A 144,179-nucleotide genomic window follows, 5' to 3' on the forward strand; every position below is an offset into this window, starting at 1 on the left:
TAGTATTTTATTTTATGCTTTAGATGCTTTGAGGTATTTGTTATTTAAATTATGAGTTGTTGAACCAAACTAGTTCTTGTTTTGATGTGTAAATATGATGTGTGTTGAGTTGACATATTTGAATGTTGATATGGGATGTGTAGTTTTTGTTGTTTTTTGGATGTGTAGTTTTGTTTGTTTGGATGTGTATAAATATGATGTGTGTTGAGTTGACATATTTGAATGTTGATATGGGATGTGTAGTTTTTGTTATTTTTTGGATGTGTAGTTTTGTTTGTTTGGATGTGTATAAATATGATGTGTGTTGAGTTGACATATTTGAATGTTGATATGGGATGTGTAGTTTTTGTTGTTTTTTTGGATGATGTGTTTTGTTTGTTTGGATGTGTGTATAAATATGATGTGTAATAATGTATTTGATATGCAAATAGGATAAAGAAAATAAACATGTAGAGAATTGTTGATTATTTATTTTGGGATAAAATTTAGGACGAACTAGGGTTCGTCTCAAATTTGAGACGAATTTGGATGCACCCTTAATTAGGCATGAATTTGGATTCGTCCCTAATTAGGGACGAATTTAGGTTCATCCCGAATTTGGGACGAACCTTGGGACGAATTTTGGTTCGTCCTAAGATCCCACACCGAATTACCCATGTTCATCTCAAATTAGGGATGAATTGATTCGTCCCAAATTTGGGACAAACCAAAATTCGTCTCCAATTTGGGACGAATTTGGATTCGTCCCAAAATTCATCTCCAATTTGGGTTCGTCCCAAAATTCGGTTTACCTTCAATTCTTAAAGTTCGTCCTAAATTAGGGACGAATTTTGATTCGTCTTGAATTTGGGATAAATCTAGTTCGTCCTGAATTCGGGACAAACCAGATTCGTCCCTAATTTGGGACGAACCTTGAGAATTAGAGTAAACCCAGATTTTGGGACGAACCAAAATTCGTCCCAAATTCGGGACAAACCAGAATTTGTCCCTAATTTGGGACGAAAATATATTTTTGTCCCAAATTTAAAGACACTATATGGTGTATATTTGCAACAAATTTTGTGACGAAAATTATAGTTCGTTGTAAAATTTGGGACGAATTATTTTTTTCGTTGTAAAATTTAGTAGCGACTGATTTAGGATGAATTTTTTTTGTAGCAAATTTTGTCGCAAAAAAATTTACAACAGAATTTTTTAGGAAATTCATCCCTAAAATCCTATTTTTTTGTAGTGATAGGTATCAGTCAAATTCAAGATAGGTTAAAATCTGAGTAACTTGTCTAATAGGACATCCTTCTCCAGATTGGCTACCGTCGATCAGATAGGCTCTCTACGACCCCCATTTTTCGGCTTTGCTTGACCCGCACGGAGCTTTGCTCCCCGTTCTCTTCCGATCGGCTACCATTGATCAGACAAGATCTCCACGAGCCCCACTCCCTGACTCTACTAGATCGGCACGGGGCTCTGCTCCCCATTCTTTGTCGATCGGCTATTGCCGATCGGACATACTCTCTAAGGGCCCCACTACTTGGCTTTACTAAACCCGCACATGGTTGTACTCCCTGTTCTCTCCCGATCAGCTACTGCCAATCGAATAGCCTCTCTACGGGTCCCACTCCCCATTCTTTCTCGATCGACTACCGCCCATCGAATATACTCTCTATGAGTCCCACTCCCTCGCTCTGCCAGACTCGCAAGGGGCTTTGCTCCCCGTTCTCTCCCGATCAGCTACTGCTGATTGGACAGGCTCTCTATGAGCTCCACTCTCCAGCTCTGCCGAACTTGCGTGGGGCTTTGCTCCCCGTTCTCTCTCGACCATCTATCGTTGATCGAACAAGTTCTCTACGGGCCCCACTTCCCGGCTCTCGGACCCATACAGGGCTCTACTCCCCGTTCTCTCTCGATCGGTTAAGCAAGAGGAAAATCAAAGTGGGTCAAGGAGGGTCGCACTCGATGATTGGAAATCCAACGGAAAGTTGATAAAGTCCAAGTGGGTTAAAAGGTTGATCGAACACTTGGTGGAGAAGTCCCAACATGTCACGGTTGACCAAAGATTGGGCAAGAGAATCCTAAACTTGGGTTAAGCAAGTTAGGGTTGGGTAATCGATCAGGTGATCGATTGAGACCTATGCCAATCGATCAGTTGATCGATTGAATGCATCTCTTTATGAAGTGCATGGTGAATCGATTAGGTGATCGATGATCAATTGAAGTTATTTGATTGATTGAGTAATCGATTGAGAAAAACTCACGAGCGAACAGAAGGCTTTGTAATCAATTGAGTGATTGATTAAGAAGGTCTGTAATCAATAAGTGATGAAGAAAAGAATCGTTGTGAGATTTGACGACTGGATGCGCTCGCATCTAACGTGACAATTAATTGGGACAAGGTCAATCGATTGGGAGCCATAATCCACAGGATATAAAGGTGATTATGAAGATTCAAACACAACTCTTTTTCTCCATTCTTCACCACTAATTCTTGGACGATTCAGGGAGAAGTGTTACTGTACTTCCGAGTCTACAAGAGGCGTTTCCAAATCAACAAGAGATCAAGAGCAATGTTTCGTATTGTTGTACTCATTTACTTATTCTTGTTGCATCTATTATTGTATTTTCTTGAGTACTCTTGTGTTTAAGTTTGTACGAGGCTTCTCCGCCTCCACGAAGGAGGTTTTCATAGTGTATCTGTGAGTGAAGAGGAATGAACTCTTGGATTAGTCACCTCAAGAAGGTGGATACCAAGTAAAATCAAGGGTGTTAGCATTATGGAGTATTGGCTTTGATTATCCATTGCAACAAATCGTTGAAGAAGCGATTCAAGCTAATCACTCCCCTTCTGGCTCGTTAAAATGTCCTAACAACTTATACTTAAGACAGTGGGAGAGAGGCGACATGCAAGGAAGAGAATAAAAAAAAAAAAGAGGATAGAATAGATTTTCTTAGAAATTTCCTAACTCCTTTTAAATTATATTGGTTAAATTAGTTTAACTAAATTAAAATGGGTCCAACCATAACTTAGCTAAATCAAGTCCAAATTAATTTAAATTTTAAATAATATACTGTTGGAGCAATCTATGTGACCCTAGGTTTTGATATTTGGGCAAAAGTTTAAGTTAAATCTATGTGACCCTAGGTTTTGATATTTGGGCAAAAGTTTAAGTTAGGATTATTGTTGTATTTTATATGCACTTGTGAGTGTGCATGATGCAAAAAATAACAAGAAAAGTTCAAGTGTGATCTTAGCAAAGGCAAAGTCCAAGTAGGATTTTGGCAAAGGTGAAAGTCCAAGTAGAGTCTTAGTAGTGTAAGTTCGAGTATGTAGTCTTGACAATGTAAGTCTAAATGTGACATAACAATGTTGAAGTCCCGGAGTGGGAGCTCTTGGCAAAGTATGAAGTCCCGAAGGTGAGGAGTCCCTTGGCAATGGAAGACCCGACAACAAGGATAAGACTGAAGGAAGCTCTTCAAAGCAAAGTGTGAAGGATGAGGAAGCATCTGAGGGACGTAAGGCTGATGGAGGAGGCTAGAAGATAATGTCAAGGTTGTGCGGGAGAGGACGAGTGCATGAGAGAATGTACTCGGGTAAACCATGGGTTTAGGGTTTACTAGTTGACTGGTGTTGTAACAGTCAACTGGTGGTTGGACTAGGAGGGAGAGAACACAATACTTCTGTTCTCTCAACCATAGTGGACTAGTCGACTGGTCCTAACATTAGTCGACTAATATCAAGTCGTTGGATTGTAACAGTTAAATTTCACAAAGGACCAATCAACTAGTGGTGTGACCAATTGTCTGGTAATGAGAAATAGTTTGGTGTTTTCCTCCCAAGCTCTATTTAATAGAACTCGGGGCAGCTGGCTTGGGTGACCAAATTAGAGATGGTTAACCTCTAATCGAGTCTCCCAAACTCATAGGTAATCCAAGAGATCTTGATCGAGTTGTGGTGAGATTTCTCTACAGACAAGGAGGATCGACCTAGCAGGAGTTCCGAGGATTAATCCACTGACGAATTGAGAGATCGTCAACCTTACGGACAGTTGTGGAGTACGAATCCTAACATCTGAACTACGTAAATCAACGTATTAAAGGTTTGACTGTTTTATTTATTGCCTCTAGATTTTAGCTTTTGTTTGTTTGTTTTGGTATTTCGTTGCGCTAACAAACATAGGAAGCGAACGTCGTGGGTGATCGACTATTCACCCCCTCTAACCTGTATCAAAGGTTCCAACATATACTTCTTATATCTACACCTACCTAATGGATTTTATTTTATGTCAATCCAATTTTAATTTAGCGTCTCCCCTTCATATTAGGTTCGTACCTAATATAATTTATATAGATAATATTAAAGAAAGGTTGTACTATAGCTTTTGATAGCTCGTACTTGCATTCGTCCCTAAGAAGGATGGAGGATTATATAGATATTTGTGCATGAGACCGTGGGAGCGAGGTTATGTCGGTGGAAATGAATTAAATGAAAGGAAAGGAGAATATGTTTTCTTAAAAATTTCTTAATTCATTTTAAATCGATCGAATGAATTTGGTTCAATGGTAACTATGTCAAATCAAATCCAAATCAACTTTGATTTGGTTCAACATACTTTTTATTTTCACACCTACCCAATATATTTTGTTTAGCCCAAATCCAATTTTAAATTAGCCTCTTTACTTTGTATTCTAGGATTTTATTTATTTATTTATTTATCAAGCACTATTTGATTAATAGTTAATAATTAAATAATTAATAAAAATTTTAAAAATTATTTTTTTAAAGGATATTTGATTAGAATTTAATATCACATAATTTAATCATTATTATTAAATTCAATTTCTAATATAAATAGAGCCCCGTGAGAGTTGGGCCTATAGCCCAGGTCTTACGTGACTCCATCCTACAGCGATTAATTTAGCGATTAAAAATTTATTCTATCACGATTAAAAATTTTATTTAGTCATTATTTAACTATTGAATAAAATTTTGATCCATAATTAATTTGATCCTTAATTGATAGTTTTTTTATAGCAAAAAGATGATCATATTCTACAAGGACGTAGAGACGAGATGAAGACGGAAGAGATTTTGACCGATAGGTAGGAAAAAATCTCTATGAATTGATCATAGTTAAGGATTTCTTAATTGGTGGTGACGGAATCAACTATGTTGAAAATTATGATCGGCCATGAATCATGTAGAGAGCCTCCAGTTAGTCAATGTAGATGCATTGACTAGACGACTTGGTAAGACTTTTTGTTGCAGACGATATTAGTATCGTACCAAACCCCAAGGAAACTTATTATTTACTTCTTACCTCCACTATGGTCCTTGCCGGGAACATATATACTTGCTGCCGTTGAGCACTTTCGCAATAAGGGTTTTCATCATATAGTTGCTCAAGTCGAGTACTCACGGTTTCATCTTTAGTCATGACATATTTATAAGATTTTTTTTCCAAATAAAACATGTAATCATGGGATATTAGGCTTTTAGGCTACGAACAAGTGTTTTTTAATTTATCCTAGTAGTCAGTGGAAATTTCTATAAGATAGAACCGATCTTCTTAGATTCGGTGTTACCTGCTTCGATATTTTTTTTTAACTTTTATCGAATATAAATAATACAATAAATTAAATATATTTTTTTAAAGCATGTTAGATTTGTAAAATAAACCATATTAAATGTTATCCCATGTTGTATTAATTCCAAAACTTTTAATTGTTCTTAAATTATTCTATTTAATAATGCATTTATATTAATTTTGGGGTATATCGCGGGGTCAAGCTGGTCATTCCAAAATTTCATCCCTAAATTTAGATATTTTTCTACAATTTAACTACATTTTAATCCATTTATTGGTGACCATTTCATCCAAATCACAACTAGTTCACTTGGATATAAATTGATTGAAACATGATTGTATCATATATTCTGTGTTGTTGGGTATTTCGGGCCGCGAAAACCGCTTTTCCCGTCGCGGAAACTCCGAATCACCCAAAGCCGTAGATCCGTGCAAGGGAAAAACCGAACGTAAATTACGAGTACGAGTTTCAAAAACTTTAGATCTACTCCTAGATCTATGTGTTGAGAGCTTTTACCTTTGAAGCGTGCCCTCGCAAAATTCCCGCTCGTCCAAAACGCCGGATCTCGAGAGTATCAAGATAGATACCCCTCTAGAAGTATCCACACGAACACGTAGGTGGAGAAAACCACACAAAAGGTGTGCTAGCACCTATGTATGGTTCGGCCAAGTTGAGGAGGAGAGGGAGAGCTTGAGAGGAAGAAGGAAGAAGATACACCCTTGAATGAAAAATGAATTCCCATTCAAAACCAAAAGTGGCCGGCCACTTCCCATAGTGTAACTCCCCATTAAATGCAATTAATGTGAAGTTATTAAGAAAATGACTTTGTAACTTCCATGAGGTGTCACCCATGATGATGTGGAGTAACATCATTGGTCAACTTCAATGCCAACTCACCAATGAGGTGGCATAAAGTTAAGTCTAACTTGACTTTTAATCTTCCTCTCAAGTCAATTCAAACTTGACCAAATCTCTTCCATGGTTGATCGAATCCAACCATTTGATTCAAGCCAACTTAATATAATGAATCTAATTCATTTAATTAAATTGATTCAATGAGTCAAAATCTAAATTAGACTCATTGAACACATGAATCAACTTGAGTCGAACTCAAGTTAGCTCAATTAGGATTACTCTTAATCCAATTTGATTCATCAAATGAATCTAATCCTCTTGGTTCATCATATGAACCTAATCTCCATCTAATTGTCCTAAGTGTGTGACCCTATAGGTTCTTGTAACGTTGGCAATGCCCTAAACCCATTTAGGAGCATAAGTAATGAGCGGTATCTAGCAACACATCATTACTACCCAAGTTACAAGAATATCGAGATCCGACATCACCTTGTGACTACTAATTGTGACTCCTCACAATATATGACAAGTGTTCTTCTATCCTAGACATCTAGATTGATTAATATGAGGCATAGACCGCGTCATCCTCTAATCAATTTAAATCTTGAACTCCAAGTAGACACACTAAATCAAATGAGCTCAATATCCTATATTGACTCATTTGGGCATGGCCATGCACTTCGTGGTCTCACTCTATCAAGAATACCGATGTCACTTCCGTCATATAGGAGGGATAGATCCCATCTACATCACTCACATCCCTTCGCATAATTTGTTACATACCCAGGAATCGCCTTTATAGTCCACCCAGTTACGGGTGACGTTTGACGAAACTAAAGTACATAACTCCTTATGTAGGGATCTATGGTGACTTCAGGTCTAAGGACTAGTAGTCATACTAATAGCCACATGAGAAAGTATATGACACTCATATAACGATCCATGATACTTTCTCATGGCGGGTCATTCAGTATACATTCTCTAATGTATACCCATGTGTCAACTTGATATCTCTATATCCATGACTTGTGAGATCAAGTCATCGAGTTGACCTACATGCTAGTCTTATTGCATTCCCTGAATGTTAATACTCGACTAGGAATGATTAAGAGTAGTGTTCCCTATATCATCTCACTATCGGTTCAACTAACCGATTGATATAGGTGAGAACCGTCTACTCAGGGACATTATTAAACTTAGTTTATTTGGCACAAATACAAGTAAGTATAATAACCAAAATCCAAATGCCTTTATTTATATAGAATATGATACAATAAGTCCAATATACAATCATCAAATGATTGGCTCTAGGGCTCTAGCTAACAATCTCCCACTAGCACTAGTGCCAATCAGTGTAGGCTCTAAGCCCAAATGACCTAGTGTGACCATCATGCTTCCTCTGTGCCAAAGCCTTGGTCAAGGGATCTGCGATGTTAGCCTCTGTAGGTACTCTGTAAATCTTCACATCTCCTCTCTCGATGATCTCTCGAATGAGATGGAAGCGCCGTAGTATGTGTTTGGTCCGCTGGTGTGAGCGAGGTTCCTTCGCCTGTGCTATAGCTCCATTGTTGTCACAATAGAGCTCAATGGGGTCAGCAATGCTAGGAACCACCCCAAGTTCAGTGATGAACTTGCGGATCCAAACTGCCTCCTTTGCTGCCTCTGATGCAGCAATGTACTCGACTTCTGTCGTAGAATCAGCTATTGTGTCCTGCTTCGAACTCTTCCAGCTGACAGCACCACCATTAATGCAAAATACGAATCCCGACTGCGATCTATAGTCATCCCGGTCGGTCTGGAAGCTAGCATCACTGTAACCCTTTACAGCTAGCTCATCATCGCCTCCATATATCAAGAAATATTCTTTAGTCCTTCTTAAGTACTTAAGAATATTCTTGACCTCTATCCAGTGAATTTCACCTGGATCTGACTGGTATATGCTCGTAATGCTCAAAGCATACGAGACATCGGGTCGAGTACATAGCATGGCGTACATGATCGATCCTATGGCTGAGGCATAAGGGATCTGATCCATGCGCTCTCTCTCCTCTCTAGAAGAGGGACCTTGAGTCTTCGAAAGACTCACGCCATGTGACATCGGCAGAAATCCCTTCTTGGAGTTCTGCATGGCAAACCGAAGGAGTACCTTGTCAATGTATGTACTCTGACTTAGGCCAAGCAATCTCTTAGATCTATCTCTATAGATCTGTATCCCTAGAATGCAGGATGCCTCACCTAAGTCCTTCATTGAGAAGCAACTCCTTAGCCAAGTCTTGACGGACTGAAGCATAGGGATGTCCTTCCCAATGAGTAGTATGTCATCCACATACAATATGAGGAAGATAACTATGTCCCCTACAACTTTCTTGTAGACACAAGGTTCATCTTCGTTCTTGATGAAACCAAACTGTTTGATTGCATCATCGAATTGAAGATTCCAGCTCCGAGAAGTTTGCTTTAGTCCATAAATGGATCTATGTAGCTTGCATACTCTACTAGTATGCTGTGGATCTACAAAACCCTCAGGTTGTGTCATGTACACATCCTCGAGCAGGTTTCCATTCAGAAACGCGGTTTTGACATCCATCTGTCATATCTCATAGTCATGGTAGGCTGCAATAGCAAGCATGATCCGAATGAACTTAAACATCGCTACTGGAGAAAAGGTCTCATCATAGTCAATACCATGAATCTGCTTGAAACCTTTAGCTACCAAGCGACCCTTATAAATAAGTCCATCCATGTCAGTCTTTCTCTTAAAGACTCACTTGCACCCTATGGGTTTTACCCCTTCAGGTGGATCAACCAAAGTCCAAACTTGGTTGGTGTACATGGATTCCATCTCGGATCTCATGACCTCTAGCCATTTCTCGGAATCTGGTCTCATCACAGCTTCCTGATAGGTGGTAGGCTCATCCTCTATGAGCACAATGCCATCATGGTCAGACAAGAGAAATGAGTATCTCTCAGGCTGACGACGTACCCTATCAGACCTGCGAAGAGGAATGTCTACTTGAACTGGTTGTTGTTCCTCAACTCCTTGTGGAACATCATCCACAATACTTTGTGGTTCCAGTACAATTTCCATCGAGGCATCAGTGCTATTGTTCGCATCTTGAACTTCTTCAAGATCGAACGCGCTCCCACTAGTCTTTCTAGAAACAAAGTCCCTTTCTAGAAAGGCCCCAGTCTTTGCCACAACTACCTTGTGCTGACTGGGAATGTAGAAGTAATATCCCTTAGTTTCCTTGGGATATCCGATGAAATAGCACTTGTCGGATTTGAGTCCTAATTTGTTTGAGACTTGACATCGTATGTAAGCCTCACAGCCCCAAATCCTCATGAAAGACACCTGAGCATCTCTCCCGGTCCATATCCTATATGGTGTCTTTATCACGACCTTGGATGGAACTCGGTTGAGAATGAAAGCTGCCGTGTCTAGAGCATATCCCCATAGATATGTCGGAAGATCTGTGTGACTCATCATAGATCGTACCATATCTAATAAGGTACGATTCCTCCTTTCGGATACACCATTCCACTGTGGTGTTCCAGGAGGAGCGAGTTGAGATAAAATCTCACACTCAGCTAAGTAGTCACGAAACTCATGACTTAAGTATTCACCACCTCGATCAGATCGAAGTACCTTAATACTCTTGCCAAGCTGGTTCTGTACTTCATTCTTGAATTCTTTGAACTTTTCAAAGGATTCATATTTATGTGTCATCAAATACACATAACCATATCTACTGAAGTCATCAGTAAATGTGATGAAGTACCTATAACCGCCTCTAGCAGCGACATTGAAAGGGCCACATACATCACTATGTATGAGTCCTAACAAATCAGTCGCTCTATCGCTGTGCCCACTAAAGGGAGTCTTGGTCATCTTGCCTCGTAGGCATGACTCGCATATCTCATATGATTCAAAATCAAATGAGTCCAGCAAACCATCCTTATGGAGCTGGGATAAGCGCTTGTCATTTATATGACCTAAGCGACAGTGCCAGAGATAAGTTTGGTTCAGGTCATTTGACTTGAACTTCTTGGTATTTATGTTATAAATAGGGCTCTCAATATCTAGAATGTAGAGTCCGTTTATCAGAGGTGCACTACAATAGAACATATCGTTTAAATAGACGGAACAACATTTGTTCTTTATTGTAAACGAGAAACCTTTCTTGTCTAAACAAGAAACTGATACAATGTTCTTAGTCAAAACAGACACATAACAACATTCATCTAATTCTAATACAAGCCCAGAGGGCAGAGATAGAAAATAAGTCCCTACAGCAACAGTAACAACCCGTGCTCCATTGCCTACTCGTAGGTCCACCTCGCCCTTTGTCAAAGCCCTGCTATTTCTCAGCGCCTGCACATCAGTACAAATGTGAGAAGCACATCCAGTATCTAATACCCATGATGTAGAAATAGATAGATTGACTTCTATAACATATATACCTGAAGTGGAAGTCTCACTTCGCTTCTTCTTAAGATCTTCCAAGTATACCTTGCAATTCTCTTCCAGTGCCCGGTCTGACCGCAGTGGAAGCAGGTAGCATCCTTGGCGACCCCTCCTTTCGGCTTCAGTGCCTTGCCTTTGCCCTTGGCTTGGGACTTTCCCTTGCCTTTGGGCTTGCCCTTGCCCTTATGTTTCTGAACCATCAGAACAGTGTTGGGCTTAGCCTTCTTAAGGTTTAGCTCAGCAGTTCTCAACATACTGAGCAACTCGAGCAGTGACTTGTCAATCTCGTTCATATTGTAGTTTAGAACGAATTGACTGTAGCTATCCGGCAAGGATTGCAAGATCAGGTCAGTGGCCAAGAGGGAACCCCAACCTTTGTAGGTTCTCTATGTACCCAATCATTTTGAGTACATATGGGCCTACAGGAGCCCCGTCTGACATCTTGCACTGAAACAGTGCCCTTGAGATCTCAAATCTCTCATGCCTCGCTTGACCTTGATACAGTTGACGAAGATGTTCAACTATATCGTAAGCGTCCATTAACTCGTGTTGCTTCTGAAGCTCAGAGTTCATGGTCGCGAGCATTAGACATGACACATCTAATGCGTCATCTTGATGCTTCTTGTAAGCATCTTTGTCAGCTCGCGGGGCATTGGCAAGAGGAGCCTCCGGAATGGGCTGCTCCAGAATGTACAGTTTACGTTCCTGAGTGAGAACTATTCTCAGGTTCCTGTACCAGTCCAGGAATTTTGCTCCGTTGAGCTTGTCCTTCTCAAGGACAGATCGCAGGGAGAAGGTGTTCGTATTTGACGTCATGGTTATCTACAACAGAATAAAAGCAGAAATAAATATCATATTCTTTTAAAATCATTTAATTAGGCCTTTAATTAAATGATGTTCCCACTGAATTCTATAATTCTTGTGGGACAAGATCCACATCATACTAACCCTTGAGTTAGCTTTGGCTAATACGCCCAAGGCTTAGTATGATCGGTAGGTAACGATTACCAATTACATCTCTATGCAACTCTTGTTTATAAAATCAATATCCGCATTTATATTAAAACTCGAGTTAGCTTTAGCTAATACGCCCGAGAGTTAATATAGATGTGATTTTGACCTATCTTTTCCAACCGTTGGAAGAATGCCTATAGTTGACTCGATCTAACCGAGCAACTAGGAATACTCAATCTAATTGAGTTTGTATTCACCCATGCGTTGATAGGCGGGACCAAGATTGTCCCTCCGTACCCTACCAAGATAATATGTATTGCTCTGCTTTGACAGATTCAACAATACATGTGATCGAGGTAGTGATAGGTATCACGGCACGGTTAGGCATTTAGAGTTGGTTCGATCGAGATCTAATCTAATCGAAAAGGATGCATCTTGTGCACGACTTAGATCTAATCTAATCGCAATGGTGCATCATGTGCACGACTTAGATCTAATCTAATCGTAAGGCACTAATTAATTAATTACTTATTAAACATGCATCATATACATAAGCAATTAACTAATTAATCTATTTGTGATTTAGTCATGGCCCCACTATGATCTTCTCAAGCCAATGAGAAGATCGAATGGTCAACCTAGGGTCAACAGCTTCTCCAAGCTTCTCCCTTTGACCACCTTGTGTTGCTCGTGCCCGCCTCGGAACTCCGTCTCGTGTGGACCCTCCACCGCTCCAATTTGTACATTACAATTTGAAACTCGAGTTACATTCGAGTCTAAATCTAATTTACAACCAGAATATATGAGAAAGACACGACGCGCAGGTCGCGGAAAAATAAAAAACATACAACACGCGCAAACACATAACGGCACGCAGGCCGTATTATGAATTACAACACAATCAAATCATATTGGGTTTTTGGGCCATGACTATCAAAAAATTAATATATAATTCAAAATTATATATTTTCATAATTTTCTATAATTTTAAAAATAATTTTTTACAATTTTTACGAGTAAAATTTCCCGGCGGTCCCGTTTAGCGGTTTCGGGCGCAATCACGGAACGGATCCCCTTGCAGGGCCAGGGGCAGCGCCCCTACCCTCGATCTAACCATCGTGAGGGTTCCTTTGCGATCCAACAGCGCCTAAACTCGCTGTCCCAAAACGATTTGGGTCGAGACATTGCCATTTCGGAAAAAATCTTCCCGGCAGGTTCGTTTTTAGCGATTTCGGGTGCAATCGCGGAGCAAATCCCCTTGCGGGGTTAGGGGCAGTACCCCTACCCATGATCTAACCATCGTGAGTTGCTCCTTTGCGATCTAATGGCACCCAAGCCCGCTGTCCCAAACGGATTTGGGGCAAAACGAAGCCGTTTAAGGAAAAACTTCCCGGTAGCTGAAGCCTACAAGTGCCGAGATGCTTGTGCTTCGCTTCTACGGAAAAATTACCCATAAAAACATAAAAAACTAAATTTTTACAGAAAATCACAGAAGGTTTAGTTTTCATAAAACCAAAAATTAAACTTGTACAAGCCTTGCACGTGGCTCTGATACCACTGTTGGGTATTTCGGGCCGCGAAAACCGCTTTTCGCGTCGCGGAAACCCCGAATCACCCAAAGCCGTAGATCCGTGCAAGGAAAAAACCGAACGTAAATTACGAGTACGAGTTTCAAAAACTTTAGATCTACTCCTAGATCTATGTGTTGAGAGCTTTTACCTTTGAAGCGTGCCCTCGCAAAATTCCCGCTCGTCCAAAATGTCGGATCTCGAGAGTATCAAGATAGATACCCCTCTAGAAGTATCCACACGAACACGTAGGTGGAGAAAACCACACAAAAGGTGTGCTAGCACCTATGTATGGTTCGGCCAAGTTGAGGAGGAGAGGGAGAGCTTGAGAGGAAGAAGGAAGAAGATACACCCTTGAATGAAAAATGAATTCCCATTCAAAACCAAAAGTGTCCGGCCACTTCCCATAGTGTAACTCCCCATTAAATGCAATTAATGTGAAGATATTAAGAAAATGGCTTTGTAACTTCCATGAGGTGTCACCCATGATGATGTGGAGTAACATCATTGGTCAACTTCAATGCCAACTCACCAATGAGGTGGCATAAAGTCAAGTCTAACTTGACTTTTAATCTTCCTCTCAAGTCAACTCAAACTTGACCAAATCTCTTCCATGGTTGATCGAATCCAACCATTTGATTCAAGCCAACTTAATATAATGAATCTAATTCATTTAATTAAATTGATTCAATGAGTCAAAATCTAAATTAGACTCATTGAATACATGAATCAACTTGAGTCGAACTCAAGTTAGCTCAATTAGGATTACTCTTAATCCAATTTGATTCATCAAATGAATCTAATCCTCTTGGTTCATCATATGAACCTAATCTCCATCTAATTGTCCTAAGTGTGTGACCCTATAGGTTCTTGTAACGTTGGCAATGCCCTAAACCCATTTAGGAGCATAAGTAATGAGCGGTATCTAGCAACACATCATTACTACCCAAGTTACAAGAATATCGAGATCCGACATCACCTTGTGACTACTAATTGTGACTCCTCACAATATATGACAAGTGTCCTTCTATCCTAGACATCTAGATTGATTAATATGAGGCATAGACCGCGTCATCCTCTAATCAATTTAAATCTTGAACTCCAAGTAGACACACTAAATCAAATGAGCTCAATATCCTATATTGACCTATTTGGGCATGACCATGCACTTCGTGGTCTCACTCTATCAAGAATACCGATGTCACTCCCGTCATATAGGAGGGATAGATCCCATCTACATCACTCACATCCCTTCGCATAATTTGTTACATACCCAATAATCGCCTTTATAGTCCACCCAGTTACGGGTGACGTTTGACGAAACTAAAGTACATAACTCCTTATGTAGGGATCTATGGTGACTTTAGGTCTAAGGACTAGTAGTCATACTAATAGCCACATGAGAAAGTATATGACACTCATATAACGATCCATGATACTTTCTCATGGCGGGTCATTCAGTATACATTCTCTAATGTATACCCATGTGTCAACTTGATATCTCTATATCCATGACTTGTGAGATCAAGTCATCGAGTTGACCTACATGCTAGTCTTATTGCATTCCCTGAATGTTAATACTCGACTATGAATGATTAAGAGTAGTGTTCCCTATATCATCTCACTATCGGTTCAACTAACCGATTGATATAGGTGAGAACCGTCTACTCAGGGACATTATTATACTTAGTTTATTTGGCACAAATACAAGTAAGTATAATAACCAAAATCCAAATGCCTTTATTTATATAGAATATGATACAATAAGTCCAATATACAATCATCAAATGATTGGCTCTAGGGCTCTAGCTAACATGTGTGGCTAGTCAATTGATTTAGATTGAGTCATGACCAATTCTTTTGTTAACTATATCATCAAATGATTGATCCAGAGAACCTTCCATTTTTTTAATATCATCATATATATAGCTTAAGCCATTTTTAAGTGGGGTCCATTCTTGGTAAAATACTGAGGATTAAAAAGATCCTCCTATATATTCATTATCTATAGTTTCTTGATTAACTTCTTCCATGTTAGTCGTGAAATCGATTGGTGGAGGTGCTAAGGTGAGTGTTTTGCCTTTGTACAATTAAGCCATTTTCAAGTATCTTTAAATTCAAATATATCAATTGATTTAGAAGTAACAATTTTTTTTTTTTTTTTGTTCTAGCTAGTCAACTAATCACACATGTTAATCGATTGGTCTTGCTTGACCTTGATCAATCTTGTTGACTTCGATCTAGAACCTATGTTCTCTAATCGAATTATACCTAAATACAAAACTTCTATCCACAACTAAAATAGAGTTTTCTCGAATTCTCATCTCACATGTCTTCAAATTGATCTTGCTCCATCCCTCAAAACCTCCTTGACAAGCCTCTAGCTTCTAAATCTTACTCAGTCTGGGTCACCTAAGTCAACATATCTTCAAACTTGTAGATGATCTATGACATATGGCAACTTGCTAGCAGATTCATCTCTTACACATTTTTTTTTAAGAGATTTTACTTACAAGACTTCCTGCCAATCATTTTGACTTGTTAAGACTTTACTTAACAAAATATGGAACAAAAGTATCTTTGATTAAGAATTATCCTAGATAATTTTAATTATCAGTTAAAGTTATCAATGAGAATTTAGTTAAGATTATCAATGAAAATCTTATTTAATTTAGATAATTAATAATTTCTGAATAATAATTTAGGTCCGACATGTTAATAAAAGAGACACAATTTCATAATAAAAAAAACTTTAAAAAATTAAAGTTTACAAATTATTAGGAAAAAAGTATACAGCAAGGTTATCTACAACCTAGATTAATGGGACGAAATCTAAACACCTGGATTATCAAGTTAAGTTAAATTTTATTTCTTGACGAGGTCAGATCCTCTGATCCAGAAAATTTTGGACCAGAAGAGGTCCTGTCTATTCATTGGTTGGATGAACTGAACCTCACTTATTAAATAGGTGGGATCCAGTTCATCCAATCAATGAATGAACAGGTTGATGGACTAAGGATCCCTGTTCCTGCTCATTCTTCATCCCTTAATAATTAAAATATTAGTTTTTAATTAATTATTTAATTCGATATGTCTTTTCTCCCCTGGGCCCGGCCCGTAGCGATCCAGTCCGGCCCAGCCGCTCCATCACCGCAGCACGTGCGCTGCACATGGGCATCTTGTCTCCGCTCAGCACTGCCCGAGGCGCCATCTTATTTTATCCGCATTCAGCAGGCGGTCTTCCGCCTCCGTCGCTGCTCTCGCTATTCGCTCCTTTCGGCGCCGCTTTGCTGAGCCCGAAGCGCCTCTGCTGCTTCCCGACCAAGGTTAAGATTCTTCTCCACCGATCGACTACTGTTCCTTACTGTTGAGCCGCCTTATTTTTCGTTTTTTTTTGCGGGCTTTCTAATGATCGATTTTTTGTTGGTCGGTGATAATTGATCCCCGATCAACTCTTGGGTTGCTTTATTGGGTTTCGACATGCACAGTGGATTGGTTGGTAGAGAAGATGCTCTAAAGAGGATCCGGATTTAAGATGCTTTAACTCTCTTATTGGATCCATTGTGTTTGGGATTGATTTCCATTTCGATCCCAGTTAACAGATTGGACTCAGTTTTTTTTTTTTTTTCAAAACGATGATTTTAAGATGATAAGAAGGCCTGCTCTTTGTGTGTGTTTTGAGCACGTCTTCGCTTCTAAATTTCTTGCTCAATTCTTTCATCCGAAGAAGTTCCTAGTGCCGCTGACTTGTTGTTCGAGTGGATTCCTCTTCCATGAGGCAACGATTGCTTGGCGATAAGCAGCGACGGTCGCAAAGCAGAATGAGAGAGAAGGAAAATAAGAGACAGAGATGGAGAGGGAGAGAGAGCGTTGCCAACGACTAACATGGGTGTTGTGCACACATGGAGAAGGCATAGGCGATGGCGACGCATGGGGAAGACAAACGACGATGTGACACACAGGGGAAGATGAGAGGAATCAAGCTGAGAGAGGGCATTGGTGCAGACAATGAGAAGTGATGCCTAGGCAGAAAAGAGAGGAGAGATGTTATATAACTCCTAATTTTCAAAATTTCTCACTCATTCTTATCCGATTAAACTAGACTATCTCCACTTAGAAATTTACTTCAAATCTAAACTGGATTTCATTCAAATCCAATTTGGCCTGAGTTGGATGCCCAAAACTTTTTTATTGGTTCAGTTCAATTTATTTTGTTGTATTCGAATTAAAAAAAAAAAGAGATTAATCTAAGACATGAAAAATTAAATAGGGTAAAAATTGGATATATAATATTTATGCTTTTAGGAAAAAAATTCAATTTCTATTTTTGTATTATTTCTTCTCACTTTTACTTTGGCCTAAGATTGAATTAGACTGATATAACAATAACAACCAAGTCTTTCACACTAGGTAGGGTCGACCATATGGATCTTTCTATGTCATTGGATTTTATCTCCTACTATACTGCCATCTATATTTAAATAAATTTTATTTCATTTTATAGTTGTTAGTCAAGTCTTCTTTAGTTTTTTTTCTTGTTTAATGTGTATTTTTCTCATAGTTTCACATCGCCTATGTGAATCATTTATTGGTCGTCTAAGTACATCTCTTTACTATCTTAAATGTATCCCTTGGAATATTTTCTCAATAAGTGTAATCATGACTTTTTCTCTAATATTTTTATTTTTTATCCCGTCTATCTTTGTATGTCCACACATCCATCTTAAAATCTTCATCTTTACAACTCTCATCTTTTGCTTGTATGCTCGAGGTATAGCCAAACATTCAACTTCATATAGAACGTCTCTTTTTAGAGGTACTTTACGATTACAAAGAATATATGCTCTTCTTCCTTTCAACCAACTTTCTTGCATTCTATGTAAGATTGAATTAGATTGATAAAACACTATAATTAAACTGATTTGAGGTAATTGGAGATGATAAGGGCAAGATTCAAACATAGAAGCTCCTTGCCGTAGTACCATGTTAAGTTTGATTAAAGTGACCTATCACCCAATATTCTTAAGCTACTAATGAAGCATTTCTATGCTTTATGTTTTTAACATTTGATGCTTGATAAGATATGTTGCATAAGTATGTCATACTTTGATTTTATACAATGAAAGCTTTCTTTAGCTACACCCTTTTTCTTTTTTTTTAATGGAAGTTTGTTCTCCTTCTCAAATTGGAAAAGTTCACTGCACCTAAAAGGGTCATATGTCATTCAAAATTTTCATGTATACATGAACGTTTTGGCCTACAATTAAGAATTGTATAAGGAACTGTTTCATGTTTTTTTTTTCTTAATAATAGTTGGAGTTGGAGTTGCAGTTGCAGTCATCAAGGTTCAATGCCAAACTCCTTTTCAGTACATTTATGTTCTTTTGCTTTCTTTTCAGGAATTATTAGTATGGAAAATGGGGACTCTTCAATAGAGACACGCCAAGCTCCACGACTAAATGAGAGGATTCTGTCATCAATGTCAAGGAGAACAGTTGCTGCTCATCCATGGCATGATCTTGAAATAGGTACAAAGTTAAATTACTGCAGCAACATATTCATAATTGCTTTTAAAACATATAAAACTAACTTAAAATGAAACCTTATTTGCAGGTCCTGGGGCCCCTGCTGTTTTCAATGTCGTAAGTCTCCATTCTTAACTCATCAAAGTTATACTAGCTGATGCAAAACTGACCCAGATGTCAAAGTGTTTTCTGTGGATGTCACAAACGCCAAGTTTACTGTTTCTAAGAAAAAACATTTGGCATTTAAAAACACTGTATGGTAAGATAGTACATTGTGCGATAAAAGATTGGTTTGGAATATTAGGGGACAAGTAGTTGTAGGTTAATACATTAGATAAAAGTAGTTGCCTTTTATCCTATTATTTGGTGAAGAAATTTATGGAGAACAAGATCTTTCTTGTGCAGTTTAAGTTCCAGAATGTTAAAGTTTATAGAGTAAATAATCATGTGTTGTTAGTCTAGTCCCACATTGGGTATTGATTATTAAATATTATGTCAAAGTCCATTATATATTTTGTTTTTTTTTAATGAATACAATATATTATGATTCTGAATTTGGTGTTAGAGTAGCTTTCAATCCCAGAGTTTGGGTTTTCTTTCTCATTGTAGGGGAAGGCAACTGTGATCTTAATATGACTGTATGACCACTCCTTCAAAACTCTAAATATTTTTTGTTCTCACCTGCTTTTCCCATTTCAATTTTTCCTCCACAACACACTCTTTTGTCAGCACTATAATCCCATCACCTCTTTATTAATTTAAGTTATAATGCCCTATCATTCTTCCCCTTGTCCAGTTTATCTGTGACCATGTTTTGAGCTTGTGAATTCTGTGGTGTGATCCTCATCTTTGTGTTCCAAATTATACTCGAGAAGAGGCATCCATCCATGGTTCAATCTCCTCATTGGTGTAAAGGATATGCCAAGGGTTCCTTCCATTGCCTTTGCCACCTTGCATTAAAAGCTCTCAATGAGCCATCTTCGCCTCCACTTCATGCTGTTGGTGATGCAGTATTATCTTCCCAGACACCTACAATGGCAACCTTATTGGCTGTTCACATTTTTTGGTGATGCCTATAATGGCAACCTTACCATCTTTTTCCTTACTGTACTAGGACCTTTTCTAAAGCATGGATCTTTACTAGGCATTTGAAGGGGAGGTCATGGCTCTTTAAAAAATTGAAAAGAGGAGCAAATAATGAAAGAAGGAATAGATTTCTGAAAAAAGAAAACAGATTCAGAACAAGTACCCTTGGAAATCATAAAGTGGAAGCTAGAAGTGAAAAACTTTACTACAAAACTGAGTCAAATAAAAATAGAAGTGAAAAACAGGTTCTAAATATCAAAATTTTGCTCAGTATTTCTCTCAGGTTAATACAAAACTTTACTCTTTCTTCCAATTTAACTCGTCTTACGAAAAGTTGAAACTGTAATCTATCTCATGTTTCTGCCACTCTTCACAATTTGTCACATGACAATGCAAACTTCATAAATTTGTGGCAACTTCTCTTTGAGAAACCGTGAAGATAATTCTCGAACATTTTACTCATCAAAAATTGGATCAACTCATATTTCCATCGAGTTCAACTATCAACTCCTTTAATTTAATTCTGGAGCGTTGTATTCTCAAACTTCTCAAGGTCTTCATTCCTATTGTTTCTGTAATATTTTCGAGTGTTTTTTTGTTCGGATTTGGTTTCAGCCTAAATTGAGTGAAAAGCCACTGCTACCAGCTATCACTTTCTATTTTATAAACAAGAAAGAATATTTGAGTTTTGTGTTTCCACTCCAAGTAAGATTTCATTAGAGAGTGTGAAATAGGCAATCTTTCCCAAATAAATTTGCACAGAGAGTTATTTCTTCATTTAACTGAAGATATTTAACCAAATTGTATAGATGATGATCAAGCTAACAGAATTTTGTGTGAGCTTTTGTAACTTTAGTGATATATCATCTCTTCTCTTCATATGGTTGCTTGTGCTGATGCTCCCTGATTATAATTTTTTTACATTTTAATGTAGGTGGTGGAGATAACAAAAGGAAGTAAAGTCAAATACGAACTTGACAAGAAGTCCGGGCTAATTAAGGTCCACCTATATTATCCTGTAGAAATAGTGAAAATGGAGAATTGGAAATCATGCAAATATTTGGTCAGCTTTAGCAAGTTTCTTCAGTAAGCCCTTTCTTATTTGCCTGACATTTTCCTAGGTTGATCGAGTCTTATACTCCTCAGTGGTCTATCCTCATAACTATGGTTTCATTCCTCGGACTATTTGTGAAGACAGTGACCCCATTGATGTTTTGGTCCTCATGCAGGTCAGTAAAAACTTTGTGACCGTAACAAAATTTGTTTCTTGGAACTTCATTTATCCAAAGGCTGCTGCATGCCCTTTGGTACTTGTAGCAAATATTGTGGCTCAGTTAATAAACACATTTAGTTGCGGTGATTCCTAATACAAATCCCAATAACTGTATTAAGCAGGAACCAGTTCTTCCTGGTAGCTTCCTACGAGCCAGGGCCATTGGTCTTATGCCTATGATTGATCAGGTAGGTATTAACCTGATACAAAATCATTCAGATTTACATCCCTACCTGTGCTAAGATTGATGGTTGTGGTAACAGGGGGAGAAGGATGATAAGATCATTGCTGTTTGTGCTGATGATCCAGAATATCGTCACTACAATGACCTTAATGAGTTATCTCCTCATCGTCTTGCTGAGATTCGCCGCTTTTTTGAAGATTGTATCCAATTAAAACTGTCCTCTTGAGGAGCTTATCCTTCCTATGATCTTGTGCTTTCAATGGATCATACCCTTTTTTACAATACAGGTGAGTAAACCCTTGACGAGTTTTTCAGATAAGAAAAATGAGAACAAAGAAGTCGCGGTGAATGAGTTCCTACCCGCAAATGCTGCCCGTGAAGCCATCCAATACTCCATGTAAGTTTCTTAACAATCAACCAGTTAACTTCCTATAGATGGATATTTTTTTTGAACTTTATTTTTGTTGTCTGGCTTATTGTAGGGATCTGTATGCTCAATACATATTGCAAAGCTTGAGGCAGTGATTCTAAGTGGCTGCTGCAATTACTAATAATTTCATCCAAGCCTATCGGAAGGTTGTGACCATCCTCCTCCTATTGATTGCTTAAACAAGTCTATGTGCAGCAATAATTAAACTTGTTCAGTTTTTCCATATTATTATATGGTAAAGTTGTCTGTGATCTTGTGGTCATAGAAATCAGCCTCTTGCAATGCAGAATAATGCTGCATATTATAAACTCAATGTGATCCGATCCTTCTTTAGGATCTTGCAATAGCAGGAGTTTCATGCACCGAGTTGCTCTTTTGTCATACCCTTTCTTGAAACAATAATGCTAATTAACTAAGTGGCTGAGTCTGCAAGCTGTTGATCTAGGCTTTACTTGGGGAATAGGATTATGCATCAAGTATCTTTTAATTTTGCTATAAATGATATTTCTGGAGTTAAAAGTCACTAAGTCTTAAGTGTTTGACAAATAATTTTCTCCAGTAGTACATTTACAGCAAATGCCATCTTTGTTTATTTACATTAACTAGAAATAATTGGGAGGAGCACATTATTTAACCTCATTCTTCTATATATATAATTTGTATACTTATCTTGTTTTTTCATCAAATTATAATAGATTGATTAGATTAATCTGATCTTATTTGCGTGTTCCTTCGAGTGAGTGAGTGATGGAACATCATAGTTGGTTTCTATTATATCTGATGCCTTAGAGTAACACTTTTGAGTTATTATCATTTCTTCTCGAGTTATTGATTTTCCTGACATTTCTGCAGCAGTAGTAAGACGTCTTCTTAATTTTTTTAGGCATTTAACATTATATTTGAGAGGAGGCGAGGGAAAAGTTGGGAAGGGTAAATAAGGAGAAAGGGGACTGTGAACCTTATTTGGCAAGGAGTGAGTTAAAGGAAAGGAAAGGTAGAGATCTGTAAATTTTCATCTTCCTTATCATGAATGAAAAAGAAGATTTTCTTACGCTTTGGAAGGATTTTATTCTTTACATGTTAGGTTAATTAACCTTCCACTCTTCCACATAAAGCGAATATGAATATTTTATTTTAATGAACATTCTTCTCACCTCATCCAAATAAATAGTAACACTTCTTAATTTATTACGGTGGTTGATGAAATTTTTTTTATCAGATTAAATTGGTTATTTCAGAATTAGTTGCGTAAGTCGATTTTGTGGTGCCAATTTTAAAAAAATTGTGGCATTTCTCGTTTATTCCTTGTTCGAAGTTGTTTTATCGTGTAATATGTGTAACAAAGAATTTGCACATAGTCAAATTGAGGGTGACCTTTGATGTGGCTGAGGAAGATAATTACAATATTGAAGGTTGAATCTCTTATTAAAACGCGTAATACGTGTATATTGCAATGTCAATAGAGAGATAAAGAACATGAAAATTTAGATTATGTTAGTTATTTTTAAAATGTTAAGTTAATTACTAAATTTAGCTTAAACTAATAATATTTAAATAAATTTAACATTATTATTATAGAGTAGACTTTTATATTGAGGTTTTATACGCTACAAACCTTACGGACTTGAACTGTAAACTTGAGAGTCGAGGGATTTAAAAATGATCCAGGCACTCTAATTTATTTGTAGTGCTCAAATCACTTTTGAACATCTCGACTCACTCAAGTCAGGCACTGAAGCCGAATCTCTCCGTGTGAATATACATATCTATATATAAAATTAAATAATTAAATAATTAATATATTAATAAAATATGATATTGTTATGTTAACGGTCTCTTATAATTGAGGAAGTTTAGTAATGTATGAGCGGGTCCATATGATGAATAATTAATATATTAATAGTATTGCCAAGTGCTAATCTATTGTGTTTAATTGGCACGTGTCAAGTTATTAACGGATATAGATAAAATAGTATTTTTAAAAAAAGGTTTGAGTCCTTTGGTGTTTTTGATATTTATTAGCTTGGTTTTTTTAGGAATTTAGAATTTATTTTGACCAAATTTATTACTTTAAAATGTCCCCACTGATTCGAGTCGCGAATGCACCACTTCCCAACAGAATACGATTTAGCTCGCGACCCCGCTCCGACCGTCCGACGAGCGACACCGAGTCCACGACTGCTGCCACGTCGGCATTTCACCATGTCGTGGCTTCAGTCGCTTCTACATTGGTGACCAGATCGAGCTTCGTCGCAATATGACTCCCCACCCCTCCTCTCCGCCCCTCACCTTTTCATCCGCCGCCAGCTGTTTCTACAGTCGCCCCACCGGCGGATTGCGACGGCGGCGGCGACGTAGACGGGCACGATATGCCTTCGAACGAAGGGAACTATAGCATGATGTTCGCCTCGCTGGATTCCTCCACAGTCGCAGAATCGTCGGAGATCGAGCCGGGTGCTCCTCCTCAGCCGGTGATCCCGATCCATCTCCTCCACCAGGACGCCCTCCACAACGTCTTCGGGCGTCTCTCTCTCTCCGAGGCCGTGGCTTGCCGCTCCGTCTGCCGGATCTTCCGCGATGCGCTCTCATCCCTTCCCTTCCTCTCCTCCCTCCCCCCGCTTCGCCTCCTCGCCCTCCGCCACCCTCGTTGCTCCGCCGCTTCCGCTGACGATCCACGCCCCTGTTTTCTCGCCCTTGATCCCGGCCTCCGGCGATGGTTCCGCCTTCCCCTTCCCTTTTCTTCCTCCTCCCCCGTCACTGCCTCACCCTCCCTCCTTTTCCTCTGGGTAGACGCCGCCAGCAACGAGAGGAGCTCAAGATCCCTTGTTGTTTGCAACCCCCTTACTGGGTCTCATCGTGTCCTCCCCCCACTGGGCTCCGCCTGGTCCCGTCACGGCACTGTCCTAGCCTGTCCCGATGGTACAGCCCTCGTCCTCACACAACTCGCCGCTCTTTCCTGTGGACAGGGTACAGACCGCTGGCTTAAATTCTCCCTCAACCTCCCTTCCAAACCTCGGAGCCCCGTCCTGATGACCGGCGCGATCTTTGCCCTTTGCGATGTGGGCACACCTTGGCGTAGCCTGTGGCGGCTCTTCTCCTGCCGCCTCCTCGACCTCGGAAAGTGGGCCGCGGTGGAGCGGCCCGAGTGGGGGGACGTGTTCAACATTCTCAAGCGGCCGCGGTTACTTGCTGGGGCCGGCGGGGGACGAATCTTGATGATCGGAGGGCTGCGGTCATCGCTTGCTGCAGATGCGCCTTGCTCTACAGTGCTTATCTTGAGGCTTGATCTTGAAACATTGGAGTGGGACGAGGCAGGAAGGATGCCACCGGAGATGTATCGCTGCTTCAGTGGTTGTGCATTTGGTTCCATGGCAGCAGCTGTAGCTGGGGCTAATAATAAGGTGAAGGTGTTTGGCGGCGATGGTAGGGTTTGGTTCTCTGGGAGGAGAGTAAGAGGAAAGCTGGTAATGTGGGAGGAAGACGAGAAGGGTGGGTGCGGAGTATGGACCTGGGTTGATGGCCTTCCAGGATCGAATGACGGGGTTTACAGGGGTTTTGTTTTCCATGCTGGATATGGTGCCACTGCTTAACTAGCAGCCAATTTGATGAGGTAACAACATACTTCTTTTCGAGAAATTTGTTCTTTTCTATTGAGTTTTTTTTTCCCTTTCCAATCAATTATCATGCATAAGTTATGATGCTTTTGAACTAACTAGTCATCGTTATGTTATCTTTGTGTGTTCGAAATGCAAAGTCTATTTAGTAGAGAGTTGGACTCTAATCTCCATAGTTGAACACTTCAAACACATGTGAACCATCATATTAATCCTCTTCATTTTCTCAATCCAAGATGCTAATTCACCTATGTAATTTGACACTAATTCTTTTAAAAACTTGTCGCTTCTTTTTAATTATGATCTACAAGTTCTTCCAATTGAAATGGTGCATATTAGCAGTGTAAGATACTGTGATCTATTGAAATTAATTGAACTGAGGAGATGTATGTGCCTTTGTTATTTTCCAATAGATTATACTGAATCCGTAGCAGCTGAAATCATATCGTGCTGCCCTCTCTTAGCACCGTGCAAAATCCTGGTCAACTTCTTTTATCCTCAATGGGTGTAAATTTGAAATGGATGATAGATCTTAGCTCAACTAGATCAGTATTGATTATTGTTATACAAATGGATTCACTTTATCCAATTATTATCCTAAGATCAAGCGAAGGACTAGCTTGTAAAGTGGATGTTGTAAAACTTTGAACTAGTGGAGGCCAAATCTACATCTATATGCTAGATGTTGTTTAGGCAAATATCTGATTGATTCTTCAGAAACCTACTTGGGCAAGCTGGTAGTTTTAATTTCATAGGAAGAAAATAAGTGGATGGCTCAATGGATTGCTGATTTGTCGAATATTCTTGGGTTATTTCTTTATCTAACATAGGGCATACTTAGGCCAACTGAGCCCTCAGAATTTTTTGCATTTAGTTTAGTTAACTTGTCAAAGTAGAATCCATATGATTTAGTATCTCATTATCATCAGATGATTCTTCAGACTTTTCAAATCGATTTAACTACTGATTGAAAGAGTTGTTATATTACAGGGAAGTTCTGTTTATGTATACCATGTGTTTAAGTTGTCTTACATAACATGGACAACTTCTCAATCACATGGTTTAGTCCCTTCACAAGGGCTTATAGAATTTTAACTTTTCAGAACTATCGTTATCCTTTTGTGTTGAACAACTAGATATATAATCTTAACTTCAGCTGGCTAGGGTCATTTCATTATTATGGCTAACAACATAACAAGTTTAAGAAGACATGGGAGCATCAAATTCAGATCACTCTTATCAATTGTTCTTGAAAGTTCCTGTTAGTTGTAAATGAAACTTGGCTTTTGGTCATATTTTAAATATCATCAACATTTATTTTGGGTTTGCTAGCATTTTTCCTATTCACATGAAGACAACTTAATCCATAAAATAATCTGGATCCCTTTGTGTTTCAGTTTCTTTTTTCCTCTTTTCATGTTATTTCAGTGTAGTAAGTGAAAACCACACTAGGTATTTTGTAAACCCTAATCTTATGTTCTCCCCAAGAAAACTAGTTTATACACCAAATGTTCCTAGAGACTAAGTTTATTCATTGAGAGTGTTTTATTTCACAACTGAGGCCTCGTTTGGTTCATAGCTCCTTCTAGGTCTAAACTGGCCCGCATCTTAATTCTTATGTTAAATCACTTATTCCTTTGTAGTTTATGCAGCGCAGGCCATCTCGTCTGCCTCTGTGGCATTAGAACTGACTTGGCACACGAAAAAAAACCCGAAGCAGTTTCAGGTATTAGTTTCGTTTCCCTTGGACTTGTATACTGCAGCAGCAACCAAGGGGATGCTTATCATTTTCATTATTGTTCGATCAGACTTTAAATACAATGGTAAAAAAAAAACTCGAAGTTTTTTATTTCTGTATTAGTGTAATGCAAATTTCCAATGTCTGGGTATCTTCTTTCTTTCCTGTTAAAAATTATAGATGCTGATATTTGTTTAGTCATAGTGGAGGAATCGACGAGGGAGGGGAACGATAGAAGGGTATTGGAGTGATGAAAACTCGTGGGCTGTTTTGACCTAAACTTCGGCACAAGAGAAAGACTACAAAAAAAAAAAAAAAATTATTTTGGGACTAATTTCGAAAAAAATTTTGTTGCAAAAATTTTTGGAACGAATTCTGCGACAAAAAATTTTTTGTCCCAAAATTCTCGTTGCCAACTTGGCGACAAATTTGGGGACGAAATTGGCGGCGCATAATATTTTTGTTGTCAAATTCGTTGTCAAGTTTGTAACAAAAATTATAGTTGTCGTAAATTGTTGTAAAATTAGGGATGAATTTGACAACAAATTATAATTTTGTCGTCAAATTTGTTGCAAATTCTGTAACAAAAATAAATTTTCGTTTCAAATTTGTAACAAATTTAGCGATGAAAATAATAAAAAAAAAATTATGATCTATGATAAAAAAAAATTTTGTCTCAAATTTTGTTCCAGAATCTAGGATGCATATGTGAATTTGTTACAAATTTTGTAATAGTTGGGACGAATAATCTTTTTGTTGTAGAATTTACATCGAATTTGGTAACAAAAATAATAATATAAAAAATTATGATATGTGACAAATTAGTTTTCGTCCTAAATTTGTAATAAATTTGACGACGAAAATAAACAAAAAAATTGTGTTATGTGAATCTGAGATAAATTCATAGATTTGTCCTAGATTCTGGGATGAATCAATGGATTTGTCCCAAAATCTGGGATGAATTTTGGGACGAAAAATAATTTGTCGCAAAATTATCGATACAATTACAATAATTTGATAACAAAAAAAAGTTTGTCGTCAAATTCGTCCCTAAATCCAAAAACTTCCAACATAACTAATTTATTTCTACAATTTTCATTCAACTACATATCACAACAAAATTAAATATCACATCATAAACATTCAACACATCCTAATTAACATTATCATATCATATTTAACATATATACACATCTATTAATATTTGAAATCAATTTTACAGTAATACAAATTCAAAAAATTTTCAAAAAGTTATACAAGAACTTTCTTCTTCAAGATTCCAAAATCTGATACAAATCAAATAGTACAAAAAGTAATACAAATCCAACACCTCCTAAAAGTTATACAAGTTTTTTCAAAATAAATAATATATACATGAACTCATCTTCATATAATCTTCTTTTCCTGCATAAAAACATACAAATAAATCAGATCATTTCTAACAAGAAAGATAAATACTTAAATTATAATTCTACTTTGCAATCCTTGCCCAGAACCACTATGCCTGCAAGTTTCAACACCTTCCTCTCCACCTTCCTTTCCACTATCTACAAATATCCTAAACATGTTGCAACCTATTTCACCAGGTTCAATTGTAATTATAAGTATCCTCAATATTATACAACATATTTCACCTCATCAAATTGTAATTACAAGTTTCCTAAATATGATGCAATCTATTTTACTATATCAAATTGTAACTACAAATATCCTAAATATGATATAACCTATTTCACTGCATCAAATCATAGTTACAAAAATCCTATTAGCTTTCAATTTGACATGAAGAGAATGGGATGCCTTATTAAAATTCTTATCATATGAAAATGTCTCCAATGATGAAAACACAAAATCGTCAAGATGAATTAGTTGATACTAGACTTGCATTTAATGCTCATGGTTACTTTGCTGCTAGTAAAACTCTAATCATAATTCATAATTCTAACTCATAATGTAATAGTTGCATATTTCAACAAGTTTGTAAAAAGAATGATGTCCTTATTTAACTCTTCTATTAACTCATCAAAAGAAAATGATAAAAAAATAAATAAATAAAATTGCAAATACAACATGTTCAACTAAGAGTGCGTTACTAAATACTTACTTTTTCGCCGACATAGATTTTTGGCTCACCAACTCTGCTAAAAATAAAATAACAATATTAATTAAAATAAAAAAAATTGAAAGATTCACAATCCATGAATTAATAGTTAAAAACACTAAATATAAGAAGCAAAATTTAAAAATTACCTCAAGCCAATGATAAACTCATCAGTTAAACTCTGACGATCAGGCAAATTCTTATTATACATCCAACTTCTTTCATTCTGCATTTTGCCTGTATTTATATAATTAAATACTATTAAAAATTACTACATATAAATCTTATCAATGAAGACAAATTAACAAAGAGCACCTTATCAAAATAAAGGAACACACTTATATATAAAATATTACTAGATGATATTTTGAAAGGAATAATGCCAGTACTAGCTAGAATGCCACGGGGAAGTTCTACAAGAGTGCTTTATTATACGAGTGTCTCCAACTACACCGAGCTCATAGCAAATTGAGACCTACACAAATAATATTACAAATTTAGTCAGTACCTTAACATAATAAATCAAAAATAAAATTAATTTATATAAGAGTTAAAATAGACATCTATAGCCGCAGCTGCCCCCACAACCATCGGGGGCAGCTGCGGCCACCGGTATGCCCCTGGGGGTAGTCGCGGCCACGATTTACTGCTGGGGGTAGCTGCGACCACTGGTTTGCCTCTGGGGGCAACCGTGGCCATCGGCCACGCAAGGCTAGGCGCGACCATCGAGGCCACGTGAGGCCAAGCGTGGCCACGCACGGCGACGCAAGGCGACGCGGGCAGGGGCCGCAATGCGTGGCCAGGCGTCGCCATGCGCGGCTAGCCGCGACCAAATGAAGAGGGCAGAGGGGAGAGGGCAGAGAAAAGATAAGAGAGGGATTACCTGCGCCGCCGCTGGAGATGGCTACCGCCGCCGAGAACGAGACCGGGTTGAGAAAAGTGGATCTGGATGTGGGAGGAAGGAATTTAGGATTTTTTTTAGAAACAAAAATATTTCGTCGTCATTTTTGTCCCTAATTTTGGGGACGAATCCAAGATTCGTCCTAGAATCTGGGACAAATCCAATATTCGTCCCCAAATCTGGGACGAATTTTGGATTTGTCCCAAAATCTGGAACGAATCCAATATTCGTCCCAGATTTCAAAAAAAAAAAAAAAGAATAATCAATCGGAAGCCCTAAATATCGACCAAGAGATGTTGGAATTTTATAAAACAAGTTTCTATGAATTTCTAATTTTCTCATGATCTTAAAAATATCTTCATCCATAATTTTAACATAATATATTAAGTGTAGTGATTTTTTACCACAAATTATGTCACATTCGTGTTAAAAAAATCACCACACTCAATATATTAGGTTAAAATCCTGGATTAGAATATTTTTATGATCAGGAGAAAAATATGAATGCATAGAAATTTGTTTCATAAAATTCTGAGATCTCTAGATTCATATTTAGAGTTTTTGAATGATTTTTTTTTCTTTTTCTTTTTATTTTAAATCTGGGGCGAATCTTGGATTGATTCGTCTATGATTTTAAAAAATAAAAAAATAAAAAAAAAATAATCGGAGGTCCTAAAAATTGACCTAGAGATGTCAGAATTTCATGAAACAAGTTTCTATGGGTTTCTAATTTTGTACCGATCGTAAATATGTCATCTATAATTTTAACCTAATATATTTAGTGTGGTGATTTTTGAACCCGAATTTGACCTAATTCAAGTTAAAAAAAAATCACGACACTTAATATATTAGTTTAAAATTAAGGGTGAGGGTATATTTATGATCAGGAGAAAATTATAAACTCATAAACTCTTGTTTCATGAAACTGTAGGTCTATATTTTAAATTTTAGACACATATCCATACATACATTGAACATTAACATACTTAATTAATAGTAACTATCTATGTTTCACTAAATGTGGAAATAGAGATATCCGAATTTCATGAAAAAAGTTTTTATGGATTTCTAATTTTCTTTTGATCATTAAAATATCTTCATCAATAATTTTGACCTAATATGTTGAGTGTGGTGATTTTTTAAAATGCATTAGGTCAAATTCGGGTTAAAAAATCACCACACTCAATATATTAGGTTAAAATTCTGAATTATGATATTTTTATGATCAGGAGAAAAATACGAATGCATAGAAACTTATTTCATTAAATTCCGAGATCTCTAGTTCTATATTTAGAGTCTCCGATTCAGCTTTATTTTCTTATTTATTTTTTTGATTCTGGGGTGAATCCTCGATTCGTCTCAGATTTTGGGATGAATTTCTGGATTCATCCCAGGTATTGGGACGAATTCCTGGATTCATCCCAGATTTTGGGACGAATTTATGTGTTTGACCCAGATTTGGGGATGAATCCAGGATTCGTCCCCAAATCGGGAACGAATCCAAGATTCATCCCTAAATCGAGGATGAATCCAATATTCGTCCCAGATTAAAAAAAAAAAAAGAATAATCAATTGAAAACCCTAAATATCGACCTAGAGATGTTAGAATTTCATGAAACAAGTTTCTATGGATTTCTAATTTTCTCATGATCTTAAAAATATCTTCACCCATAATTTTAACATAATATATTGAGTGTGGTGATTTTTTACCACGAATTAGGTTATATTCGTGTTAAAAAAATCACTACACTTAATATATTAGGTTAAAATTCTGTATTGGGATATTTTTATGATCAGGAGGAAAATACGAATGCATAGAAACTTGTTTTATAAAATTCTGAGATCTCTAGGTCCATATTTAGGACTTCCGAATGATTTTTTATTTTTTAATTTTTTTTAAATCTGGGACGATTTAGGGACGAATCCAAGATTCGTCCCCGATTTAAAAAATAATAAATAAAAGAAAAATTAATCGGAGGCCCTAAAAATTGACCTAGAGATTTCAAAATTTCATGAAAAAAGTTTCTATGAGTTCCTAATTTTGTACCGATTGTAAATATGTCCTTATCCATAATTTTAACATAATATATTGAGTGTGGTGATTTTTTAACCCGAATTTTGACCTAATTCAGATTAAAAAAATCATGACACTCAATATATTAGTTTAAAATTAAGGATGAGGGTATATTTATGATCAGGAGAAAATTAGAAACTCATAAACTCTTGTTTCATGAAATTTTGACATCTGTATGTCTATATTTTAAGTTTTAGACACATCCAAACATGCGTTGAACATCAACATACTTAATTAATAGTAAACTATCTATGTTTCACTAAATATGGAAATAGAGATATCCGAATTTCATTAAACAAGTTTCTATGGGTTTCTAATTTTCTCTTGATCATTAAAATATCTTCATCCATAATTTTGACCTAATATGTTCAGTGTGGTGATTTTTAAAAATGCATTATGTCAAATTCGGGTTAAAAAATCACCACACTCAATATATTATGTTAAAATTCTAGATTATGATATTTTTATGATCAAGAGAAAAATACGAACGAATAAAAACTTGTTTCATGAAATTTCGAGATTTCTATGTCTATATTTAGAACCTCCGATTCATTTTTATTTTCTTATTTATTTTTTTGATTCTAGGACGAATCCTGGATTCGTCCTAGATTTTGGGACGAATTCCTGTATTCATCCCAGATTTAATTTTTTTTAAAAAAAAATGAATAATCAATCGGAAGTACTAAATATTGATCTACAGATGTTGAAATTTCATGAAACAAGTTTCTATGCATTCGTATTTTTCTCATGATCATAAAAATATCATAATCCAGAATTTTAACTTAATATATTGAGTGTGGTAATTTTTTACCATGAATTAGGTCACCACAATCAATATATTAAGTTAAAATTATAAATGAGGACATTTTTATGATAAGGAGAACGATACGAACATATAGAAACTTGCTTCATTAAATCCCGATGTCTCTAGGTCTATATTTGAGATTTCCGATTCTTTTTTTTTTTTATTTTTGTTTTTTGGGACAAATCCATAGATTCGTCTCCAAATCTCGGGCGAATCTTGGATTTGTCCCAGAATATAAAAAATTAAAAATAAAAAGAAAACTAAAATCGGAAGGCTCAAATATGGATTTAGAGACATCGGAATTCTTTGAAACAAGTTTTTATATGTTTTTATCGTTCTCCTGGTCGTAAAAATGTCCTCATTTATAATTTTGACCTAATTTATTGAGTGCGACGTTTTTAATCCGAATTACATCAAATTCGGGTTAAAAAATCACCACACTCAAAATAAAAGGTCAAAATTATGGATGAGGACATATTTGAGATGAGGAGAATGATACGAACACATAGAAATTTGTTTCATGAAATTTCGATATCTCTAAGTCCATATTTAAGACTTCCGATTTTTTTTTAAAAAAATGATTTTGGGACGAATCCAAGGAACGAATCCATGGATTCACCCCTTATATTTTTTTTAATATTTTTTAAATTGTTTTAATTTGGGACGAATTCTGGATTTGTTCCAGATTTTGGGATGAATCCTGGATTCGTTCCAGAATCTGAGATGAATTTTGCGACGAAAATAGTTTTCGTTGGGAATTTGCGATAAAAATATTTTGTTGTTAATTTGGGTCAAATTTTGTTTTTGTTGCCAAACTTGTTACGATTTTGGGACAAAAAATATTCCTCCCAAAATTTCATCCCTAAATTATTGTTTTTTTTATAGTGAAACAAAGACATTTGTGTCGTTTCATCCCATGATAAAATTTCAAGAACAAAAATGTGGAGCGGCCTAAGAGGGAGGTAAAGCGAGGAAGTCTATTGTTATGTTTACTTGGGTTAACGGATTTAAAAATCAAGGAATGTTTTTCGTAGAGAAAATTTTTCAGTGTATATTTCACGAGGAAGGACGGATTAATCATTCTTTCCATTGTTTACTTCTTATCAAATAATGAGTGGATGGATTCTTAAATCCATCAACGGATCATATTTTTTGATTTTTTTTAACCTCCCAAAATCGAGTGGGAAGCCCACGCCCATCCTCTGCTCACATGTTGGCACCATCTCCGCCACCTGAGCACCATCTCCACCGCATGTTGGCACCATCTCCGCCACCGCCCTCCTTGTTGTCTTCTCCTCTTAGCCTTTTCTCTCCCCTCCTTCTGTTTTTGTCCGCCTTTAACTAATCCAGCCTACATCTCCTTCCTCTACTCCTCCCTCCACGTCGCTGTCACCAATAGCTTCACGCCTTGTGCTAACAAGTGACTTGAGCAGGTGGGCGGCCTCGCGAATAGGTGGGTGGCCCCGCGCTCGCCCACGAGCAAGTGAGTAGGCGGGCGTCCTCACGCTCGCAGGTAACTCGCCCACGAGTAGGCGGGCGGCCTTGGACTTACCGGCAAGCAAGAGAGTAGGCTGGTTGATCGCAAGTTGGCTGGCAGCCTCACACTCACCCGTGAGCAGGCGGGCGACCACGAGCAGGCGGACGTCTGGGGCGCTCGCCCGACAGCAGACGGTGGCCGGTGGAGCTCGCCCATGAGCAGGCGGTGGCCATGGGAGATTGTCTGTGAGTAGGCGACCGGTGGAGCTCGCCCATGAGCAAGCGGTGGCCGGGGGCGCTTGTCCGCGAGTAGGCGGCCAGGGGCGCTCACCCGCGAGTAGGCGACTGGGGGAGCTCGCCTATAAGCAGGTGACCGGGAGCGCTCACCCTTTTTTTTTTGTTTTTCTTTTCTTTTTCCTTTTTGCTGTTGTCTTTCTCTTCCTTTGTTTTGAGGGATTTTTTTCTACCGGAATTCTTTTCCTTTCTCTTTCCATGTCTTGGAGTAAGCAAAGCATAAGTGACAAGTGTTTGGTCCCTTTGGATGAGTCTAGTGGCTAGCGTATGAGGTGTTGTCACAATGAGGTCTAGGATTCGAATCTCGGCAAAGTCGAGGTAAATACTTCCCTTATGTGTTAGTCAGTATTCCAAAGACTAGTAGCCGTTTGTGATTTACTTTCTCCGTGTTGGCCTTGGGATAGGTTGGTAGGGGCGCTGGGGACGAGTGTATTCATCTTTTGCCACGATAAGTGACAAGTGTCTGGGTGCGGTTCATAGAGATGGTGAAATATGACTTTTGACCTCCGGACTGCTATAGTTTTATCTTAAATATTTACCACTGAATCTTCGTGATAAAATTTCAAGGTTAGAATATATGTGCCATACTCACTCGTTCAAAATGTTTTTAGGATTTTTTTATTTAAATCAAAAGTAAATTAGAGAAACGTTTCTAAATAAAACTTTAACTTTGCATGTTAGATGCGCTGATAAAGGAGGTCCAATAAATGTAGGTCAAAAGAGGAAGATAACAACCACGTAGAGGTCAAAGCCAAGAAGGTCAACGCCAGAAAATTGACGGGCCCACTAAGGGTTGATGAATGGAGCCTTACATCATGGGTCGATCGACATATGTTGCCCGACTTAAAAGAGGTGGGCCAAGTGAAGCGCCCGTGTAGCCAAGATCACCAGAAGTTCGTCACAAAGCAAAGGAGCTTGGAGATGACTGAAACGTTATTCCGGTCGGGTAAGAACGTACTATTGAAACTTGTCGCCGTATGAAAGAGCAGTCGTGTCCTTCCGAGCGAAGGAGTACTTAGCTCGGCCGATTAGCGGGAATGCTAATGTGCCTTTGGATATACTTTTGGGGGATGATGTCGTTGACATGAGGCATGGTTAACATGCAGATTGTACGACGGACAAATTGGAGGACGTGCCTATGACCAATTGGAGAACGTGTCCCTGACCACGTGTCCAGGACTAATTGGGGAATGTGTCCACAATCAATAGGTGAACGTGCCCATGCCTCAAAAAGCGCACACGTCGTCCATTAGGGTATTATATAAAGGGGGGTCTGTACACCGGCGTAGGGACGCATGATTCACTATTTGACGCTTGTTCTACTGTTGTACCATTTTTTTCTTCGTGTTGGTGACTAATTTGAGCGTCTGAGGGTTAACGTAGAGGACCCCTTCCTTGGCTCGGCACTAACGTTTCTTGTGCTTACAGATCGAAGTGTGGTCTACATCTAGTCAACGTAGTAGCCACATCCCCAGCTTTCCGTCTTCACGATTTTCGGACAGAATCATAGGTAATTCCTATATCTAAAAAATTTTGTTTTCATTCCCAGCATGTTTTATTAACTTCAACTCCCTCATACAAATATTGTTATTTAATTGTCCCATATATTTTTTAGGTTCAAAAAGTCCAAAGATAAGTATAATTTCCCTTAAATTCAACAATTTAAACTAGAATCGAATATATTTTCTATCAAATTGAGTATAATTTTTTTTTTGTTTAATATAATTTTGTCTAAATTCAACACCGTTTACAAAGAATTTAATATATTTTTCATTCAATTAAGCACTATTTAAAGAGAATTTAGTATGTTTTTCATCCAATTGAAATGAAAAAGGAGTCGTGTTCAATTTGATAGAAAACATACTAGATTCTAGTTTGATGAACTTAAATATTTACAAATGTATCTTATATTTAAAATAGTCATACCATTTAATAGTCAATTAGGAATGTTTATAACATGTGAAAGTCCATTATCAAATAAGAAGACCTAAGACCTCCAAGAACATATTGTAATATTTGAATGCGACCATACAATTTTTATGTTGAATGTTCAATCGTGCCTCGCCAAGTTGCCATGTGAGGGAAGTCCAAGCGAGCACAACCCACAAATCAAAAGATTTTCCTAAAACAATAGGAGCTTACATTTACCCGCTCGTGTGCTAGGGTCATTAGAAATAGGATCCTGTCATTAAAAAATTAAATAGAGTTGATTGGCCGAGTTATTCGGGTTCAAAATTTTGAAGTTGAAATTTTTTATGATACTCTGGCTTCAATCTCGGAAAAAAAATCCAAAGCAGATCACATGAATCCTCTTCCACACAATATGGCAGAAAAATTTACAAGAATACATTCGTTCAAAATGTGATGACAGCAGCAAAATCTGAGTTCAAACATACCGGAAATAATCGGGACAAAACGATATTGTACCGGTTCCATGGCCATAAAATTGTGTGCACTAGACATACAGACAGAGCGATAAAGTTAGGACAACTATGGACAAAATTCCAATAGCTCCAATCAGGAAGAGTAGCATGGGCTTTCATCTGCTATGAACAATAAAAAAGCTGATGAGAACCTGAAAATTTGCTTAGGTAGCAGCGGAAAATCATAATGCAGTACAACCACTGTCGGTATAGCCGTAAACAGTCAGTTGTAGGATGCAAAACTTGGCCGATAACACAGAATTTTAGACTACACAAATGTCAATTTACGAATACTGAAACTGAAAAATTTGCACACCACCCTGGATCTAGTGGAGAAGAAAGATAGTCTGCTGGATCCACCAAACGACTGGGCAGATCGAACGTATTCTAGTGCTAAACTAGCCCATGATCCTTAATCTACGCAACATAGAACAGGCATAGAGACGAAAGCTCGAGAGCTTACGTGTGATAGTAACACATTTGCCATTTTGATGGAATCCATTCTAACATGGATAGCTGATGCAAGCAAATGGAGAATTAGAATGCTAGCACTAACACACCCTGTAGTTTTGAAGTTTAGTGAGAATTTGATTCATCCCTTACATTACATTACCGTCATGGCATCTTGCTTTTCTGTGTTCCATGGACTTGTATGTAACTACTGAAAATTGGGTATCCTACACAATGTCAATATTCCAGTAAAATGTTTGATTTTAGTCCAAAACAATACACAGGAAAGTAAAAGAAATGTCTAGCTTAAATGTAGAGTTATTGAAGTATGCAACAGCTAATTAGCTAGAGGTCCAACACGATGTGTATGCAAAAAGCAATCAGGAAATGATCGAGAGAAGTTACAATTTGTTACTATAGTTGTTTAAATTTTGGTCCCATTTTGTTGCTCATACACTGATACACGAATGTTTCATAAACTATCATATCACAGTTATATTTAAGTGTCAACCCATTTCGAGTGCAAAATGCAAATAGTTGTCTGCTAAATAAAATGTAACATGATTATGATGGGCTTACATGATCCTCAGTAGATTAGGTAGGAAATATGCAACTTATTTTCGACCTTGATCACCAAAGAACTGTTCCAAACTAGTTGAAATGAACACATTAGGAGCCGTTTGTTGAGGTCCGTCTGGTGTCACATGGAGTAAATATTTGATGAATCTCTGCAGCCATGAAAAGAGACATATCAACTGACTTTCAAACTGAAATTTAATGAAAGACAGTGAATTTTATGGAACAGGAAGACAGAATTTCAAAGATTTAACCTCAATCATATTGATCCAAGAAAAAATAGAGAGGAAGGTATACTAATTTAACAGGTTGGTCAAAGAGGCATTCCATTCTCAATCACCAAGTCAAGAGTACAAGTGATGGTTCAATCAGATGTACTTGACATTACAGTTGCAAAGAATAATAGTTACCATGCTCGATAGATGATTACATCCTAAAGGACAGAAGTCACTTAGTTCTGTGAAAGATCAACACTGACAACTTCAGGTAAAGAAGGCATTTGTAAAATGAGGCTCAATCAAGTGGATCATGTAAAATCTTGGAAAGATGGAAAGAATGTTGTCAACGAATCACATAGATCTTTCTTTGACTTCATAGAGAACCCAATTATAGCAATATCAAATATTGGATTTCAATCAAATGTAACCCAGTAACAATCACATTTGCAAAGAATAGTTGCCATTTCCATAAAGGTTACATCCAAAGAATTTAAATGGCTTGACCCTGTGAGAGATCAACGATAGACATCAAAATGTGAAGAGACATAATGGAAAATATTGAAACTCAATCAAGTGGTTAGGAAATGTCTCAAAAAGAGCTGTGTATGTCTAAGAGGCATTTTTTTTTTGATACTGCCGAGAAACAAAATTAAAACAACCTCATCTACTATTCTTTTTGGTTTAGTAACTGCTCACTGAAAGCTCTAAGTAGTTAAAATCATTTTTGTAAAATGACAAAGAGGTTGATAGAGATATTTTATATAAAATACAAGTAGGACAGTTCAAATAAAAGACATTTGGCATTCTTTGTGATTGTAAGGTACCTATAAAGCTTAAAGGAAAGTTTTATAAAATGATGATTAGACTTGTTATATTATATGGAGCCAAATGTTGGCTATAAATCGTGAAAAATGAGAGTCGCAGGGATAAGAATGTTAACTAGATGGCATACAAGGATGAGCAGTATAAGAAATGAAAATATTAGAAAGAAAGTCAATGTAGCATTTATTGACAGAAAACTCTAAGAGATACATTTAAGATGGTATAAACATGTACTTAGGCAACTAATAAATACCCTGATTAGGCAATGTGAGACTATAACAAATATGTACATTAATCGTGAAAGAGGCAAACCAAAGAAGACTTAGTTAGCAACGATAAAATAGGAATAAAATCATTTAAATATAGATGAGAATAAAGTAGGTAATAGAGCCTCATGACATAAGAGGATCCGTATAGCTGACCCTACCTAGTGAGATAAATACTTGGTTATTATTGTTGTTGTAGTAACTGCTTACTATATAATTTGAGATGAATTATATAATAGTACTTTATTTAAAGTATTGTTTTATAACGAAATATAATTGTTGATGCTTGGCCTAAATGATAAGATTTCAATATAACATTATCGCTACACTTGGGACACATTGGAACGCATCACAGTATGTTGCGATGATTCCAATAACTTATCATAATGGTATTGATCTGTTTAATAAATAAAAAACTTATGACAATATCTATTTAGTTAATCCTTCTATTTTGAAAATCTTGTTGAATTTGGTCAAAGCTGATTGAAAATTGCATAAAACATGAAAGATTTCACTTCCAAATCTGAACAACTACTTCGTTCAATATAATTCCACAGCCATCTCAAGTTCACAAGCCATATATCCTTTGTTCTCTACCATCATAAAGTCAAACCTGGTAAGAATCAAGCTAGAATCATTTGGAGTGAATGGATCCCTATGCTTGTCCATAAAGGAGCGGACTGTCACTTTCAAAGTTGGGTGAGCTAATTTCCCTCCATTTCCTTGCGGCCTTGCAATGCCATCCCTTCATGATGTGAGGTGCTTAGGAAGCCTAAGCAGGAAAAAAGACCTTTGATGATACCTCATGTATACCCTAAGCCCTTCCTCCTCTCACACAGATCATCCCAGGTGCCAAAGCTTATTGTGTTTTGCAGGTGAAGCTTCCTGCTTCACCTCTGCTTTCAAATCTCAGGGCTTTGTCTCACAAACACCAAACAAGACAAGGCTGGTACCAACCATACTATTCTTCCCAGAAGAACATTTGTATGCAGAAATCAAATCACGGTTAGATTGAAACTTCCCAGAAATCACGCTAACGATAGTCGTGAATAAGCCTATCAGATAAAGGGTCCTGAATGGATCAAAAGAATAATCTAGGGTTTGGACTGTGTAGTAATCATACAATTCTTCTAGGGTTTGGACTGTGCAGTAATCATACAATTGTTTGTCCCGACCCAAGTTTAAGCTTAGGATGATATGGTCAGATAACAGACGAAGTGTTCAACATATCACAATCATATATATATAAAAAAAAGGTAGCGCGCTGCACGAAGCTCCCGTCATGCGGGGTCCTGGGGGAAGGATCCACTGTACACAACCTTACCCTGTTTTTTGCAAGAGGCTGTTTTCAGAATTCGAACCCGTGACCTTTTGGTCACATGGCAACAACTTTACTGTTGCAACAATCATATCCAGAAAAACAAATAGCCACACACAGAATTAGATTGAAACTTTCCAGAAATCATGCTGACAATTTGTGTAGAAAATAATGGGAAATAGCATAATACTTCTACTTACAGTTAACTGGTGTACAATTTCAGTACTTGCATCAATATGCCAATCAGGTTCCAATTGTCGAACAAATGATATGCGCCCATTCTCTGTACTACAGAAAAGAACCTACAAATCAGAGAAAATAAAGATTGGAACGATCAGAATGACAGAAAAGGTTTTATTTGTGCTATGCTTAATAATACAAAGGATGCAGAAAATGAAGCACAAGTTCCATGATTCACAGATAAATAAGCTATTTTTTGAGCATATACTCAATGACACTCAAGAAAGAAAACATGAACCACTGGGTTCCATAAAAACATATCAAAATGTGAATATTAAACACGAACTGGCAATTTAATTAAGAACTTTATTTCAATTTTCGTGAGATAGAATAAGTTTACTTCTCTTGGCAGTAAATACTTTAGTAACCTAGAGAATTTCAGGAAAATGGATCTGTATGAAAATGAGCATCATGAATCCAAGTTATGTTCTAAAAATAGAAGAAAATTATTGTGCTTCCAGACTAATTTTGCTAGTTAAGCTGAATATCTCTCTAACATATGACAAACATACTGTCCAAGTCATCTTCTAAAAATAGAAGAAACTTATTGTGCTTCCAGACTAATTTTGTTAGTTAAGCTGATTATCTCTCTAACAGATAATAAACAAACTGCATCTGCAAGCCAAACTGAAATGCTGAAAAGGAGCAGCATCAAATGCTTGAGGGATCTCTTACAAGTCCCAGATAGACTTCAGAAACACATAATAAAGGACACTGGTTTACAAGTATGAATGATGAAGGCACTGCGCTACTTTCATTCGGAAAATCTGACATACTGACATCTCTTGTGAAACATCTGATCAGTGGCATTGAAAAGCTAGGATTTCCATCCAATATCAGTGTCTTCAGGTCAATTTCAAAATTTTTAACTGCCTAACCAATTACCAGTTGTACAAAAACAAAATTAATAGTGTAAATATTTATCTTTCTGATCAGTATACTGCCTAGTATAAGGGTATTAATCAAATCCTACAAAAGTATTAGACTGGAATAGATAAGGAATAGAATAGTTATTCCTACGTAATATAATGAACAAGAACAAGGAATAGACAAAGAATAAGTATTCCTTAACTTAGTTCATCAACTAGAGTAGTCTTGAATAATTATCTTTGTAGTTGACTGGTAGGAAAGTCATAAAGGATATATACAACAACAACAACAACCAAGCCTTTTCCCACTAGGTGGGGTCGGCTGTATGAATCCTTTTACGCCATTGAGCTCTATCTCCTATTATATCATCTATATTTAAATAAATTTTATCTTGTTTTATTGTTGCTAACCAAGTCTTTTTTTGGTCTTCTTCTTCCTCGTTTGATATGCATGTTTATCATAGTTTCACATCGCCTAACTGGAGCATTTATTGGTCGTCTAAGTACATGTCCGTACCATCTTAAACGTGTCTCTCGGAGTTTTTCCTCAATAGATGCAACTCCGACTTTCTCTCTAATGCTCTCATTTCTTATTTTGTCCATCTTCGTATGCCTACACATCCACTTTAACATCCTCATCTCTGCAACTCTCATCTTCTGCTCATGTGCTCGAGTTATAGCCCAACATTCAACTCCATATAACATAGCAGGTCTAACTGCGGTTTTATAGAACTTACTTTTAAATTTAAGAGGTACTTTACGGCCACATAAAACACTCGAAGCTCTCCTCCATTTCACCCATCCTGCTTGTATTCTATGTAAGGCATCTCTCTCAATCCCTCCATCATTTTGTAAAAATGATCCTAAATATTTAAATCGCTCGGTTCCAGGCAACTCGTCCTCTCCTATCTTAACAATTGTTTCATTACTTCTAATATTGCTAAACTTAAATTCCATATATTCTGTCTTTAATCTACTAACCTTAAAACCTTTCCCTTTTAGTGTTTCCCTCCAAGATTCTAGCTTAGCATTTACTACTTCACATGTCTCATCTACCAAAATAATATCATCTGCAAACAACATGCACCACGGTACTGTGTCTTGAATGTGCGCAGTGAGTTCGTCCATAATTAGTGTAAAAAGATAGGGACTTAGAGCTGATCCTTGATGTAACCCTATCTTTATTGGAAATGCTTCAGCCAATCCACCCGAAGTCTTTACTCTGGTCGTTACATCCTCATATATATCTTTAATTAGTTCGATATATGCTATGCTAACACCTCTTTTCTAAAATTCTTCATATAATTTGTCTTGCTACTCTATCATAAGCTTTTTCTAAGTCAATGAATATTATGTGTAGATCTTTCTTTTGCCCTCGATACTTTCAATTAATCGCCTGAGAAGATGTATAGCTTTTATTATCGACCTTCCAGGCATAAACCCAAATTGATTTTCGGTCGTCGTGGTCTCCTTAATCTTTTTTCTATTACTCTTTCCCAAAGTTTCATAGTTTAACTCATTCGTTTAATAGCCCTATAGTTTGCACAATTTTGTACGTCTCCCTTATTCTTATATAAGGAACTAGAGTACTTACTCTTGATCATATATTTTTTTCGTTTTCAATATCATGTTAAATAATTTTATAAGTCATTCAATACATTATTTCCCTAGACACTTCCATACCTCTATCGGAATATTATCTGGTTCAATGACTTTTCATTTTGTATCCCATTTAAAGCTTGTTTAATTTATCAAGTTTGAATTCTACGATAAAAATTTAAATTTCTATGCTCATTTGACCTAATTAAATTATCTAAGTTAAGTTGGTCACCTAAACCTTCATTAAAAAGTTGATGAAAATACCTCTTCCACCGTTCTTTTATTTCTCCATCATTTACTAATACCCTATTACATCCATCTTTAATATATTTTATTTGGCTAAGATCTCTTGTTTTCCTTTCTCTCACTTTAGCTATTCTATAAATATCTCTTTCCCCTTCTTTTGTATCCAATTTTTGATATAACCGTTCAAAAGTTTTATTTTTTGCTTCACTCACTACTTTCTTAACTTCTTTCTTGGCTATTGTATATTTTTTTAAGTTTTCCTCGTTCTTACAAATATATAATTCCCTATAAGCTATTCGTTTTTCCTTCACTTTCTCTTGTACTTTCTCATTCCACCACCAAGATTCTTTACTTAGTGGTGCATGTCCCTTTGACTCACCTAGTACACTCTTAGCTACTATTTTCAACTTTGATATCATCTTATCCCATGTTGTATTAGAGTCATCGTATATTTCACCTAATGCTTGTATTTCTACCTTCTCCTTAAATATATTTTGTTTCTCATCCTTTAACTTCCACCACTTAATTATAGGAATTGTATATATTTTCTTTCTATTGATACTATGTTTGAGGCGTATATCCAACACTACTAACCTATGTTGGGTAGTTAAGCTTTCTCCAGGGATGACTTTGCAATCTTTACAAATCTTTCTATCCTTCTTCCTAACCATAAGAAAGTCAATTTGCGATTTATTATTCCCACTTTTGAATGTGACTAAGTGTTCTTCTCTTTTCTTAAAAAACGTATTAGCTAATATAAGGTCATATGCTATCGCAAAATCTAATATAGTTTTCCCTTCCTCATTCCTCGTTCCAAACCCATAACTCCCATGTACTCTCTCATATTCCTCATTTTTCACTCCGACATGTCCATTTAGATCACCTCCTATTAAAATCCTTTCATTTGGTGAAATATTTTGTAATATTTCATCTAAGTCCTCCCAAAACCTTGATTTGGTAGCTTCATCTAATCCTACTTGTGGTGCATATACGCTAATTATGTTCATAGTTTCTTTCGCCACTATTATCTTAAGGGCTATAATTCTATCCCCTTTTCTAACTACTCCTACAACTTCATCCTTTAACAAACTATCTACAATAATACCCACTCCATTTCTTGTTTTACTCTTTCCCCATAACTTAAAACCCGTGTTCTCTATCATCTTTGCCTTCTCACCTGTCCATTTTGTCTCTTGTACATACAAAATATTAATTTTTCTCCTAATCATCATATCTACTACCTCCATTGATTTACCAGTGAGAGTTCCTATGTTCCAAGTTCCAAATCTTAGATTATTAGTTTTCCTATCATATTTGTTCTTATCTAACCTATGGTGTGAGAACTCTTGCCTATTTAACACTACACCCAAGTTCTCATGGAGATGTAGCGGTCCTTGCTGAGACGTTACAGTCGGACCCTGTAACGCGAACTCTTGCATATTTATCACTACACCCGAGTTCTGGGGATGTAGCGGTCCTTGCCGAGACGTTACAGTCGGACTCTGCAACGCGTTCCTTCCGGGGAACAACCTAGCATTAGCACAATAGTTTAATGGATTCATTCATGAAATATTTGTCATAGTTTGACGCTGGCTGGCAACTTAACGCAACCCTCCTCCTTTATCCGGGCTTGGAACCGGCCATGACCGGTCATCATGGGCGGAGTTTCATAAAGGATATACATGGAATAATATTCACAATAAAAAATCCCTAAAAAAATAATATATATGACTCGTCTTATTTGCATGGTTTACTTGACCATAGTCCGCTTGGCACACTGGACTACCCAACATATCACAACTGCCCAAGCTGCCAAGCTAATTTGGTTGGCCTTTCCCACCTAGCTTGACCAACCCACCCGACCTAACCAACTCAACTAGTCCATTCGGCCCATCCAAACCCGATCTGAACTAACCCAATCGGCCTAGCCTGACCAGACTACTTGGCTTACCTGGCTTGTCTAGCAGCCTACCCAACCCAATCGACCTTCCTGGCCTGCTCGGTTGAGTCAATCAAATGTTTTATTTAAAGGATGAAATAGACAAAGAGTAGTTGTTCCAGGAATAGAGCAAGGAATAACTATTATTTATTATTTATGAATTTAAAATAACTATGGATAAGTATCTACGGTAATTTTTGCAACCAAATGTAGCTATTCCTATGAACCAAACATACCACTAGTGAAGTGTCATAACCTTCTTGAAAAAATGAACTATTGCATCAGACTTGTAGTGAACCTTCACATTTCAAAAAGTGGACTCTAATTCATGAATAACTCATTGGAAACACACAAAATTATGCCATGTCAGAATCTGTAAACCTTGGAAAGTAGTAATCAAAATGGATAACAAATGTACTGCATAATGCTACTGAGACAGTTGTAATACTACTCAACAATTTAACATTTCTTGAAGAAGACTGGAGAATGCGTATTTAGTTTACTCATTGTACACAAGACAACTTCCTAGCGAGCAAATGAAAGATACCAAAGCTAAACAAATCAACCAAGAGACAATAAACCAGCTTCTCTACCTTTATAAGGATGGAGACAAGATAGAATACTTGAAACAAGATCACCCACCTTATCTCTTACCAAACCACCAGAAGTAAAGACTCCAGAATCCTCCAACGCTGAAAGAACCCTTTCCTGTGTCACAAAGTTCTTCATGAACCAAATTTTCTTTACATTAACAGCATTAAAGGATAAAGTTACTAACAACAGTAAGAAATCCTGCAGAAATATTATCAACACTGATAAGCAATTATGATCCTATATCACAGAGAACACCTAGATGCCAAAAATATCCCTAAAGATTTAAATTAGCTTAACTAAATGCAGTAAGGATCTTGGCATTATAATGGAATGACAGCAAATATAATCTTTTATGTGGATAAAGTTATCTGTTTACTGCATTGATACCAAGAAGTGGATGGATAGACATAGTCAGCAAAGCTGGTAATACAGTGAAGGATATACAGCATGACAAACATTTATGTTCTTTTCTCTTCATCCTTTTTTCTGTGCTATACACATCAAAATTGTAGGGCAAGCAAATTGCAATAGAAGGCATAATTAATTGATTTGACAGGGGATACTAAATATATGGAAAAACCATGTGCAATTATAGGCATGAGAAATATGTACACACACACACATACATACATAGATATGCATACACATATGTATATATGTGAATCTTGTGTTCAAGTTAAGATTGATGAAAAAATCATCATTTAACTAGTTGCATTTAGTATCATACTCATGCGAGACCCCAAAAATATGCCAGAAACGAATCTAATGAATTCTTAGTTTCAGAAAAGGTACACTAACCCCACTTTCATCATCAAGGATTCTTTCCATGAGATAAACATCACAGAATTTTGAGATCTGCAAAAGGACTTCCAGCACAGACGACCTGACTGTTGCACGTGTCTGATAGAAAATACTAGGAGTGTTACTTCATTAAGTAGATGGTCATCTTAGATGACAAGGCAAGATGGGATGGTCACTGACCTGGAGCTCCTCTGGAGTTGTTTCATCAAGAACTACACCCAGTAACTGACATGTTACCTATAAGAGAACAGGACATGACGTAAAGAACATACAACTGAGTGGATAACAGAACATGAACTAAAATAGTCCACATTTTAAATGACTACTCCAATTCATAAATACGATACCCATTGTGACAAATGTGCATTCTTAGTTCTTAATACGACAGACACATTCACATCATATATGTATATTTATGATCTAAATGTCAACAGTAAAAGCAAAGTGTGGATTATCTTGTATGACCAAAGTTCAACTCATTGTTAGAAAATTTATAATATTTTTCTTTTCTTTAGCAAAAATTGCAATACACAGTAAGCATAACATATTTATAAGTCTTTTGCAGTATTTACTAAAGTATCTTGCAATAGAATAAGCTATAGAATTTACACAAGTATATATAGACTCATCATAAAATCTTAATTTAGGGATACCAAATGCAGAACTAAACCTGCTGCAGCTAATACCTAATATCTTGCATTTGACTATATTGCATCAAGATCACAAGGCAAGTTGATCTTGATTCAATAGTATAGTTTGATATAATACATGTACATACTACAAGATCACAAGGTAATGACTTTGGCATTCTAAGTAAAATTATTGTAAGAACATATAATATATAATAATAACTCACAAACAATAAAAACTAATTTTGTTGGTGAAATCAACCTATGATCAAATTGACCAAGATTTGAGTTTTAATCTTTAAGCAATATGTTTGTTGATTATATTAAGGAGGTCAAGGTTTATGATTGTGGTCAAGTGGGTCAAGGTCGACCAAACACTTGATAATCAAGAAGTCCAATAGGTGTTAGCAATGGAAGTCTATGAAGGTCACCAAGGACTAGATGTCTAGCAATTGGTGTGAAGTCTAGATAGGCCAAGGATGACATATGTTAGGCAGATCGTGGAGGATTGGATGTTAGGCAAGTGATGGGAGTCCTGACAACCCAAGGTTGTCTGATGTCACACAAGTTTGAAGTCCTAAAAAAGTGAACTCTAGGCAAATGAAGTCCCAGTAAGTCAGGTTCCTCGAGGATAGGTCTCCAGGCAACGGAAGCCCTAGTAGGTCAAGGTTGACCTAAAGTTGAGCAAGGTGAAGTCCTAGAAAGTCAAAGTTGGTTGGATACTAGGCAATGGGTGAAGTTCCAAAGATGAGTAGTATCTAGGCAACTGAAGTCTTAATAAATTGAGGCCAACGTATACTAGGCAGATGAGGAAGTGTTGGAGACATGAGGTCTTTTGGCGCAGTACAGATTCAGCCTTGTTAAGGTTGGAATCAAAGTATGAGTCAACTAGTGAAGAAGTATTAGTCGATTACTAAATCTAAAACCACGAAGTTATGATTTGGACAAATTTAGCATTTGAACAGAGTCAATTGATGTAGCTTAGCAGTGGCTAATGAGTTAGTCGATTGAGCAGTCAACTTTGGCAGAAATCAAAACAAACAAAATATTTATGTTTGAGGAGTCAACTGGGCAGTCGACTAGTTAAGAGCAATCCATTGGGATGGTAATAGCAGTCAATTGCTGCCAAGTCAAGAAACCATAAAAGAGTTGTTATTGGGATAAAGCTATTCCTAAATATTTGAATTTTGACATGGAACGGTGAAGCATTCGACCAGAGGTTCATTAGGCGACTGGGCAATGATTTTTAGATTTGTGAGGAGGCTTACAAAGGCCTTTTACAACAACGTTCTTGAAGGTCCTTTGGGTGAGTGTTATTACATTCTAAGGCTTCCAGACAGTAATCCAAAGTTATCAAAGACAAAGAAAAGCAAGACCTTGATTGTTATAAAGTTCATTTATTCATTTTGTTTCTTTTTTGCTTGTATATTGGTATCCTTTCTGTTTTGCTTGCAAGAACTGGATTATAAGATTGTAAGAGGTTGCTCTACCTTCAAAAGGCATCCGAGAAGGAAAAAGATAGTGGTTATTGTGAGGAGTGATCCACCTTATGGATCGTAGGCCATGAAGTAAGAACCGGAGTTCTGAACCACGTTATATCAGTTTGGCTTCTTCTTCGTTCTTGTATTTAAGTTTGTTTTATCTTTTCCGCTATGTACTAATTCTTTTAGATGAGAACACAAACGCAAGATTCATGAGCGTCTATTCACCCCCACCCTCCTCTAGCCGCTACCAAAAGTCCTACAAACTTAACTAAAGGTAGTTATAAATGAATGTATATCATCTTTTCTTTGGGAGATTCTTCATATGTTGAGGGAAATATGTAAATAATAATGGTATATGTATGCTTTGTGTAGTTAGATGAACTATGTGAAAAGCTTAGACCAGTATGGGGAGCATGCCCTACACAAGGCATTATGAATTACAATAACTTGCAACGGTAGTAGTTGTCACAGAATTCAATCTACGACAGCAATAGTGAAATTGTTCACGATAGAAACTACATTGTAAATTCCATCACGATTCAATTTGAAGAAGGGGAGCCTTGGCACAACGGTAAAGTTGTTGCTTTGTGACCAAAAGGTCACGGGTTCGAATCCTAGAAACAGCCTCTTGCAAAAAGCAGGGTAAGACTGCGTACAATGGATCCTTCCCCGGGATCCCGCATAGCGGGAGCTTCGTGCATCGGGCTGCTTTTTTTTTTTCAATGGCTCAGTCGCAATGTGTGTGACATTGCCAATTGCAATGGAGTTTTGCGGTTGAAGGACATCTATGACAGTTTTTGCCGTTGCAGGAGTTCTATTGTTGTTTGTAGTGTTCTTAGGAAATCCAATTCTTAGAGGGTTTTGCAACCCTATGTCAATGAAACTAAAACCTAAATTGAAGCAGCCTTGAAGTTTTTTGTTAACTTCATGATAATTAAAAATATGCATACCACCTACTGCCTAAAATAGCAATCTAGTGTATACTCGGTCCAACCACTGAAGCATCAAATCGTAAATCAAGTCATATTGCATGGCAATGAGTAAAAAAAAAAAAAAAAAAGGGCAGCCCGGTGCACGAAGCTCCCGCCATGCGGGTTCCCGGGGAAGGATCCATTGTACGCAGCCTTACCCTGCTTTTTGCAAGAGGCTGTTTCCAGGATTCGAACCCGTGACCTTTTGGTCATATGACAACAACTTTACCGTTGCGCCAAGGCTCCCCTTCATTGCATGGCAATGAGTGAAAAAAAAAAAAAAAGACCAGCCATATGGAAGCAGATCTAATTTCTTAGTCAAATACTAGTTCTAAGTTGAAATGATAAATACCAAAAGCATTTTATGGTGGTGGATGTGAATAAAAGAAATAATTGGATGAGAGTACAAACTGTTCAGTCAAACACTCTTAGACTAAAAGTATGTAAATAATAATAATTTGGTCCACAGTATTTTTAAATATTCTTAGATTGTTTGCAATATCACTTTCATAATGCATTCTGACAACAGACCTCCCTCAGATTTAAGCAAATTAGGTTACAGGACGAATAATAAGATAGATAAGAAACACTATCAAATAGGTAAAATGCAAAATTTAACAATCACCTTACGACCATCATTCAACCTATGTCTCACTAGTTGCTCCAAAGAAAGCTGCAAAATGTAATTACGATGGTAAGCCTTAGCTGACAGTTGTTAAGCTTAGATACTTCAGATGAAAGCATTAAAATACCTCTAATGGCTGGATGAATTCATTAACAGATCTTTGTGCTCTTGAATCTCCAGAGTATGAGCGAATTTCAGACGATCGGAGGCTTGTATCTGGATGTAAGTTGTTAGTAGAAAAGCTAGATGACGTGGAAGGTCGTCTACGCTGCCTTAATTGTTGGTCTGGAATTGTTCTCCAAAGCTTCCATGCAAAAATTAGGGTAACCGCTAGAGTAGCAAGAGTTGTGATAGAACGAAGTTTCTGAAGGCAACAAAAAATACACACTTGAGTCACTATGACAAAGGTTTCTCACCAAGAGATCATATAAAAAGACGGGGAAAAAAAGTTTAACATGTCATGCATAAAGAAGGTACGATATTTTACAATATTCTATGCATAGAAAAGAACATTATATGGCATGGATATTAACTGATATAGATGTAAGGTACAAAGTTGCTTTTGTTTTCTTCCAATGCTACCCACAACCTAAAATGTGGGTCAGAGATCAATCACAAGAAATTGGATCACCACTCAATATATTCCTGGTTCATATATAATCTTACTTCCACAAGTATTAATACATGATAGAATTTCACAGCTCATTTCAGCTTCATCATCATCAGTAGGCTTGGGGTCAACTACATGAATTTAAAATCAACATAATAATTTTAATTATATTTACTATTTTTTCTCATATCTATCTCTAAGAGGAGTCTTGGCACAACGGTAAAATTGTTGCCATGTGACCAAAAGGTCACGGGTTCGAATCCTGGAAACAGCCTCTTGCAAAAAGCAGGGTAAGGCTGCATACAATGGATCATTTCCCGGGACCCCGCATGGCGGGAGCTTCGTGGACCGAGCTACCGTTTCTCATATCTATCTCTCTACCCCTTACGCTTTTCATTCTAGTTGATTCAACTCCTCCAACTATAGCATTTATTAACTGCATCTAGACATGCTCATGCCATCTTTGTTTGTACAATTATGCCCCAAGAATTTGGGTTCAACTAAGATGTTTATGTATTTGGTAAAGGGTTTAAATTAGGGATGCCAGTGTTATTTGTGTGCATTAAGTTTACAAGTATCCTACAAGTTGCACATGGATTTTGTGACTCGACAAGGTCAAGTTGATGATTGACTTGGAGTAGGCAAGTTGGTTTAGTTTGGCTTGAAGGAATGATACAAGGTACAAGGTAGACTTGGAGGTGATCGGCGAAGGATGATACAAGACATCAGAGAGACTAGAAAATACTAGCGAGGTGGACTCTATAACGAGGAGCATGGAGCAGTTAATAAGTTCTGAGTTTTGATGACCTTGAACGAGGAGAGCTCCATAGGTAACATAGTGAAGAATGGCATGTTAGAGATCTTGATGCATTCAAAAGACTAACGATCTACAAGGAGATGAACTCTAGGACAACCCAACAAATGGACTATATAGGTGATCTAGTGAAGATGACATGTGAAGCTTGGAGAGCTTGATGAAATCGAAGAACTAAGGCCCTGAGGGGAGGTAGACTCTTGGGTGTAAAGCTACCACAACTTAAAGACTTGAAAAATAGTGAGTTGAGAGATTATGTGTAAAGTGTAATCTCAGATTCACGCTTTTGGACAATATATCAAGGATGATTCACGCTTTTGGACAATATATCAAGGATGATATGGGTAGACTAAGTAAGGGCTACCTAGTTTAGCTTGCAGAGAGCAGTCGACTAAGGAACAACAAATTCCCAGTTGTAGTTTGTAGTCAAGCTTGATCCTAGAGTTTTACATGGACTTACGAGGCATAAGTTGAGCAAAGTTGAGATCCTTGAGAAGATTGAGTCAACCTTTGTTAAGTTAACTGAACAATTGATTGTTGGCATGCAATGAATAGTTTTTGAATTTCACTACCGTAGATTTCAGTAGTTTGAATGTATTTGAAAACTAGCCATTGAAGGCTTCCCTATGTAAGCCATGGGCATGTTTTCTCTTGAGAATTGTGTGCGAAATTGACTCTAAATTTCCAACATTGTGTGGCTAAGAAAAACGTGATTGAGGGTTGTCAATTGCCTTCTTCTACAAGTTCTGGTAATATCTTCTTATTGTGCTTCATTTCTATATCTTATAAAAGGATATACTCTCATACAAGATTTTTATGCCTCATTTGAAGGAGATTTTACCAAGCACGATCCACCTAACGGATTAATAGGCCATAAAGTAGAACCAGAGTCCAAATCATGTAAACTACTATGTTAGCATTGTCAATTCTTGTATTGATTTATTAGATAAGTCAAACATTTGGTTTTTTATTTGTTGGTTTAGAAGATATTAACACCCCCCCTCCCGCCAGCATTGTTCATTCTTGTACTAAGTGTAAGAGAAGTGCAAGTTTAGAAGATATTCATGTTGGACCCCGTGATTATTTTGATGTGATCAACCAAGTTAGGTTAGGTCCTGTTTGTTATTTGATCCCTGTGTCTAAGTGTGTAGGAGCTTAGGAGCGCAGGAAGTCGAGCGGAAGACGCAGCTAGCGAGAAGGACGGTACGGGAAGAGAGCCAACAGGCTCGGTGCATCCGAAGGACGAAAGAGCTGTGGAAGAGTGCACCGGTGGACGAGAAGAACGTACGTGGTGTTCGAGGGACGAGAAGCCGGGTCGAAAGCCTGCTCGAGGAGAAGGTCGGAAATTGGGTTCGGGTGAGCCCTATTTCGGTTGGCCGCAATCACCCAAGCAATCAGAGCTTCGGAAGAAGAAAAAAAGTCAAAAGGAGCAGGAAAAACAAGCTGGAGGCGCCTTCAACGAAGTGCTGAAGGCGCCTGCGATGCCTGCAGTCTTGAAGGCGCTCTCATTGCCTTGAGGGCGCCCTCAACCTTGTCCGAGGCGCCCTAAGGCCATTGAAGGCGCCTTCGACCCAGTTTAGATGACTGTTTCGAGTTCGGATAAAGTTTTATCCGTGACTCGGCTGGAGGCGCCCTCAACCTCGTTGGAGGCGCCCTCAAAGCTCGAGATAAGTTTTCCAGGAGCTATATAAAAGCCCCTGGAGCTAGGAAATTAAACAATCAACTCTGTAATCAATTCCTAACAACTTGTGAGCTTTCTTAGTGTGCAAAAAGGCTTCTCCGCCTACACTGAATGAGACTTTCTTACTGCATTTTCCAATTGCCTTGGATTAACAACCTTCTTGGTTGTAACCAAGTCAACTCGCTGAATCTTCCTGCTTTTCTGTTATTTTGTTTTAATTTTATTGTTGCTATTTTAGAGTTGAAAGTTTTGAGGAGGGTATTTTTATTTTACAAGCAATTCACCCCTCCCCTCTTGCCGGTCCCGCTGCACCAACAAGTAGTATCAGAGCGAGACCGCCTTAGAAGGACTAACCGCCGACTGAAACACAAAGATCAAAACGATGGTCGGTGCAAATATTCATCCCCCGAAATTCGACGGAGACTTCGCTACATGGAAGCGAAGAATAGAGGTATTTTTTAAAACGGATTTCGATATTCTTATAACTATGAAATATGGTTTTACAGCTCCAAAAGACAAAGAAGAATACCAATGGACGAAGAAGGAGCAAGCTGATTTCGTGGCCAACGGAAAGGTAGAGTTCCATCTGCTCAGCGTGCTGCCGCCCCAGGAGGTAAGTCGGATAGGAAGCTACGATTCCGCCAAAGTCTGGGAAAAATTCCTGGAGCTCCACGAAGGCACCTCAGAAGCGAAATTAGCAAGGCGCGACATTCTCCAGGATAAATCTCCGGATGAACAACGACGTAAAGGTAGCGCAACTACAAATGAGAATTAAGGAGTTAATAACTAAACTGGCCAATCTCGGAGAATCAGTAACGAATCGAGATTCTATCCGGTATGCGCTTAACGTCTTCCCAAGAACTCCAGAGTGGTCGTCCTTAGTAGATGCTTACTATATCTTTAAGGACTTTGAGGTGAGTACTTTAGAAAATTTATTTTCTACTTTCGAACTTCACGAGTCTCGAATTGCAGAGCCGAAACAAATAGAGAAATCATATCTCAATGTTGCCTTACAAGCCAAGATGGGCGATCCTGACTCCGAAGCGTCGATCGATAAAACTGAAGTGGCGCTATTGGTAAGAAAATTACAACAACAACAACAACAACCAAGCCTTTTCCCACTAGGTGGGGTCGGCTGTATGAATCCTTTTACGCCATTGAGCTCTATCTCCTATTATATCATCATCTATATTTAAATAAAATTTATCTTGTTTTATTGTTGCTAACCAAGTCTTTTTTGGTCTTCCTCTTCCTCGTTTTATATGCATGTTTATCATAGTTTCACATCGTCTAACTGGAGCATTTATTGGTCGTCTAAATACATGTCCGTACCATCTTAAACGTGTCTCTCTGAGTTTTTCCTCAATAGATGCAACTCCTACTTTCTCTCTAATGCTCTCATTTCTTATTTTGTCCATCCTCGTATGTCCACACATCCACCTTAACATCCTCATCTCTGCAACTCTCATCTTCTGCTCATGTGCTCGAGTCATAGCAAGTTTAATCATGCGGTTTTATAAAACTTACCTTTAAGTTTAAGAGGTACTTTACGGTCACATAAAACACTCGACGCTCCCCTCCATTTCACCCATCCCGCTTGTATTCTATGTAAGACATCTCTCTCAATCCTCTATCATTTTGTAAAAATGATCTTAAATATTTAAATCTCTCGTTTCGGGCAACTCGTCCTCTCTATCTTAACAATTGTTTCATTACTTCTAATATTACTAAACTTAAATTTCATATATTCTGTCTTTAATCTACTAAGCTTAAAACCTTTCCCTTTTAGTGTTTCCCTCCAAGATTCTAGCTTAGCATTTACTCCTTCACGTGTCTCATCTACCAAAATAATATCATCTGCAAACAACATGCACCACGGTACTGTGTCTTGAATGTGTGCAGTGAGTTCGTCCATAATTAATGTAAAAAGATAGGGACTTAGAGCTGATCCTTGATGTAACCCTATCTTTATTGGAAATGCTTCAGTTACTCCGCCTGAAGTCTTTACTCTGGTCGTTACATCCTCATACATATCCTTAATTAGTTCAATATATGTTACGCTAACACCTCTCTTTTCTAAAATTCTCCATATAATTTCTCTTGGACTCTATCATAAGTTTTTTCTAAGTCAATGAATACCATGTGTAGATCTTATTTTTGCTCCCGATATTTTTCAATTAATTGTCTAAGAAGATGTATAGCTTCTATTGTCGACCTTCCAAACCCAAATTGATTTTCATCACCATGGTCTCCTTAATCTTTTTCTATTACTTTTTCAAAGTTTCCTAGTATGCCTACTTAGTTTAATACCCCTATAGTTTGCACAATTTTGTACGTCTCCCTTATTCTTATATAAGGGAACTAGAGTACTTATCCTCCATTGATCAGGCATTTTTTTCGTTTTCAATATCATGTTAAATAATTTTATAAGTCATTCAATACCTTGTTTCCCTAAGCACTTCCATACCTCTATCGGAATATCATCTGGTCCAACGGCTTTTCCATTGTGCATCTCATTTAAAGTTTGTTTTACTTCCAAAGTTTGAATTCTACGATAAAAATTAAAATTTCGATGCTCATTTGACCTAATTAAATTACCTAAGTTAAGTTGGTCTCCTAAACCTTCATTAAAAAGTTGATGAAAATACCTCTTCCACCGCTCTTTTATTTCTCCATCGCTTACTAATACCCTATTACATTCATCTTTAATACATTTAATTTGGCTAAGTTCTCTTGTTTTTCTTTCTCTCACTTTAGCTATTCTATAGATGTCTTTTTCCCCTTCTTTTGTATCCAATTTTTGATATAACCGTTCAAAAGTTTCATTTTTTGCTTCACTCACTACTTTCTTAGCTTCTTTCTTGGCTATTGTATATTTTTTAAAATTTTCCTCGTTCTTACAAATATATAATTCCTTATAAGCTATTCGTTTTTCCTTCACTTTCTCTTGTACTTTCTCATTCCACCACCAAGATTCTTTACTTAGCGGTGCATGCCCCTTTGACTCACCGAGGACACTCTTAGCTACTATTTTCAACTTTGATACCATCTTATCCCATGTTGTATTAGAGTCATCGTATATTTCACCTAATGCTTGTACTTCTACCTTCTCTTTAAATATATGTTGTTTCCCATCCTTTAACTTCCACCACTTAATTCTAGGAATTGTATATTTTCTTTCTATTGATACTATGTTTGAGGCGTATATCCAACACTACTACCCTATGTTGGGTAGTTAAGCTTTCTCCAGGGATGACTTTGCAATCTTTACAAATCTTTCTATCCTTCTTCCTAACCATAAGAAAGTCAATTTGCGATCTATTATTCCCGCTTTTGAATGTGACTAAGTGTTCTTCTCTTTTCTTAAAAAACGTATTAGCTAATATAAGGTCATATGCTATCGCAAAATCTAATATAGTTTTCCCTTCCTCATTCCTCGTTCCAAACCCATAACTCCCATGTACTCTCTCATATTTCGACATGCCCATTTAGATCACCTCCTATTAAAATCCTTTCATTTGGTGGAATATTTTGTAATATTTCATCTAAGTCCTCCCAAAACCTTAATTTGGTAGCTTCATCTAATCCTACTTGTGGTGCATATACGCTAATTATGTTCATCGTTTCTTTCACCACGATTATCTTAAGGGTTATAATTCTATCCCCTTTTCTAACTACTCCTACAACTTCATCCTTTAACAAATTGTCTACAATAATACCCACTCCATTTCTTGTTTTACTCTTTCCCGTGTACCATAACTTAAAACCCGAGTTCTCTATCATCTTTGCCTTCTCACCTGTCCATTTTGTCTCTTGTACACATAAAATATTAAGTTTTCTCCTAATCATCATATCTACTACCTCCATTGATTTACCAGTGAGAGTTCCTATGTTCCATGTTCCCAATCTTAGATTATTAGTTTTCCTATCATATTTGTTCTTATCTAACCTATGGTGTGAGAACTCTTGCCTATTTAACACTACAACCAAGTTCTCATGGAGATGTAGCGGTCCTTGCTGAGACGTTACAGTCGGACCCTGTAACGCGAACTCTTGCATATTTATCACTACACCCGAGTTCTGGAGATGTAGCGGTCCTTGCCGAGACGTTACAGTCGGACCCTGTAACGCGTTCCTTCCGGGGAACAATCTAGCATTAGCACAATAGTTTAATGGATTCATTCATGAAATATTTGCCATAGTTTGACGCTGGCTGGCAACCTAACGCAACCCTCCTCCTTTATCCGGGCTTGGGACCGGCCATGACCAGTCATCATTGGTAAGAAAATTAAATAAGTTTATTAAAACTAATAAATTTAGATCGCAGTCGAGAAAGCATCAACGCAACAGAAGGACGGTCCGATGCTACAACTGCAACGAGGAAAGACACATCAAGAATGATTGCCCAAAACTAAAGAAAAGGGATAAGGAGAAGTCTCAAAGGCTGACGTCCTCGAAGCGCAAGAGTCTGAAGGCTACATGGGATGAATCGTCATCCTCGGAATCAGAAGTCGAAGCATTCTCAGGAGTAGCACTGATGGCCAACCATCAAATCTTTGAAGAAACCTACTCGGAGATGAGCATAGATGACGGGGGAGGATCATCAGAAGAAGAATGCTGCGATGAAGGGGAGCATCAGAAATAGAGGTAAGTAAGGTACGTTCTCTAACTCCCTAACTCCCAAACAGTCCTTTAAGTTTATTAAAGTGCTCACTAAAGATTTAGTTAAATTAAAAAAAAAAAATAATGAGTTAAAATTAAACTTAGCAAAAGCATGTCCTCTTGAGATGTATGATAATCTAAAATCAGAAAATGAAAAATTGAAAAATTAAAATTGAAAAATTGAAAAATGCATGCTTAAATAAATTTCCAAAATCAAAAATTAGAATTTATGGAAAATTAAATTGGTATATTAGAAAACATCAGGGACAACTTAGAAAAGTTCACAAAAGTTATGTACCCCCTAAGTTTTTGATTAATCCGGTAGGAAGGAACCTATACTGGGTTCCAAAAACCTATCTAGATTAAAATTTTCTAAGTTAGCACTTTCAGCAAGAAAAATTAAACAATTAATTTCTTTTGAGGTTTTGTCTAAGAAAGTGGTTGTTGGCTTGTTGCTCCAATAACCAAAAAGACCTAGTATCTCGCCACTCCCTGGAAGTCAAAATATTGAAATAAAATGTTTAATTAACTTACTGATAAAGCATGAAAATAGAAATTAGAAAATTCTTTAAACAATTTTTTTTGGAAATTTCTCAAAAAAATTTCTAAAAATTGCCTAAGTTAGAATTTTTCTTTTACTTAGAAAATTTTCCTGCTTAGAATTTTTTTCTAAAATATTTGTGTTTGAAAAAACTTAAGAAAATTTTTTAATGATTTATTGAAAATTATTACCCCATTTTTTTGATGTGATCAAAGGGGGAGAGATAAGTACAAGTTAAGGGGGAGTTAATATTTTTTTAAAAATTTATTTAATTTTACTTAGTGTTGCAAATTCTTTTATTGCAACCTTTTTGCTTAAAATGTTAGTTTAGTAATTTCTTTAAATTACTTGTCTGTTTTTTTTCCCTAACTTGAACTTGGGTCGATGCACATCAAAAATGGGGAGATTGTTGGACCCCGTGGTTATTTTGATATGATCAACCAAGTTAGGTTAGGTCCTGTTTGTTATTTGATCCCTGTGTCTAAGTGTGGAGGAGCTTAGGAGCGCAGGAAGTCGAGCGGAAGACGCAACTAGCGAGAAGGACGGCACAGGAAGGGAGCCGACGGGCTCGGTGCGTCTGAAGGACGAAAGAGCTGTGGAAGAGTACACCGGTGGACGAGAAGAACGTGCGCAACGTTCGAGGGACGAGAAGCCGGGTCGAAAGCCTGCTCGAGGAGAAGGTCGGAAATTGGGTTCAGGTGAGCCCTATTTCGGTTGGCTGCAATCACCCAAGCAATCGAAGCTTCAGAAGAAGAAAAGGAGTCAAAAGGAGTTGGAAAAGCAAGCTGGAGACACTTTCAACGAAGTGTTGAAGGCGCTTGCGTTGCCTGCAGTCTTGAAGGCGCTCTCATTACCTTAAGGGCGCCCTCAAGGCCATTGAAGGCGCCTTCGACCCAGTTTAGATGACTGTTTCGAGTTCGGATAAAGTTTTATCCGTGACTCGGCTAGAGGCGTCTTCAACCTCGTTGGAGGCACCTTCAAAGCTCGAGATAAGTTTTCCAGGAACTATATAACGGCCCCTGGAGCTAGGAAATTAAACAATCAACTCTGTAATCAATTCCTAGCAACTTGTGAGCTTTCTTAGTGTGTAAAAAGACTTCTCCGCCTACAGTGAAGGAGACTTTCTTAGTGCATTTTCCAACTGCCTTGGATTAACAACCTTCTTGATTGTAACCAAGTCAACTCGTTGAGTCTTGCTGCTTTTCTGTTATTTTGTTTTAATTTTATTGTTGTTATTTTAGAGTTGAAAGTTTTAAGGAGGGTATTTTTATTTTACAGGCAATTCACCCCTCCCCTCTTGCCGGCCCCGCTGCATCAATAATTCAACCCCCCTTAACACTCCAGCATAATTATTAAGATCACAACAATCTTAAAATATTTTCTTACATCTTATAATCCATTGGAGCTACATCTTGGATATAAGCCACTTTTCCTCATCATGTCTAGAAACTACATATATACATCTTTCTTATGTTAAACACAGCACAAATTCTTTGAGACTATGCATCATCAAGCACAGTGATACAAGAAACTAAACAGCATAATTTGATTCACATATAGTTTAAATAAAATCCAAATTTTTATTCGATCAAGTAACTTGCCTATATTCTTATTTCAGACACTCAGAGTAGCTAACATGCTAACTATCTTTCTTAAGATTCGAGGCTTGGTAAGTTCAAGTCATCTCTTTTAAGAGACAATCTCAGTTCAGTTCAACTAGAAATCCAAAAGCCAACTTTGTCCCATTTTATTGTATTCAATCTCGCACCCCACCCCACAAATCCCATCAGGAACCTCACCGTGGTAGCAAAAATTTAAAATGGTTACTCGCAAAAAATTCGAATTAGAATCAAATAATGCAAGTGAAACTCTGAACCACGCCAAATAGAGTCAAAAATTGAAGGACGTAAGAAGATCCGAACCTGGAAGTCTACATCAAAGGGCAAGCGTTGGGAGAACTCCGCAAGCGACGCCATAAACCGTTGCATCAGATCGCGCAGCTCGTCCCCCTTATCTGCGTCGGAAGACTGGGAGACGGATCCCATCATGGATTGAGGCGCGACCATCTTTTACTGGTTCTCAGATGAGAATCCTCGCATCGGCCATTTCCCCTTTCAAAAGGGGAAGCTTCTTCGCATCTCGTTGCTGACCCCGTCTCTTTTTTTCCCCTTTTATTGATTAGTGAAAATATCCCAAACAAATTAAGACTTTTCAAATTCATCCATTGCCAATTGATATTTTAATAGATACCCTTGCAAATTTTTTCCAAGAAGATTTTAAAAAATCTTTGAAAAAGAAGTATTTAGAGAATAAATGAGAGCTTTTATTATTCAAATGAAAAATCCAGTGAAACTTTTAGTAGTTTTATAAAAGAAGAATTAATGATTAGTTAGAGGGTAAAGGTTTATTATAAGAATATTTTTATTGGTTCTAAGTTATAAGATTCATCATTTTATCAAAAAATGTGAGATTCACATGTCATATATCTATTATCAGTAGTGGATCCAGAAATTCAAATATCGATCATGATAAACAAGAGACAGTATTCTCCATCTCCATCGGTAGAACCCCATAATACTATGGGTTCCACCGGCGGCAAGGGGGGGTGACCGCCGATGTCGCCCCCCCCCCCCCCCCCACTGGATCCGCCCTTATCTATTATATTAATATATTTGATCCTGTCTGAAAGTCGATGAGATGGAAAGCTGGGAATGTGGCGCTCCCGTTGACCGCCTATAGACTCCGCTCCGCTCTGCAATACAGATGACGTCAGTGTTGATCCAGGAAAGGGGTCTCCGGCGTTGGCCCTTCGACGCTCAAGTTAGTCACCGCCGATGAAGTAGAAGGCGGTATAACAACAAGAGTGAACAATGTAGCATAAATAGTGTCTATTGCGTACCTCCGCTGATGCTTGAACCCCCCCTTTATATAGAGATCTTGTAGCGCGCGTGCACACTCCCCAAGGCGAGCGCGCTTCTCAAAGTTTCCCCTGAAAAGACTTATTAGTAAAGTGTCCCTAACACAATACCTTAACGGGCCAAGCATATATCTGATGTGACAGTGGAAGTTTCCGTCGTACGATCTTCTGGTTGACCATGCCTAGTGTTGGCGACACTAACTCTCAAAAGGATGTCGAGGGATAACACAGCGAAGTAGTCCCGCTCGGCCGTGACTTCGCTGTTCTTGTGTACCACCCGCTCGGCCGAGACTTCGTTGCATGTGTCGCGTCCGCTCGGCCGAAACTCCCCTGTGCTTGTGTCACGTCAACTCGGCTAACCCTTTGTTTGGATGGAGTGAGGGAAGGTTCATTAACGGAAGGGAAAGGGAGGAGAAGTGAGGGAAAGTAAAATATTTAACTTCTCCTTATTTGGGAGGGAGGGAAGGTTCATTAATGTAATATGTGTTACTTTGTTTGGGAGAAAAGGAAGGGGAATGAAGGTTAAATAGATAAAGTTACAAAAAATACCCTTTACTTTTTAAATTAAAAATTTTCCATAATATTAATATTTATTTTATAAATATAAATGAGATATTTTTAATAATAAATTAATTTTTTATATTATCATTTAAATTAGTTATTTTTAATAAAAAATTAATTTTTTTATACTATTCATAACAAAACAATGAATTACATAATCAAATAATTAAATGCGAAATAATGAAAATAATGATTTTAGAAACCTTAAATAAAAAATTTTGAAAGATAACGTTGATAACGAGAATTTCTATTATTTAAAAATTTATTAAATTTTGATAAAAAAAAATTAAAAATAGTAGATATCCTCTTAAATTTTGACGACAAAAATAGTCTCCCTTCAATTCAGTTAGAAGACGTGTCGGATCCCCTCCTCTAATAATCTGGCAGCAAGCGAGCTATGAAGAAGGCGAGAAAATTGAACTCCGGCGACATAGCAAAATTAGAAATTGGAACATTTCTTAAACTATTAAGAACAGGGATAAAATTGGAATAAATTTTTTTTTGTTTTCCCTTCTCCTTCCTTACACCCCAATTTAGGGTGTAAGAAAATCTCTCTTTTCATGGGTAACGAAGGTTAAAGCTTACCCTTCCTTACCTTTCCTTCTCTTTCCTCACTCCTTCCCAAACGAGGTTCCAAGTTTCCCTTCCCCTTATTTCCCCTTCCTTCCCCTTTCCTCACCTCCTCCCAAACAGACCATAAAGTTCCGCTCTGCCAATGTCGAGTCCTGCTGCCTGACCGAGCGGGGTAGCTGCTCGGCCCGGCTTCTGCATATCGTCTCCTCCTCCGTCCGACGTCTAATACTCCACTAAGTGTCGGTCATTTGACACCTCTCCGTGTCAAAGTCGGGATCGGACCAGAACCTTCTCCTCTCGGTCGGGGTATGATCGCCCGATCGCCCGATGATATCTGAGGGTTGACCTGATTGCCCGACCGACCGATTATATCTAAGCGTTGACCGCCTTGATTTTGACCTCCACCGTGGCAGCTATCCCCGCGAGATGAGCCCCTCATCACTGCATCAATATTTATTCTCTCACATTCGTTTTAACATTAATATTCGTTATTTGTGGTCATATCGCTCACTCATTCCTCTTTATTTTTATTTTACATTAAATAAATTAAATTCCAATTTTATTTATCTTATTTAAATAATTATTATTTAAAATAAATAATAATCATAATTCTTATTCAATTTTAAATTTTAAAATTTATAATTTTTTAATTAATAAAATTTTAAAAATAAAAAAATACACTCATGTTATCTTGAATGAGTTCAAAATCTTGTACGCATTCAAGAGCAATAACACACCCTTCAAATTAGGGTGTTATAACACTCCATTAATGCATCTAATATGGATGCCCTAATGAGATAGGGATCAATTTTTGATGGACATATGTGGAAAAAACTCCTTCCATTCCCTAGTCATTTGACTTATGATTTACCTTTTTTCATATAATATGAAGATTAACTTAAAGGGCGTTTAGAATGAACATAATAATCATCTTTTACTAGAGGAATTAATTCTTTTATGCCATAAAATTCTTATACTTTTAGTCACTAAGGTAGCGTTTAGTTTAGGGGTTTAGAAATAAGGGAATGGATTCATTCCCAAACCTTGTATTTGGTTGATGGGAATGAAATCAAGATTTTGGAATCAAACCCAAAAACTTAGGGTGTGTTTAGTTTACGTATGTTCCATTTTCATTTTATAGAAAACGCGCGTTTTCTAGAAAATAGAAAATGACTTTTAGTCAATCTATTTTTCTAGAAAATGTTATATATTTTTTTAGAAAATAGACATGGAAAATGAAAACCAAACACTATTTTTCAGAAATGTGTGTTTTTCAAAAAATGAAAATAAAAAACGTGCAAACCAAATGCACACTTAGGTATTTATGAAACCCACCTCTTCCCTTGGGGTTTGATAAGAATGAGAATGAAATTTAAGCTTTGGACAAAAATACCCTTAATATATTTGTTCAATTTTTTTTTCATTTTATTTTCTCTCTCCTTGTTCTCTCTCATCATACTTTATCTCTCCTCATTCTCTCATCATACTTTCTCTCTCCTCATTTTTTCTCATAGCACATTCTCTACCATTTTCTCCCTGTATTCTCTATTATCACACACCCTCTCCTTATTTTCTCTCTCTTCATTATCTTTCATCACACTTTCTCTCCCATTACACACTCTCTCCTTATTTTTTTATCATACTTTCTCTCTCCTCAATATCTCCTACCATACTCTCTCTCTTCATTTGTCTCTAATTACACTTTCACTCTCTCCATTCTCTCCCACCACATTCTCTCTCCTCATTTTCTCTCATCACACTTTCCCTTTCTTCATTTTTCTCATCACACTTTATCTCTCCTCAATCTCTCCTCATTTTCTCCCATCACACTTTCCCTCTCTTCGTTTTTTTCCCATCACACTTTCTTTCCCAGCATACTTTTTCTCTTCTCAATCTTTGCTATCACGCTCTCTTTCCTTATTTTCTCTCACCACACTTTTCCTCTCTTCAATTTTTTATCATACTTTCTCTCTCACCATTCTCTCGCATCATATTTTCCTCACATCTAATTTTTTTCTTTTATTTTTCTCTAAGGATAAAAAAAAAAATTTAGATCCATTCCGATTGAAATTATTCAACTAACTAAACATTATTTTTAAGAAGGATACCTAAGCTCATACACATTCCTATTCCATAATACTATGATACTCATTCCCATTCTGATTTCTAGGAGTGAACCAAACATCACCTAAGTAAACAATAATGCTAATTAGTTGAGTAAACAAATTTAAAAACTGTCATGGGTTTTTTTTTGGAATGATCATAAATATTTAAAAAATATATTGAAACAAAAATAAGGTTGTGGCAGGTAAAATAACCTTGGAGATCTTGGTTGGTTTTAATTAAGTAAACCATGTGATTTGGTTCACCCTGAATGTTCTTTATCGTCGGTCTTATAGTAAGATGAAAGTAAATCATGATACGACCTCCTAGGTGGAAGGATATTTGATATTTTATCCTCAAGAGAATAAACCCTTTGGAAACCTTGAGCCACCAAACTATCAATTTGGTTATGCTCCGTGAGCTGCTCCAATATCATCTTAATACTTCTCTTCTTATGGTCCATTTAGTTGTCTCATACAATTTTTTTTATCTACACGAACCTTGGCTGCTCCAAGTCCATTTTCAAGTCATGAACTCTAAACCCCGTATGTGTTCTATAAATAACATGTCTATCTCTTATTGGGACAACGTCGATGGCTATATTCAATATACAGGGATTGGCATAGGATGTTAGAATATGATCTATGATGGCTAGTGGCACACTGATACTATTTGTTTGCTAAAGTAAACATGCCCTTAGAGTTTCTTCACTACAATTTATGAATGTTAAAAGACACAAGAATGCCAAACTTTTTTTTACAAAATTCTTAACCTGATTGAAATCGGTAAAAGTTAGATCACCAGTAAAATGACTTTGAAGTTCCGTAAAAAGACCTTGAAGGAGAAGAAGGGAGGTCCTCGACGAGAGGGCTTTGAAGTTGACTACAAAAGGACCTGCAAGATTACAAGATGGAAGGGAAAGGAGTATTAGCAGGCAAGCCAGGGGTCCTTGGCACAACCACTCTAATGCTCAAGTCAGTTATGTAGAGAAAAATCTGAAAGATCGACAATATATAGTAAGAAGAAGATGTATAACAAGCAAAAGATGTACCTGCTCCCACGAGGGCGGGATCATTTTATAACACTTTTGTAATCCTTACATAAATAAATATCATATCAGCGCAAGTGATATGTCAAATCCATGTATCTTTACTGTAGTGTGTAGTCTTATTGCCCATTCGCTATTGGTATCTTATATTATGTATAAAGATAAGGTCCCATGTGCCTCTGACAATCTCATGCGCAATATTAATTGTGGAATGTGCTCCTGAGTTGAAAGACTCATTAGGCTTTTTGGGCGTCGTCAAAATAGTACGATAATATGGGTTAGAAAGGGGGTATAATATTTGATCATGAGTTGACTGGTCTGCTTATATGCTTGTCCATCTTATAGGGAGTTGAGGGGGATAGCCTCATGTTCCTATGATCCAATTGGAAGGACATAGAGGAGCAGAGCCTCGGGAGGTAGAGAGAAGGCCGTAGGGGAGCAGAGCCTCGGGTTCCTGTCATCTGATCGGGTAGTAGTCTTTAATGTCCCGATTAGGCCTCTCACTCGAATGAACCTACATCAAATTTTGACTATCACATTAATTGAAAATTTGACTTTCTAACCCTACTTGGGATCCCCTAGATATCCACCACATCACTGCTGAATTTCAAAAATGTAGCTGTACAAAATTAGTTCAAAGGTAATGTCAATGACGAAGAAGATGATGCTGAATGATGAGGGTAAATCAGTACCAACGTGGCTCCAACCATCAAACTCTATGAGCTCATATATGATTACTTAATGGAAACAATTAACAAGGAGATGCTTCTTCTCATGTGAGACAAAAACATATATTTGTTTTGTGTACAGCACTCTCTTTAATTAAGCCAAAGACATACAGATGTCTGCTTAGTTGTTGCAACAACATTATCATACTTCATTGTCTATGTTGTTTGAATCAGAGAAAACAAATATAATTCATCATGTTATACTTGACAGATCAGGCAGTGAATCAACATGTTATAAGAAAAAATCACAATAATTGTCAAAGATCCTTATGAATTTACCAAAGAGTATACGTTCTTCGGTAGACATTTACCGATGAGCTTGCCTGTCCACTCCTTAAAAGGTTATGAGGGTTCTGCACTAGTGTCTAAACAAATTGAGATATTCGTATCACCTTATTTGCAAGTAGTTATTTGATGCGGTAACGAGGAGGGGCTCCATTCTGAGGAAGATAGCTGTCACAGTGGAGGTCAAAGTCAAGGCGATTAACGCTCAATTATCATCGGCCGATCGGGCGGAAATATCCCGATCGAGAGGAAAGGAGGTCCGATCCAACCCCACCTCTAACTTGGGCGCATGCCGAACACCCGACGCTCAATGAAGTAAGGGACGTCAGACAGAGGAGAAAACGATGTGCAAAAGCCAGTCTGAGCGGAGCAGGACTTGACATTGGCATAGTGGAATTTCGGCCGAGCGGCTACCCCACTCGACCAAGCATTAGGATCCAACATTGGCATAGCGGAATTTCGGCCGAGTGACTACTCCGCTTGACCATGCAGCAGGACTTGTCAACAGTAGAATGGAACTTCTATCGAGCGGCTATCCCGCTCGGTTAGGCAGCCGGCAGGCATGACGTTGACACAGTGGTGTTTTTGCCGAGCAGACGTAGTACGATCACAGTGGAGTTACGATCGAACTAACGCATGCAACGGAGTCCCGGTCGAGCGGATGGTACACAGGAACAGTATAGTTCCAACCAAGCGGCCAACCCGCTCGGCCTAGCAGCATACCCTCTCTCCGGTATCTATCGATATCCTTTTGGGAGTCAGTGTCGCCGATAGCGGGTATGGACTGCTAGAAGATCGTACGACGGAAGCTTCCACTGTCACTTCAGAGATATGCTCGGCCCGTTAAGGTACTATGTCAGAGACACTTTACCGACAAGTCTTTTCAGGAAAAACTTAGAGAAGCGTGTCTACCTTGGGAAGCGTGCACACGTGCTACAGGAGCTCTATATAAAGGAGGCCCAAATATCGACAGAGGTATGCAAAATACGCGATATTCATTGTTTGCGGTACGATTTTCTTGTTGCTCCGCCTTATACTTGATAGCCGGTGATTGACTTGAGCATCGGATGGCCAACGTCGGAACCCCTTCCCTGACTTGGCACTGACGTCGTCTGTGTTGCAGGTCCAAGCAGAATTTACAAGCGGTCAGCGGAAGTGTCACATCCTTAACTTTTCATCTCTTTGACTTTCGGCAAGAATCATCATCTAAGATTGTCGTTTCGGATAATTCAACCAACCGAGGACAATGTTAATGAAAGAAATGCGACCACTAGAACATGGATCTCTTAGAGATTAAAAAATTAGTAGTTTCTAAGCTTGGCTACAAATGCTTAAAAACTAGTCATTTTTTAATCTCTCACGGATTGCCAATCCCCTAACTTACTCTAAAGGGGAAGATAAGATCTTGTGCCCTTTTATGATCTTGTTAAAAACCAGCTTGACAACCATTTCTTTAATGCACTTTGTGCCCTCCTGCTCGACAATACATGCACTTGCACATTTACATCTCTCCCCTTTTTTTTCAAGTCCAAGGCCAACTCTGTTCTCTTCATCTCTTGGAACAATTGAAAAGGTTTGTATGCAAGTTTCATGGCTCTGTCAGCAATGTTTATATGTTCATAATTGTGGCTTTTCTGTTTTCAGATTTCTCTCTCAAAAGCTTCTCTGCTGCAATGGCAATCAAGATGAAGGGGATCTTTAAAGGAATCAGATACATCTTCGGTAGGGTCATTCTCTATGTTCTTGTTCATTTTGTTGAGCACAAGCCTTTGAACAGTTTCTGTTTTTCAGGCTCTGTTCAGAAGGAGCATGAGATGGAAATAGGACATCCAACAGATGTGAAGCACATTGCTCATGTCGGATTCGACAATGCTCCTAATGCTCAAGGAGCCTCGCCGTCTTGGGTATCGATGTTCGATAGAATATCTAAAAGGAATAAGACTTTTGGCTTGATCAAATCTTGTGTTCATGTTGTTTTTCAGATGAATAGCTACAAGACTTCGCGAGATTTCTCCTCCGGCTCGCTCAGTAACTTCGATTTCACAGAGAACTCTTGGGCTTCTTTAGGTTTGTATCACCCTCAATTGCTAGTATATTGCAAGTGGAAATAAGCATATCTATCCAAACAAATCAAAATTGTTCACGAATGCTTAATTCATTTACGATCCTACTTATATATAGATTTTGAACAAAGGGAGCTTCAATCTGCAGCAGATCTTGAGATTTTGACAGAGCATCCATGTCCAGACTTACCAAGAGCTCCTAAAAGTTCCAAAGGAAAAAAGAAGGCGAAGTCCTCTTCCTCAACAAGATCTTCTGCAGCATCAACCGATTCATACTCCACTGCGATGGAGGATGTTGGTGACCAATTCAGGGGCCCATTCAGAATTTATGTAAATTAGGAGTTGAATATACTCATCTTTTTGAAAAATTATTTCTTTGGTAGAGTAGAAGATTAGTGTGCAGTTGGTGTGTAATTACGTGAAAGCTTTGGGGGGTTAATGTAAGAAGACAAGGTTGTGGCAAAGTAGTGCTCATGGAATTTACTTGATAAATCAATTTTGACTTGAATCTCCTCGGTCGATCAGGCAACAGCTCACGTTAGCTGGCATCTCATAAGTGGGGTTAGCTGACACTCCAATGAGGGGATGCCACGTGTAAGACATAAAAATTAATTTTCCATAATAATCTTTCTATTTTTATAAATTAGTCGTTTGCTCACGGGTCGTGGCTTTCCCTCTTGAATTACCAATTCAAATTTCAAAACGCCAGTCTTCACTCTTCGGCCTTTCCCTTTCCGTCCAGGCGGAAACCACCACCCCGGCGACGGAAGTTGAAGGGCTCGATCGCCTCGCCGCTCTCCTCGATCCGTTGTTCCATGGCTGGATCCAGGTTTCGCCTGATCAAAGAAGTCTTAGGGTTTTTCGAATCCGTGCTAGTGGGTTGTCTCTTCGGCTGCTTCCGGGTCAAGGATGATGCGCGGAGGAAGACCAACTCAAGCGCCAAGACAAGCCGCCTCGAGGAACAGGTATGAGTGTTTTCATACTCTAATCCTTCGAGGATCATGTTCTGCTATTGTGCTTTGGATTTCGTTATCGTGTACTAGGTTTCCTTCGTATCGAATGAGGCTCTTGGGCTCGTGAGATCATACAACTGTAGAAAATCTTCGATTGGGTGTAAAGGAAACTTGCAGTAGGTTTAGAAATGCATAGCGTTGACTCTCAAAGCAGCATTGTTTAAAATGTATTCTTCAACTGGATATATAGAGGTTGATTATACAATCTGGGCAATATGTGTTGTTTTGGTGGGCATAAAATAAATTATGCAACGACTGTATATGTGTGCTCAATATGATCAATATGCTTCCGTGCAACTAGTATACCTGCATTTAGATCAGTTCTTTATCTAATATTTTAATTGGCTCTGCACCTACGGGTTTTGAGATTCACATATCCATTTAATTCCAAGATCTCCATTTTAATCCTATCTTAATTACACGTAAACTTAGTTAGCAAAATTGGATGAAGAAAAAGTTTTCATGATTCACAAAAAATTTCATGATTCGTCAATGGAAACATGTAACTTTTTGGTTATATTGTTAAATATAAATAGTATTTGGTATTGTCTTTTGGACATTAAACCAAATTGGTCCTTGAAACTGCTTGTTTGCTCTCTTTCTCTCCTCATGGTGACGTATTTCTGAATCAGCTCATGACTCATTGACTAAATTGCTTATAGTTAAACAACACGGCATGCCGTCTTTATTGTATAAAGCACCTATTTGGACAAACCAATGGTTATTTAATATCATATTCTATATATTATTTTATTTATTATTTCTGTTTCTATGCTTTGAATATTTTACCTTAGCGTCTTTGGTTGTTAATTAGATAATGTACATAATTTTGTTGGTGAATATGGTTTTGACCCAGTGGTAGCTTGGCATGGTAGGTTGATAGATGGATGAGTTGGGCCATGACTCTCTGGAGAGTCAGTGTAACCTTTGGATGATCAAGATATTTTTCAAGTAGTTGTCTTCAACTCGGGCTGATGGCATTGCAATATCATCCAAAGTAGTCGTAGGGTCGAGGTGAGAGTAGAACTTTGTTCTGCCAATATGCTCACAGATTAATAGCGATTACATCCTAATCTGTGACAACCTTCATCTCAAGATAGAAGTTCTCCAAATTCTAGGACTTTGTGAAACTTCTACACCTTGGAACTCTTTAGAGAATTATAGAAGAGAAGTAAACTCAAGATGAGAGAATGTTATTTAACTTTATAGCCTCTTGGAATGGAGAAATATTTTTCTTTTTTAAAGATGGAAGGACACTTCAAAGAGACCAATCATGGGGGTGAGCCTCTTAAATTCAAAATTGAATTTGATGGGTTGTAAAACAAGATTAGACAACTTTCTCTATCGTCCTGTGCAAACATTCCAAATTCAAAAATTAAGTCATTTTTGCCTTCATCAACAATTTTTGGTGTTGTACTGTAATCACCAATGACAAGGGCACTAATGCCTCTTGGTGATCGCTGCCAATATAGATATACGCCACCTACAGGCACTTTATTTGTGGGGTCTAAATAGTAGTCACATAATTAATCCTTGTGCTGCGACATAGGCAGTAGGAATCCCCATCATGTATGCATGCGACTTTTTGTATTCAAAAGTTTTTCCATCCTTTTTGTTCCAAATGATTTTTCACTTATGCATACCCATGTTAACATTCAAGCACTCGCATCCTCAACTTTTCTTTGCTCATTTTGAGCTAGTACCCTTGTGCGATCGATGAAAAGTGAGGTTTCAGTATCATTTGAGTAGCTAAATTTAGGACATTAATTTCTCATTCACTTGAGAAATTGATTTTACACCAATCTACTCATGAAATGGATCGCTTATCTCCAATTAAACATCCATTAATTTCATAGATCCTACTCAATTTTATTTGTTACCAGAATCAATTTCCAACAAAATCTTCTTTGTGTTTGCTACTTTTTTGTTCAAGTTAACTGAAGATGGATGGTTGAATTGATCAATTTTCAATTATTATCAGGCTAATTTTATCAAAAATTGTCCTTCGCTATCAAAAGTTCCTGAAGGAACAGGGGAAATATTTAATGGAGTATTTGCCCAGACTCCTGGGGAAGATGACTTGCCTTCAAATCTTCCGTCTCAACCTACATTGAGTGGCTTGACTAGTGATTTGAATGGGCAAAATGATCATATACAGGAAGGCCTTGCAAAGCCTGAAGATACTTCAAGTCGGCATGACAATATTGAGAGGTAAAAATTCTTGCTCCTCTCATGCAGATTCAAAGTTGAACATCCACATTGATTTACCCAAGTTTTCTTTATAAATGTAGACCGAATGACTATTATAATTCACTATAACATTGGCTTATAATTCTAATGATTTTGCAGTTGCATGATAGAGCAGCTTCAAACTGTGTCTAACATTCTGGAGTTTGATGTGAATACTTGTGCATCTCAACTTGATTGCCAGCAAGAATCAGTTAGTTTAGATGTTTCTCCATCACACATTGATAGCAAGACCGTAAACCTCGATAGTGATTCACCTTTTCCAACACCATTAAACATTAATGAAGAATTGCAGACCCCTGGAACGTTCTTTCGAGTTAACTTGGATAACCGTAGGACTGGAAAGCATGCAAGGATTCGCAATCAGTACATATATCCAGTTCTAAAACCAGTAGAAAATCTACCTCAATGGATTGCACTGCGGCAACAATCTTTATTGAATGTTAAGTCGGATGAATCTTTTGAGCCACAATTGAAGATTCCTGCAGCAGATAGTCGAAAAAGAAGCAACCAGGTTTTACCTGACACATTGTATAACGGTCACAATTTTATCTTTCAATCGCCAAGTAGAAATGGGAGCCAAGAAGAAAATTTATTCTCATTCAACAAATCTCGGTACAATGAATCAATGGGTATCTCAGCTCATGTTTCAGGTAGCACAGGAGACATTGAGCCTGAAACTCCAAATCTCATGTTCTCAAGTTTGTCCAAGAGGTTGAAACGTCCAATTTTGAATAATGAGAAAGGATCGATTACACCAATTTCTAATGAACAATGTCATGAGATGAACAATAATGCTGATAGGCCTATAATTGGCACTGCTGCTGCTTACTGGAATGATGCTGAGCTCCTTTTGGACTTCCAGAAAGAATGGGATGGCAATGGAATCCCAAACACTACAACTAAATATAAGGAGGTAAATATTTTTCACACAGTTAGTTATTCTCTTATTTGAGAACTAATGTTCAATGCATGTTAGGATCAAAAAGTGAATTGGCATGCAACTCCATTTGAAGAGAGGTTAGAGAAGGTATTATCTGCCGACAAGCATTTGCCTCAAAGGTACATTTGCCATGTCTAATTCAATCCATTTGATTCTATCATTTGATATTCTAAATGTATGTCTGATTTCAGGAAACTTTTGTACAGAGAATCAAAAGAGATAGAGGAAGAAAGCATGGAAACTTAGGAGTCTAAACTATACATAGAATTGTAATTGGAAAATGCCATGACTGCGCATTGAATAAATGAGCAGACGATCGAATCATCGTATTTTCTTATGCCAATTATGAATGTCATCAAGGATTTGGCATTTTTAATTTCTCATTTCAACTTTTGTTTGCATAGCTTTCTCTAAAGAACACTCTATATGCATTTGATGAGCTTATGAGATGGTGTTCTCTCTATTTTAGTGGTTGTCTTTGGTAGTTGATCACTAGATTCTTTCCTCTCCATTGTGCTTACTGAAATGGATATCAACCAATGTAAAGAAGCAACTTCCAATGGGTTTCAAAATTTGCTTACTCTGAAGATGAAGTTTGGGATGAATTGATGTTCTTTCACATTGTGTGCCGCATCAATGGTATCAATTTGAAATTCCACTATTAAAGGGTAACTTGATACACAAAGCTTCTGCTAATGTGAGATTTTAGAGAAAGATGAAACCACATTTAATCTAATGTATATAGTTTTAATCCACCCTACCATGCATATAGTTTTAATCCACATGACAAGAGGCTATTTTTATAACTTAAACCGTTGACCACAATAGGATAACAGTGTTACTTGCGCTTGAAATTCCATTACTGATAAATTAAAATGAGTATTTGAATCTATTAAAAAAATTTGCATTAAATTATTTTAATAGATTTTTCAGATATTTAATAGAATATTTGTGTTCCTATCGAGACACTCATTTTAATTATATTGTACCTTATATTCCACTGCTTAGTCGATCAAAGTCATTGAAATTAAGTCATCTCAATAATCAAAAGTCAAAAAAAAAATATATGGTAAGTACCTTAGGATTAGTCTAAGTAATTTTTCACTAGCCATTCACAAGATTAATCAGCGATAAAAAAAAGATAGACAATAATCAAAAGAACGTCATCATAAAAAAAAAAAAAATTTGTCAATAATAGCTAAGGTTTGAACTATAGATATTTAAATGATAATTTGAATATTTTACCATGATACTATGATTCCGGGGACTGAATTGTTATTAATATTGATTACACTTGAAGTTGAAGTATTGATGTTATAGCTATGACAGATAAATAAAAATATTTTTGAATTAAAAATGAACTGTAAATGTTATTTTGATAATAAATGAGGATTCTAATAAAAATGAATCCCTTTTTATTTTTATCCCCAAAAATAATATTAAGGCTCTTAATTATTTATTATGGTATTAACTATTAACTTTTCAATTTGTGAGTATTTTAAAAATGTTAAAAAGAAAATTGTACTCTTTAGAAAAATAATAAAAGTCGCGGTATCCATTCGAGAATTTCTAACCTTTGGTTGCGGATATATATATATATATATATATGAGTGGTGATATGGTGCGTGCCGCACAATATTGTACGCGCGCGTAGCATATCAGACTTTTCTAATTATTTTATTTTTAAAAATTTGAATTAAAAAAATTAATATTTTTATATATAAATTCCTAATATATAAATATATCCCCCTAAGTATATTATAATATTTCATAAATAATTAAATTTATTTTATTTTTAATTTTTCTTTTTACTAAAACTATAACCCAATTGGGTGTCTAAACCCTAAAATAAAATTTTTAAAAAATATTTTAATTAATTTTTTAATTCAAAATTTTATAAAATAATAATAAATAATAATAACATACGATATCTATTATTTCAATTTTGAATTTTAAGAAATCAATAATTCCTTATATATAAATTCCTAATCCATTTATATATCCCCTAAACATATTACAATACTCCATAAATATTTAAATTTATTTTATTTTTAATTTTTCTTTTTATTAAATACTATAATTCAATTGGGAAATCTGAACCTAGAAATAATATCTTTTAAAAAAATAACTTACAAATTATAATCCAATTGGAAATAAAATTTTTAAAAAATATTTTAATTATTTTTTAATTCAAAATTAAAAAAATAAAAAGAAAAAAATGTTGATATCTCGCGCGACCAGTCGCATACTGTGCGCGTCCCGCAGGATATTATTATTATTCTTATATATATATTGATCCTGTCCGAACGCTGAATCGATGGACGCTGAGCACGTGGCTCTCTTCCAACTGATGACGTGGGTCTCTGACCGGCTGTATGGAGCTCCGGCGAACCTACAAAGAAGTCGGGTCGGGAAGGGGTTTCCGGCGATGACCCTCCGACGCTCAAGTCAGGCAAGAGGAAAATGCAGAGGTAGCTTTGAATCTCAGAGAATGCGTACCTCCGGCGAAGTATGAGGACCCTTATATAGAGCTGTGAGGAGGCTTATGCACACATACCGAGGCATATACGTGTCCTCTTACCATACCTCAGTATGGACTTGCCAGAGGAGCTTGCCTGACACCATACTGCTACAGTCCGAGCACCTCTCTGATGGAACGGTAGAACCTTCCGTCCTAGGACTCTGTGCATGGCTTGGTCTTCGAACATGCTTGCTGTCAGAAGATATTCCTTTGTTCCTTTTGTCTCTTCTCTCCCCGCGCCGAACATCCAGCCGCTCAACCGCCCCATCACGTCCGACCGGACGAAAGTACTGGTACGCTCGGGAGATTCACGGTCATGTGCTCGGCTGATACTGTTCACGGCATTGCTGCCGTATGCCTCGGCCGAGCGGACTACCCACTCGACCCGGCGACCTTGTTCACCATGAGCGTCGGAAACCCGACTCCCCGCCAGGTTGTCTTTGATTCTGTTCTGACCCGTTCGACCGGTTGACCCGACCCTCACCCGCTCGGCCGGAGCTCATCTTGCCCTTAGACTTTTGACCTCTACGTGTGATTGACTTTCCTCAAAGGGAGTCCCCTATCTGTACCGCCGGATCATATATATATATATATATATATATATAAGGAAAATTCTTAAGGATAGACACATAAATAATAGGATCTATCATTTCACTTTTTATGGATCCCATCATTATGTGTCTATCCTTAAAAATTTTCCATAAGAATATCATTTCTCATATATAATATTCCATTTTCGCTTTATGCTTATGACACGAAACTCACTTTTCGCTTTTGACACGACCACCAAATCCACTATTCCATGTTTTTCTCGTTAACAATTTCATTCTTTTTTAGAAAAACACCCTTACATTCTCCATTTTTTATTAATTCCTTTCCCCTTATTCTGGCCCTCGTAACTCACTCTGCATGCATATTATTCCTTTTCCCTTTTTTTTATTAACCTTTTTTTTTAATAAAATAATAAAAAAATAAAAAAAAAATTATTTGTTTTTTCACTCTGTCTGCTTCCTCTGCTCCCTATAAATATAGCAAGAGCTTCGAGAGTCCCTCCCACCTTCACTCCATCAGAGGACCTAGACCGATCGCCAGATCCACATCGCCATTGATTCAGTCTCTGCTCCGTCGTCCAGGAAATCTGCGTGATTTCGATCGGATGCGGAGAAGAGGAGGCGAGTGCGGATCGGCGGTGGCAGCGATGCCGGGATGGCTGGGGAGGTTGATGGAGGAGAGCTTCTTCGTGGGATGCGGCGCCCATGGAAGCCGCAGGAAGAACGAGAAGAACATCTTCTGCCTCGATTGTCGCACCAGCATCTGCCCCCACTGCGCCCCTTCCCACCCTTCGCACTCGCTCCTCCAGGTCCCGAACCCTAATCGCCTGTCGATTTCCATTCGTTCTAGCTTTTCTCGACGTTTTTTGATTGAATTAGTTAACGGCGGTTGATTTTCGATATTGGCTCCGGTTCCTGATTCGGAAGCAGGATCTCCTGTCCTGTGAACTTTTGTACCGTTCTCAAGGATTTTGTTCTCGTTGTCTTGCTCTTTCCCCTCGCCTTTTTCTTTCTATTTCAATCATTCCACATCCAGATTCATCCCATCTCTGATTTCCCCCCAATTTTTACCACACATTTACCTTTTTAGCTATTTTGAGATAATCTTGGCGATCTATTCTCCATTTTCTTTCAAATTTTACTACTAGTTTTTAGTTTTCCTTGTCGCTCTACTCTACGGCCGGCGAAATTTTGGACTCGTATCATTCTGTTTACTGTTTCCTTTTCTCCAATTTCTGTTTTTTCCAAACCCTCAATTAGAGCATTGAGTTCATCGTTTTGCCCTCAAATTGCAGAATGGCTTTTCCCGTGTAGCAGTAGTGCAAACAAAACCTAATCATCCAATCAGTATTTTGAAATCGAGTAACTTGAAGCTTCAGATTAATTGAATTTTGGTTCATTCAACAAGAAAAATTAATCTCAAAAGCATACAAAACTACCTTTCAATAAATTAGGTGAGGCGATATGTGTACAACGACGTCGTTCGGCTGGAGGATCTGGAGAGGCTCATAGATTGCTCCTGCGTTCAGGTAATTAATCTTGTGAATCAAGGTTAAAACATTTTAGAAACAAGATCCCTGTTCTAATTAAGGTTCGTGACTGCAGCCTTACACTATCAACAGCGCCAAAGTAATTTTTCTCAAGCCAAGGCCGCAATCGAGGCCTTTCAAGGGCTCTGGAAACCTCTGCTTAATGTGCGACAGAATCCTCCAAGAACCCTTCCACTTCTGCTCCCTCTCGTGCAAGGTGGACCGTGTGATGCTAAAAGGGGAGGAGTCGTCCAGGATGTTGTTCAGGTTGAACGAGTTGGATTTCGCCTCCAATCGCTTGGAGAACCTTCGCGTGGGCGGAGCAGAACTCGCCGAGGACGACGATGGCCCGAGCACCGGCGAGAAGAGGCACAGGGGCGGTTTCTTCCCGCAAATAGTCCAGCTCGCGCCGTTGAGCAGCAGGCGGAAGGGAGCTCCTCAGAGGTCTCCTCTCAGCTGATGTGCTGCAGTAATTTCGGTACGTACCTACTGGCCATTACTGAAGAAATTGTGATGATTTTTACGGCCTCAAACAAATCGAGCCTGTCGAGACGGCTTGATTCATTTTGAGTTGAATTTAAATTTATAATATTTTATTTCAGTATTTATAAATTACTCGTGATTTTAAATCAAACTCTTATTCTTTTACATAATTTTAATTTAAATATACTTAAATTAAAATTTAAATAACTCAACTCAAATTTAAATCATTTAAAACTATATATAGTCGAATTTATTTATATTTTTATCCTTCTCATCACCTTAAGCAGCTCGCACGGTGTTCCCGATATCGAAACAAATCAATAGCGAACATCCGTTTTCACGAGCCTCTCCATGGCTTCGTTCACATAATCCATGCTGATAAATTCAATATCTGCGCCCGCATTGTACTCCGCGGCAAAGTCTATAGTCTCATGCGTCTCCTTTATTGCAACTGACGTTGTACGGTACATTAATTATCTGACGGATTGACGAAAATCAAAAATTAAGGAGAAAATAAAAAAAAATTTAAAAAAAAAGAAATCAATCATTTTTTAGATTTTATAAAAAAACCTTTATTCAACAATTAAATAGGATACTTATATAAATAAATCTTAAATCATAAATATCCAACATATAAAAAATATTCTAAATACTATAAAATAAATATCCGACGTATCAAAATTATTATAAATACTATAAAAATAAAAATTATTAAAAATAGTAAAAAAAAAAAAAAAAACGTTGTATAGATATGAAAAGATATTAAATGATATTTTTTTTATTTAAAATTTGATGGTTGCGACATAAAGTAACAAATATAGATCTCAAAGAGTTACACATGAGCGTCAATAAATTTTAGACGATAACTTAATACCTGCTACCGTAATCATGAAGGCGATTACTTAAGCATCAAAGACTTTATAAAACATCTCTGATGCTGTATTGATCTTGACAAAAACTGTGTGAGCTGTGGGGATACGACACTTCGAGACAAAAAGATAGATTCAACTAACCCAGTATTCAAATATCACAATCAATTAATCTTGGAGGTACAAGATCCGGATCCGGTCACGAAAATTTTCTATTGGTCAATAAAATATATAAAAAATTTAAAGCGTACCAGCTCGCGAGCACTGCAAGCATCCGAAAATACATTGCGTGGGACCGTTCAATCCTCCTGCCAACTTACCAAGCGTCAGGGAACAAGTTTTGAGCTTCTAGAGGGAGGTTGTGGATTTTAACCACAACAAAATCTTATATCAGTTCTGCTAGTATCCCAATACAAATCCAAATTTGAGTAAATTAAAATACATATGAGAAGGTAAAAACTATGGAAAACTCAAGTCGCTCCATCATGCAACGATAAACTTCCTCACATTCTCAAGTAGCACTCAAAGTGTTCCCGATATCGATAACAAATCGATAGCGGACATCAGCCTTTGCGACCCTCTCCATGGCTTTGTTCACATAATCCATGCTGATAAGCTCGATATCTGCCGTCAGATTGTGCTCTGCCGCAAAATCTATCATCTCCTGAGTCTCCTTCATCCCACCAATTGCACTCCCTACGATAGATTTCCCACCTGAACTCGATCAAACACCAATGCGCAAAGCACAAGAGCTAGTCAGAAATAATGAACATGGAGAAAGATAAAGGGCAATGGGTGATTACGTACCTAGAAGTAAGGGGAAAGCATAGATCTCTAATGGCTTCTCTGGTGCACCGACCATGACCATTTGTCCAAAAGTTTTGAGAAGAGACAGCAATGGAGTCACTTCATGAGCTGCTGAGACTGTGTTGATTATGCCGTCCATGGTTCCCCAAGCGGCCTTCATCTCATCGGGGTCTTTGCTGACCAGGAAAGCGTCGGCGCCCAGTCGCTCCACGGCCTCCTGCCTTTTGCTCGGCGACGTGCTGATCACCGTCACCTTGGCGCCGAAGGCCTTCCCGAACTTGACGGCGACGTGGCCGAGCCCGCCGAGCCCCACCACTCCGATGTGCTTCCCGGGGACGTCGAACCCGAAGCGCTTCATGGGACTGTAGACCGTGATGCCGGCGCAGAGCAGCGGCGCGCCGCGGTCGAGCGGCATGCCCGCCGGGAACCGCACCGCGAAGTGCTCCTCCACCACGACGGAGTCGGAGTAGCCGCCGTAGGTGACGGTGCCGTCGGCGTCGGTGGAGTTGTAGGTCAAGATCATGCCGGGGCAGTGGTTCTCGTGGTGCCCCGCGCACTGGTGGCAGCTGCGGCAGGAGTTGACCATGCAGCCCACCCCGGCGTGGTCGCCCACCTTGAACCTGTCCACTTTGCCGCCCACCTCGGTGACAACGCCGACGATCTCGTGACTGCAACGCCAGCAAATTAAATTCCCCCAATAAAATTTCGAAAACAGAGAGCAAGTCCAAGATCTGGATGCATAATTAAATTACCCAGGCACGATCGGGTAGACGGAGTTTTGCCACTCGTTCTTGACGGAGTGGAGGTCGGAGTGGCAGATGCCGCAGTACAAGATCTTGATGGTCACATCGTTCTCTCCATTTTTCCTGTCAAGCATTTCGACAACCACTTCTCAGGCAATCGTCCGATCATCTTTCGGAAGAACATTCCTACACAATATAATTAGCAGTACCTCCGGGAGAATGTGAAAGGCGAGAGGATGCCTGAGGTGTCACTGGCGGCCCATCCGAAAGCAGGGCTGCGGCGGACCTCCTCCGGCGATGCGGCGGCGATGTTCCCGTTCTCCATGTATATATGGTTCTTAGACGGACTAGTAGTTGGGTCGACGAAGTGGCTGTTAAATTGGCGAAGGATTTGAGGAGCTTAAATAGGAAGGTGGATACGTAATCAATGACAGTTTTGTGATCGGTTGCGTAACCGATGACGTTTCATTTCCTAATTCAAAAAGTGATGCCTTTAGACCGAGCCACCTGCTAACTAGCCCAACTATATATATTTAGTCCAAGTCGTGTTTAACATGACCGGTTAAGGAATAAAGGTTGCTCAGACCATAGATCCGAACGTAGTCAAATTGGAACGGTCAAACCATCCGAAAACTAAGAACAAAGGGAATGAAGTGAAGAAGCAAATTTTTAAAGAATATTTTAGAAAAAAAATATATACTTTTCAATTTTATCATTTTTTTAATCGACCAAACTATCGTACTTAATAATACTTTGTTAATAGATACGGATATAAATATTCACATAAGTATAATTGTGTATAAGTCTGTTTCACGAGTAGAATGTCAATTATACTTGAAATATCCATTTATAAAGAAATTGACAAGAAGGTGAGGAATATGTGTTTTAAGAATTTATTTAAGGAATAATATAGTTTTGAATTTAGAAAATATATTTGTAGTATTGTATTTTAGATGAAATCTTATTTCTATTTAATGTTTAGACAAATCGAAATACTATTGGCGCTGGAGCAAAATATTAAACCTATGTTTTGATATATAAGTAAGTTTAAAGTTAGTATGCCTTGTGTACTGATAAAATATTATCAAGTGTGCAGGTACAAATTGTTTGACAAGAGAAAAAGTCTTAGCAAGGTTAGACGGTGCAAGTCTTGGTTGACAACCAGTCGATGAAAGTTCTAGTGGAGTTAGACAGTTAAAATTCTAATCGGAAATCAGGCAGTGGCAAAGTTATAGTGGAGCTAGGCAACTGAAGTCTTGATTAAGAATTAGTCAGAAGTTAATTAAGTGACGGTCAAAAGAGTAGAAGAGATCAATTGAGCTCGTATACTAGTTCTTCTTTGAAGACGGTTCGACATCTTCTTTTATTGAGGATTTGAGGTGCCTCCTTCCCTTAGAGGCACCTCCAGTTGATCTGATCTTCATCAAAGGCGTCGGCTCTTATGTGCACAGAGGCGTCTCCTTCCCACTGGAGGCGTCTTAGTCAACCGAGGCTCTATCATTCACGGTCACAGTCCTTATCCGCACGAGGAGGTGCCTTCTTCCTCATAAGGCACCTCTGCGTCTCCAGTATTGAGGCGCTTCCTTACCACTGAGGCACCTCCGCGCCTCCATCACAGAGACTTCGGCTAGCTGCTCTAAAGCGCCTCCAATCCATCCAAGGCACCTCTGGTGAACAGTATCCAAGACTTCTTTTATTTCTAATTCCTATAGAGATATATTAGTATACAGAAAAATAAAAAAACTTGCAAAAAAGAGTTAGACAACAATAACATTTTGTCAACCACCAACACTGCTTCAGTTCACTCATCGCCTCCTCACTTACTATCCTTAGAGATGTGGAAAACGAGAAAGGCATGAGATCTACAACTCTCACGACCTCCTGAGCTCGATCCTCACCCATCCTTTTCTCACTTGCAACCCTTCTTCGTCGGATTATTGCATTCTTTGTTGACTTCCCAATCAGAAAACAAACAAGCCGTTGTGACTGATATACTGACGATGAGAGGGAGAGAAAATGAACTATACCTGCGAGATCGTGTTGGGAAAGGATGGAAAAGTCTGCCGTGAAAGATTTGTTGAGACCAAAATGTAGCTAGAGGGGGGGTGAATAGCTCGTCGCGTACTTCGTGGTTGGCGTTGCTTGTTTCTTCAAAGATGTGCAGCGGAAATGTACAAGAAACAAAATACAACGCTAACAAATGGATTTTACTTGGTATCCACCTCACAAGAGGTGATTAATCCAAGGATCCACACACTCACGCACCCTCCACTATGAAACACACTCCTCTACGGTAACTACCGAAGGCGGAGAAGCCTTTACAAACTCTCAATACAAGAAGAAAGGAAAGGATATGAAATACAAGCAAAAGCTTACAATAAACCCTAACCCTAACTTCTCTTCTTGCTTTTGATCCGCCTCTTGACTTGGAAGAACCTCCAAGAATCTTCAAGAACTGGCGATCTGAACTTGAGAGAGAGCTGTGGAGTCGATGGTGAAGATCGGAGATGAATCGTGTAAGCACCACTGAAGGAAACGCTCGCCTGCAGCTAAATACGACGCCAACGGTCGGATCCCGATCGATTGGATTGCTCCCAATCGATCGGGGAGGCTTTGGATCGATCAACCGATCGATCCAGAGTGCCTCTGTGCTCTCTGGAATAGCCTGGATCGATCGGCTGATTGATCCAGGGCTTATCACGCACAAACAGCAGCTCCCAATCGATCCACTGATCGATTGGGACCTCTGGATCGATCCACAGATCGATCCAAAGGGGTTCTGTTCGTGGGGACTCACCCGATCGATCAGCTGATCGATTGGGCATGATCCAATCGATCGGCTGATCGATCCAGATCTGCTAGATCGATCGGCTGATCAATCCAGATCTTGATTTTTGCCCAAAAGCAAGTCCAAATCCCCCTAAACCAACATCCAGTCAACCATGACTTGTTGGTACATAAAACCTAGCATCCGGCCACCCTTGACCAGCTAGGACTCTCTCACCAAGTGTCTGGTCAATCTCTTTGACCCACTTGGACTTTTCTCCTCTTGCCAAGTATCCGGTCAATCCCTTTGACCTATTTGGACTTTCACCAGATGTCTGGTCAACTTTGACCCATCTGGATTTCTCCATGCCTGGCTTCACTCACCAGGACTTCCCTTCTGCCTAGCTTCACTAACTAGGACTTTCACCTGGCTTCACTCACCAGGATTTCCCTTCTGCCTAGCTTCACTCACTAGGTCTTCTCATCTGCCTGGCTTCACTCACCAGGACTTTCACCTAGCTTCACTCACTAGGATTTTCAGTCAAGTATCCAGTCAACCTTGACCTACTTGACTCTCCTTCACAATCTCCCCACATGAACAATTGCACCTGCAATGTTCATGTGTTGTCTACAAGTATTGTCAAACATCGAAACCAAATCATCAAGACTCGAGCTTGACTCACTTCAAGCCCAGTCAAACAGGTCAACCTTGACCTAGGGAATATTGCACCAACAAGATTAGCCGTCGCGACCTGGCAGCGGCCAGCGTCGTTACAACCGATATGCTGGAGAAGAGAGGGAGAGAAAATGAAGATTACCTGGCAGAGATCGTGCGCCCAGAAGGGATGGAGAAGCCTTCAAGCCGCCGTCGCCAACGTTGAGAAGATAAGAGGAGACAAAGAATTAGGGCAGGGATCGGGAATAATAGGGATTTGTAGCGACAAATTCAAATTCGTCGTGAAATTCGTCCCGAATTTGGGATGAATTTTCAATTTCGTCCCAAATTTTAAGTTAAAAGTTTAAAAATATGAAAATAGCCCTAGAGAGCTCGAAATGATACGAAGCAAGTTTCTATGAGTTTGTATCATTCTCCTAATCTTATTAATGGGGTCAAACCTAATTTTTAACAAATATACTAACGATTATAAATTTTTTGCCCCGAACGATTGATAGATATTTGATTCTTATTCAAAAAATTTATAAACGTCACTGTATGGGTTATAAATTATTTTTAGCCCATTAGTAAGATTAGGAAATCGATACGAACACATAGAAACTTGTTTCGTTTCATTTCGAGCTCTCTGGGGCCATCTTCTAATTTTTACAAGCCTAACCTAAAAAAACAAAAATTTTGGTCGAACTTCTGAGTTCGTCCCTGATCTGGGACGAATTTCAGAGTTTGTCGCAAAAATTAATTTTTTCAAAAATCAAAATAAATGCGTATAAAATATGGAAGATGAACTTATAGAGCTCGTAATCACATGAAACAAGTTCCTATAAGTTCGTATCGATCTCGTGATCATAATGATGGCCTCAAATATTTTTCTCACATGATATATTTAGGTAAGTGATTTTTGGATATCAAACTCATCTAATCATTTTCAAACATTAACTCTTTTTCACAAGTCTTAAGGTTTAGAGACTCCTCCTAATTATTATTATGATGAAAATTTTTTATTAGTTATTTGAGGTCATCATTGTGATCAGAAGATCGATACGAACCCATTGAAACTTGTTTAATGTGATTCCGAGCTCTCTAGATCTATCTTCTACATTTTAAACGTTTTTTTTTGAAAAAATAAATTTTTGTGACGAACTTGGAAATTCGTCCCAAATCAGGGATGAACACAGAAGTTCGTCCCTAATTTGGGACGAATTTACAATTTCGTCCCAAATTTTTTTTAGTTATACTTTTAAAAATTGGAAGATGACCCTAGAAAGCTCGGAATGACACGAAACAAGTTTTTATGAGTTCGTATCATTCTCCTGATCTTATTAATGGGGTCAAACCTAATTTTTAACAAATATACTAATGATTATAAATTTTTTGTCCCGAACGATTGATAAATATTTGATTCTTGTTCAAAAAATTTATAAACATCATTGTATTGGTTATAAATTATTTTTAGACCATTAGTAAGATCAGGAGATTGATACAAACCCATAGAAACTTATTTCGTGTGATTCCGAGCTCTCTGGGGTCATCTTCCAATTTTTAAAAGTCTAACCTAAAAAATAAAATTTTTAAAACATGGTTTTAATTTTTTAGAACTTTCCTTTTTTAACTCCTACTTTAGGAAAGAGAGCTTGTAAATTTTATAAGGTTTTCTTCTTGTAAACTTTTTAAAAAAAATATATTTCTTTTTTCCCTTGATGAGGTGGTCGGCCACCTTGCTTGGTGCCCAAGCAAGGGGCCGACCATAATTAAAAATAAAAAATCATCACAAAAATTAATGTTGGTGATTAATTCAATCAAGAGGAAAGAAAAGGAAAAATAAAAAAGAAAAAGGAAAAACTAGAGGATGATTTTATTTTTTGTAAAAAAGTTTTCCTTATTTGCCTTGGGCAAGTAATATAAAAGAAGGGGTGAGGGGGCTTCATAAGACACAATTCTTATTCTCTTGCTTGGAGACCCTTTTGGTGTGGTCGGCCCTCTCCCTTCTCTTTTCCCTTTTGCTCTCTTCTCCTTCGTGGTGGTGGTGGCCGGATTTTAGAAGAAGAGGAAGAAGCTTTTGGGTGGTGTTCATCTTGGAGGATCGTCGCCCACACGACGTCCAAGACGAGGCGAGGAATACGACAGAAGATCTCGAGGTCATTAGCTTACAAAGAAAAGGTATAATTAGTAATTTTCTTCCGCATTATACTAGTTATTTTCTTTGTAAGAATTCTAAATACAAGAGGCAATTAGATCTAGTTTTTCGAATTAGTTTTTCGAGTTTGTGTTTTCTTCTTTTTTGAATTTGTGATTCGATTGTTCTTTTTGGTTAACCTAGAGTTATTTAAGGAAATTAAATATTAGCTTTCCTTAAAAGGCTTTGACTAGGCGGCGATGGTTGCTCTCATATCCAAGAAGGTCATGTGCCTCGCCATGCAGTCCTGGAAGCCAATTTTGTAGATTAATATTTAATGGAATTAATAACATAGGTGGATTTGAATCAATAGTGTTAAGTTTCGCTTGCGATTCAAATCTAAACCATTAAGAACGGATAAGTTAAATTTGGAATCAATGATGTTAAGTTTCGTCTGCAATTCCTAATTTAATTTCTAAAGAACACAATAGGTTATTTAAGGAAAGGTTCGACACTTGTACAAAAAAATTTTGTACAGTGGAACCGGTACGTTTTCCTAGGACTAACCAACACAACACACTATGGTGTGGGCTGACAAAGGAGGAACTAAACCGCGTCGGCCCACAAAAAAATGTAAAAAAACTGTGGGACAAGCTCATCGAACTGCATGAGGGAATGAGCAACGCTAAGGTAACCAAACGAGATCTCTTCCTAAATAAATTATTTAACATTAAGATGCAGGAAAGATAATCCGTGAGTTAACTCCACGCGAGGATCAAAGACATCCTTAATGGGCTTCGTACCATCGACCACTAAATGGAGAACCGCGATTTAATAAGGTACGCCCTGAACACGTTTCCTGGAAATGCATTTTGAGCATCCATCGTGGATGCCTACAAGATTTCGAAGAATCTTTCAAAATTAAAATTGGACGAATTATTTTGTGAACTTGAGCTACATGAACAAACTAATGCCAGAACCGAGAAAGGTGTTGCTCTTTTTGCAGGTTCCTCCGACAAAAAGTCAAGAACCAAGCCTGAATATGAAGGTGAGTCTGACCAAGACTCAGAGGACGAAGAACACCTAGTAAACTTAGTAAGGAAAATGTATACCAGTAGAAAGAAAAACTACCTACAGAAGATCAACTCCACCATCGAACCAAGAAATGTGACCTACTTCGGATGCAATAAGAAGAGTCACTACAAGAACGAGTGCCCAAAATTGAAGAACGACAAGTCAAAGACAACCAAGAAGAAGACACTCAAAGCAACATGGGGCGAATCATCTTTAGAGGAATCGAAAGATGAAGAGTAGAGGCACCAAATCCACCTCGCGCTGATGGCCCACGAATCAGAATCGGAAGATGAATCAGAAGACGGGTCCGAACCCGAATCGAGCCACGAGTCCGCACTCATTTCCGAAGATTCCGAGGAGGTATACTTTAGTTTAAACAAAAAGTTTATTAAAGTTATTGCATGCCTAGATAGAAAATTAACTTCAACTGAAAATCAAAATAAAATGCTCCTTGAGAAAAACCAGCACCTCAAGGAACAAATTACAAAATCTAATCCAAATCAAGTTGTAAAACTTGAGGAGAAAAATTTAACAATAAAAGTTGAAATCAACAAACTTAAAGGGTTATTAGAAAATTTTACAACCAGATCTAAAAACTTGGACTTAATTCTAAAAAGTCAAAAAGGTGTATACAACAAATCTAGTCTTAGATAAAAGTCCAGTTCAACAAATAAATCATTTGTATCACTCGTAACCTAAAACAAAAATCAAATTAAAGCTTAGGTTCCAAAAGCGTGTTTCACCAGGTAAATAGGAATTAATCAATACTATGTACCTAAAAATAAAATATATTATGTAAAATCAAATAACCTAAATCAAAAGTCAAACTATAAACCTAAATCAACTAAACTAAAACCAAACCATAGAAATAACCATAAAACCAACTTAAACCAAGATTATAATCAAGTATATTATAATTATAAAAGTAATCGACATAACCCCAAAACTTAAACTTAAATCAGATCATTAATTCAAGGGAGGCTCTAGAATAGCTGACACCTCCAAAAATAACCTATCCGACAGGGTAATTAGGATTAGCTTAAAAATTGACAAAGTTTAACTTGACCTACGGTACTAGTGAAGTTTCAGATGGTAGTAGGTTAGGGAAGCTCTGTCTATGCATGTCTAGGAAGATATGGCTTCGACCTACTACATCTGGTTGAGTGGAACTAACTGAAGTTACCCCTTACAGATCATAACTAGTTAGACTAAGGTTTTGTACTAAGTTCAGTGGATGAGACTATTTGGAAAACCTTGAAGACACGGTTACTCTAATGATGTCCAGGTGGCTCATCATAATCCAGAAGTTTACCAAAAAAATATCTATTTATTGAGTCCAAAGGTAAACCTGAATCTAACACAAAGTTAAACCAAACCCTGAAATTGAACTTAACTTATCTCATAAAAATTATAGATTCCTTGATTGAAAAAATAGAACGGGTGAGATGACTAAGGATTTTAAAATTAAAAATTAAAATAAAAATTAAATTAAATTAAATTAAAATTGAAATTTAAAATTAAATTAAATTTAAATTTAAAATAAAAAAAAATTAAAATTAAAATTAAATTAAATTAAATTAAGATTAAAATTAAATTAAATTAAACTGAATTTAGCTCAAAATTATTTTTAAAATTATCTTAAGTTAAAAAATTATTTTAAGTTAAAAAATTATTATAACTTAAAAAATATTATTTTAAAAATTATTCTAACTTAAAAATTATTTTAACTTAAAAAATTATTTTAAAAATTATCTTAACTTAAAAATTATTTTAACTTAAAAAATTATTCTAACTTAAAATTTATTTTAACTTGAAAATTATCTTCAAAATTATTTTAATTTAAAAATTATTTTTAAAAAAATTATTTTAACTTAAAAATTATTTTTTAAACAAAAAATATTTTAACTGAAAAATCATTTTAACTTAAAAAATTATTTTAAAAATTATTCTAACTTAAAAAATTATTTTAAAAATTATTCTAACTTCAAAAATTTATTTTAAAAATTATTATAAAATTATATTTTTTAAAAATAAATTATCTTAACTTAAAAAATTATTTCAAAAATTATTTTAACTTAAAAATTAGTTTAACTTAAAGATTATCTTCAAAATTATTTTAATTTTAAAATTAATTTAAAAATATTATTTTAACTTATAAATTATTTAAAATTATTTTAACTAGTAAATATTTTTTATTATATTAGTTTTTTATTGTTTTATTCTCGCTCTTCTCTTTTTTTTAAAAATTATTTTATCTCTCTCCCTATTCGATATCTATTTTTCATTATCTAATTCATTTCCTTTAGTGTTATCCTCAAATTAAATGATATTTTAATATTTAAGGATTAAATAGAATAACTTATGCAAAGATATTTTTACCTAAAATATAAATTTTAAGATAAATTCTATGTTTAGAAAAATTAATGTGGATATTCTTATACTTACGAGTATGGTGCAGTTAACATTAGGAGAACAAGTGAGTGAATTAGAAGAATTTGAATTTCACAGGAGATGAATATTTTGAATGTCGACTTCTAAAATTATATAAATTGTACTTTAAATTTATTCGATAGATGAATTAAGGAGAAAGTCATCCAACTTGGAGATTAGGTAGGTGAAATATTTATACCTAAATTATTTTTAACAAATATAATTAAAAGAGTCACATCATGAATCAATTTTTTTTTTGGAACGAAGTGTTTGCTTGACTGTGAATTGCACTCGTTTCCTTCACATGCAATGAAAGAATAAATTAAAGCCTGGTAGTGGTACTGGAGCGGATTCGTAGTTTACCGTATCTTTTAGGATTGAGTTTTAATTTCAGCTTATTGCTGACTTCATAAGGTTAAATTTATGGACTGTCGGCAGATTCAAAAATTAGTAGGAAGGGATGATTATTACTTAAGCTGAGTGTGATTATTTGGAATAAAAGATGATATTCTTTATTTTTATTGGCAAAATTTTATAATATTTCAGTGTCGATAAGAGAGATGATTGTCAACATCACCCCCCTATATGTTAGATTATATAATTAAAATTATTTATTTATAATTTTGAGGGCAATTTAATTTTTTTAACTTTTCAATTTAAGATTTAGATTTTTATAATTAATTATATAAGATTTTGTATTCTTTATTTTTTTTATCATTTTTTTTAATTCATCAATAAAGATGATTATTTTTTTTACATCAATTTCTACATATCCACTCTTACCATCTATTACAAATACTTTTTAATTTATCTTAATAGTTAATAAAAAAAAATTTTATAGGACTCAATTAATCACCTCTAGAATTACTCTTCTAAGTTGAATATACAATGCTGACTGAAAAGAAAATTGTGAAAGAGGGACATCATGAATTGAAATTTTAGAATAAAGTGCTTGCTTGACAGTTAAGTGATTGCTTTCCTTCACGTGCAATGAAAGAATTGTTGGAAAAATTTGAATAGAAATACGACGTATAAAAATTTGAATGGAAATACGATGTATGAGTTTCAGTCTCATAAAAAAAAAGTGAAGTCTTTTAGCTGATTCGAAATAAAGTGGATGAAAATTTAGGATCCGGATGACATCAACCTGAGAGGTCTTTTTGTGAACCCCATTATTTATATCATCAATCAGACAACTTATTGACCAGCATACAAGACAAGAAAGATCGCCAGCTTACCTGCACGCCACCTGACAAGTTTACCTGCTCGCCACGTGGCAAGCTTGCAAGCAAGCCACAGCTTGCATGCAAGCAAGCCACAACATGTGGCAAGCTTGCATGCAAGCCACGTTGTGGCTTGCTGGCATTTTTGGCAAGCATGCAAGCCACAACGTGGCTTGCTCGTTGTGCTTGCAACGAGTTTACAAGCAGCAGAACAAAGGCAACAGAGGTCTATATAAGACCTTGAGCGGATTGAAGCAAAAGGCAAAGAGAAAAAGAAAGAAAAAGGAGAGAAAAAAACTCAAGTGATGTGAGCTTTGTCCTCCTTGAATCCCCATGTTTCTTTCCCTTCTGTTGTGCACTTCTTTTGCTCAACAGACATAGTGATAGTTTTCGGATCTAGTTCAGATCGTCACGACAACCAGTGCTCGGTTGTGCTCGTGATTTTGTCATTTTATCCTGGGAAACAGACGTCCACCTAATCCTCTGAGCACCGCGGAGGAGCCGAATATGTTTTAAGGAGACAGCGCTCTGCTGGACTCGGCATCCACTCTGAGTTCGTGTTGCAGCTCTCGACATCCTATCAACAACTCTCAGCAGCAACGTGGCGTCGCTCGACAACTCACGGTGTCCACGACTCATCTACTCGGCGCGTGACTCGGCTCGCTAGAGTCGACAGTTTGAGATTATCTGCTCAAACTTACTTGATTGTAAGTTCTTGTGACTCTGGTACGCACTCAGAAACGTGGAAAAGAACTTATGAGACGATCACACAGATTGTAACGGGTTTACTCCCAACAAAACTTAAAACAGATTCGTTCTGTTACCATGGAGGCAGAATATGTTGAGATGCAACATGCTTAACATGTGTCGGCCTCCTCCGCCCCGATTGGGAATGTGTCAATCAATCATGGGAAAAAGTCAGAGAAATTCACAGGAGTGAATTTCAAGCGGTGGCATTAGAAGATGTTCTTCTACTTAACCACGCTAGGTTTGGCACGTATCTTGACCGAGGAAACTCCCAAGGTTGTTAAGGGTGTAGATGAGGTGAACACACTCTTCTGATCGACAAATGGAACGATTCTGAGTTCCTCTGTCGAAACTACATCCTTAACAATCTTGCCGACTCACTCTATCTTGTGTATTGTGAGATGAAAACGGCAAAGGAACTGTGAGAATCTCTGGACAAGAAATATAAATCGGAGGATGCTGGGGCCAAAAAGTTTATTGTTGGTCGTTTCCTGGACTATAAGATGAGTGACTCGAAGTCTGTAATCAGTCAAGTCCAGGAGCTTTAAGTACTCTTACAAGAAATTCACTCAGAAGGTATGACTCTGAGTGAAACCTTCCAAGTGGCAGGTATCATCGAAAAGCTACCAACTGGCTGGAAGGACTTTAAGAATTATCTGAAGCACAAGCGGAAGGAAATGAACCTGGAGGAACTTGTTGTTCGCCTTCGTATAGAAGAAGACAACAAGAATTCGGAGAGAAACCTGTTCTCTCAGGCTACTGTAAAAGCCAATGTTATTGAGCACGGACAAAGCTCAAAACGGAAGCATCCAAAATCTTCCACGACGCAACCCAAAGGACAAAACATGAAAAAGAAGTTCTTAGGGAAATGCTACAATTGTGATCGTATGGGTCACAAGGCTTCAGACTGTAAAAGGCCAAAGAAGAAAAAGCCTGAGACCAACCTGGCAGGAGAACAGGATATGGATCTCTGCACCGTGATCTCTGAGGTGAACCTAATAGGTTACAATCCTCGGCAATGGTGGATCGATACTGGAGCCACCAGACATGTGTGCTGCAGCAAGGAGCTACTCCACAACTTCGAAGAAGTCACTGGAGACAAACTGTTCATGGGGAACTCAGCAACCTCGGACATAATGGGCCAAGGAAAGGTGGTGCTGAAGATAACCTCGGACAAGGATCTCACTCTGAACAATGTGTTGTATGTTCCGGAGATTCGAAAGAATCTAATATCCGGATCACTGTTAAGCAAGCATGACTTTCGCATTGTCTTTGAGTCAGACAGAGTTGTACTGTCCAAGAACGGAGTGTTTATAGGAAGGGGCTATGTATCTGATGGGCTGTTTAAGCTCAATGTAATGGCCATTAGGCCCAAGATAAATAAAAATGAAAGTTCTTCCACTTATATGCTTGAGTCTTCGTGTTTGTGGCATGGTAGACTAGGACATGTTAACTACGATGTATTGCGTAGATTAATAAACATGCAAAGCATACCTACATTCCACCTTGACCCAAAACACAAGTGTGAGATTTGTGTTGAAACGAAAATGACAAGGTCATCCTTTCAACATATTGAAAGAAGTAATAACCACTTGACCTAATCCACACTGATGTGTGCGACCTAAAAGGTACGCCAACACGTGGTGGTAATAAATATTTCATTACTTTTGTAGATGATAACACAAAATACTGTTATGTGTATCTTCTCAAAAGTAAGGATGAAGTTATAGAGAAATTCGCTCTCTATAAAAATAAAGTTGAAAACCAGCGTAATAGAAAGATTAAGATGATTCGAAGTGACCGAGGCGGTGAATATGTATCACCATTCGCTGAGTTGTGTGCTGAACATGAGATCAGACACGAAACAACAACTCCCTATACTCCTCAGCAAAATGGAGTTGCTGAGCGAAAGAATCAAAACTCTAAAGGAGATGATAAATGCTCTTCTATTAAGCTCTGGACTGCCAGAGTTCATGTGGGAGGAAGCTGTGTTAATAGCTAATTACCTTTTAAATAAGGTGCCCCAGAAGAAAATAGATAAGAGTCCTTATGAGTTGTGGAATGGAAGACAACCGTCCTACAAATATTTACGAATGTGGGGGTGTCTTGCCAAAGTGTTGGTGCCTGATCCGAAAAGGATTAAGATAAGACCAAAGACTGTTGATTGCATCTTCATTGGCTATGCACAAAACAGCATTGCATATAGATTTTGTGTGTATGAGTCACACATACCGGAGATACACAAGAACTCGATAATCGAATCGAGAAATGACTCGTTCTTCGAGCATGTGTTTCCATATAAGACCCGAGAGGATGCTAGCTCCTCAAAACAGGCAAACGAAATACCAGGCGAAGAAGAAGATGATGATGACGAGGAAACTGTGGAGGTTGAGCCTAGACGGAGTAAAAGAGTTCGGGTAGAAAAATCCTATGGATAAGATTTTATCACATTCATGTTAGAAAGTGAGCCCCGAAGTTACTCAGAAGCTGTAGGCTCTTTTGATGGCCCTCACTGGAAAGAGGCAATTGCATCTGAGATAGAATCTATCTTGCAAAATCACACTTGGGAACTTATGGATCTTCCTCCGGGAAGTAAACCACTAGGGTGTAAGTGGATCTTCAAGAAGAAAATGAAATCAGATGGTACAATCGATAAATACAAGGCCAGATTGGTAATCAAAGGATACCGACAACGAGAAGACCTTGATTACTTCGATACATATTCTTCGGTATCTAGAATAACTTTCATTAGAGTATTGTTGGCTATCGTTGCTCTATGGAATCTCGAAATACATCAAATGGATGTAAAGACAACTTTTCTAAACGGGGATTTAGAAGAGGAAATATATATGGACCAACCTGAGGGGTTTTCTGTGTCAGGACAGAAAAACAAGGTTTGTAGATTGGTAAAGTCATTATATAGTTTGAAACAAGCACTAAAGCAGTGGCATCAGACATTTGATAATGCTATGAAGTAATGTGGTTTCAAGATCAATGAATGTGATAAATGTGTCTACATGAGAACCACAGAGAGTGACTATGTCATCTTGTGCCTCTATGTAGATGGCATACTTATCATTGGAAGTAATGATAAGATAATCGAATCCACTAAAGATATGTTGAACTCAAGATTTGACATGAAAGACATAGGCCTAGCTGATGTGATTCTATGAATCAAAATTCTTAGAACGACAGAAAGACTTGTTCTTAGTCAGTCTCATTACGTGGACAAGATTCTTGAGAAATTCACCAAGGGTGATACTGCGTTGGCACGAACGCCGATAGATATGAGTCAACATTTATCGAAAAATCGAGGTGAAAGTATCTCGCAGATAGAATACTCTCGAGTGATTGGAAGTCTGATGTACTTGATGAGTTGTACACGACCAGACTTAGCCTACGCAGTAAGCAAACTGAGCAGATACACGAGTAATCCCGGTATTGAGCACTGGAGGTATTGAGCACTGGAAAGGGATAACAAGAGTACTGAGGTACTTAAGGTACACTCGTGAATATGGACTGCACTATACAAGATATCCTGCTGTGATCGAAGGATACAACGATGCAAGTTGGATATCTGATATACAAGACTCTAAGTCTACGAGTGAATATGTCTTCATTCTAGCTGGTGCAGCCATTTCCTGAAAATCTTCTAAGTAAACCGTAATAACCAAATCCACGATGAATCTGAGTTTGTAGCTCTTGACAAATGTGGTGAAGAGGCTGAATGACTACGACAATTCTTAGAAGATATTCCACATTGGCTAAAACCTATGCCGGCGATTTGCATACATTGCGATAGTCAATCAACAATCGGTCGGGCACAAAGTCATCTGTATAATGGTAAGTCTAGACATATACGTCGTAGACATAATACCATTAGACAACTACTCTCAACTAGTGTTATCACTGTTGACTATGTGAAGTCAAAGGATAACTTAGCAGATCTGCTAACCAAGGGGTTAAATCGAGAGTTAGTTGTAAGCTCATCACAGGGAATGGGCATGATGTCGTTGTCAGCAATCAATGCAGAGGACATCCAACCTATGCTGACTGGAGATCCCAAGAATTAGGTTCAAAGGGCCAACTAATCTGCACTGACTAGACACAATGTGGGCAGCCCAATGAAACAGTGACCAGACCAGGGTAAGCCGATAGGCTTTTAATGATCAAGAAGAGTAAAGTGTAACTCTTGAGGGATCACCTATGTGCGAAAGAAGTGAGGCCGCTTCGAAAAGAATTGAAGGCACAATTATTAGAACTTCTCACAGAATCAGGCGTGTTCATTGCTAAGAACGAACACACTCATAAGACCTGAGCTATATCAGGGAGAGTCGTGGGTACACCTCTGTCCATGCTTACACCAACGGCCGAATAGTTCAAAGACCTCACATCTACTAATCAGCTAGTGAGTAAACAGAGTTTACAAGGGAAGGTTCATAAGGTAACACCTACCTATCCTATACTCGACTCAACTGTCGAAAACTATCACACATCCTTGTTTCCATTCATGTGGGGGATTGTTGGAAAAACCTGAATGGAAATACGACGTGTGAGTTTCAGTCCCACAAAGAAAGTGAAGCCTTCCGGCTGATTCGGAACAAAGGGGATGAAAATCCAGGGCTCGGATGACATCAACCCGAGGGGTCTTTTTGTGAACCTCATTATTTGTAACATCAGTCAGACAACTTGTTGGCCAGCATACAAGACAAGGAAGGTCGCCAGCTTACCTGCACGCCACATGGCAAGCTTACATGCTCGCCACGTGGCAAGCTTAGCTTGCTGGCAAGCATGCAAGCCACAACGTGGCTTGCTCGTTGTGCTTGCAACGAGTTTGCAAGCAGCAGAACAAAGGCAATAGAGGTCTATATAAGACCATGAGCGGATTGAAGCGAAAGGCAGAGAGAAAAAGAAAGAAAAAGGAGAGAAAAAACTCAAGTGATGTGAGCTTTGTTCTCCTTGAATCCCCATATTTCCTTCCCTTCTGTTGTGCACTTCTTTTGCTCAACAGACATAGTGATAGTTTTCGGATCTAGTTCAGATCGTCATGACAACCAGTGCTCGGTTGTGCTCGTGATTTTGCCGTTTTATCCTGGAAAACAGACGTCCACCTAATCCTCTGAGCACCGCAGAGGGACCGAATCTATTTTAAGGAGACAACGCTCTGCTGGACTCGGCATCCACTCTGAGTTCGTGTTGCAGCTCTCGACATCCTGTCAGTAACTCTCAGCAGCAACGTGGCGCCGCTCGACAACTCACGATGTCCACGACTCATCTACTCGGCGCGTGGCTCGGCTCGCTAGAGTCGACAGTTTGAGATTATCTGCTCAAACCACCTACTTGATTGTAAGTTCTTGTGACTATGGTACGCACTCAGAAGCGTGGAAAAGAGCTTCTGAGACGATCACACATGTTGGGATCCTTCGTACGGAGGCTAGAGAGGGGGGTGTGAATAGCCGACCCCAAATCGTCGCGTTTCTACAAAACGTGTTAGCGCAGCGGAAAATAAACACAGAAACGAAAGGGAAAGAAGACAAACCTCAAACAAACCGATGTAACGAGGTTCGGAGATAAACTCCTACTTCTCGGCGTGTCCGTAAAGTGGACGAAGCCTATCAATCCGTCGATGGATGAGTCCCCGGAGAACCGGCAAATAAATGCTCCTTGTGGGTGGAGAAACCTCGCCACAATACTTGTAACAACAAGAAAGGAGTACAAGGAAAGCAAGAAGCAAATACAAACAATAATATGAATGCAACACTCGCTTGCCTTCTCTGTCGATCGGAGGCGATGAAGCAGCAAATTCACAACCCAAACGCAGCAGCTGATCGACGACTGGAAGCTCACGCGAAGCTTCGGAAGCGAGCTCAACAAAGCTCAGAACCTCAGAGCACAGAAGGAAGGCCGCGGTTCCAGGGGCAGCGCCACCTCACCCATAGCGTGGGAACACAGCGACATGGGCGAAGGCGTCATCATCGGCCTCCTAGACACCGGCGTCACCCCCGGCCATCCTTCGTTTGACGACCACGGCATTCCGCCGCCGCCCGCCTGGAAGGGTCGGTGCGACTTCGGGAACGCGTCGTTCACGAATCCGATCTGCAACATCCTCATCGGCGATCGGTCCTTCGTCAATTTCGACCGGTCCCGGCACCGTCGACGGTCTCGCCGATCGATAACGACGGCCACGGAACTCACATGGTCGAGCACCGATGGCGGCGCGTTCGTGAAGCACGCCATCGTGTCCGGGCTCGCCCAAACTCCCCCCCTAAACCTTAGGCTTTACACCAACATCCGGTCAACCTTGACTGTTGGTTCATCATTCAGCATCCGGTCACTCCCTTGACCTTCTAGAATTTTCCACCAAGTGTTCGGTCAATCCTTTGACCTACTTGGGCTTTCTCGTCAAGCATCCGATCACCCTTGATCTACTTGGACTTCCCAACACCGGATGTCCGATCACCCTTGATCCATCTAGATTTTCCTCGCCCGCTTCACTCACCGGGACTTTCACCTAGCTTCACTTACTAGGGTTTTACCGCTTCACTCACCAGATTTCAATCTGCCGGCTTCACTCACTAGGGCCTCGCTCCACTCACCAGGACTTTCCAATGCCCGGCTTCACTCACCAGACTTCCACTTTCACCTAGCTTCACTGCCTAGGATTTCCCCGCTTCACTCACCAGACTTTCCACATCCGGTCCAGAGAACGAGCTACCGAGCCCTCTCGACCTCGAACGAACTGCCAAGCCCTCTCCGACTTCCATCCGGTCCAGAACGAGCTCCCCCTCTCTGACCACTGTCCGGAGAACGAGCTACCGAGCCCTCTCCGTCTTCCCATGTCAAGTTTCCATACTTGGACTTCTCCGTGCCAAGTCTCCATACTTGGACTTTTCCCGTGCCAAGCTCCCTGCTTGGACTTTTCCCATGCCAAGCTCCCTGCTTGGACTTTTCCGAGTCAGGTCACCTCACCTCGGGTCAACCAGGTCAACCTTGACCACGAGTTGCACCCACAATCTCCCAAGCTTGTATTCTTGTCAAACATCAAGATACAACTTTTCTGTTCACGTCAAACATCGTCATAACTCGTCAAACATCAAAACATAACTCGAGTCAAGTCAACTCGAGTCTGGTCAACCAGGTCAACCTTGACCTAACAATTTGAACCAGGTCAACCTCAACCAGGTCGATTCCATTAGGATCAAGATTCGAACAATTTGAATTAAACTCGAGTTCAAACCAAATTCAAGCCACAATTATTAATCAAATTAGAATATTATACAAACTCAAATATTAATATTTCTTTATCATTCAGCTTTGCACCACTGAGCATATCCATTACTTAGTAATAGTCGAGCATTCCATTGCAAACTTAACAGAAAGAAAAAAGAAAAGAAAAACAATACAAAGCAGCTCTTGTTTATCCAAGAACTACATAGTCATATCTTGTGTTGCAAATAGAAGGTAGAACCATGATACCAAACTCAAATTACTTAGCCACAATCCTTCTCATCTCCTTAAGCAGCGTGCAAGGAGTTCCCGATATCGATAACAAATCGATAGCGGACATCCGTTTTCGCAAGCCTCTCCATGGCTTCATTCACATAATCCATGCTGATAAGTTCGATATCTGCTGCCACATTGTGCTCCGCGGCAAAGTCTATCATCTCCTGTGTCTCCTTAATTCCACCAATGTTGCTCCCTGCCAGACACCTTCCGCCTAAACTCAATCGATCGATTGATCGATCATCAAAGCAACCAGCAAGCAAACAAAGTCAGAAGTGACCTATCGAAAAAGTTGAAGACTTGAGAATGCGATATGTTAACGAAGGTGATTACCCCCAATTAAGCAGAAGATAGGGACCTGCAGTGGCTTCTCAGGGGCACCCACCATGACCATTGTTCCATGAGTTTTTAGAAGAGACAGCAGAGGAACGATATCGTGATACGCCGAAACAGTGTTGATTATTCCATCCATGCTCCCCATTGCAGCCTAAAAATGTGCATAGTGACCAATATTAGATATTAACGATCTTATGTGATAATATTTCATGTCTTAATCATCACACCGTTCAAAGGAGACGCTCGTAGGCTCAAACAGAACCAGAACCAGAATCAATTGGGCTGGTTTATCGGGTCAGTTATGATTTACTTATTGAAGTGCGCATAAATCCTAGTTATTTTTATTTCTTTTCAGTTATAAAATAATATTTTTAGGGTCCAATAAACAATATAGCTATCATCGAAAAGATGTTTTTCCATTAAAAATTATTAAAATAACAAATTGACTGACACCAATTAATTATCTTGTCACTTATGATCTAAAATCTAAATATTAAAGTGATTTAAACCCTGATTATAAAATAATATTTTGTTAAAGTCAACTAAAAATATCAATAAAAAAATAAAAATGATAATTCTAATTATTTATATCACTAAAAAATGATTTTCTATATATATATATATATATATATATATATATATATATATATATAAAATGGATGGCTCTGATTAAGCGGATTACCTTCATCTGATCTGGGTCTTTGCTGACCAGGAAAGCGTCGGCGCCGAGTCGCTCGACGGCCTCCTGCTTTTTGCTCGGCGACGTGCTGATCACCGTCACCTTGGCGCCGAAGGCCTTGCCAAACTTGACGGCGACGTGGCCGAGCCCGCCGAGGCCCACCACTCCGAGGTGCTTCCCGGGGACGTCGAACCCGAAGCGCTTCATGGGGCTGTAGACCGTGATGCCGGCGCAGAGCAGCGGCGCGCCGCGGTCGAGCGGCATGCCCGCCGGGAACCGCACCACGAAGTGCTCCTCCACCACGACGGAGTCCGAGTATCCGCCGTAGGTGATGGTGCCGTCGACGTCGGTGGCGTTGTAGGTCAGGACCATCCCGGGGCAGCAGTTCTCGAGGTGCCGCTCGCACTCGTGGCAGCTGCGGCAGGAGTTGACCATGCAGCCCACGCCGGCGTGGTCGCCCACCTTGAACCCGGCCACCTTGCTTCCCACCTCGGTGACAACGCCGACGATCTCGTGACTGCAACACCAACAAATTAAATTCGCCCAATATAATTTCGAAAACAGAGCAAGTCCGAGATCTGGATGCACGAATTAAATCACCCAGGCACGATCGGGTAGATGGCGTTGTGCCACTCGTTCCTGATGCAGTGGAGGTCGGAGTGGCAGATGCCGCAGTACAAGATCTTGATGGTCACATCGTTCTCCCCATTTTTCCTGTCGAGAATTAATTTCGACGATCACTTCCCAGCCGATCATCCGATCATCTTCCGGAAGAATATGCATAACAGAATTATCAGTACCTCCGGGAGAAGTTGAAGGGCGAGAGGACGCCGGAGGTGTCTCTGGCGGCCCATCCGAAAGCCGGGCGGCAGTTGGCCCCCTCCGGCGAGGTGTTGGCGTCCTTCCCGTTCTCCATAGCTAATTCCTCGACGGATTGTTCTGGAGCTAGAGAGAGGGCAGAGGTGGTTGTTAAATAAGTTTTTTTTTTAATCCAATATTTTGTGGGACGGCCAAAGAATCCAATATTCTATGCTAATAATTTGAGAAAGAAAAAAAAAAATCTATTTAGAGAAAAAAAATTTATAAATAATTTAACATTTTAATAAATTTTGGAGTGATTGTTTGATCCAAAATTTTTTTTATTGATCATTAAAATAAATTAGGAAGCACACAATTGATACTCGCCGAGTGCTTCTTGTGAACGATTGAATGCAGCCGGCGGTAGCAATAATTGATGGTAGGCCATGGCAGAAGATGCGTCCAATGGGCGGTGGGGCTTTTATGGTATGGTTGTGTCATGGATGACGCTAAATTGTGCCGTTTTTGGTCTCCGTCGATTAATATTTTAAATTAGACTAAATTATTTCAATACAAGTATAATGATTTTATCAAAATTATTTGCGTGCCGATATGCATTAAAAAAAAAAAGATAGATATATAAATTAATGGCTCATCAATTTTATTTTTTCTCTCTCTATATTATTTTTCAAATTATTAAAATATCATCAAAGTAATTTTGATGGAATTAAAGTAATTTTAATTAACTTTGAATAATTTTGATAAATTTGAAATAGTTTTAATTATTACTGGGGTAATTTTGACTAAATATTAGGGTTTAAGACTTTGGCTGACAGTCTTTGAATAATTTTAATCATTGGAGTGCTTTTGATGGGTATAGAAGAATGAAGATATCACAAGAAATACAATTTGAAGGGGCATAAAACGAGCTCTTCGTGCACTAATCACTCAGTTAAGCTTTCTTGACGCGAATTGAACAGACTAGGTGAGTCGATAAAGACAAACAAGGTTAGATAGTCTAATCTAGATAGATTATATATACTAATTGCGCTCAAAATTTGTTGGAAGGTCTCTTTCATGCATGACATGTGGTCGGGTTGAATTAGTCAATAATGCCAAAAAGGAGATCTCAAGTGGATTAGGAATAGGAGTAGGATGAAGGTTCCTTTCACCTAGGGGTGTCATTTTGAATGGTCGAATATGTTCAAATTGGATGAGAGTAAAAATATTATAAAAAATTTAAATCCGAATCCGACCCAAAGTCGAACTCAGCTAGAAAATCCTAAACACCTTACCAACCCGAATAACCCATCTCACCCGGAAAACACTTTTTTTTTAAAAAAAAAAATCTATAATTCTATACTTTTATCTCTATATTTTATCATTATTGCACTAACATACATTAAATATCTTAATTTTCAAAATAAAATTTAATTTAACCTAAAAAACTTCTAAATCTTAAATTCTGATAACTCGATCCTAATTCAACTCAAAAAACTCCAATCTCAATCCCAAACATCAACTTGATCATAACCCGAATCTAATAACCTCCAACCTTAATATGATATTTTTCATGTCGACTCTGATCGAATTGATGGGTCCAATCCATTTTAACAACTTTATTTTCATCCTAAATGTGGTGAAGGTCTTCTTTTGTATAAATCTTAAAGTACTTTAATTTACTCCCAAAGGCGTAAGAGAGTTGGTACTCAGGTGGACCAGGTGGTGGTTTATCACATTAGGATGAGGGGTCGAATCTTGTGAGGTTCATTCCCTATGAAAGAAAATGTCCCACCCACCTAGAAGGCCACTATATATCTTGATTTATCTGTTGGACAAAAATAATCTATTATCGGAGATTTATGGGGTATTAGTTGAATTTAAACTACACTAGATTAAATTCAACTTACAGTCGAGATGACCTAAGCGAATAATCTCAGACTGCCAGCAGGAGCTAGTTTCTGCTAATTGCTCAGTGTAGACCGAGCTTCGAATTCGAGCAGCAAAGTCCGAGCGGACTTAATGGTCAGGTAGACAAGCAGTAGATTGGCCGATCGGACAGTAAGGCCGAGCAAGTTCGGCCAGACAGAGAGTACACTGAGCGAGAGGCCGGTCAGGCAAGAAGACAGGCCGAGCGAGAGGTCGATCGGGCAAGAAGACAGGCCGAGCAGTCAAAGAGGCCGGTTGGGCAAAACAGAAATGTAACCCGAGCGAGAAGTGCCGATCGGTCAAGCTGAGTCAGCCGGGCAAAGTTGACGAGCAGAGAGGCTGACCGAGCAAGTGGTAGATCGGGAGAAACAGACAACCTGAGTGGAGTGGCATTCGGGGTGCGCAGATCGTATCCCATGGCATGACATGAATATCTCCATTGACTTTTTTCCATAACAAACATCAACAAGATGCTTTAGCGAAGAGTGTAAATTATTTTATCACATATATATGGATTGTGTCACAAGCTCACAAACACAAGTGGGCAAGTCAAAGTGAGCAGTTTAATTAACTTGTTGAGTTGACAATGACAATTTTAATTTATTATTTTAAAAAATAAATTTATTATCTATTAATATTTTTTGTGCTAATTGCATTTGACCTCGTTATCTCCATGGCAAAATTAATTTAAATTACACTTGTAGATTGAAAGATCATTATTCACCTCCCCTTGTTTGACCATTTGATATTAAGAGTTATTATCTATCCTCGTCGTTTGTATATTTCTCTAAACCTTGAGGTCTCCTTATATATGCATCAAGCCCTCGACTCCTCCTCATGACATCCTTCAGTCACGTCTCTCTTATGTAGTTCACTTTCCCACTTTACATTGATCCAATGCACCTCCTCGTGCACTCTCTCATTTGTTGATGCCGTTCTTCTTCAATCTTCACGTACTTTGTCCTATGATCCCACGCCATCGTTCTCCCATCTTCATATATCTTGAGTTATCGAGCTAACAAACTCCTTGGTCACGCCAGCTTAAAATCTTTGCCTAACGTGATAAGTAACATTATATCTTCTATTTTGATAATAAATAAAGAATAATTAGAATCTCTATCAAAAAATTCTGGAGTTCATATTTAAAAAAACATGAATTTACTGTGAGAATTTTTTCTTTGACTAATTCTTCTTCACTTCATCCACTCTGTTGAATGGTTTTATCAATTTCTTTTGCCCTCACATATTGAATTGGGAGATGAAACGTCATCAGTTGCGCAACCGCTCGCAAAGAGTCATCGATTACGTCACTGATCCATGATCCACCTTCCTATTTAAGCCCTTCGAATACTTCGCCAATTTAACAGCCACTTCATCTACCGAAGCACTAGCTGTTGCGTCGAAGAACGAACGATACATGGAGAACGGGAACATCGCCGCCGCATCGCCGGAGGAGGTCCGCCGCAGCCCTGCTTTCGGATGGGCCGCCAGAGACACCTCAGGCGTCCTCTCGCCTTTCACATTCTCCCGGAGGTACTGCTAATTGTGCATGCAAATATTCTTCCGAAAGATGATCGGACGATTGCCTGAGAAGTGGTCGTCGAAATGCTTGACAGGAAAAATGGGGAGAACGATGTGACCATCAAGATCTTGTACTGCGGCATCTGCCACTCCGACCTCCACTCCGTCAAGAACGAGTGGCAAAACTCCGTCTACCCGATCGTGCCTGGGTAATTTAATTATGCATCCAGATCTTGGACTTGCTCTGTTTTCGAAATTGTATTGGGGGAATTTAATTTGTTGGCGTTGCAGTCACGAGATCGTCGGCGTTGTCACCGAGGTGGGCGGCAAGGTGGACAGGTTCAAGGTGGGCGACCACGCCGGGGTGGGCTGCATGGTCAACTCCTGCCGCAGCTGCCACGAGTGCGCAGGGCACCACGAGAACCACTGCCCCGGCATGATCTTGACCTACAACTCCACCGACGCCGACGGCACAGTCACCTACGGCGGCTACTCCGACTCCGTCGTGGTGGAGGAGCACTTCGCGGTGCGGTTCCCGGCGGGCATGCCGCTCGACCGAGGCGCGCCGCTGCTCTGCGCCGGCATCACGGTCTACAGTCCCATGAAGCGCTTCGGGTTCGACGTCCCCGGGAAGCACATCGGAGTGGTGGGCCTCGGCGGGCTCGGCCACGTCGCCGTCAAGTTCGGCAAGGCCTTCGGCGCCAAGGTGACGGTGATCAGCACGTCGCCGAGCAAAAGGCAGGAGGCCGTCGAGCGACTGGGCGCCGACGCTTTCCTGGTCAGCAAAGACCCCGATGAGATGAAGGCCGCTTGGGGAACCATGGACGGCATAATCAACACAGTCTCAGCAGCTCATGAAGTAACTCCATTGCTGTCTCTTCTCAAAACTTTTGGACAAATGGTCATGGTCGGTGCACCGGAGAAGCCATTAGAGATCTATGCTTTTCCCTTACTTCTAGGTAATTAATCGCCAATGCCAATATCACATTGCCCTTTATCTTTCTCCATGTTCATTATTTCTGACTAGGTCTTGTGCTTTGTGCATTGGTGTTTGATCGAGTTCAGGCGGGAAGTCTATCGTAGGGAGTGCAATTGGTGGGATGAAGGAGACTCAGGAGATGATAGATTTTGCGGCAGAGCACAATGTGACTGCGGATATCGAGCTTATCAGCATGGATTATGTGAACAAAGCCATGGAGAGGGTCGCAAAGGCTGATGTCCGCTATCGATTTGTCATCGATATCGGGAACACTTTGAGTGCTGCTTAAGATCTAGTGTCCGGAATTAGTTTATTGTTGCATGCATGAGGGAGCAATTGGAGTTTGCCCTACTTCTTCTTCCTTACCTTCTCATATGTATTTTTCTTTACTCAATTTGAGTTTGTAATGGGATGCTGGTGAAATTGAAATAAAAGTTCGTTTAATTGCTTCGTGTAAACATGTTCGTTTGATTGTTCTTTACATGGTTTATTAATGCCACTTCTTGCGATATTGGCCTTCTAAAAGAATATATGTGATACTCTATGATAAAGAAAGAACACTGATCCTGTTGGGAATTTGAGAAGAAAGAATTGTCGGTGTGACGTGACTGTAATATTGACCGCATCTCTATGAACCGGAGTGGAGCGAGGTGATGAGCTGTCTTCTATGTTGACTGATCTTGTTCGGGGTCTGAGTTAGAAGAAGATCGGATGAAGTGTTGTTAGCGTTGACGGGAAGGAGACTGTGATGCCGCGGTTGAATGGGCTTCAGAGAACGGACCACCGCGTGGCCCGGAAGAACTGCTGGGCCGACGCCAGTGGTACAAGACCACTGCACACACTCAGACAAGCACACGAAGCGTTAGAGACCAAGAACCAGGGAAAAAGTCCCCGGAGCAGGTCCTCCGACGCTCAGGTCAGATACTTTTTCCCCAGAAAACTAGTGTATGAAGGAAGAAGAAAAGTAGACAAGTGTGCGAGTGAGCGTACCTGTGCAAGGGAGAGAACACCCCTTTTTATATGACAATACGTACCTTCTGGAGACCGACCCTTGTAAGAGGATGTCGGGTGTCAGGGCTTGTCGAGTGATGACGGACACGTGGCCTTCTCCTATAGACTAGACGAAGGTTCTACTTGCAGATGATCCCAACCGCTGGAATATTCTCTAACATACAACAGATATTCTCTGACAGGTGGTTACGATTCCTTGACCTGTTGTCGCATAGTGCCTTCTATTCCGCCCGGATAAGATTGAAACAGTCCTGGTTGGTCTGTTGAGTGCTGATGAACAGCCTGATCGGGCCCCTTCTGTAGGCCTTTATGATTCCGACCCCACCTAGGGTGATAAGTTTGCTCACGCAGGCCAGCTTGACAACCCCTGATCGGTAAAGCCAGGTCGGGTTCTGATCGCCCTTTTGCCGCAGATCTATTTTCTCGATCGATGGACCCTGCTCTGGCTCTATATACCGGATGACCTCTTGTGGTCCCATTCCGCATATCAACTGCCACATCTCCTTGTCTTTTGACTGTCACCTCCCCTTGACTTCTGACTGCCACGTCCCCTTGACTTCTGACCGGCACGTCCCCTTGACTTCTGATTGTCACGATTCCTTGACTTCTGACCGTCACGTCCCCTTGACTTCTGACTGCCACGTCCCCTTAACCAAGCCCTACCATTATGCGCCGTATCACAAGCCTCTCCCAAGTCTAGTTGAGGAGGTCTAGGTCCGATTAACTAGACCAGAATCCGGTCACAGTTGGCCTCGCTGTAATGACGTTAACTACTCTTCCCTTTACCCAGACCCTTGGGAATTCACCATGCTCACCGATGTTGCACCATTTTTTCAGACATTTGAGCTGCTGCCTCAATCCCCAGCTCTTGGGATACACATCGTGTCCTTAAATGCGATACTATTTCCGATATGCTGTTGCATGCCCTGAGGATGACCCTTTCACTTCTATCCCTTTAAGAAGAGTTGACCCCTCTTACATCCTTATGCTTCATGCCATGGAATCCATAGTGGAGCATGATGAAATGTCTTCTCTACACTAACAACTTATTCATTTGACTCGATTACTTGCCCAGAAGGATGAGGCCTTATTGGAGATGACGCAGAACAGGGACCTTCAGTCTTCCCTTCATCGAGAGATGGAAGAACTTTGGCTAGCCGCTAAGTCTCAGACTTGAGCTGAGGCGACCTTGAAGTATAAGGCTTATGCATATCTGGAGAGTCAAACTCACTTTATCGCCTATTTGAAGATAAAACATGAATACTCTCTGACCCTTCTCTGCGAAGAAAGTCGACTAAAAGGTGAAATTATCGCCTAACAACATCGCTCTCTTTAGTGTATCAAGGCAGAGCTGATCCAGACACAAATCCGATAGGAGAAGGCAGGTCAAGCAAGTCGAGCTAGCTACCAATGTCAACCTGACCCTGCTAATTGAAAGGGAAGTTGGCACTACTTGTGCTCCTAGTATGATGATATGCATTTTGAAGAATGCCTTTGAACTTTATCAAATAAATGTCGATCAGGCTATGCTGTGGGTCTTTGTTCATGTCTTTCTTTTATCTTTCCTTCTTTTCTTTGGCACTTCTCCTTTTGTGTGATCCCCTGAATTGCTGAATATGAAAACATGCTTACTGGTAGTTTGTGTTGAGGTTGGAGTCAGAAGATCCGATTGAGAGGTCACTGGTCATGAGAGCATGCTCACTTATAACTCGCACTGGGGCGAGAGTCTGGAGGCGTGAGAGCAAGCTCACTTATAACTCGCATTGGGGCGAGAGTTTGGAATCTCGACGAGAGGCCGTTAGTCGTGAGAGCATGCTCACTTATAACTCACACTGGGGCGAGAGTCTGGAGACGTGAGAGCAAGCTCTCTTATAACTCGCACTGGGGCAAGAATCTGGAATCCCAATGGAGAGGTCGTTGGTCATGAGAGCATGCTCACTTATAACTCGTACTGGGGCGAGAGTCTGGAATCCCGACAGAAGAGGAGAGAATGAAGGTGGAGATTCTACTTGTGTTGTTGTGTGTCCTTTGCCTGTGATCCCTCACTCATTATCACTCGACTGTTTTCAACAAAAGGTTGGTTGTTCCACTTGGGCAAATTTTGTCCCAACCGATCTGATATTCGAGGCGCATAGATCATGCCCGCGCAGGAGTCAACAAGGGTTAGTGCAATCGGGGCCCTGGATTCTCAGTGGTAGCAGACAGGTCGAGTGAGAGACCGATCGGGTAAGAAGACAGGCTGAGCAGTCAGAGAGGCCGGTTGGGCAAAGCAGATAGGTCGAGCTAGCTGAGGCCGGTCGGGTGAAGCAGAAATGCAACCCGAGCGAGAAATGTTGATCGGTCAAGCTGAGTCAGTCGGACAAAGTTGACGAGCATAGAGGCTGACCGGGCAAGTGGCCGATCGCGAGAAGCAGACAGGCCGAGTGACTGAAAGAGCAGAGTAGCCCGAGCGGGAAATAGATTCGCCCACCTCCAGCTGTGCTTCAACACCCGATTGCTATCATGGGTACTCTGCCGAGCAAAAGTTGCACGACAGAGGAGGAGAGAATGAAGGGAGCAGAGGAGCCCGAGCGGGAAATAGGTTCGCCCACCTTCGGCTGTACTTCAACACTCGATTGCTAGGTACTCTGCCGAGCAGGAGTTGCACGACAGAGGAGAAGAGAATGAAGGTGAAGATTATACTTGTATTGCTGTGTGTCCTTTGCCTGTGATCCCTCATTCATTATCACTCGATTGTTTTCAACAAAAGGTTGATTGTTCCACTTAGGTAAATTTTGTCTCAACCGGTCCGATATTCGAGGCGCATAGATCATGCCCGCGCACAAGTCAACATGGGTTAGTGCAATCAGGGCCCTAGATTTGCAGCCCCCCCCCCTCTACGTACCCACGCGTGAGAGAGAGTCTCTCCCCATGCATTTGTTCACATCCTCAATGCATGTGAATCAATATAAACTAACCAACATATCATGAAACTCCCAATATTGGACTAAAGTCTTATTCACAATGGAGCTTCTATCCTCTTCTCCATTCACACATATTCAACATTATCTGTCTATATCTTATAGTGGGACCAATGATACTTAACCGTTTGGGATAAGCACATCGCTTTTTACCCCATTAAAATATTTTAATCTAATCTAACTATATATCCAATTATAATTAAGTGAATGGAATATAATTGAATTAAATAAAATTTCTACTTGCTCTGAAAATATTTGTCCTTTATTTGAAAATAGTAAACTAAATAAAAATACATAATTAAAAAAAAAATAAAGACATCTACGTAAATTAAATTAGGGTACCCCTTAAACTAAATAAAGATACTTGAAGATTAAAAAATTAATTAAATATTTTGAATTTGTCCCATGGCATGAATATCTCCATTGACTTTTTTTTTCCATAACAAACATCAACAAGATGCTTTAGCGAAGAGTGTAAATTGTTTTATCACATATATATGGATTGTGTGACAAGCTAACAAACACAAGTGGGCAAGAGAGTGAGCAATTTAATCAACTTGTTGAGATGACAATGATAATTGTGTTAGACCCCGTGGTTATTTTGATGTGATCAATCAAGTTGATTAGGTTTTGCTTTGTATTTGATCTCTATGTCTGAGTGTGCAGGAGCTTAGGAGTGCAGGAAGTCGAGCGGAAGACGAGAAGGACGACACAGGAAGGGAGCCGACAGGTCCGGTGCGTCCGAAGGACGAGAGAGCTGCGGAAGAGTACACTGGTGGGCGAGAAGAACGTGCATGGCGTTCGGGGGACGTTAAGTCTGGGAGGAAAGCTGCTCGAGGAGAATGTCGGAAATTGAGTTCGGGTGAGCCCTGTTTCGGTTGGCCGGAATCACCCAAAAGAACGGAACTTCGGAAGCTGAAGCAGAGAAGCGAGTATGCTGGAAAACCTGCTCAAGGCGCCTTCATCATGGCTTGTAGGCGCCTTCATCTAGTCAAAATGACCGTTTGCGCTGCAGATAGAGTTCTATCCGCTCACTCCCTTGGAGGCGCCTTGGACCTCTATTGGAGGCGCATTGGACCTCCGAGATAGAATTTCCAGAGACTATATAAAGGTCCCTAGAGCTAGGAATTATTCATCAATTGTTCTTTCAACTTTGTAGTCATTCCTAGCAACTTGTCTGAGCTTTCCATTGTGTAAAAGGCTTCTCGGCCTTCAGAGAAGGAGATCTTTTCAGAGCGCTTTTCTTCTGCCTTGGATTAATAACTGTTTTGGTTGTAACCAAGTAAATTGCTAAGTTCTTTTTCTTTATTTCTGTTAAGTTTAATTTTTAATTATTGCTATCTTTTTGAGTTGAAAGACGGGGAGGGTATACTTTATTTTTTCAGGCAATTCACCCCCCTCTTGCTGGCCTCCGCTGTACCTACAATTGGTATCAGAGCCAGACCGCCTCAGAGGTCTAACCGCCGACTAAAGCACGAAGATCAAGAAGATGGCCAGAACAAGCATTCAACCCCCGAAGTTCGACGGAGACTTCGCGATGTGGAAACGCCGGATGGAGGTATTTTTTAAAACCGACTTCGATATTTTACTAACTATGAAATATAGTTTTGAAGTTCCGAAAGACAAAGAAGAGCATTAGTGGAGCAAGAAGGAGCAAGCCGATTTTGTCGCTAATGGAAAGGCAGAGTTCCACCTGCTTAGCGTGCTGCCACCACAAGAGGTAAGTCGGATCGGAAGCTACGACTCCGCGAAAGACATCTGGGAAAAATTCCTGGAGCTTCACGAAGGTACATCCGAAGCGATATCCTCTGGACTCAACTTACGAACATCCGGATGAACCAAGGCGAGAAGGTAGCGCAACTCCAAGCAAGGATTAAGGAGCTAATAACTCAACTAAGCAACCTTGGAGAAGAAGTAACGAACCGGGACTCGATCCGGTACGCGCTCAACGCCTTCCCCAGAACTCCAGAATGAGTGTCTTTAGTAGATGCATACTACATCTCTAAGGACTTTGAGGTAAGTACTTTAGAAAATTTATTTTCAACTTTTGAACTTCACGAATCTCGGATTACAGAGCCCAAAGAAGTGGAGAAAACAAGTCAGAACATTGCCTTAAAGTCAAGAACAAACGATTCTGACTCCAAATCCTCGATCAGCCAATCAGAAGAGGCACTACTGGTAAAGCGTTTCAATAAGTTTTTCAACTCTAATAAATTTAGATCGCAGACAAAGAGGCACGAGCGAAAGAGAAAAACGGTTTGTTGTTACAACGACAACGAAGAAGGACACATCAAAGATGACTGCCCAAAATTGAAGAAAAAGGGAAGAGTAAAGGAAAAGCGACAATCTTCCTCCAAACAGAAGAACCTGAAGGCCACTTGATCAAATTCGTCTTCTTCCGAATCTGACGTCGAAGCCTTCTCGGGGTTAGCGCTAATGGCTAACCATCAGCTAGAAGAAGAGTCAAGCTCAGAGATGAACATAGATGAAGGGGGAGGAACATCAGAGGAAGAAAGCTGCAGTGAAGGGGGAGCATCACTAAGTCAGGTAAGTAAGGTACGTAATCTAACCCCGACTCAGTCCTTTCAATTTATTAAGTCTCTTTCTAAAGATTTATTCAAATTAGAAAAAGAGAATGTCGACTTAAATAGAATTTTAGATAAATTAAAATCAGAAAATGATAATTTAAAATTAGAAATTGAAAATTTAAAAACTGATGCATGTTTTAAAACAAATGTTGTTCAAAAGTCAAAACTTAGGATTTATGGAAAATTAAATTGGTATGTTAAACATCATCAAGGTCAGCTTAGGAAATACCCAAGAATTATATACCCCCTAAGTTTCTAGTTAATACTCTATTGGGTTCCAAAAGCTTTATTAGACTAAATTTCTTTTATTATTAAAGCTTCCAGCAAGAAAATTAAACGTTAAAATTTCTCTATGAGGTTTTGTCTAAGGAAGTGGTTGTTGCTCCAATAACCAAGAAGGGCTAGTGTCTCGCCACGACCTGGAAGCTGAAATATTGAAATAAAATATTTAATTAACTTTATGAAAAAACATTAAAAAGAATTAAATAATGCTTTGAAAGTTTTTCAAATATTGTTTTTGAAAATCTTCAAAAATTTTACTTAGAATTTTTTTTAAGGTCATTTTTTTTTAAATTCTAAAAGTTCATTTTAGTTAGAATTTATTTTTGAAAAATTCATTTTGCTCAGAAATTCACACTCTCTTATTATTACCCCGTTTTTGCTGTGATTAAAGGGAGAGAGAAAAAGTACAAGTTTAGGGGGAGAGAATTTTTTCAAAACTTTGAGTTTTAATTTTTTTTCTGAAATATTCTATTTAACTCTAAATTAAATAGTTATAATTTTATTGATTGCAAATTTATGCTTAACATGTTAGTTTAAGTAATTTTCTTTAAAATTACTGTTTGTCTATTTTTATCCTGACCTGAACTTGGGTTGATGCACATCAAAAAGGGGGAGCTTGTTAGACCCCGTGGTTGTTTTGATGTGATCAACCAAGTTGGTTAGGTCCTGCTTTGTGTTTGATCCCTGTGTCTAAGTGTGTAGGAGCTTAGGAGCGCAGGAAGTCGAGCAGAAGACGCAGCTAGCGAGAAGGACGGCACGGGAAGGGAACCGACGGGCTCGGTACGTCCGAAGTACGAGAGAGCTGCGGAAGAGTACACCGGTGGGCGAGAAGAACATGCGCGGCATTCGAGGGACGTTAAGCCGAGGAGGAAGGCTGCTCGAGGAGAAGGCCGGAAATTGGGTTCGGGTGAGCCCTATTTCGGTTAGCCAGAATCACCCAAAAGAACGGAACTTCGGAAGTTGAAGCAGAGAAGCGAGTATGCTGGAAAACCTGCTCAAGGCGCCTTCATCAAGGCTTGAAGGCGACTTCACCTTGAAGGCACCTTCAAGGCTTGATGAAGGCGCCTTCATCTGGTCAAAATGATTGTTTGCGCTGCGGATAAAGTTCTATCCGCTCACTCCCTTGGAGGCGCCTTGGACCTCCGAGATAGAATTTTCAGAGGCTATATAAAGGCCCCCGGAGCTAGGAATTATTCATCAATTGTTCTTTCAACTCTGTAGTCATTCCTAGCAACTTGTCTGAGCTTTCCATTGTGTAAAAGACTTCTCCGCCTTCAGAGAAGGAGATCTTTTCAGAGCGTTTTTCTTCTGCCTTGGATTAACAACCGTCTTGGTTGTAACCAAGTAAATTGCTGAGTTCTTTTTCTTTATTTTTGTTAAGTTTAATTTTTAATTATTGCTATCTTTTTTAGTTGAAAGACAAGGAGGGTATACTTTTTTTTTCAGGCAATTCACCCCTTTCTTGTCGGCCTCCGCTGCACCTACAAATTATTCTTGTGGGAAATCTAAGAAGAGATACTAGCAGCAAGCTGACCGAAAGATGACGTCGGCACGCAAGCCGGGATATAATATCGACAAGCAGGTCGAACACACCACCACGGCTCGTAGGCCGAAATACAACGATGGCTCACAGGCCAGCACAATACCAAATCAAAGGATGACAATAGTTGTGAAATTAGTGGTGGTCGTGGATCGACTGGTGACTGTCGTTGTAGGTGGCCTCGGGGGGCGGCAGCGGCCACTAGAAGTGGTCGCGATGACTGCTGGACTCGGCAGCGGCAGAGGCTGCCACTACAAGAAAATAGATCTATAGTGACTACTGGACTCGGCAGCGGCAGTATACTGGATGCGGCGGCGGTGGCCGCTAGACTTGGCGACGGCAAAGGCCATCTATCGTTCTCCCATCTTCACAGATATTGAGTTATCGAGCTAACAAATTCCTTGGTCACGCCAGCTTAAAATCTTTGCCTAACTCATTAAAATCTTTGCCTAACGTGATAATTAACATTATATCTTCTATTTTGATAATAAATAGAGAATAATTAGAATCTCTATCAAAAAATTTTGGAGTTCATATTTTAAAAACATGAATTTACTGTGAGAATTTTTTCTTTGATTATTTTCTTCTCGAATGGTTTTATCAATTTCTTTTGCCCTCACATATTGAATTGGGAGATAAAACGTAATCAGTTGCGCAACCGCTAGCAAAGAGTTATTGATTACGTCACTGATCCATGATCCACCTTCCTATTTAAGCCCCTCAAATACTTCGCTTGTTCGCCCAATTTAACCGTCACTTCATCTAACGAAGCACTAGCCAGTGCGTCGAAGAACGAACAATACATGGAGAACGGGAACATCGCCGCCGCATCGCCGGAGGAGGTCCGCCGCAGCCCTGCTTTCGGATGGGCCGCCAGAGACTCCTCCGGCGTCCTCTCGCCTTTCACATTCTCCCGGACGTACTGCTAATTATACTGTGTAGGAATATTCTTCCGAAAGATGATCGGACAATTGCCTGAGAAGTGGTCGTCGAAATGCTTGACAGGAAAAATGGGGAGAACGATGTGACCATCAAGATCTTGTACTGCGGCATCTGCCACTCCGACCTCCACTCCGTCAAGAACGAGTGGCAAAACTCCGTCTACCCGATCGTGCCTGGGTAATTTAATTATGCATCCAGATCTTGGACTTGCTCTCTGTTTTCGAAATTGTATTGGCGGAATTTAATTTGTTGGCGTTGCAGTCACGAGATCGTCGGCGTTGTCACCGAGGTGGGCGGCAAGGTGGACAGGTTCAAGGTGGGCGACCACGCCGGGGTGGGCTGCATGGTCAACTCCTGCCGCAGCTGCCACGAGTGCGCGGGGCACCTCGAGAACCACTGCCCCGGCATGATCTTCACCTACAATTCCACCGACGTCGACGGCACCGTCACCTACGGCGGCTACTCCGACTCCGTCGTGGTGGAGGAGCACTTCGCGGTGCGTTTCCCGGCGGGCATGCCGCTCGACCGCGGCGCGCCGCTGCTCTGCGCCGGCATCACGGTCTACAGTCCCATGAAGCGCTTCGGGTTCGACGTCCCCGGGAAGCACATCGGAGTGGTGGGGCTCGGCGGGCTCGGCCACGTCGCCGTCAAGTTCGGCAAGGCCTTCGGCGCCAAGGTGACGGTGATCAGCACGTCGCCGAGCAAAAGGCAGGAGGCCGTCGAGCGACTGGGCGCCGACGCTTTCCTGGTCAGCAAAGACCCCGATGAGATGAAGGCCGCTTGGGGAACCATGGACGGCATAATCAACACAGTCTCAGCAGCTCATGAAGTGACTCCATTGCTGTCTCTTCTCAAAACTTTTGGACAAATGGTCATGGTCTGTGCTCCAGAGAAGCCATTAGAGATCTATGCTTTCCCCTTACTTCTAGGTACGTAATCACCCATTGCCCTTTATCTTTCTCCATGTTCATTATTTCTGACTAGCTCTTGTGCTTTGTGCACTGATGTTTGATCGAGTTCAGGCGGGAAGTCTATCGTAGGGAGTGCAATTGGTGGGATGAAGGAGACTCAGGAGATGATAGATCTTGCGGCAGAGCACAATCTGACTGCGGATATCGAGCTTATCAGCATGGATTATGTGAACAAAGCCATGGAGAGGGTCGCAAAGGCTGATGTCCGCTATCGATTTGTTATCGATATCGGGAACACTTTGAGTGCTGCTTAAGATCTAGTGTGAGGAATTAGTTTATTGTTGCATGCATGAGGGAGCAATTGTAGTTTGCCTTTACTTTTTCCTTACCTTCTCATATGTATTTTTCTTTCCTCAATTTAAGTTTGTAATGGGATGCTGGTGAAATTGAAATAAAAGTTCGTTTAATTGCTTCGTGTATACATGTCCGTTTGATTGTTCTTTACATGATTTATTAATTTCACTTCTTGCGATATTGGCCTTTTAAAAGAATATATGTGATACTCTATAATAAAGAAAGAACACAAAATAATCAAATCAGAGTACGCAATTGATTTAATGTATTTGGCAACTCCAAACTCGTAATCCATGGCCTATAATCCCCTTAGGAATTAAGCTCACTCTTGATTCTATCATTTTTCGCATACTTAAGGTAGAGAAATTTCTTACAAATTTCTAAGAAAACTTTTTAATGTGATAAGAGTAGTGTGGGCGTTAGTTGTTTACATTGCATAGATATTTCATTTTTGCAACACCTTACCTTCTATTATATCTTCTCCATAAATGCTATCATGTTATTGATGTGACAATCATGAGTAAACTTATCCACAATATCTTATATGAATCTTGACGTTGAAACTTCCATCTGTAGTTGCTTGTTGCGTCTGAATTAGTCGTTGTAATATTAATTGATTGATCATTGTTGATCGACTGCCTAATTTAAAAGAAAATATTTTGTTCTTGATCGAACAAACCTCAATTGATTGGGTATTGAGTCACCAGTTGAGTCCTCAAATACAAATCAAAGGGGCAAATTACAAAGCCCAAAACACTTAGGATATTGATTCTCTCAACCACCAATCAATGAATCTACAATCATCAATCAACGGGTGAAACCATAAAACTCTTAAACACTTGGGGTATGATTTTCTCAACCACCAATCAATTGCATCCCAACACAAGTATTTGATTCCCCTAACTTTGATTAAGTTGTTATTGGTGCAATTATGCCCCCAAAAGCTCCAAATGACTTTGAATTTTGATGCTTAGACAAAGAGTTCAAGTTAGGTATTGCCCCATGGATGTAATATGTATGTTTGAATATAATGGATTTACGGGAACACACATAGAGCCTAGAGAGCTCATTGGCTTGGTGTGACCAATGTGACACGCTTAGTAATTCGGAGGTATGAAGTAATTGAAGAAGGTGGTGCTAGAGCAGGTCTAGCAGCAATGGCTTAGGGCGAGTAGGTTGACGGCTCAATAACTCACGGTGAACTTAATTAATTTTATCTCTACTAAATGTGTATGATTTATCAAATTTATACTCAGACCTATTAACATTTATTGAAGATGTGTTCAAATTAATAGAGAGCAAGACTGATAAAAACCTATCACATATATCTCACTAAATTGTATTAGATAATTATCAAACAAACGTATAACAAAAAAAAAAGTAAATTTTTAAAATCATTTCTTAAAAAATATTAATTCTCTTACAATACCATTCATAAATCTAAAATTATAAAAATTTCAACTCAATTGTAGTAAAAAAAATAATTATCGTTCATCCATACATTCTCATAGTCCACTACAAAAAAATACTGTATTCTATGACGAATTCTGGGATGAATTTATAAAAAAATTTCGTTGTAAAATATTTTGGAACGAATTCTGGGACGAAAATTTTTTTCCTCCCAAAAATCTTGTTGCCAACTTTTGGAACGAAAAATTTTCCGTTGCAAATTTGGCAACGAATTTGGGGACGAAATTGGCGATGAATAATATTTTCGTCCCCAAATTCGTCGCCAAATTGTAAAGCATTTTGGAACGAATATATGTTTTGTTGCAAATTTAGCCAAATTATGAAACCTTTGCAACGAATATTGTTTTGTTGCAAAATTTGCGACAAATTAGGCAACGAAAATCAAATTTAATTTTTAACAAACTAATTTGTGTTCCAAATATCGTCTCAAATTCTGGGACGAATATGTGGATTCGTCCCAGATTCTGGAACGAATCCACATATTCGTCCCAGAATTTGGGACAAAATTTGGAACAAAAATTATTTTGTTGCAAAATTATAATTACGATCATTTGGCGACAAATTGTTTTCGTTGTCAAATTCGTTCCTAAATAAATAATTTTTGTTCCAAATTTCGTCCCAAATTCTGGGACGAATCCACAGATTCGTCCCAGATTCTAGAACGAATCCACAAATTCATTCCAGAATTTGGGACGAAATTTGGAACAAAAATTATTTTATTGCGAAATTATAATTAAGATAATTTGGCGACAAATTGTTTTCGTTGCCAAATTCATTCCTAAATAAATAATTTTTGTCCCATTTTTCGTCCTAGATTCTAGGATGAATCTGTGGATTCGTCCCAAATTCTGGGACGAATCTGTGTATTCGTGTCAAATTCTGGGATGAATATATGTGGATTCGTCCAAGAATTTGGGACGAAATTCGGAATGAAAATTAGTTTGTTGCGAAATTATCGCTGTACAGCAGTTACGATAATTTGGCGACAAATTTTTTTAATTGCCAAATTCATTCCTAAATCCGAAATTTTTTTCCAACAATAATTTATTCCTGCAATTCAATCCATACATACATATATACAACAAATTCAAATAACCATATATATTCAACACATCCTAATTAGCAACATCACATCCTATTTCACATACATCACATCCTAATTAACAATATCACATCCTATTTTCACATACATCTATTAATAATTGAAATCAAATCAAATTGATTTGATACAACCAATTCAAAGGTCTTAACAAGATATAGAAGTTTTTTTTCTTCAAGTTACTCCAAAATATTATATAAGTTTAGCACTCCAAAAGTTATACAAGTCCAACAATCCAAGAAGTTAAACAAGGATTTAAATTAAAAAAAATAATAAATTACATCAACTCATCTTCTTGTGCCACAAAAGCTTTCTTCCCCATCAAATATTATTTTCCTGCATAAAAAACAAACAAATAACCAGAAAGATAATTATTTAAATTCTAATATGCTCATAATTAGTTTGCTTGCAGATTCTTTGTAGTACCTTGAAGGTAACTACAAGTATCCTAAATATGATACAATCTATTTTACCATATCAAACTATTATGATATAAAAAACATCACCATATCAAACAATAGCTACAAATATACTATTTCCATCTGACATGGAGAGCATTAGATGTATTCTTAAAATTCCTATCATATGAAAAATGTCTCAAATGAAGAAAACACAAATTAGTCAAGATCAATTAGTTGATACTAGTCTTTTAATACTTATGGTTACTTGGTTGGTAGGCAAACTCTAATCATAATTTGGAATTTGAACTAATAATATAGTAGTATCAAATTTCAACAAATTTATAAAAAGAATGATACCCTTATTTAACTTTGCAAATGCAGCTGATAAAAAAATAAATAAATAACTAAAATTAAAAGTATAAAATGTTACTTAATACTTACTTTTTTCTCTGACATATATTTCACTTCACCAACCCTGTTAAAAATAAATTAACAATATTAATTTAAAAAAATTTAGAAAAGTTAACAAGCCATGGATTAATGTTTAAAACACTAACTATGAGACAAATATTCATCATACATAATTAAAATCATGAACAACCATCACCACCATCATCGTTATCATCGTCGCCATCATCATCATCGTTATGCGGAGGAATCTGACTTAGAGCGGAGCTCAACTGAAGGTGTTGCATGATAAAATTTTATTGTCGGCGCAACTGTAACGCCCGAAAATTCTCAAAACTATTTTAGAAATATTCTATGACACTACAAGAAAAAAGCTAAACAACAACGCTTTTTTGGCGTTGTCGTATGTACTTAAAAAGTGATGTTGTAGATGGTGTTGTAGAAAGTCATATCAAAGACAACGCTTTAAAAGCGTTGTGGTTGGTCACAAAGACAACGCTTTTTAAGCGTTGTCTTTTCGTTCTTAAAAAGCGTTGTTATAGATGCTGTTGTAAAAATGCACATATCAAAGACAACGCTTTAAAAGCGTTGTGGTTGGTCACAAAGACAACGCTTTTTAAGCGTTGTCTATTCGTTCTTAAAAAGCGTTGTTAAAGATGCTGTTGTAAAAATGCACATATCAAAGACAACGCTTTAAAAGCGTTGTGGTTGGTCTCAAAGACATTGTTTTTTAAGCGTTGTCTTTTATTACTTAAAACGTTGTCTATTAAAAATAGTGTTTTTTAATTAAATAGCAAAATTATAAAAATACTCAAAATTTACATATAATTGAATATCCACAACCACAATCATTTTTATAATAAGACTATTTAACAAATAAATAAAACTTTATATTATACAAACAAAATGTATACATATTGATCCACAAATTAAATTTGTATCATACAAGTTATCCTTAACTTCATGACAATAATTTTTCAAACACACAAGTTTTACAAAACCTCATCATTGACTAACCACTGTTGTTGGTGTCCATCGCATGGAATTGCTTCTTTAAGTCCAACAATCTCTTCTTCCGAAAGGCTTTCAGCTATCACTCTTAGAGCCATCTTCTTCAACTTGTCATCAACACACCTGGGGTTGTAGGCAATCAAGAAATTTTGTATGAAAACTTTCATACATGTAAATCTCGTACTAAATAATATGTCAATGTTATATATACATGTAATTCATACCGTAAGTGTGTTTATATCATAACTGACAAGTTTTCTTTAGGGCCAACTTCTACTCAAGCTCTTTAAACACTGCATCAAAATAAAAAATTGGCATTAGTTCTGTGCTAAATGAAAATCATATTTAGAGGAAAAAGCGGGAGTCTTGTAGATGGATATATTAACCAAGCATATTAATGTTTGACTGTCTTTACAAGTTCTAAGCATATATATTAACCAAGCATATAACCTAAGAGGAATAAGTTACAAAATGCTACTTGATGTTTGACTGTCTTTATTGGATTTTGCGGCCCCGGTCTTCTTGTAGCCGGGCACAATGTAATACTTGATGTTGACTCTACCTTTGCAGTTGTTTCGGCTTGAGGAGTGGCAAAGAATGGTGGAGTAGAGGATGGATTTCAGTTATTCATCCGTGCCATCGAGGAAATGACTCCAGTAGGTGACTATCATGTTGACCAGGGCATGCTTGGAGAAGATTACTTGTTTCAGAAGCTTTTTATATCAAAGATACGAAGTGCATTGTTATAAAACTAGATGCACGAACACTTGCTTATACGGTTCTTGAAATAAAATACATTCGTAACCGTCACTAGCCCAAGCTCAATAAGGAAAATTCACGGTAAATGTGCATAGTATACCTCAAATACTGCAGATGATAGGGAAGGCCAGAAGACAGTTTGACGCAAATATTGAGATTGCCCAAGCCAATCCATGGTACTAATCCTGACAGCTCCTCCAAATCGCACTGACTTGATTGTGTCCACCCATCCTTGTTCATCAGCTTGGAACCTTTGAAATGAAAGTTGCATTGGGTACATGGAAAAAACAACAAAAGGGAGGATAAATGATAGCCACCAACCTAATTGTTCACAAATATCTGTATAAGTTATTAAGGGTGTTCATAGAAGTTGATCCTTTAGCCGTGTCTGTTAGATGGTCAAATCTAGGCGCCAACTCAAAAATGTTGGCGTCCAAGTGTTAGTGTTCAACTACTTTTGATTTTCTTCATCTTTGAATTGTTAAATACATAGGGTATTTATAGGGAATACTCAAGATGTATCTAAATAAATACATGAACCAATATTAAATGACATACATTCATCATCCGAAGAGTCATTCATGAATCCTCCAATATTCATGCTCCAGATGACCATACATTAGATTATAAGTCCAATTAATTTGATTGCAAGGTTGTAAACAGTCCTTGAGGGCTATTGATAGTGATTCCAGTACGTACTGGAAAATAATGGAACAAACCTATGAAACAGCTATCAAGGGATTCATTTCAACTTTCCTAAACCAAAGAAGAAACATATGGATTACAAAAGAAAACAATTTGCACCATCAAACTGAAACTTATAATAAGCCTTAATAAATTAATGAAAAAAGAATTGTTTAGAAGTTCACTGAGAAACATATGAAAATACAACAAATGCAACTGCAAAAAAAAATAAAAAACTAGTATCCAATTAACTTTTTTTTATACTTTCAGATCAAAAGGTCAAATTTATATACTTTGGTTCATGTTCAAGCAAGAGGATAACAATCTCATCGACAGTTAGTATTTCCTTTTAATATAGAACACTAAAAAGAAGGAATATCAATGATGAAACAAACCTGAAAATGCGAGCTACTGAGGCAGCGAGCAATCTGCTTGAACAAGGTAATCATGCAGCGTTGGAACTCTGTCGTGAGCATCAAAGACCAAATATTACCAAATATTAAGATCACTGACAAACCAAATAATACCTTATTTTTAACAGCTATCTAGAGGATCTGGCTTTTTGACTTGAAGCTGGTTCAAAGAAGACAAATCAAATATACAAATACTAAGATGAAAGCATAATGAAGTAGTTAACTTTTTCTACTTTACCTGATTATAAGATCTACAACTTCTTGCTCAGTATTTTGCTGCACGAGTAATTATTAGAAAAACAAACCCAATAGTGGAACAAAAGCTAGATAAAGAAACTAGATAATTTACACTGACAGAACTTTATAGAATAACATATAATACAGTGCTTTGTACTTGCATATTAATCCAGAAAACATCCTTTCACCTAAGTGACAATTTTTCCAAAACATCATCATTCACTAAAAATTTTCACAAGTTTTTAAACTTCAGTGACAACTTTTCTTTGGGGTCAACTGCTCAAGGTCGATCTGGTAACTATGCACTGCATCAAAAAAATTAGCATTAACTATGATTCCACAAAAAAAAACCACCATTCCATGAACTTAAATCTAAATAGAATTATGGCAACTATCATTCCATACCTATTCATAAATATGATCTTGTATGCACTCCGCCAACTCGGACCGAACCTCATCAATTTGTTCACGAGAGTACCCTATTTTTGTGAACTGTGAGCATACACAATTTATGTTAATGGAAAAAATAATCAACACTGATCACTTTGCAATTTTAAATAGTTTATGTCAAATAATTTGAGATAAGCTAAATAATGTTACTATTGATTGCAGCGAATCTCTCTCAATAGTCTCAACTTCTTCAATAATTTCTCTCATAAATCGCATCACAAAAAAACCACATTGTTTCGCATCCGGTTGTTGAGGAGCCTATATATAGTAATTAGAGTCAAATTGTTAATGAAAATTATACACATTACAATATATGTTAAACAAAAGTACACATACCTTAACTACTTCCCACTTAACATTTTTCCTACCTTTCCTTCCCTTGGTTGAATTAAACAATTTTAAGGCCCTTCATACGTTAAGAATATTTGTTAAATAAGATTTTTATTATAATAAATATTTACTAAAAGAAATCTGAACTCACATTTCCATTACGTATTTTGAATCATCATCGCGAATGCGGCAACTTAGGAAATCCAAGTAAATAGCATCCTTGTAAGGTTCAATAACACTAAGATTCCAATGGAAACTAGGCAAATACATAGGATTAGATCATAAAATTGAATAAATTATCGAAAGGAAGCAATTGAAAGTGATGTTTTACTTCTTGCTTACCCGACATTACATGGCACTAACACTAGTTGATCTGTTGATGCACTTGTCAGCTTATCTGCTAAAAGAGTTGCCCTTTGATTCAGGGTTTCAAGCTTAACTGATTTGTCTTGTGCCGTTTTTGCCAGATATGGGAGTTTGTGAGGATTCATAAATCTGAATTTCTTTGTCTTGGTATCTTTCACCATCTTTTTATACAGACACCTATCATTGCAAAGAAAAAAAATATTTAGATACTAAATAATAAAATTTAGATACAAAACACTCATAATAAGTTGGAAAAAATAATGATCACTCATAACACTAAGTTATGGTTGATGATAGTAACATCCATACATGAGAACTTACTATGAACAGTCTTGCATATTAAACATACCAGAAATGTATACATGCAAATTCTTTTATTTCTTGAGGACAAGCACATTTAAGATACTTAAAAATATACAAGAAAAAAGATATGAGCAAAGTACTTCCTGTCTAGAAGAACAAATGGCAAAAGGCAAACATTAAGGGCCGGTTGAAAATGAATGAGCTATATTTATGTAAAGTGTACCACATCAATTGATATTAGTAAACCTCTCAATAGAAATGATGAACTATTAACTTAATGAGAATAACATGGTATGAGAAAATTACTAGAAGTTGAATTTTTCAAGAGTAAACTTGTTCACACAACAATATTAGTAAACTTCTTGCAGTTCAAATCAGGGATTTTCTGTCTTGCTAGATATTAGAATTTCCCAGCAAACATAAAGCAATGCAGTAATTTCCCAGCATAAGTAAAGCAATGCAGTTGCAACTGAGAAAATAATATTTAGATACTAAATAATAAAATTTAGATACAAAACAATCATGTGGATTAAAAAACAATGATCACTCATAATAAGTTGGTGAAATTGTAACAATAAACCATAATAAGTTGCTAAAATTGGGAAGCAAACATGTGATGAAAAAGTTGCTGAAATTGCTTAAATAAACTTACTTACCATATGTAGGCAACGATCAAATTTCCTGAAATTGACTCCAAATGATACAAAGAATTGATGTCCTCAATGTCAAGAAAAAGTTCACAATCTTCATCAAACACTTCATTATCTAAGCACATTGATATACATTTTCCTCCATCTAGAGCATGCTTACTGTAACAATATAACATATGTAATGCTCTTGGGACACTTGTTGACAAAGTAGGTTTTGATTTTTTTCGTTCAAATTAAACTTCTTCCTTCTAGGCTTCTAATAATTTCAAATATAAACAAGTTAGATAGCTAGGTTGAATAATAATAAAGTGGCAATATAATTAGAAATATAATAATAAAGTGACAATATAATTACAAATATAATATCTCATATACCTCATCTTGCTTCACAATCTGCTGTTCAGGCCAAGCCACAACAGTTCCTATGGCATCACCAATTACTTCACATTCACTTGGAATTGGATATGGCAAAGGAGCGGATTTGTCCACTGCTTGATCAATGGAGACTCGAATGCAATTCTTGGGAAATGGAATACCATGAAGCATTTTTTCCATGCCATTGAAACAAACAATTGTACCATATGCAGCAATATTTGAGCAAGATTCCAATGTCAATGCAACTGATTGACCCTAAAATATTAAAAAAAAAACATGTTGATTATATTTAGTTTATAATGCTATAATAATAATGAATATCACTATAACTTGTATTTTACCTGTAAAACTTCGTCTTTACCCACAATCTGTACGTCATCTTCTTCAATATTCTTCTGATGAAACTTCACCGAGCAACTGCCTTTGTCATCAATTGAATTGTCCCATGCACCCCGTTTATGCATTAATGCTTCAAGTTTTTGGATGCGTACATCTTGTTCTAAAATTTGCATCTTCGCCTCCTTCAGCTCCCTTTTATGCTCAGCGATTATATCTAGGGTAACATCATATTTCTTCCTTGTTCTACCAACATTGAAATAGATTGTTGGGTTGATATGACCTCCGATACCCCGGACACGCCCAGAATATTCCTGAGTTTCAAGTGCATGCCTTGGTAAGAATATCCTCTTTTGCTCCTTCGCATTGCAGCTTACCCTCCCTCTTTTGCTGTATATATTCATCCTGTAATGCAACATTAAAAAGAATTATCAGTACTTTACCAAGGATAATTACCAAGGATATGCAATATTGGTTTAAAAAATATTGATGTCCAGGCCGGTTCTTCCCGTGATAGCTCAAGTCAAGTGCTTAGTAAGTCATATTGAACAAATATGAAGTTGACTTTGAAATATTTTTTCCTTTTTTGGCATTCAATCATATATTTACTTCTGCACAGTTCTAAAAAAGGCACATATTTGATTGAGCAATTGACTACAAGTTTAATAAAATGACAAAATTTTAATAAATTTTCACTACACAAACCCATAAAGAGAGGACCACCACATAATTGAAGCTAATTGTCTGGAGTTGCAGGAAAGAATAATCAAAAGTAAAGTTGTTCCCAACCTCTCAAGTTCCGATTCATGAATCTTATGCTTTAATTCAAACTAAAACAGCACAAAGAGACTGCTCAAGGAGACAAGGAGCTTTATTTGTCACCAATTAAGTGGGAAAACATAATAGAAGCTTCAGAGCAGTGGTCTGGGGAACAATTTCACTGGCCCTTGGGTTACTGAAGCTTACAAATTGCTTACTGCCAAGAACGTTTCAAACCTGGTTGATTTATCTGCATCTGTTCTATAGAAACTCTAGCTATCACCTCTAAGTTCTCAATGCATTCACCATTAATTGATTGCAGCAAAAGGAAACCACTGCATGTAATAGACTTTTCGACTTGATCTCTTCTCCAAGTAAGAACATTTCAAACCTAGATACCTAGTAAATCCACATCTGTTCTATATAAACCCGTCACCTCTAAGCTCTCAATGCATTCATTCACCATTTACTTCCTCAATACATGCTCTAGTACTGAGAATTCAAGCTATGCAAGGAATGGCTGTTAAACTCCTCATTGCATTGCTTGCCTTGGCTTCCTCACGCAAAGGGTATGCATGCATGCAACTTTACTCTCGAAAACTAGAAGATATATTGAAGTCATTATCAGAAGAACATGAAAATTTACTTACAATCTTGTGTACTGTGTCCACCAAATCTTCACCTTCAAACTCTCCTCCTTTGTTGGCGCGTCCTTTCTTCCACATAATAGCTCTATTGATGTCATTATCATCACATAATTCAGTCCCCTACAACAAAGAAAAATCAAATAACAAATGTGAAATAATTTAATGTGAATCAATTAGAGGGTTCTTAGAGGAAATATATTTTAAAAATACTTACAATTTCTTCAGCAAAGCGTGCATACCCTTTGCGTGAGAGTCGATGAGGATATCTATTTTTTTTCCTTCGCTCTTTTTGTTGATCACTAAGTTTCTAGTTATTTCAAACAGGCGACATATCAAATTTGAATAATACATAATGAATTATGATCGAATAGTTTCAAAAGAAAAAATTTAGAATCTTACAATGAAATCTTCAGAAATGCGACTAATGACAAACGCACGCCAATCTTCTCTTGTAATTTCAAAGCCAACAGGTGGCTCATTCAACTCCTCAGGTTTGTCACACCTGCTTAAAATAAATTTTTGGGTGAGATGGGTCTTGTATTGCCTCCACTTACTGTTTGCAGACCTCAAACATCCCTTTTTCCACTTTGAGTCAACATTATAAATCAACTGTACATCAAATAAGTGGAAAACATTAATAAGATTAATTAAGACAAACATAAAATATATCTATCATTAGTAGTGAAATATTATAATTGTTAAAACATGCTAACTTGCTTACATTGACTGATTCCCATATTAATTCTTTGACAGCAATTGGGACTTGCTTCCATGTCTTGTATTTAATATTAACCTTTTGCCGAGCCAAGACACCAATGTAACTTTGCATGGCTACAGCAGCTGGTCCTATCAGTTGTCCAAAATTATTGAATGACACCTCATTTCTAATACCTTGCATTCTTTGCTTTGTAATCTTATCCAACTGTGTGCGACCTCTAGAAGTTCTTGAGGAGATAGTGTCTTTGGAATCCAACACTTTATCACCCTCGCAACTCTCTTCACGGGCAGCTGTAATGACTTCTTTACCCTTGTCCAACTTTGCAAGTTGCCCTATTCTCTTACTCTTTCTAGTAGAATCCATTGATCTGTAACAACTTAGACTGATCAACATAAGTTTAGTTAGAAACATGCATAAACTCACAGCAAGATGATATATTTACACCAACAAATTCACAACAGTATGAAAAAAAATAAAAGATAAAAGCAGAAACTTGCAGCAACATCACAACATATCTGATTCACGTGATAGTCTATCCTTTGACATCCAATCTTTGTCCATTCTTTATAACTAATCAATCAACAATGAGCTAATACCTAAAAATATTAACACAAACAATAGTGTGAAACTATAACAAAATATTTAAACAATTAATCAAAATTGTATTTCTACCTGAAAATTTTTGACCATACAGGTTTCTCATCAAAATGCAATCCCAATAGCAAATTTCTCACTTGGGGAGATAACCTAGTTATCTATATTATCCATATGTACATGTTTGTTAGAGTCTACGTATAGGTAGTTAGGTACTTTTGCCTTGGTATAAATTGTAGAGTCATATAATATTGGAGCATTCACCAAAACATATTCTCTATTGAAACATGTTAACCTTTAGTTTAAAAATGAAACCATTCCAGGAAAATGCTTGAATTATAACTTATAATAAGCAACTTTGTTTCTTTAGCACTTGAGAATCTGCAACTTCCTCAAAGGGACATCAACATAAGCAACTCAATGCAATAGTGCATGATGTATTAAATCATACTTAAGCCATTAAGCTCTTAGAAGGCAAGTGACATAAATATAACAATAGTAGTTGATATAAATTCAACAAACTGAGTAGGCACAAGTCACTGCCCAGAATTAAGATGAGATAATGCAGAACACAAGTTTTAGATACAATAAAAATGAGAGATATTCTCTGCGCATTAAGGGTACACAATAAAAATAATAGTAGAATAACACTAGAGATTGATTAATTTCAAGCTGCACATTATACCTGACGACAAAGAAAGGCTGGAATGTGAATAATATCTGCAACTTGGCAAACAGCTTCACACTGAATTTGAGAAAAAAGGATAGCATGTTATATGCTTCATGCTATTTTTAAGGATTAATACCTACTTCCAAAGTCTATAGCTAAACGTTTAAAAATTCCAGATTAAATCATGAGAAAATACAATCAGGGGAGGGGGAAAATTGATGCAGTATGAATCCGGCAAAATGGCTAGTTCGGAAAATAATCAAAAATAAACAAAATCTTATTCTAGAGGGATGGAAGAAATTTTACCTTTCTTTCTTCCGTTCCTCCTACTCTCGAATCTGCTCTGCGAGGAAGGAACTAAGATCGAAGGGTTCAGAGGAGTTGAGGAGCCGTGAGAAGATTAGGAAGGGTAAGCTGACTTTGATTGAGGAGATGGGGAAATGCGAGATTAGGGATCTCGACTTGGAGGAGTTGGGCCGGCGTGAGGAGTTTTGCGTGAGGAGTTTGGGTCGAGATTAGGGTTCAGAGGAGATCACGCGGCAAGGAGAGGAGAAGGCGCTCGTGGAGAGGAGTGGAGAGGAGAAGGCGCTCGTGGAGAGGAGAAGGAGAGGAGAAGGCACTCGTGGAGAGGAGTGGAGAGGAGAACTCGTGGAGAGGAGTGGTGAGGAGAAGGCGCGCGTGCGTTGAGGGTTTAGAGTTTAGCAAAGCGAGGGCTGCGAATTTATTTTAAGTGAGTTTAGGGGAAACATACACAACACTTTAAAAAATGTTTTTTAAAAAAATGTTGTCTTTGACCATAAACAACAACACTAAAGACAACACTTCATTAAAAACCGTTGTCTTTAGTAAAAAGTAAATACCATAGACAACGCTTTTCACTAAAAGCGTTGTAAAACAAAGAACGACAACGTTTTTATTAAAAAGCGTTGTCTATTGGGTGTTGTTGAATGCAAAAATTCTTGTAGTGTGATTTTTCTGGAATTTTAGAATATTTTTATGGAATTTTTAGAGTAGCGTAAGTAGCAAAAATAAATAGAAAACGAAAATGGCCTAAGCGGGGATTAAACCCGAGACCTGTTAGGTCCTACGACTTATAGATAGTTTTAGTAATTAGGTGAACCCAGCAGGGCCGTGCTGAAAGGAAAGGGAAACAATTAAATTTATATTTGAGTTGGGCCGAATTACCCACTTAATATAAATAGGGAATTATTAAGTGGGGGTTTATTTTTAATCGGGATTTCCTCTCCTCAAACCCTCACCGACGCCACCCCTCCCTTTTCTCCTTCTCTCGGCGCCAACCACAAGAACCAACCTAGGGTTCCTTTCCTAGGGCTTCAAGGACACCTTCCGGCGACGACTCCAGCACGAGAACATTCCCCTTCGCGAGAAGGACACGTAGACGCGAGAGGATCGTCGAGAAGATCGTCTCCGCCGGAAATCTAGCGATTAGAATCGTAAGAAAATCTGAACAGGAGGTAAGAAACCCCTCACCTGCAGTATAAGTAGCTTCCGTGTGGATTTTTATGTATTAGTTTAGTAATATGTAGAATACCGACACAAAGGATGCGAATTAGCGCATACCAAGTGTTCGATTAAATTGTTTAGCACAGAAAAATGCCACCTAGGCATTTTAGTAGCTGAGATAAATGCAATAGAAGCATTTTATAGCCTATTTAGTCTTGCTCCAGCTTTTATAGGACTAGATGTCCAATGGGTGGGCTCCCACGGTCGCCTCTAGGTTTAGATAACCTAGTTCTAGGTTTAGACAACCTAGTAAAAGCAAGACAAGGATTTATTAGCTTATGTTCAGTATTTTACTTTCTCAGTGGAACTGTACTGGATTAGATATCCATTGGGTTGGGCTCCCACAGTCGTCCCTAGGTTTAGATAACCTAGTAACCCTACTAAATTCGGGACTTGCAAACCCGGGTCTAGTTAGGGATGCGCGCATAGCACGTACAGATGTTGGGCCCATCAGCAGCATGATTAGTATTTTCATCTATTATATACATATTTTTAAACTCTCACAAAATAGTTAGGTGAAATCAGTACAGCTTTAGCATTTGTTAGAATTAGCTCAGTTCATGTTTCAGCTAAGCTCTTTCTCCTATGATTATGTATGATAGCTCTATGCTCAGCTTTTGTTACACATCTTTAGATGATAGTAGGTCATGACTAGCTTTGATTTTTATGTATGATAGCATGCCATGTTTTAGTCTAATCAGTACATATTTCAAATAGCATGTTTTAAAAGCATATTGCATCGAATGCATGTTTTTATGAGGTAGATGGTTTCTTACTAAGCGAAAGCTTACAGATACTTTTCCTTATACTGCAGATAAAGGTAAAGGAAAAATGGACTAGCGGAGGCTGGAGGGCAATGCGATGAAGATGTGTGTGGATGGAACTTGGAATAGAGATCTTAGGAAATTTCAGCAAGCTTGTTTTAAGTATTAGAACCTTTTAACATTTTGTTATTTTGCACCTTCGTATGTTAAGTGTTATGAATTAGTTAATCATGCATCCTATTATGTTTAGAACGCTATTTTTGTGATGTTAGAATGTTTGGCATTTAGTTTAGAACTGTTATAAGTAATTTTGGCACGAACAAGTGCTGAAATCAGACCTTTGGCACGAAATCAGAAACTCGAATCGATCAGCTGATCGATTCGAGAGTTTCCAATCGATTGAAGGATCGATTGGGCAGCTCGTCTCGCGAACAGTAGGCCTCTGGATCGATCAGCCGATCGATCTAGCAGATTCTGTCGCGAACAGAAGACTCTAGGATCGATCACTGGATCGATTGGCCAGTCTAGATCGATCAGCCTATCGATCCAGAATATTGCCCCGGGCACAGTAGCGTGCTGGATCGATCACTGAATCGATCCAACCCAAGTCCCGCATACAGTAGTCGGCTGAATCGATCACTGGATCGATTCAGCCATTCCAATCGATCTGTGGATCGATTGGGAGGCCTGGAATCAGCCGGGAAACCTTTAGTCCAGCTCCTTGACCATGAGGGATGTAAAATATATTATGAATAGCTTAGATTACACCCTCTAGCACATATAGAATAAAGAAATGGTAATAGTTTAGCAAAAATTTGATTAGTACAGCTTTCGCACTTAGATTTAATGATGGTCATGGATATAGTTTATCATAGCATAATGTGACGGTCCGGCCTTACAGCTCAGTCAGTAGAAGGCGGGTTGTTACAGCAACTCTCTCATATCTTGCTCCATTTGCGCCCTTTCTAGGTCTCTTTGCACCCTTTGTTGGTCTCTTTGCGATAATATTTCCTTCAAATTGCTAACCTCTTCAGTCAAGTTATTTACTTGGGTCGTAAGTGCTGATGAGGAGGAAGATGGTCCAACTATTCTTTGGGTTCTGCTCAAGGAACTCATCCCCAATATCCTTCCCCCTTTTGATCTTCCACTGGCCTCCAACCATAAACTCGAATTATTGCCAACAGAGTCCTCAGACCCCTGAGTATCGACACCAGCTTGTGAGCATGTTTGGGCTAGCTCGAGTTCATCATATTTTTCCTATTTTTTAAAACATATAAGATATTGATTAGATATAATAGAATCACATATAATATTAAGATAGCAAAGGTACTTAACTAATAAAATCTAAATCATATATTAAGATTAAAAAAAATAAAAATTCCAACCTTTACTGCTTTTGCTCTTGCCCCACTCCAAGTCTTATCTTTTTTTCTAAAAGTGCGGGAGAAAGTATCAATGAAAGAGGGCTCCTTCCCCATCTCTTTGGTATGAAAAAACATGATTACAAATAATGAAATAATTTGATATAGATAAAAAATTATTCCAAGAGTTAAAAAATTATCAATCTCCGTCTATGCTCATCTATGTTAATGGAGCCTCCCGCATTTATAGTGTTAGAGTGTATACTAAAAGTCTAGCTTTTGTATAAACATATACGAATCACATTGGTCAAATGCCTACATTTATGCTAAGTGTAGTTATCCATTTAATTTATATTGTAGATAACATGGTGTGAGGAGACACATAGAAGATCATGTTATCAGATTCTTATAAATTATAAACAGTTACTCACAAACAAGATGGAATGGGACAAACCATTGGAGTGGTTGTAGTATAATTATGTATTACTTTATCTTGACTAATAAATTACACTAGTACACTATGAGTGTATTGAGCAGGACCAATTGAGGTAGTATCTTTTTATACTAACTATATAAAAGAATAATTTCTCTGTTATTATGGAAGTGTGTACTCTTAATCATGATATAATAACAAGCACATATACTTAGTATTTATTTCTTTGATTTATCAAATGGTGTGATTTAGCTCGTTAAATCAATAGGCTCGATAAGTTGGGAAATGATATTATTTATATGGTGTGTTGTTGATTATAGAATGAAACTGTGTCATAGTTGTAGGACCATTGCGGCCGGCTAGAAGGGGGTTGTTGGATAGCCCTGTAAACACAAAAACAAACAACCCTTCCTCGAACTCTTTAAGCTAACACTTGCATAAATAAAGCAAAGCAGTAAATCAAAAACATAAAGAACGAGCCACAAGATATTTACTTGGTTACAACCGATGTGGTTGTTAATCCAAGAAAGTTGAAAGTACTAGAATACTCCTTCAAGCGGAGAAGCATCTTATAACGTTGACGCGCAGAAACAGAAGCTCAACTACAACTCTAGAGTACACAAGCGTTGAAATTAATTACTTGGAGTTCGTTATAGAGCTTCTGGACCAAGGCTATATTTATAGCCTTGGTCGAGGCGCCTGGAAGGGTTCCGGGAGCCCTGGGGGATAAAACTTTATCCCCCAACGTTTAGATCGAGATTGACTCGATCTGGTCAAACTTCACGGTCCGGGCGCTCGGAAGGGTTCTGGGCGCCCCGGGCTGGTCCGGGCGCTCCGGACTGGTCCGGGCGCCCCGGATTGTTCCGGACGTCCCAGACCCCCAAGTCAACAGATGTTGACTTTTCTCCGTCGGGACCTTTGCTCCTGTTATGTCTGCCTCGGTCTGGGTCTTCTACTCCGGATCCACTCACTTGGGTGATTTCTGCCATCCGAAAAAGGGCTCACCCAAACCGAACTTCCGGTCTTCTCGAGCAGGCTTCCCTCCGGCTTCGTCCCTCGGAATCACCGCGTGTTTCCTTCTCGTCCACCAGCGTACTCATCCGCAGTCTTCATCCCTCGGTCGCACCCCGTGCCAACCTTCTCGCTAGCTGTGTCTCTTGCTCCCCGAGCAATCTTCCGCTCCGGCTTTCTTCCCTCGGAACCACCACGCGCTTTCTTCTAGTCCGCCGGTGTAATCTTCCGCAGCACCTCGTCCCTCGGACGCACTGCGTGCCGTCCTTCTCGCTAGCTGCGTCTTCCGCTCGAGTACCTGTGCTCCTAAGCTCCTGCACACTTAGACAAAGGTTAGAAACACACAGGACCTAACTTAACTTGTTGATCACACCAAAACAACCTTGGGATTCCAACACTAGTAATCTAGGTTGATGATGTCCCCTTGAGGAGCTCATAAGGATTGTCATGTAAATCCTGCAGGTGGACTTAGTCTGACATGACGATAAGGTTGAGTGGTACTACTCTTGAAGCTAGATATTAATTAAGTGAGTTGTCAGTAACTCATTTAATTAGTGGACATTGCCCTTTAGCTTTCTCCATGTTCATTACTTCTGACTAGCTCTTGTGCTTTGTGCATTGGTGTTTGATCGAGTTCAGGTGGGAAATCTATCGTAGGGAGTGCAATTCGTGGGATGAAGGAGACTCAGGAGATGATAGATTTTGCGGCAGAGCACAATGTGACTGCGGATATCGAGCTTGTCAGCATGGATTACGTGAACAAAGCTATGGAGAGGGTCGCAAAGGCTGATGTCCGCTATCGATTTGTTAACGATATCGGGAACACTTTGAGTGCTGCTTAAGATCTAGTGTGAGGAATTAGTTTATTGTTGCATGCGTGAGGGAGCAATTGGAGTTTGCCCTACTTCTTCCTTACCTTGTCATATGTATTTTTCTTTACTCAATTTGAGTTTTTAACGGGATGCTGGTGAAATTGAAATAAAATTTCGTTTAATTGCTTCGTGTAAACATGTCCGTTTGATTGTTCTTTACATGATTTATTGATCTTATCCGAAAGTCGATGAGATGAAAAACTACGAATATGGTGCTCTTGTTGACTACCTGTAGTCTCCGTTTTGACCTGCAACATAGATTATGTCAGTACCGAGCCAGGGAAGGGATCCCCGGCGTTGACCCTCCGACGCTCAAGTCAGCCATCAACAATGAAGTAGAACGCGGAGCAACAAAAATAAACAGTAGCGAGAAGTGTCTATCGCGTATTGCGTACCTCCACCAATGCTTGGACCTCCTTTATATAGAGCACTTGTAGCGCGCGTGCACACTCCCCAAGGTGGTCACGCTTCCCTGAGTTTTTCCTGAAAAGATTTGTCAGTAAAGTATCTTTGACACAGTACCTTAACAGGCTGAGCATATCTCTGAAGTGACAGTGGAAGCTTCCGTCGTACGATCTTCTGTTGTCCATACACGGTGTCGGCAGCACTAACTCTCAAAAGGATGTTTATGGATACCAGAGAGAGAATGCTACTAGGGTAAGTGGATTGGTCGCTCGGCCGAAACTTTGCTGTTCCTATGCCTCGTCCGCGCGGCCAGAGTTCCACTATGCTTGTGTCACGTCTGCTCGGCCGAAGTTCCACTGTAGTTGTGTCACATCAGTTCGGTCGGAATTCCACTCGGATTGGCCGCTCGGCCGAAACTTCGCTGTTCCTATGCCTCGTCCGTTCGGCCGAAGTTCCACTATGCTTGTGTCACGTCTGCTCAGCCGAAGTTGCACTGTACTTGTGTCACATCAGTTCGGTCGGAATTCCACTGTACTTGTGTCACATCCGCTCGTCTGGAATTCCACTCTGCCTATCGAGCCCTGCTGCTTGACCGAGCAAGGTAGCTACTCGGCCCGACTTCTGCACACCGTTTCTTCCTTCGTCCGACGTCCAATATTAATTGATTGATCTTTGTTGATCAGTTGACTATCCAATTGAATAGAAAATATTTTGTTCTTGATCGAACAAACCTCAATTGATTGGGTATTGAGCCCTAGTTGAGTCCCCAAATACAAATCAAAGGGGCAAATTACAAAGCCCTTCAACCACCAATCAATTGCATCCCAACACAAGTCATTGATTCCCCTAACTTTGATTATGTTGTTATTGGTGCAATCATGCCCCCAAAAGGTCCAAATGACATTGAATTTTGATGCTTAAACAAAGAGTTTAAGTTAGATATTACCCCTTGGATGTGATATGTATGTTTGAATATAAGGGATTTACAAGAACGCACATAAGAACCTAGAGAGCTCATTGGCTTGGTGTGACCAATGTGGCACACTTAGTAGTTCGGAGGTATGAAGCAATTGAAGAAAAGAAAGCTAGGATGATAACATCCATATCAGTTACCCTATTAAAAGATTTTATCTTAATTTTAGATAGAGTAATTAAATTTTTTTTACATTATCTACTCTATCCATTCTCTAAATTTTATATTTATGAATAGTATTTCTCTAAATTTAGGGAATGAATTTCATTTCCTAAATATTATAGAAGAGAGAAAAAAATAAGAAAATTGATATATGGTATAATAAAAAATAGATATCTAAATTTAATAAAATAATTGTTTTATCCTAAATTATATATTTTGAATAAAAAAATTAATATCAATATTCGAATATGATGCTGAGGGACAGAATTTCATGCGGTTACCTTGGGAATAGCAATAGAAGGCGGCGGGAAACGTTGATCATAATTTGACGTTTCACTCCAATCTTGAAATCAGAGTAATATTCAAATTTGGCCAAGGTCTGATGACTGAGTGAGAGCTATGAATACAGGTTGCTCCAAGGGCCACAGAAGATAAGTCCACGAATGACCAAAAACCTCTCGGTTGACCTTCTAGACTTTCGCCCCAGCGCGAGTTATAAGTGAGCATGCTCTCACGACCAACAACCTCTCGATCAGCGTTCCAGACTCTCACCTCAACGTGAGTTATAAGTGAGCATGCTCTCACAACTAACAACCTCTCGGCCGGCTTTCCAGACTCTCGCCCCAGTGCAAGTTATAAGTGTTGGTTGCTACTCGGAAAATCTAACGGTTCCACTGTACAAAAATTTTGTACAAAGGTCTGAACATTTTCCTAGCCACCATGTGTTCTTTTAAATTAAACTTGGATCGCCTGTGGAACTTAACACGTTTGATCCAAAGTTTAATTTATTTGTTCTTTTAGATTTAGACTTGGATCTCCTGCGGAACTTAACACGTTCGATCCAAATCACCTAGTTCACGAAGATAATTAAATATCTATTTTCAAAATCGGCTTCCAGTACTGCATGGCGAGGCACATGACCTTCTTAGATATGGGAGCAACCACCACCGACTAGACAAAGTCTTTTAAGGAAATTAAATATTTAACCTTCCCATAGTAACCCTAGGTTAACCTCTAAGAACAATTAAATCACAATGAAAAGAAAAATAAAAGAACACAACATCGAAAACTAATTCAAAAAACTAGAATCGCATGCCTCTTGTATTTGGTATTTTTACAAAGAAATAAAACTAGTATGATGCGGAAATTAAATACTAATATACCTTTTCCTTTGTAAGCAAAAACCTCTAGGTCTTCTACCGTATTCCTCTTCTAACCTCGGACGTTGTGTGGGCAACGATCTTCCAAGATAAGAAACCACCAAAGCACCTTCTTCTCCTCCTTACAAGGTTCGGCCACAACAAGAGCACCTCCAAGGATGAAGAGATTCAATCACCACCAATGCTCCAAGGGATGCAAACTTTCTCTCCTTCTTCTCCAAGCTAGAATCCGGCCACCACTTGATCTCCAAGAGAGAAGAGAGTTTCGGCCACAAGGATGGAGAGAAGAGAAATGGAAGAGCCGGCCACACCAAGGAAGAAAAGATGGAGAAAAATAATAGAGGTTGTTCACCTTGAAGGCTCCCAAAACCCCCTCTTTTATAATCCTTAGCTTTGGAAAATAAGGAAATTTAATTACAATAAAATTTCCTTAACTTTCCTTGACACGAATTAATTAAGAAAAATTAAACAAAATTTCCTAATAGATCATGTCATGGCTGGCCACCTCATGGAGAGCAAACAAGACAATTTTCAATCAACAATTAAAATTCCTTATTTGTCTTCGGAAATTTTAAAAAATAAAATTTCTCTTTAAAATCCCGTCATGGTTGATTAAAAGAAATTTCTATAATTTTAATTTTTCAACATGTGAATAATTTACAAAGAAGAAAAATAAAATATCCTTCCAATCTACAAATAAGGAAAGAGATTTAATCTCTTTCTTTAATCTTTTGTAGAAACTTATAAAAGAGATATTTTAATTTTTAATCTCTCCAATAAATTATATCTTCCACATAAGAAAATTTTAAAATTAAAATTCTTTTCAAATTTAATAGGGACGACCACCTAAGCTTGGGTTCAAGCTAGGGCCGGCCACCCATGGACCAAGGTTTGGCCGGCCCTAGCTTGGTCCTCAAGCTAGCTTGGCCGACCCCTATAACATGGGTATGAAGATGGGTATAGGTGGGTATAGTACTCTATAAATAAGAGGCTACGATAGGGATCGAGAGGAGGAATTGGTTTTGGTCTCCCGATAAAATTAAGCATCTCGTGTTCGCCCCGAACACACAACTTAATTTTATCAACAATAATTCATTCCACTAAAGAACTATTATTGAACTACCGCACCAATCCCAAATTACATTTTTGGGCTCCTTCTTATTATGAGTATGTTAGTCTCCCTGTGTTTAAGATGTCGAATGTCCACTAATTAAGTGAGTTACTGACAACTCATTTAATTAATATCTTAGTCCAAGAATAGTATCACTCAACCTTATCGTCATGTCGGACTAAGTCCACCTGCAGGGTTTAACATGACAATCCTTATGAGCTCCTCTTGGGGACATTATCAACCTAGATCACTAGGACACAGTTTCCTTCTATAATCAACAACACACACTATAAGTGATATCATTTCCCAACTTATCGGGCTTATTGATTTATCGAACTAAATCTCACCCATTGATAAATTAAAGAAATAAATATCAAATATATATGCTTGTTATTATATTAGGATTAAGAGCACACACTTCCATAATAATTGAGGTCTTGTTCCTTTATAAAGTCAGTATAAAAGAAACGACCTCTGATGGTCCTACTCAATACACTTTAAGTGTACTAGTGTAATTATATAGTTAAGATAAACTAATACCTAATTACACTACGACCTTACAATGGTTTGTTCCTTTCCATTTTGGTCGTGAGATACTGTTTATAATTTATAAGGTACTGATAACATTATCTTCTGTATGTGACACCACATACTATGTTATCTACAATATAAATTAATTAAACAACTACAAACAAATGTAGATAATTTGACCAAATGTGATTCTTTATTCAAAATAAATATTTACAAAAGCTTAGGCTTTCAGTATACACTCTAACAATAAGTGAGCATGCGCTCACGATCAACGACCTCTCAGTCGGCTTTCCAGACTCTCACCCCAGCGCGAGTTATTTGTGAACATGCTCTCGCAACTAACAACCTCTCGGTCGGGCTACTGACTTCCACTTAGGCGCAAGGTATGAGCCAACACTGCTCTTACGAACACTTGTCAACAACCTGAGCATTGGATCGTCTTCATCTGCTCCAACATCATCGGGCCAATGTCATTACTATGACTCGCCACCTTCACTGGGCCGATAGCAGCACGGTATCAAGGATATCGGTTTAAGTCTTTGCAAAGACAATCAGCTACACGCCAGTCCCTTGTACGCAGGTGGAGTCACCAGCGTGCTAAGGTCTAATCAGTCGGACTTGAGCCTCCTTCGACTAGACTTTGAGGGGAGGTTTGTAATACGGTGCATAAAGGTGGGGCCCGATAAGGACAGACAGTCAAAGTCAATGGGACATGGTATTCAAGGGTAGTCAATAGTCAAGGGGACGTGACAATCAACAATCAAGAGAAAGAGGGAGTTAGACCACCTCACGTCATCAGTCGCATAATTCTTGGTCGGGCATAGGCAGGACAGGTCCCCAAATCTGAGACGTAAGACGCGGCCTGGATTAGTTCATGATCTACCCCCGACTGATCGAACTTCCCCAGCTCGGGCTATATAGCCAGGTCTGGTACTTTCACTAAGACAACTCTCGACCGCCCCTTCAACGATCAAGGTGTGAAAGATGGGTCCCTCGTCACAGTCTCAAATACAGATAATGCCCGGGTGGGTCGCCACAACTCATCCTCCTCATTAAGACTCAAGTCAGGTGGTACATCTGAACTGTCATCCCAAGCTATCTATTGCTAAACCCTGGCGGGACAGAAAGCTTTAAGCGATTACAATGTCAGGGAATCACAACATCCTGTCAGGGAATAAATGTCATACGTCAGGGAATATTCTAGTGGTCTGCTATCACCTGTGAATGAAACCTTCCTTCCACCAATAAGAGGTCACCATACATTCTCTCTCGTCCGACAGACCCTTACACCTGACATTCTCTGACAATATGCAGCCTCTGAAGGTACGCAGCATCATATAAAAAGGGATGTCCTCTTTCTTAGCCAGGTACGCGCACATACGCACTCGTCTTCAACAGTTCTTTTTCCATCGTACACTGTTCTTCTGGGGAAAAATGACCTGACTTGAATATTGGAGAGCCTGTGCTGAAGACTTTTCCCCTGATTTATGGTCTCTAACGTTCTAGGTGCTTGTCTGAGTGTGTGCAGAGTTCGCTTACTACCAGTTCTCATACTATAGATCAGGGAGTTCCGTATGGGGGTTGGCTTTTTGGACATGTATACACTGGGTGCATCAAAGTCGCATCTCCGTCAGTACCAACGTCATCTCGGCATCTCCACCGGCCTTCACCTAACTCAGATTCCGAACAGGATCAGTCGGTAACCGGTTGATGCCGAAGATAGAGTAGGGTTATATTTGATATTTAAATTTTAGTTAAACAATGATCTTGTAATGTAATCAGATCACATGGTGTTAGCCTTGTAATCAAATTACAAAATTTTATTACTTTTTATAATCTAGATTAGATTAAATTATAAAACTCTACCAAATAAAATAATTAATATTATAATATAATTTTAATTACATTATACGACAGATTAACTTCTATCCAACTTAATTAATCTTAAGGTAAAGATGATAACCTTTTGCTACCATAAATAGCATATTAAATTTCTTCATCCACTAATTCAATTCAAAACTCACATCAACGAATTTCACATCATCTACGTATAATCTCAATTCCGCTTCTTAAAATTAAATTTTATTTATTTAATTAGCAATTTTAAATTACTCATATTTAATTAGTTTTTCCTCACAAATTCATGCACTTTATTCTTAAAATCAAAATATCATCATATTTTTGAATTTATTTTAGACATCATTGATAAAAACGTATTTCCCTTTTAATTTAATTTTCACTCATTCAAAAACATATTTTCTATTTAATTGAGTTATCATCCATCAAATAAAATGTTTTTTATTTTATTTAATCGTCATCCATCAAATATATTCTATTTAGTCATCACCATTAATTTAATATCATCGAAAATAGAACCTCATTATCTCTCTATATTTGGTGAAACTATGAATCCAATGATAATGAAAATTATTTTAACCAATATAATTTTACCTCCCATATGATTTATCAAATTCATACTAATTGACCTATAAAAAATTATGAGTGATCCTATTCAGAATCTGAGTTAGACTAAGGTCATATATGAGTTATTACGAATGTTAAGGGAGGGGCGACTAAGACACCCTTCTCATACGCGCCTGTAAGAATGGACCCCCACGTGACGTTGATGGACGACGATGACTGAGCCGACGGTACCTGAGCTCTGCACGCACTACTCAAACAAGCACACGGAACGTTAGAGGCCAAAAACCAAGAAAAAAATCCCCGGAGCAGGCCTTCCGACGCTCAAGTCAGGTACTTTTTCTCCAGAAGAACAGTATACGAAGAAAAGTAAAAAACAAGTGTGAATGTGCAAAAGAGCGTACCTGCGTAGGGGAGAGGACCTCCCTTTTTATATGACAATATGTACCTTCTGGAGCCTGACTGGTGTCAGGGAATATCGAGTGTCAGGACTTATCTGGTGATTGGGGGATGCATGACACCCTTTCGTGTGACGGAGGAAGGTTCTATTCGCAGATGACCACAGACCGTTGAAATATTCCCTGACATACAACAGTTATTCTCTGACAGGCGGTTACGATTCCCTAATCCTGTTGTCGTGTAGCACCTTCTGTCTCGATCGGGTCTGACTGGGGCAGCTCAGGATAATCTGTCGAGTATAACACCTCGCTTGAGTCTTGAGGGGCATGGAGTTATGATGAAATCGTGCAAGAGCCGACCAGGGATTAGTCGGCCAGGCGTTGGCCTATTTAGGAAACCAGGCCTATGTATAACTGAGTTGTCGACCGGTCAGAGAAGGTCAGGCCTCGCCCTGATGTTCCACCATATTTCAGACCAGAGTGTCTTATATATGAGGTCCTGATCTATGCTAACTCGACTAGGAACCCTGTTGTTCATGTCGTCAGAAGGTCCTATCTCTTCTTCCTCTAACTGTTGACTGCCACATCCTCTTAACTTCTGACTACCACGTATATTTAACTTCTGATTATCATATCCCCTTACATCATACCTTATCATTATGCGCTGTACCAATCAGTAATGTATTGAAAGTATTAAAGAGTACTAAGACAGATGCCTTCGTGCAACGGTAAGAGGTTTAAATAGTTGTCTAAATATTCATGTATTGCTGAATTAATTATCCTAATTAATTACTGATAAAAAAGTTCATATTCATTGCGCCTGTTAAAATTTATTAGCGATGTATTCCCAGAATCAAAGAGTAAGGCGAATATGTAGGTCAAACTTGATATGCCGGTCAAGACATAAATTGGACTAAATTTTCTATTTATTATTTTATCGAGTCAGACATCTAAAAGTAAGCTTGATATGCAGGTATAATTACGCCATCTAATATTTCTCTATTTTTTTTATTTTTTATTTTTGTTGACCCTGCGTAGTTACGTAGATTTTTTTCTACTAAATCTGACTCATCAATTTAACGTTGTGATTTTTATACGTTTAAAAAAATTTAAAAGACATCCTTGCATTGTATCATTGTTCCCGAGATTAATATTTTTTTAATTCAGATATCTAATTTTTTAAATTGATTAATTTTAAAAATAATTGATTTACTTCTATAAAAGAATTTTATCGAAAATACAAATAAATCGAAAAGGATAGAGGAATATTTCTATTTGTAATCTTAATACATTGCTGGATTAAATGATGTTGAAAATTATTTTAACTAATATAATTCTTCCTCAATATGATTTATTAAATTTATATTCGGTGGACTTATTAGCGATCTATTGAAAGTATTAAGAACAAAATCGGATAAATTTACATGAATTTTTCTTTTCAATGAGGCACGTAATTAATGGGTGTTAAATTTTTTAATCGTACGAAGTGTTTTCTGATTTATCTTAGTAGCTAATAGAAACATTTCATAGGTTTGGGATAATCATCTAGTTAAGTTTATCATTTTTGCCCCCAGACTATGATGCATTGGCAAAGTATCTAGGTTATCATCCAGACATTCACGGTTCGATCCCCAGTTATGATGAATTTATATGAATTTTTCCTCTAAATGGGACGCGCAACCAAAGGACGCTGGACTTCTGAGTCGTTCGTCACGAGCGCTTCCCA

The 144,179-nt window shown here is 38.4% G+C and overlaps 9 protein-coding genes across 12 annotated transcripts; 6 read left to right on the plus strand and 3 right to left on the minus strand.

The window, feature by feature from the left end:
• Window positions 1–16,621: 16,621 nt before the first annotated feature.
• LOC121986140 (soluble inorganic pyrophosphatase) lies at window positions 16,622–22,301 on the plus strand. The gene is made up of 9 exons (XM_042539958.1): window positions 16,622–16,748; window positions 18,822–18,950; window positions 19,036–19,064; window positions 20,968–21,033; window positions 21,155–21,262; window positions 21,429–21,494; window positions 21,570–21,690; window positions 21,806–21,887; window positions 21,973–22,301. Exons 2-9 carry the CDS (start codon window positions 18,833–18,835, stop codon window positions 22,013–22,015), a joined length of 633 nt encoding a protein of 210 aa, XP_042395892.1. The 5' UTR covers window positions 16,622–16,748; window positions 18,822–18,832; the 3' UTR covers window positions 22,016–22,301.
• Window positions 22,302–24,191: 1,890 nt separating this feature from the next.
• LOC121986141 (SKP1-interacting partner 15-like) lies at window positions 24,192–27,423 on the plus strand. Of its 3 annotated transcripts, none has more exons than XM_042539961.1 (2): window positions 24,192–25,530; window positions 27,187–27,423. In XM_042539961.1, the coding sequence occupies exon 1, from the start codon at window positions 24,290–24,292 to the stop codon at window positions 25,508–25,510; it is 1,221 nt and encodes a 406-aa protein (XP_042395895.1). In that variant the 5' UTR covers window positions 24,192–24,289; the 3' UTR covers window positions 25,511–25,530; window positions 27,187–27,423. The 3 variants fall into 3 exon arrangements, with proteins under 3 accessions (XP_042395895.1, XP_042395896.1, XP_042395894.1); XM_042539962.1 differs by having other exon boundaries at window positions 27,192–27,423; XM_042539960.1 differs by having other exon boundaries at window positions 24,195–25,530; window positions 27,178–27,423.
• A 9,796-nt stretch (window positions 27,424–37,219) lies between these two features.
• Window positions 37,220–61,475, minus strand: LOC121986142 (peroxisome biogenesis protein 22-like). 2 transcript variants are annotated; one of them, XM_042539963.1, is made up of 9 exons: window positions 61,224–61,475; window positions 51,121–51,357; window positions 50,994–51,041; window positions 47,465–47,521; window positions 47,282–47,383; window positions 46,532–46,597; window positions 41,197–41,298; window positions 38,376–38,524; window positions 37,220–37,466 (listed from the first exon to the last, which is right to left on the minus strand). In XM_042539963.1, the coding sequence occupies exons 1-8, from the start codon at window positions 61,365–61,367 to the stop codon at window positions 38,411–38,413; spliced, it is 870 nt and encodes a 289-aa protein (XP_042395897.1). In that variant the 5' UTR covers window positions 61,368–61,475; the 3' UTR covers window positions 37,220–37,466; window positions 38,376–38,410. The 2 variants fall into 2 exon arrangements, with proteins under 2 accessions (XP_042395897.1, XP_042395898.1); XM_042539964.1 differs by having other exon boundaries at window positions 37,220–37,469.
• A 5,677-nt stretch (window positions 61,476–67,152) lies between these two features.
• LOC121987082 (CRIB domain-containing protein RIC11-like) lies at window positions 67,153–69,918 on the plus strand. Its single transcript, XM_042540987.1, has 5 exons — window positions 67,153–67,183; window positions 69,161–69,238; window positions 69,308–69,420; window positions 69,499–69,583; window positions 69,698–69,918. The coding sequence occupies exons 1-5, from the start codon at window positions 67,153–67,155 to the stop codon at window positions 69,916–69,918; spliced, it is 528 nt and encodes a 175-aa protein (XP_042396921.1).
• Window positions 68,858–74,197, plus strand: LOC121986143 (protein JASON-like). Its single transcript, XM_042539965.1, has 10 exons — window positions 68,858–69,089; window positions 69,161–69,238; window positions 69,308–69,420; window positions 69,499–69,583; window positions 69,698–70,173; window positions 70,322–70,544; window positions 72,574–72,803; window positions 72,942–73,755; window positions 73,819–73,901; window positions 73,974–74,197. Exons 5-10 carry the CDS (start codon window positions 70,157–70,159, stop codon window positions 74,026–74,028), a joined length of 1,422 nt encoding a protein of 473 aa, XP_042395899.1. The 5' UTR covers window positions 68,858–69,089; window positions 69,161–69,238; window positions 69,308–69,420; window positions 69,499–69,583; window positions 69,698–70,156; the 3' UTR covers window positions 74,029–74,197.
• A 3,188-nt stretch (window positions 74,198–77,385) lies between these two features.
• Window positions 77,386–78,904, plus strand: LOC121986147 (protein RGF1 INDUCIBLE TRANSCRIPTION FACTOR 1-like). The gene is made up of 3 exons (XM_042539968.1): window positions 77,386–77,663; window positions 78,309–78,383; window positions 78,460–78,904. The coding sequence occupies exons 1-3, from the start codon at window positions 77,460–77,462 to the stop codon at window positions 78,841–78,843; spliced, it is 663 nt and encodes a 220-aa protein (XP_042395902.1). The 5' UTR covers window positions 77,386–77,459; the 3' UTR covers window positions 78,844–78,904.
• Window positions 78,905–80,107: 1,203 nt separating this feature from the next.
• On the minus strand, window positions 80,108–81,644 carry LOC121986145 (probable mannitol dehydrogenase). The gene is made up of 4 exons (XM_042539967.1): window positions 81,495–81,644; window positions 81,295–81,408; window positions 80,543–81,210; window positions 80,108–80,449 (listed from the first exon to the last, which is right to left on the minus strand). The coding sequence occupies exons 1-4, from the start codon at window positions 81,608–81,610 to the stop codon at window positions 80,247–80,249; spliced, it is 1,101 nt and encodes a 366-aa protein (XP_042395901.1). The 5' UTR covers window positions 81,611–81,644; the 3' UTR covers window positions 80,108–80,246.
• A 17,943-nt stretch (window positions 81,645–99,587) lies between these two features.
• LOC121986144 (probable mannitol dehydrogenase) lies at window positions 99,588–101,794 on the minus strand. The gene is made up of 5 exons (XM_042539966.1): window positions 101,633–101,794; window positions 101,433–101,546; window positions 100,836–101,349; window positions 100,151–100,304; window positions 99,588–100,031 (listed from the first exon to the last, which is right to left on the minus strand). The coding sequence occupies exons 1-5, from the start codon at window positions 101,746–101,748 to the stop codon at window positions 99,829–99,831; spliced, it is 1,101 nt and encodes a 366-aa protein (XP_042395900.1). The 5' UTR covers window positions 101,749–101,794; the 3' UTR covers window positions 99,588–99,828.
• Window positions 101,795–104,937: 3,143 nt separating this feature from the next.
• LOC121987083 lies at window positions 104,938–116,674 on the plus strand. The gene is made up of 8 exons (XM_042540988.1): window positions 104,938–105,092; window positions 105,176–105,289; window positions 105,372–106,039; window positions 106,146–106,337; window positions 115,212–115,364; window positions 115,424–115,559; window positions 115,644–116,311; window positions 116,405–116,674. Exons 1-8 carry the CDS (start codon window positions 104,977–104,979, stop codon window positions 116,605–116,607), a joined length of 2,250 nt encoding a protein of 749 aa, XP_042396922.1. The 5' UTR covers window positions 104,938–104,976; the 3' UTR covers window positions 116,608–116,674.
• Window positions 116,675–144,179: the final 27,505 nt, after the last annotated feature.

Source organism: Zingiber officinale, chromosome 5B, assembly GCF_018446385.1.
Source record: "Zingiber officinale cultivar Zhangliang chromosome 5B, Zo_v1.1, whole genome shotgun sequence".
Lineage (NCBI taxonomy): Eukaryota > Viridiplantae > Streptophyta > Magnoliopsida > Zingiberales > Zingiberaceae > Zingiber > Zingiber officinale.

Excerpts from the sequence above, each read along its gene's own strand:
- LOC121986144 (XM_042539966.1), bottom strand. The coding sequence starts at position 101,748 with ATGGAGAACGGGAAGGACGCCAACACCTCGCCGGAGGGGGCCAACTGC. Across the intron at positions 100,305-100,835 it reads AAGACCCAGATCAGATGAAG|GCTGCAATGGGGAGCATGGA; the intron begins GTAATCCGCTTA and ends GCACATTTTTAG. Across the intron at positions 100,032-100,150 it reads TATCTTCTGCTTAATTGGGG|GCGGAAGGTGTCTGGCAGGG; the intron begins GTAATCACCTTC and ends GATTGAGTTTAG.
- LOC121987083 (XM_042540988.1), top strand. The coding sequence starts at position 104,977 with ATGGAGAACGGGAACATCGCCGCCGCATCGCCGGAGGAGGTCCGCCGC. Across the intron at positions 106,040-106,145 it reads TGCTTTTCCCTTACTTCTAG|GCGGGAAGTCTATCGTAGGG; the intron begins GTAATTAATCGC and ends GATCGAGTTCAG. Across the intron at positions 116,312-116,404 it reads TGCTTTCCCCTTACTTCTAG|GCGGGAAGTCTATCGTAGGG; the intron begins GTACGTAATCAC and ends GATCGAGTTCAG.
- LOC121986147 (XM_042539968.1), top strand. The coding sequence starts at position 77,460 with ATGCGGAGAAGAGGAGGCGAGTGCGGATCGGCGGTGGCAGCGATGCCG. Across the intron at positions 77,664-78,308 it reads CTTCGCACTCGCTCCTCCAG|GTGAGGCGATATGTGTACAA; the intron begins GTCCCGAACCCT and ends TCAATAAATTAG. Across the intron at positions 78,384-78,459 it reads TAGATTGCTCCTGCGTTCAG|CCTTACACTATCAACAGCGC; the intron begins GTAATTAATCTT and ends TCGTGACTGCAG.
- LOC121986142 (XM_042539963.1), bottom strand. The coding sequence starts at position 61,367 with ATGGTCGCGCCTCAATCCATGATGGGATCCGTCTCCCAGTCTTCCGAC. Across the intron at positions 47,522-50,993 it reads GGTTGAATGATGGTCGTAAG|GTAACATGTCAGTTACTGGG; the intron begins GTGATTGTTAAA and ends GTTCTCTTATAG. Across the intron at positions 47,384-47,464 it reads CAACTCCAGAGGAGCTCCAG|ACACGTGCAACAGTCAGGTC; the intron begins GTCAGTGACCAT and ends ATTTTCTATCAG.
- LOC121986145 (XM_042539967.1), bottom strand. The coding sequence starts at position 81,610 with ATGGAGAACGGGAACATCGCCGCCGCATCGCCGGAGGAGGTCCGCCGC. Across the intron at positions 81,211-81,294 it reads GTCTACCCGATCGTGCCTGG|TCACGAGATCGTCGGCGTTG; the intron begins GTAATTTAATTA and ends CTGGCGTTGCAG. Across the intron at positions 80,450-80,542 it reads TGCTTTCCCCTTACTTCTAG|GTGGGAAATCTATCGTAGGG; the intron begins GTACGTAATCAC and ends GATCGAGTTCAG.
- LOC121986140 (XM_042539958.1), top strand. The coding sequence starts at position 18,833 with ATGGAAAATGGGGACTCTTCAATAGAGACACGCCAAGCTCCACGACTA. Across the intron at positions 18,951-19,035 it reads ATGGCATGATCTTGAAATAG|GTCCTGGGGCCCCTGCTGTT; the intron begins GTACAAAGTTAA and ends CCTTATTTGCAG. Across the intron at positions 19,065-20,967 it reads CCCCTGCTGTTTTCAATGTC|GTGGTGGAGATAACAAAAGG; the intron begins GTAAGTCTCCAT and ends ATTTTAATGTAG.
- LOC121986143 (XM_042539965.1), top strand. Across the intron at positions 72,804-72,941 it reads CGGCATGACAATATTGAGAG|TTGCATGATAGAGCAGCTTC; the intron begins GTAAAAATTCTT and ends ATGATTTTGCAG. Across the intron at positions 73,756-73,818 it reads CTACAACTAAATATAAGGAG|GATCAAAAAGTGAATTGGCA; the intron begins GTAAATATTTTT and ends AATGCATGTTAG.
- LOC121987082 (XM_042540987.1), top strand. The coding sequence starts at position 67,153 with ATGACGAAGAAGATGATGCTGAATGATGAGG. Across the intron at positions 67,184-69,160 it reads GATGATGCTGAATGATGAGG|ATTTCTCTCTCAAAAGCTTC; the intron begins GTAAATCAGTAC and ends TTCTGTTTTCAG. Across the intron at positions 69,239-69,307 it reads AGGAATCAGATACATCTTCG|GCTCTGTTCAGAAGGAGCAT; the intron begins GTAGGGTCATTC and ends TCTGTTTTTCAG.
- LOC121986141 (XM_042539961.1), top strand. The coding sequence starts at position 24,290 with ATGCCTTCGAACGAAGGGAACTATAGCATGATGTTCGCCTCGCTGGAT.